The 130,540-nt window shown below is 40.6% G+C and overlaps 2 protein-coding genes across 3 annotated transcripts in view; one reads left to right on the forward strand and one right to left on the reverse strand.

The window, feature by feature from the left end:
- Window positions 1–49,777: 49,777 nt before the first annotated feature.
- CLIC5 (chloride intracellular channel 5) lies at window positions 49,778–115,165 on the reverse strand. Its single transcript, XM_032185254.1, has 6 exons — window positions 114,674–115,165; window positions 73,814–73,923; window positions 73,362–73,487; window positions 71,899–72,005; window positions 52,399–52,580; window positions 49,778–49,945 (listed from the first exon to the last, which is right to left on the reverse strand). Exons 1-6 carry the CDS (start codon window positions 115,163–115,165, stop codon window positions 49,778–49,780), a joined length of 1,185 nt encoding a protein of 394 aa, XP_032041145.1.
- A 10,371-nt stretch (window positions 115,166–125,536) lies between these two features.
- ENPP4 (ectonucleotide pyrophosphatase/phosphodiesterase 4) overlaps window positions 125,537–130,540 on the forward strand; it is a 6,333-nt gene continuing 1,329 nt past the window's right edge. Inside the window, exons 1-4 of one of the 2 annotated variants that reach the window (XM_032185786.1) lie at window positions 125,567–125,585; window positions 126,380–126,482; window positions 127,000–127,861; window positions 128,805–128,975. In XM_032185786.1, coding sequence (XP_032041677.1) covers window positions 127,042–127,861; window positions 128,805–128,975 — 991 coding nt within the window. In that variant the 5' untranslated portion in view covers window positions 125,567–125,585; window positions 126,380–126,482; window positions 127,000–127,041. Of the gene's footprint in view, window positions 125,586–126,379; window positions 126,483–126,999; window positions 127,862–128,804; window positions 128,976–130,540 lie in introns of both variants that reach the window. The other variant, XM_032185787.1, reaches the window with a different exon arrangement.

Raw genomic sequence — 130,540 nt, forward strand, 5'->3', positions numbered from 1 at the left:
CTGGAGCCAGCTTGCTTATTCAGTGATTTAAGTGACACATAATCTCCCTTTTGACAACTGGCCTGCATATCTGTGGTGATATGACCAGCTAACTTCAGTTCAAGCATTCCTCATCTATGTGCAGTTTATTTGGGATTTCAGCATTTTTTCTTACTTGTATAAGAATATGCGAGGAGGAAGAACATGGTAGCAATTAAGTGCAGCCATGAATTTTATGAACAGTTAGCTGGAAACCACATTAATGACTTCATCAAGGCTAAGTGCACACATCAGCCCCGCAATATTTACTTTTTAAAATAAATTTAGTGCTCAGGAAAGATGCCCAGCTGACAGCTCCAAGGGCTGAAGCCCTCTCCTAACCACAGAAAAGATATAGTGAAAGCAGTAGTGGGATATACCTCACCACATTGCCATGCACATGTAGGCCTCAAGCCTGTTTCAGAGGGGTCACCTCTAAACTGGCAGAATAATTCAATAGTACATCCCTCACTGCTTATCTGAATTTGGAAGAGGTTCCAGTTTACGCCAGCATTAATAGTATCTTCAGCGCTACAGTAACTAGAGCCTGGATTCTCTTCCAAACTGCAGCTGAAGAAATCAAATTACAGCTCTCCAAGAGTTAGCATCATGTTGGTGTATTTCTTAGCCCAGTAGGAACTTGATGCTTTGAGCTACCTCTGAAACTAATCTTTGTTGTTGATTTACTATTTTTTTTCTGACACGCATCCTCATCCTTTTTTCCAGGCTGTCTCTCACATTTAGAAGAAATTTCCCATAAATATCTGCACACCTACCCTGTTGTCATGACTTTGATTACCACCTTAAATATCTCCTTTGCCATACTCCTTGAAGATGACCAACTTTTATATAGATAGATAGATAGATAGATAGATAGATAGATAGATAGATAGATATATTCCCAGTCTCTATCATACTTGGAAGCAATAGCTCGCAATAGCTCAGTGGCTGTAATTCCATGGCTGTCTGTTGACTTATTCTCATCCAGCTGGTGGCTCACGGTCAGCTCTATCCATCTGGATGATTTATTCCAGCCCTCAGCCACCAGACACTTCCCGCTGTGTTGGTACACCTAAAAGATGGACAGTCCCAAACTACTCTGATGAATAGGTGGCTTTTGAATGTAGAAAATTTAAATGGCTCTGGGACAGACTTTTGGCTTTTTAATGGAAGAAACCACTTTTAATGAGTCTGTGCAGAGAAGACAGTGAGGTCCAGATTTTCTGCAACAAAAACAACAACAATTTCAGACAACCCCAACCACAAAATTTATATCCAATTCAGGATTTGAACAGCCATAAATTTTGTTCCTTGTTATGAAATTCAGCTCAGATTCTCATTTCAAATGATTTCTAAAGCTAGTTTCATGACTGGACCCAGGCCATTCTCTGCTAGGAACTGAATTACTGCACATAGAAAACTGGAAAGTTCTCAAATGAAAAGAAAAATGCTTCAAACAAAAATTTATTGCCAAAACTTTCATCCAAAGGCTGTTACCTGGGTATTCCATTCATAACACTTAAGGCTGCTTAACCCTATTTTTTCACACTTTTATTCCAATGCTAGGAAAATTCAACACATACTGTTTTTGCATAGCCACTATTTCACATGAAGCTATTAGAGATAAGAGGCAAAACCCAAGTTTTCCTATTTTCTCTCCCTCACAGTGTAAGGATTAAAAGTTGAAAGAAAATATCAAGGAAGCTGTTTCAAACATATGAGAGGAAAGAGTATTTTAACAGTCTGCATAGTGAGCCTGTGAAATTCAGTAATCTTAGATAAGATTAACAAATGTACTTGAGGACCTAAAACAAATAATTGATTTGAAAGCAACAATGAACATATGTTATGTATGAACAGAGAGGGTTTTTAATTTTTGGAACAAGTGCCACGATTTCTTTTTCATATAAACTTTTATGGGCTTTTATGAAGTAAAGCAAATGAGGAAATTATTCATTAGATAAATAGAAATAATTGTGTTCTCCTCTTCAACAAAATCACTAAATCACAGAACCGCTGAGGCTGGAAGGCGTCTCTGGAGACTGCCTAGTCCAGGCTCCCTGCTTAGAGCAGGGTCACTGACAGCAGGTTGCCCAGGACTATGTCTACTTGGGTTTTGAATATGTCTAAGGGTGGAAGCTCTGCAGCCTCTCTTGGCAACCTTTTCAGTCTCTGAGCACCTGCACAGAGAAAAAGCTATTTCTTACATTTAAGTAGAATTTGCTGTATTTCAGTTTGTGTTCACTGCATTTTATTCTTACACTGGGGTCCATTACGATGAATCTTGCTCTGTCTTTTTTCTCACCAATCAACTATGTACAAACACTGGTAAGATCCCCCTAAGCTTCCTCGTCACCCAGCCAAACAATCACAGGTCTCTCAGCCTGTCCACAGATGCTGCAGCATGCCCATGTCCAGACCTGGCAAGAACACTATCTGTCTCTCACCAGCGCTGAGCAGAGGGGAAGCATCACCTCCCTTGACCTGCTAGTAACACTCCTCCTAATGCAGCCTGGGTTTTCAAAAGCAAACATTGCTGGCTCATGGTCAACTTCATGGACACCAAGAACCCCTGGTTCCTCCTCTATAAAGATGCTTTCCATCCAGTCACTCCCCAGACTGTACCAGTGCATGGGGTTGTCCCTACCCAGGGCAAGGATTTGGGATTTCACTTTGCTGAACTTCATGAGGTGCTTGTCATCCCATTTCTCCAGCCTGTTGAGGTCCCTCTAAATGGCAGCACATCTGGTCCTTCAGTCACTCCTCTTAGTTTTGTATCACCTGCCAACTTCATGAGGGTCCACTCTGTTCCATCATCCATGTCATTAATGAAGATGTTAAATGCTCTGGCTCCCTGTATAAACCCCTGGGGCAAACCACCATTGACTGGCATCCAGATGGATTTCACACCACTGATCAAAACCTTTCAAGCCTGCCAAATTACTTGCCTGGTATTCTTTTCTCACCTAGATTCTGTCACGTGGTCATGTAAATATTTACATGCATATATGTGAGTATGTGTCTGGCTTTTAAACTGTATATTTTAGAGTTACTATTGTGTGTATAGGATCCAAACATTTAGAATAACCTCCTTGGATCTAAACAAGAAATACACATCAAACCTCAGAATGCTGGGCATCTCACAAACATAGCTGAGAATTATGTACATCAGGAAACTTACAGGGAGAAAGATTAGGAATGGAAACTATGAATATTTCAGTGTGTCCTTGTGTTTTTTGTTTTTTGGTTTTTTAATGTAAATTTCACTGAAGCCGATCTCTTCAGTCCATGTTTTTTTAAACATTTCCATACCTCTCGAAGTATCTACAGTATGTTAATAGCCAGCTTTTATGCAACGCAAGCAAAACTACACTGTTTAAAGCTATCAGAGTTCCTACTTCGCAAGTAAAAATAAAAATAAAAATAAAATGTCACCTTCCCAAGGTTTTGCACTTATATTTGTTGAGAAACTAAGTTTCTTTATGCATCTTTTCTGAATTAAAAAAGGGAGGGCAAAGGTGGGTGATGAAATGTGCTGTGAAACACAGTTATATATGAGGAACCATGAATGTAATGTGTATTGTCATAACATTCCCAGCAGCAGATGAACTTCCACTTCATAAGAGCTTTCACATCTCTTTTTTTCTATGGAAGGGAAGATTTCCAGCACCTCAGTGTTTAGTTTCCATATCATGCGTTTGCTGGAAATGTCGTCTTTCCATACAGTACCTCTGAGTCATGGCTCAACGGGAACGCTGACTATAATCTCCTCTTGACATTAAGATGTTGCTGAGCGACTAGAGGATATTTCTAGCAGTGGAATTCATGTTCAGCCACATGTTTGGGCTGACAACCAGTTAAACCTTGCTAGAGCAATATTTATCTATGTCGTTAGTTTTTATACCAAACAAGGTCTGTAGTAACTGGATGCCCCAACTGAGCAAAACTGTTTACAAGAAATAAATCACTCCTGGCATTAAGAAAACACAAGGCCCGTGATTCGCAAGCACAGCATCATTGAGATCTTTATTTCTCATAAACCTAACCCCCAAACATGTGTATTCTCATACACTGTGACTTACACTTTGAGTTGTGGTCAGTGTATTTCCATAACCTCTTATTATCATGCTTACCTAATCTTGTAGTCATATTTAGCTGCAAATGCATAAGCCACTGTTTCACCTCTCAAAAAAGAAAAAAATAAATGCAGCTGAACGCCTGACACAAGGTAGGTGTTTTATTTGCTTAACACCAAACCTTCATTCTAATGCAAAACTCAAAATCTGGCTCTGAGAATGTTATCTGGCTTGTCAAGCCACTGGTGTGCCTGAGTTTCAGGTCCTCTTTCTTCCGACCTGCAGAGGATATGAGTTATTACGACTTCTAGCTTGGCTTTGTGGTCTGGAGGTTCCTGAGTTGCACCATGACGTGTCAGGTAAGCAGAGGCCTGTCCGACACTTGCCAGGCTCTCAGACCTCGGTGCTGCAGATGAGCAGAGGAGGAGGAGGTTAGTCCCCTGGTGGCTAGGAGCCAGGACCCTCAGACACATTTCAGAAAAAGAAGATGGTCTTGCATTTAGCAGCACCCTCTGTTTTGCAAGCCCTAAAAGGCAGCTGCTGAAAGCAGAGAGCACCAACAAACCACCTGGAAGATTTAAAGAAAAAAAAAAAAAAAAGGAAATGAAGCCCAGCACCTTGCTTGCTTCCCTGTCTGGCACAGAAAGATGCAAACAGAGTGCCGGACCAGAACTGGCTGCCAACCTCAAAGCCAGAAGTTGACATCTATACCTGCATCCATTTTCACATCAAACTGTCCAAGCTACAGTGACCAGATACAACTACAAGACCATCTACATCCCCCTACCTTGACATGAGGATCAGACCCTGCTGGAGAGGCTCCAGTGGTTGATACGCTTTGGAATAGGTGTTTTTTTTTTTATTATTATTTTATCTTTTTTTTTTTTTTTCCCCAGCTGCAAGTTTCTCATCTCAGATAAAACTGATATTCAATCCTGTGCGTGATGTATGTAGTTGTTAGTTCCTCTTTTATAACCTAAGGAAAACAGTACTTGTATTTTAATGCTCGTAATCTCATCTCTCCAGACAGTTATCTTTTAGCAACAGAGCCTACTTCTTCCTTTCTTTCTGTAAAACGTGTAGCTTAAGAAAACCTTGATTTTTGACTCAGACCTCTCATTTCCTCACCATATTAAAAAAAAAAAAAAAAAAAAAAAAAAAAAGTTATTTGAGACCTTAATTAAGTTCCCACGCTATGGTAATTCACATTTTTTTTCTCAAATAGGTACTACAGAATTGCACCAAAAGCAGATAGTCATTGCTTAAGCATAAATTGTCTGAGCTAAATTATATGTGTTATTTGCTCTGTTGTTTCCTGTGCACTGCTTCTGTTTTGGGACATTTTGTCCAATGTCCTAGTGGTCCTCATGTCATTTTGCTTACCCCATAGATCCCCTTTGCAATCAACAGAGATTTTTTTCCTGGGTTTCAATAGAAATAATTATGAGAACCTTAGTTCTTATAGATAAATGAACAAGATCATCTGCCAGTCAACCACAAGACTGTGGCCATAAAATTTGGTCACTACAGGGAAGGTGACAGACTAGATTTCATCTGTGATACTTCTGGTTCTAAAAGTATGGCCTACATCTGATAAAACAAACTGTTTCTCGTATCATTTTCAGTTACTTAGTGAATTTTAAACAATTTTCTAATTTTCTGCTCCTGAAAATCACTATTTAAAGATTTAAGTTACCAGAGAGTCCAAAGGATCCTGCTCAGAACATCTATATATAAAAATATTATATATTTATAAAAATAAATTAAATTGGGTCAGGACACTTTTGCTGGTCCTGAGGACAGATGGTACGGCATAGATTATGTCCACATCTTCTCCCCCACTCCCCAAAATTCCCCTGTATCCTTGCCTGCCCAGCCTATCAGGAACATCATGCAGTAGCTGGGCAGTACAGACCAGGTGAGCATATGTTGGCATCCATCAAAACCATGCCAGAGATCACCTTTGACTATACAATCCTATGCCAGGATATTAATGAATTAATTTACTTGTCTCAATAAATACTTTTTATGGATGTAATTTCAAGGAAGAGTTGATCCATCATAGTTCCACTAAGCTGTGCTTATGTATTTCATAAAACACAGCTTAAAAAAATTGATCAATCTGATCTAATATTTGCAATAAGGTGTACCTGGCACAGGCTGAGTTTGGGTACAAAGGTTTACCTGAAGTCAGTTTTCCAGATTTGGGGCATTTCTGCTTGGTTTTATTATTGAATAAAATATACTCCTAAGAAAAGCAATCTATATGAAGAGCCTCATTTGATATATTTTGGCTATGGACCATCCTCTGTCCATCCCTTTGCACAGACCCAGAAAATTTCATTTTCGAACCATGGAAGCAAAGGTGAATGGTGCTATCCCGGACCCAATCCCTCAAATACAGGGGCTGGACTCCCCTTGTGGGGCCAGGTTTCAGTTCAGGGGGCAAATTTTGAGGCTTGGTGCTGAGTACAACAGGTAGATCTCATGAGACTCGGGACTGGAAACCCTGCACCTATCAAGTGCTTTAGAGATGCCTTTGAAGTCTCAGCTGTGAATAATCATAACATTTCCACAAAATTGACATAAATTCTGGGGTGATTATACCATGTTCACCTTAACCGTGGAGCCAGAGGGATAAAGCTGTGGAACTGAGTGGCAAGTGTGCTTGTGAAATTGGATAACCCACACTATAATTTGTAAAACTGGAGAGCATGTTTGGTCGCTGGATAAAATTGGAACAGCTTAACTTCGTGTCATCAGTCCTAATAATATTAATAACACTTTTTTCCTAGATGGTCATTTTTGCCTATAATCCTCAAAGTGTTTTATGAAGCTGACAAGTATAATTAACTCTAGTTTATAGGATAAAGATCTGAGGCACAGAGACGTGAAATAGTTGGTACTAAGACTTACCGTCCGAGTTTTGTGCACCGTCCTATACACCATCCTGCTTTCCCTGTTGTTAGATTCTCAATGATGTTAAATCTACATTTAGGAGCAGCAAATGCTGAATTCTTGTCTTTTGCTACCCCCAAATCCCTTCAATATCATACATATGATAACTATCTATAAAAAACTTTTGCTGGTTGCTGAAAAATAATTTGTTGTTATTGCAGTATTGCCTTACTTCCAAAGTCCTGTGAGAAAAACATGTATAGATGATTAAGGTATAAAAGAAGCTGGTCAGTTTTTGCATGCAGCAAAATCATTTGAGAGGTCAATTTTTTTTTATTTTTTTTTTTTTATAATCTGCACACTGTCCAAAGAATTGTTGCTCTTTAGAGATAGTGAAATAGGAAAACCTAAGACATTGACATAAAACCCTTAGATGAATAAATTAACAAAAGCATTTAGCAGATGTGAATGGTTCGGCCAGCTCTGCTGTTTCTCCAAGCCCAAGTGTTTCCTCCACCCTCTCACACTGCTGTCAGTAGGAACACAGCCTGGGTTTAAAGGTTCAACGTCTTCCTCTCCTCCCCTTTCCAACAAAGAAGAGATGCCCAAAATATTTCCAAAGCAAATTATACTGGAACCAGCCACAAGAATGTCCTGCCATTTCACAGTGGCTTGCGCCCTGCCAGTCTCATTGTTTTCCCAGTGGAGCAGAGCAGAAGAGCCCCAGAGTGTTGCACTCCAACCTCAGCCCTGTCAGCCCTTTCCAGCCTCAGGAATCTCAGGGTAATTTATGACCAGCTGCCTCTGCCTCTGTGGCCATCTAGGTAATTAGCAGTGCACTAGGGACTTGCTGAAGGGTGACAGCCGTGCACTTTGGATCACCCCTGACCACCGACGTATGGATCTCTTGGTGTGCTCAGTGCTGTTTCTGAGCAGTCACGTCCTCCATGTGGCACTGCTGCATCCCTGAAACAGCTCTGAAAGTCCAGGTAGACTACAACAGTGTTTGTTCTTCCTTCGTGACAGCTTGGCATTTGCTAGAGTTTTTCAAGCCCTTTCTCTTGGCTTTGTTAAAAGTGGTTTCCAGCTCAAAATGCCCAATTTGGAACAATATACTTCACACAGCTCACCTTCATCACACAGCTGTTGGATTAGCAGAGATCAGACAGGAAGGGTAAAAGCCACAATATGTTTTGGGTACTTAAATCATCCCCGCTAACCCTCTAAGCTCCTAAGAAATCCAAATCCCTGCCTAACCTTGGAGATGCTTCCAAGACACCATCACCTGTATTCTCTACATTTGCCCCAAATCCTGGTTCCTGACACCGTTAAGTAGCAAAGAGCATAACCCATGCTGCACCCCTAAATATTTGCGATCCTCTTTTAAGTGTGCATCTGCATCTGCCCAGGAATACTCTTACCAGGGGAAAAGAGAGGCTGAGGAAACAGTATCCCTCCCTTTACACAACACATAGCCTCTTAGGTCTGGGAAGAAGCTGACAGGAGCACAGATCCTCGGGTGGGGAAACACTGCAGGAGCCCATAGCTCTATAGTGTTGTTTATAGGACACTTTCCTATATATCTATACATGACTTTAATTCCTTGCCTATAATAAAGGAACCTGGCACTTCCTCCCACTATGACACTCTTCATAGCTATTCATAATTTTGTAAATTTAACCATTTGGGCTGAAATTTTACCAACATTGTTTACCTGTTCCCAAAACAGAGCCCAAGGGAAAAAAAAAAAAAAATTATCTATTGTTTTACAGTGTGAAACACAATAAAACCTGAATAGGTGTTTCATTAAAAAATTCTACCATCCCTCTTCTCCAGAGCAGAGACTTGGAATTCAGCAAGGGGCTTACCCTAATGTCAGAGACATGCCTTTTCCTGTGAAAAACTTCCCTGATGAAATTACCCAGTGAAATTATCCTATGAAATGAGCCTTTGGGAACTCTCAGGTCGCACTCACTCCACAGAGACATTTTTTTTTTTTTTTTTTTTTCCAAGTTTAACAGCTTTGGAGTTTTCTCTAGCCCTGAGCCAGCTATGAGTTTCCAGATAATTTGCTGTTCTCGGTTGTGGAAGGGATGCTTGTAATGCACAGTGCCTGGGGAGCTGAAGACACATCTCGTATGCTCCCATTGCTCCTCCTGCTGGATCTGGGCAGCAAGAGGGCAATGGGCAGCCCAGCAGGCGGGTGGGAGGTGGGAATAAGCAGGGCAAGAAAAAAGCTAAACCCTCGAGTATGGGTTTGATCAGGTCAATGAGGAGGGGTCGTGTGTTAAGGTTTTTCCTGCAGCTACAAGATTTGGCAATTGATATCAGTTTTGAATGGAAAATTAACTTTCTGTGCAAGCTTTACAGCTAGAAGAAAAAAAAAAAAAATCTAATTATCAGGAGAGCTAGGATATAAGCACAAGTGCTCACAGCACCAAGAGTCAGAATCACAGCCAGAAAGCAGATGGGGCCTGTTACACCATTCATCCTCTCCCTGTAGTCTGTGCTCTGTTTTCCCACATCCTCACATGGGGTACAGTATTGCCATACAGCAGATCCTGGCTCCATACACATTCCTCAGTCACTCCCAAGACTAATGATCCCAAGCACTGGATGAGACCCAGATTGTATGGAACAGACAGGGCATGATCATTTCATTTCAGACATTACCATGAACCTTCTGCACATGGAAAGAAAACTGAGGTTGCAAAAGCTGAATAAACTTTCCCTAATTTCTCACTTGACTTTGTGACCTAAAGTTCTTGAAGCATAGTGGTGTATATGCATGCATATGCATGTAATATATTTTTCCCAGCTAATTTGTGTCTGGGTTAAGACAGACATCAGACTGTCTAGTGTGAAAATACACGACGTACTAGATACAAATGCAGTCAGAAACTGCTGTTTTGCTGCCGCAAATAAGAAAACAAGGAGACTTTTATGAATTCAGTTGCTCAATAACCTAATACAGCTTTTTCAAAGCCTCAGTGGTGGTGGATTCCTGTCTTGAGGCTCTCTTGTGGTCAAGGAAGTGTGAGGAGCCACAAATGACAGCATGTTCCTGGTGGCAGCATGCAGTTTTGCAGGTCTCTGGTACTTCAGGTCCTTCAGTTTTCACTGAAGAAGTAAAAAAGCGTGTGCCTGAATTTTGTGATTTTGTTTTCTGTCTCCATTTTGTACACACACTCTACTTATTACGTTTGTCAGTCTGAGAATGAAAGAGGAAACTGACAGGTTTATCTATCTCACATCACTTTTCAGTAATGTTATTAGATGGAAAATGAAAAAATTGAAAACCCATCAAGCAATAGAAAAACATTTTTAGAAGTGGAGGCAGCAGACAGAACTGAAAATAGTTCTTTATGAGACAGCGTCAGATTTGATCTGGACATATTTTAAATTTCTCAGGGAATATGCAAAGGAACACAGTTATTATGTAGTTGTTAGAGAGGGCAGCAGGTGGCTGGATTTTCACTTTGAATTTCACTACAGTGGTTTTCTAGGCAAGTGCCTTTCACCACAAGAACTAGTCAGTGTCTGAAGTGTTTTTTAATTGTAAAGACAAAAGTTTTTATTCTGGACAGTGCTTGAGAACTGTTTGCCTGTTGAGATCCTTGGTGAAAGAAGGCATTCAGAAATTACTCATTAAATGGGAGAGGACTAGAGCACAGTTTCCTCTGCACAAAAGCAATTCTTCATCATGCAGTGTGTGGCTGCTCTTTGAGACACAGGACAGCCTCCCCCAGAGTTGCAGAAGACCAGAGCTTCTTCTACAGCTGGCTCAAGCCATGAATACCAGGGTTAAAAATAGTACTCAAGGATCAAAGTGTAAATCCTAGTCCTTTAGACCATGTCTTCCTAGACAGTAACACATAACTGAAGTTAAAACTTCCTTTGAGAGACAGAGGGATTCAAAACCCTGCTTTGGATAGTGCAGAATTTTTATGGGTTTAGAGACACAAAGTGCACACAAAGAGCAAGGAAAGACAAACAAGAAGTAACGAATTTAAAATTTATCAAGAACAACTTTGGTTTGACAAGAGGACTACATCTTTAGAGCTAAGCCAACAAATTGCTTGAGAAGTGGAGTTTACAATCACCAAGTGTGTTTAAGAACAAACCAGGAAAACATGTCAAGAGCAACATGGAAAAAGATCAGTCTTTTCTTTGGGAGACGCACTTGATGTCATCTTCAAGTTTTTTTCCATGCTTACATTTCTTAATTCTGAAACATCGCACACAAATAAAAATACATCAGAAAGGAATCAGTAAGATTACAAAAAATGTCCTTAAAATCCAGACTTGCACTTCTCTGAGATTTTCCTTTCCTTTAAACCCTTGTGTACCTGCACAGCAAGACAGCCAGCTGTTTGTCCTTTAATAATATTCATTAGATAAAATTCCAAAGAGAGACTCAGTTTGTCCACAGTGTCCATATTTTGGCCCTCAGATATCCTCCTGCAGTAAGCAGTCCTGCTTAGAAACTCCCAAATCACCCATCCCAGAAGCATGTCCAGCACAGAAAATAGATCAAGACTTCAAAGCTGGGGAGTTTTCTGTAGAATACTGCCTGAGCTTTTCTATACAGAACTGCAAATTCAGCCCCAGAATCTGATGTAGGTAACAGGGACAGGAGGAACTACAGTAGCCCAGTGTGTAACAGTGAGGGCTAAACACTAGGGCCTTCTACTCCAAAACTAAGCTATGATCATTGTGGAGACTCACCTTTGCAATGCATTGTCAAAAGACTGGCCTGGATCTGCTAACAGAACAGAAAAAATTGTCCATCAGGCTCAGGCTTATTCTGCTAGCTGTTATGGCGGGATAGATTTAAGACTAGTTTGGAGTAGGTACAAACATGACCATGTTTGTCCTTGCTGCTAATGTTAAGACTAAATGCCCTTGAATAACAAATCAAAGAGACTGAAAAGACATCGTAGACTTTGCTAAGATGATCTTTGATTTGGGTTTCTTCTGCACAGCTTGGAAAAAGACCATCAGTTCTACTATCAATGTGAATGCCTTATCACAGATCAAGAGGACCATGTATGTACATGACTTGCATGTATATGCACACAACATTCCTTGATTCTCTGTAACAAAAATACCCTCTGAAACAGATGAACTTTAAATCAGCAAGGAAGCAATGAATGAGCTTACAAAAACTAGGACTGCACAGTTTGCTAGGCAATATATTCCAAAGATTTAATCACTTATCAATTTTGGCTCAGTCAAAACAGTAAAGGTGCAATAAAAATTCCAGTATGTCTCTCTACAATTTTTCTGTTTGTGTGGGTGTGAAGATTGCACCTATGGCTTCACAATCAATATAGAATCTGCTATGCCTCAGAGGAACCACTTTGTCAAAGTGATGACTGCTTAGATGATTGGCTATAAAGAGTCAGCACTTCCCCAGATACAGACATGAGGAAAACACTACAATAATTGTCATAAATTTATGATCTAAAAATTAGCAGTTTAACTCCCTTTTTGCAGCTGATAACTCCTTTTCTGCACCTCCATTTTTCTACCTAGCTCTGCTTCATTTGATTCAAACTTAATAGGCAACTATTATTATTTTTTTCTGCTCTTTATTGCTACATGTGCATTAATAGAGACAGGAGCCTTGAGGAAAAAAATGTATGTGATGAGATAACTAAAGACTGTATCTTAATTTACAATGCCAAAAAGGAGTGTTTTGAAGTTGACTGACATCCTTAATTCTAGCATTTATCAGCTTTTAAGTGCTTATTTTACAGCTATAAAATGTGGTGGGTTTTTTTGTTTTGTTTTGTTTCCCAAGTTGGTGGGATTATCTCATTATTTTTAAATGTACTATCATGGGTGTCAAGAAAAAAAAAAGTCAAAAAGAAAAAAATTCACCCTTCCCCTACTACTGTCCATCAGGTGTCATCGTGCTGAAATCCACCTGGCTCAAGGGAAGGACTGGACTCTTTTGATGTAGACCATGGACCAAAGACTTTTAAAGCTAAGAGAGAAATCAACAGTGGGAGTAGACTGTCATCTTCAACTGTAGCTAAACTGAGATGAGAAAACTTCACCGGTAATTTTCACAGACATTTACTGACTTCAAAGGAATAATGAGCAATAGAAATGCTGGGAGCCATCCAGACCTTAGAACTTGTTGCAATGAGCAAAAAAACAGGGTTGATTCCTTCTTTCCTTTCCCTTTTGACTTCTCCCAGTCTATCCTACTTCTGACACTTTACCTAATCCCATCGTTCTCACCTAGACAGTCTCAAATACTGATGATCAACACATAGCAGAAAAATCAGGTTATGCTTGTGGGCGTTACATGATTCCCTGGATGGACAGACTGAAGAACAAGACAGAAGTCTCCTAAACAGGTGGACAGGCATACACATAGGCATGCGTTTCTTTGACCTGCTTAATCTCTGTTAACAGATTTCATATTCACACTGTGATCAAAATCTGCAGGGAAAAAAAAAAAAAAAAAAAAAAAAAAAAAAAAAGGACACAGTACTAAATTCACAAAAACTGGAGTCAGCACTTGTTTGCACACATCAAAGCCCTGTATAAACATGGATAGATTTGACTCTACAGTACAGATGTTAATGACTTTTTTTCTCTAGAAGTTTTCTTTTTGGTCACTCCTGTGGCAGAAAAGATAATTTTCAAGAAGCACAGTAATGAAATTCAGTAAGGCCCAAGGAAGTGGGTATTGTCATCTGCTAACTAGCATGTTGAGCTTTGAAGTTAGGAGAAGCCACAGTGCTCACCACACCGCCACGGTCAATTTTTGAGTGGTAATGTCTTCCTCCAGATGTCATTATGTCAACCACTGTAATAATGTGCGCTCTCTCTAGCTTTGAAGGTTTTTTTCCGATCAGTGTCTAGGATTTTATCGGAAGAGTCATGGACCTTAGGGGAACAACTGCCAAAAACTCACTGTGAAAGTTTGCAGGATCAGATTACTGTGGTGGGGAGAGGGTGAGAGTCCAAGACAACTTTAGACAAATCTGTCTAACTCAGTTTATTTGACACAGGTTTTGTGATTGCACAAAAAAACTTGTTTTATTGTCAATAAGAAAATATTGCTACTTAATAGCAAGGCAATTATTTGGCTATATTCTGCCTCAACAAAATTAACCTTATAGCAAAATCATCTTGTCCCCTTATGACAGTCATTTTCTACTAATATTAGGGCATAGTGAAAAAAAAATAATCTTGGTAACAGTGATATTCTATGAAAGACTAAATGTTCATCAACTACTTATTGCTCAGATATCAAGTACTGACAAGACATTGCAGCTTATGTTTTTTATCCTTTATCTCTTTAACCTCTTTATCCTTTTAATAACTACTTTTTTATGGAATGAAAGGCTCTGTCAGGTCTGCTATGGTTGTGGAATGCAAATTAACTCACTTAGATCCTCATTATCTCAGCTAAAATATGATCCAGAGCTAGCCAAAACTCTTGCATAGCATCTATTATTATAATACCCTCACAGTGCTACTTATCCATGGTCAATCAGGAAGACTATGAGATGGCCAGAAATTGAGTTTATGAATCTTATGTCCAACTCTAGTGTTTCACCACAACAGCATCCTTCTCTTAAATCAGAGTCACATTTGGATGTGATTTTCCAAAATCTAATTGATGAGGTTTTACATAAGTAACATGGTGCCAGTATTGGGCCAAAAGTAGCAGTCAGCTGAACTATTCCAATCCTAATAGCTTCTGTGGGTTTGAATCGGTATTAATGAGGGCAGGATTTGCCACAGAATTACTGTGCCTGCAAAAGGATTTCAGGGATCAGAACTTGAGGAGGATGGATAAGGAAAAAAAGAGGGTCAAAATATGAATTTATGCAAGTCAGCTTCTTGGTTCTTTTGTTCAGTTTCTTTCACATGATAAAATCTCATGGTTAGTTATTCCTTGAATACAGTGATCTTGCATAAACTTTCTTCAAGGTAAGAAGTGTTGCATATTGTAAACAAAAAACCATGTATACTCATGCATTTGATTCAAAGCTTGCATAAATCCCATATAAATCCCATCCCGTAAGTCTGGAAAAAGTTTTGCTTTCAGATGAACTGCTTACAGGAAACATGGACTGTTAATGTCTGAGGAAAATTTTTAATTCAACAAATCTTGGTAATTTGCATCTAAGTACTACCTGAAACTCACTCAGTAAGTTGATGCCTATTTGTAATATCTGTAGAAATTCAGGAGAATTCCAGAAGGTGGAATCAAGGCTGATGTTTAAGTTTCCAAGAAAAAAATGTGAGATGATGCACACAGCTAATCAGATCTGACTTCAGGTCATGGCAAAATCAAAGGACTATAGAAAAGTGATTCAATAAGTAAAGGATTAAGGCATAAGGTGTAATTAGTGCCAGTCAGTAAGTTCAAATTAACCCGATTCTCTTTTGAAATAACACACTTGATCTATAGTATTATCTGCCAACATATATGAGATACGTCCATTCTTGCAAGGTCAATTGCCTATGCTGTTATTCTTCTTCAACCATGAACACTGCACAGTCTCAACAGCACATATCTTATATGGGTTAAGAAATTATTAGCCAGTAGATCTCAGGAATAGGAATGTCAACAGGAAATTAGTTTTGAATATGGTACATCCACTGGGATCCTGCAGGGATTGGTATAATGTGCCATGTCATTCAGTGCTTTAATCATTGTTCAGAAAACAAGCATAAAAAATGCTGCTAATAAAATTTTCAGATAACACAAAGTTTTCCAAGTGAATAATAAATGAAGACAGAGCCACAATACAAAGTGATCTGGATCATTCAGTAACCTCATCTCAGTCAAAAAAAAAGAGAGTTCAGCAGATCCAAATATAAACCTACTTCTGGAATGAAGTACAGACTGTGTACAAGATCTTCAGACCAATGGTTAATGCCTTTCTGGAAAATATGGGTAGCCACATGAAAGTTTAAGTTTTTGTGAAGCAGGACATGCCCCAGGACAGGCATAACAGGGTAAACTGTAATATCTTGTGAAGTAGCAGTACCAGATCACATCATTTCAAAGTTTTCAGTTTTAGACCACAGGGACCAAGTTCACCTGATCATAAGTAGAAACCTAAATTATAGATCTCTGCACAGAGCTAGTCACTCTGGACTCCCTTTATAGTCTATTTCAGAGAGAAGCATTTTAAAGTTGTGATATGTCTCTTCCAGATATAGATAACAAAAATAAGCCAGATGAAGCAGTCTCCAAGATATCTTATTTATTTCATTTTGTTACAAAAGACACCTTGGGTGACTACATTAGTTGTAGATATCCTCACTGTAGATTTCTGAAGTTGTATGAGATCCTATCACAAGTAACAACAAAAGAAACAAATTTCCTTAAAGTCAGGAGACGTTAATGTGTCTCATTAAATTATACCTTCAGAAAAATGCGAATCAAGAATAATTCAAATCACGGTGAAGGAATCTCAAATTCAACTGAAAACTTACTTTGGAAGAGTCTGAGACATGATAAAAGGGATTGATTTTCACAGCTTATACCAATTTCACAATAAACATTTTGAATCACAAACTGTGTATATTTTGGGTGAGGTTTACTTAGTCAGTCAAAGTCTCATATTTCATTTACATCATGATACTGCAGATTGAGTGAAATGGTATTTTCAAGGCATTAATGCCACTAGTTTTCTCTTAAAATCCATTTTCAAAGTGAAATTCTACAATAGCATCAGTGCATCCTGATTGGTGGAGACTTCAGGGTATCTGTATCATAAACTCTACCGTATCTGTCTTTCAAGCAAGTCTACTGACATTGCCAATGATGGGGAAGGGAGAATGGCAGGCCTGTTTACCCCTACGTGTCTGGCTTGCCTCCCTGATATGACATCATTGCTCATGCCATACTCCAGCATAATCGAGCAGGTCAGTGGTTATTCCAAGCTTCACCCATTCCAGATTCCACCCTTAACCCTCCAAAATGAGTCTTTTATAGTTAAATGATTCACTTATTAGGTAAAATAAACATGAAAATAATGTCAAATTAAAATAAAGCAAAGTAGCATGGAGTTAAATTCAGACTGACACTGAGCAAACAGTCTGGCTGGAATCATTATACCCTTTTGGAAACAGGCACGGATATCGGAGCATGGATCCAATTAGTTTCAACTGGGAGGACCCTTCCTGTTCCTGGCTCCCTGAAGTTTAAATCCCACAGTTTAGATGTTAACTTAGAGCTAGGGAAAACTCTCTTGCACTTGCCATCTGCAGGAACTCAGGAAACCTGCAAACTGGGTTCTGAATCCAGGACAACAAAAGAGAAGTATTTAAAACTATTTAATTTATCATTTGCAAAGATCTTTAAGACCCCAGTCATGTAAATGCTCAATGGACCTTGGCTCCTCTGAAAGCCTGGAGAGAGAGACAAACCCAAGCCAAGTTCACCAAGTCCAAGTGCTGGTCTACATCTGGAGCCAACAGATGGGCCAACATACACAGAAGAAAAATGAGTGGAAAGTGATGTGCAAGGTCTCTGTGACTTACAGAGAAGAGCTAGACTACTCTTTCTCGCTTACTAACTGGACTCCATGAGTGATTTTTTCAGATAAACTATGAGACCACTGCCTTGACCACTCATTGGCTTTCCTGCTACTGTTCTTTACCTCCATCCAATGGATATGGAGTGATTCATGAAGTAGTAGGAAACAGCAGGTAAGCAGTACAAAGTAAATTTTTGGCTCTAGGCAACTTTCTGCCTTTCAAACCTATGCTCCCTTGTTCAAGTTGTGGTATCTTGTAGGGAAAAGACAGAAACATAAAATGAACTAGCTTCAGGATTCAGTTAGACACAGGATCCATCATTGGGCAAAGCTACCAGTGGTGCCACCCAAATACAAACCAAAGAAGGGGAGGAAAAGTGTATTGTCCAAGCTCAGCGAGGAGAAGACTTCTTTCAGGCTCACTAGGAACTACAATTCTCAGCAGCATTTGTAAATTTTCTGCTACTACTGCAACCATATCCAGGGTGTATATAATACCTACCTGTTTGAAAGCACACCACCACAGAGAGCACTAGCAGTGCTCTTCAGCTGTTATGACCAGGGATGCAATTCTAATGAACTGACCCAGCAGAACTTAGCACCATCTCAGCAGCTACCTAGGATGAAGAAACCACAGACAACAAATCACAGGTCAGATTTGCGCAGTTCTTGATCCTACATGCAGTGAAAACCAAGAAGAGTGTCAGGATGTTTTTTCAAATACTTGAACATATATATATTGGGAAAAATACAGACACTAAAGACTTTTTTCTTTCAGTTTCTCTGAAATGTTTCAATTCAAATGGAATCATACTATTTCTGCCGCTAATTCATAATATTTCACCTATGTTGCTCTTCTGAATTCTGTGGATTTGTAACTGTATTTGGTGGCAAGCAGTTTTCATCTCTCTGTTACACCTTAAATCATCAATGCATGTAAGAGTATTATGCATATACTTAAATTCCCTTTCAGTTCAGTGAAAATCATACATATATTTTTAATTATAAAAATGTTGACTTTGAAAATTGGGCAACAGTGATTTAAAAAAAAAAAAAAGTCAAAATTGATATCACCATCTTTGCCAAGTGAGAGTGATCCAATCAAAACTTGGCATAATCAAATGGTATGAATTCTTCCAAGCATTCATTTCAATCTTTAAAACAATCCTTCATCCAAAAGGCTGATGAAGCATCACTCATCACTCCAAGGAAGCATTAACAAAATAGGTAAGAGAAAAGAAAAGGAAAAAGCAAAAACCTCTTACTAAAAATCATTCAAAGGCATGGAGGCAAGGAATAACTGTTTTTCCTACTCATACTTCTCAAATGTGACAGCCCATGTTGCCTCCTTTCGCATGTCAACTGTGTGGGCTAATTATTGTCTGAATGGACACCAACTTTTCTGCACAATGCTTTACATCCTGGCAGTGTGTCACGGGGATGTGGCCACACTCACAAAAAGACCATGCCTACATTCTTCTTAAGAAAATAAATCCAGTGAGATGGCATCTCTGTGTAACTTCTCCCCTACTGCCCTAGGGGATGCTGAAGATCTCTGCCAGCATCTGCTAGCTCCAGGCCAAAACCACGAGCACAAACAAACAAAACAAACAAAAAAAAAGGTGGAAGTTTTCCTTGGCTGGTGAGAGCCTCTGCAGCCTCCACCACTATGAGGGAAAGCTGTCCTCAGTGCCAGCCCCACCCTCCCAAACAGGCCTTCCTGCAAAAGTAGTTACCTTCTCAGCATGCCCTTTGTTGGAAGCTTGGTGTTTTCTTGCTCATGGAGCCACCAGAAAAGTTACCCTTGACCCATCCACACTCCCCAGCTCTTGGTGTGGACTGCAAATAGCCCCCTTCAGCCTCCATTCTTTCTTCAAGAAAGACGTCACGACAGTCCAGCCCTGGCTTGATTCACTGCAATGCCCTTGCTCTCCACAGTCTTCAAGGACCAAAACACCCACAATCAAGAAGACGTAAGACACCATAGTCACTTAGTTACTTAGTGGACTATTTCTGCTTTGGAAAGGTTGCCAATAAAATAGCAGCATATGTCTACCTATGTATTAAAAGAAAGAGAAAATAATAATAATAATAATAATAATTTAAAAAATGAGTTTATGCACATAAACATTGTGTTCACTTTACCAGGAAATAGGTGGCTGAAGTGAACTACAGGCCCCAGACCACTGTTTTTGACTAAAGTTGAAACATTCCATTCAAACCTGTTTTCTGAGTCCAGTTTGATCAACTCATATCTTCAAAACCAGAAAGCAAGACAAAGAATTAGAGGCCAACTGCTGCTTTGGAACTTCTCCATCTCATTCACAGTCCCTGTTATCTGAATGAAATCTGCAGGACTTGAACTCTTAAAATGTCATGGGAGTAACTACTTGTTCTCCTCCATGACCCTTATCTTTCAACCAAGTCCACAAATTGCAAATACAACTGGGAATAATAACCAACAACCCTTACCAGCCTGGACCAAGGGGAAAAAGTAAAATACTTCACCAGTATTTGTGCCCTTTAGAACTATGAATACTTCTGTGATTCTCTTAATTTTGCCCTTAAAAATACAGAAGAGAGGCTGCAAAGAGCACTCAGCTTTCACCAGTACATTAAGGGCATGTAGAATTTTTATGAATTGAGAGGCACAAAAACATGGTATTGTGGTGCATAGAAAGTGGTAGTAGCTAGCATAGTGCAGGCTTCAAAATCCATCTACCAGTAACTTTCAGACAACTATTTGAGCCCTGAAGTTGTTATGTGTAAAGTAATAAATCCTTGTAGAAATGTTGAAAATTTAAAAGAAAGTATTTGCTGATTGCTAGCCTAACGCCACCATTTTAATACGTTTTAGACAAGAATATGGGAATATTGTGTGGATTCAGCATTTCAGCACAAGATTAAAATCTTACCAAAAGAACATTGTTAAACAGAAGGAGCTTAGCAAGGAAAAAAACAAAGACTGAAAGGATTGCCTTTATGGTCCCTTAGTGCTAGATGGTCTAAGGACATTCTTCTTGGGAGCTGATGGTGAAGGCTGTAGCCTTGCTCCTGCTGTCCCAGATGTGTATGTTTTTGTAAGAAAATAAATATGCTTATGAATGACTCCATTCCTCCATTTTTATCTCACAATAACATTGGAGCAACTTCAGAGTCATTTTATTATTTTTTCTGCACAAACATTTCCAATCACTATTTTATTCTACACAGCATTTCATCTATTTTAGCACTAAGAATGTCTTATAATTAAACACAGAATACCTTTCTGTGTCAAGATATTGCAAGCTAGTGAGCAGATGTTACAGAAGTACATGGTAATGCTCTCATTGACCTTTCAGAAATCAGAGAACAGCTATTAAGAAATGTTTCTGGAAACACTGTCTTGAAGAGATCAATGGAAAAACAAAATTGCTCATCTTGATCTCAGGAACGCATTTCCAAAATTTGCCCTGGTGCAAGGCAAAAAGCACAAATCACAGCACCTCCTCCTGTCTGTTTTACAACAAGAGATTGTGGCAACTCTGGCTCCTTGAATTTTATGAACAGTACAGTCCCAGTGCACTGGCTACCGTTTTGTATATTAAATTGTTGGGGTGGGGGTGGTATCAATAAACAGCTGCACAGTCAAATTAGTACTGTTTACTGTCAAATTAACAAGGAAAGTGATACTTTCTGCTCTTTGTTTATAACTCTGCGCAGTTGGCCCCGGCACCAGAAAGACTAAATGAAAATGGACAGCTCCCAATGGTAGATGCTCTCCTAGATCAAACAGAAGGGAAATTTTGTTTGTCTTATAAAATAAACAGTATCTTTTCAGGTTCATGTGCTCAGAATAACAGCCGTTCAGTTGCACCAGCTGTTTCTTATTTCACTGCTAATTGTATGTCTCATTCCTCAACTGACTTGCAGGTCATTGTTTGCTTGCTGATGTTCGCTTAGGGAAAGGGAGCAGGAGCCCAGCACACATGTGTGTATGTGAGGGAGAAGAGTGGGGAGATGTTTAAATGCCTGGATGAAAGTTATATGTTTGTAGGCCTGTGGTGTACTGAGCTTTAGGAGATACGCCCTGGCCTTTCAGCACTGTCCCTGAGGTTTGGTCTTGGAGCTATAGTATGGACAAGGTTAGCAAATGGTTGCTTGCAACAGTTATACAGTACTGAGCCCACATTAAGAGATTTTTGTTGTTGTTGTTGTTGTTTTGTTTTGTTTTGTTTTGTTTTTTTCCCCAAAAAAAATGCCCCAAAATTCTGCATTCTTTGAGTCTTGAAAAATAATCTGAGGTCTTCAGACAAAATATAAATTTTGAACAGAACTGAATCAATACTTTTATTAAAATGTCTACAGAAGGGAAAACATAATTTATTCCAAATGATCCTCATTTTTATGCCAGTGTTTTAGGTGTGGTCTAGGCTACTTGCATCAGGAAAACATTATCTCTGTACAGTACACTTCTTGCAATTCACTTACTCTCCTGACTTTCTTCCTTCATATCTTTCTTCATTAAAATTTCCCTTACTCTCACTTATCTTTGATAACCTATGCTCTCAGACAGAAATGTACAAAGACTGTTCCACACAACAAAAAAAGTCACTCATGCAAACTGTGCACAAACTTATGTTAGACTTCTCCCTGATTTTACACTATTTGTATTATAGTCACTTTAAGATGCTAATGTACACTTGATGTTAGTGTATCTCTTTTCCCTTAAATTTAATAATAATGTTACCTTTTATTTACAGGAGTATAGTTAGGCTGTGTGGGAAACTTTCTAGAGTTGTACTTCTTACCAGAGAAATAAAAAGGAAAACTTGGAGAAAGTAAATATACGGATTATCACAGTTCACTGTTTTATATTCTTTGTTAAATGCTCAGAAACCATGAGAAAGAGGGTGTCGTAAATGTCTGGATGCATTAAAAACAAGAGCTAGGTCTCCTACATCTAGTTAAAAGGCTTTGGGGTGATATGTTGATAGGAAGTTTGAATTATAAATAGGCAGATATGATCCCTAAAGAATGGGTTCAATACTTAGGTCATTCTTACACACCCATCTCGAGAAAAAAATTCACTGTCAGCAACTTTACAGGTTACAAGTTTGGTAGACAGTTATAACAGTGAGAATAGGTCATTTTTCCAGAGTGATTTTTTAGCTTATAGATCAAATTAAAGTTGGAAGTCCCCACGTAAATGGTTTATTTATATGTAAGTCATCTAGGGTATGATGAATCATGCCCAAAGTGCTTTCAAGATACATATCTACATTTGTGCTGGGCATCTGGACCCCTGTTGTAGTCAGTGGATGTTTAATCCCAACAGCCAGTGACTTTTACATTAAGGTTCTTTTTGCTGTAGAGACCAACACTTGGTCAAATTAGATGTAACCCAGGCTACACTAACCATACTGATAAGATTTTTATTATAATGGGACTCAAGACAACTACTTCAGAGGTAGATATTGGAAGAAGAAGGAAAGGAAAGGAAAGGAAAGGAAAGGAAAGGAAAGGAAAGGAAAGGAAAGGAAAGGAAAGGAAAGGAAAGGAAAGGAAAGGAAAGGAAAGGAAAGGAAAGGAAAGGAAAGGAAAGGAAAGGAAAGGAAAGGAAAGGAAAGGAAAGGAAAGGAAAGGAAAGGAAAGGAAAGGAAAGGAAAGGAAAGGAAAGGAAAGGAAAGGAAAGGAAAGGAAAGGAAAGGAAAGGAAAGGAAAGGAAAGGGAAGGGAAGGGAAGGGAAGGGAAGGAAAGGGAAGGAGGAAGGAGGAAGGAAGGAAGGAAGGAAGGAAGGAAGGAAGGAAGGAAGGAAGGAAGGAAGGAAGGAAGGAAGGAAGGAAGGAAGGAAGGAAGGAAGGAAAGAGAGAGAGAGAGAGAGAGAGAGAAAGAAAGAAAGAAAGAAAGAAAGAAAGAAAGAAAGAAAGAAAGAAAGAAAGAAAGAAAGAAAGAAAGAAAGAAAGAAAGAAAGAAAGAAAGAAAGAAAGAAAGAAAGAAAGAAAGAGAAAGAAGGTGCCCAAGTAAATTACAACATAGCCCTGCTAAACTCTAACTACAGTGGGTACTTTATTTATCTCTAACTGCACTTCTGTAGTGGGATGCCAGCTAAGATAGGGCAACTCTAAGGCCAAAGTGGGTAAGGGAAATCACTTTTTGCAAATCTATGCCTAAGCCTTATGAAAGACAACCAGGAATACATCAAAAGTGATCAAAAGCAAAAGAGTCTGCCAGGCTTTATTTATTCTCTACTCCCTGTCTGTTAGGGACTGACATTTTTTATATTTTTATTTCTTTTTTAAAAACAATAGTTTAGACAAATGTGTCTAGACTGATGGTAGAGCAAATGTGACATTAATTATGGATTCCTACACAGTGGCTCTGTGTATGTGGGCAGTTGCCAGTTCCCAGGGAAACAAAAATTGCCAGGCTGCCAAACTGGAAATAACTGCTCATCTCACCATTGTCACGTCTCTGAGAGTGACTGGTATCAGATGCTACAGAAGACTTTGCTGACACATTAAAGAGGACAACTGCAGGGTAAACAGGCCAGAAAGTTACTGCTGCATTTCCATCAAAGCGTATTATTAATGGAAGGGAGCCTACGTGGAGATTTGCCTTCACAGATCTGCCTCCAAAATCCTGCAGGAGGTACTTCAGATTCAGACACATCCCAGGTGGAAGATATCATCTTGAAGAAAGTTTCCTGCAAACATGGTGAAGCTGTTTCTGCACCCCAGCCTAGCCCACTTATTGGCATCCCTCTAGTCTGCTCTCACGGAGCTGGTTTGCTCACCCTCTGATCTGCCCTGTCAACACCACAGATGGTTCCATCTTTCTTGAAAATAGGTCCCCAGGAAGTAGGCAGTATTGAAGATCTTACACAACAGTGTTAAAATGTCTTTGCTGTGAATATCTTCCATCCTGGGAACACTTTCATGTTACTCTGGTTTCATCACGTTGGTGGCTCAGAAACGATGTGCTATCAGCTAATAAACCAATGCAAACCAAACCAAACTCCATCTCAGTTGTTTCCACTTGATGCCTTAGATATTCTAGCAAAAATTCCCATTATTACTTCTAAAGTGAAATCATAGTGTTTCACTGTATTGAATATCATCCTTTTCCTGCTTTTCTTACCCTCAGGACATCAGTTCTCCCTGCATAATACTCATGCCTTGTCCTTGTATCATTAGCAAATCTCATCAGTCTTTTGTACTAAAGCAACTAATGACCATATAAAATAAACTCATTGTTAAGAAGTTAAAGACAAGGGCAATTCTTGAGAAACAGATCTGGTAACCTCTTTCCAGCCAAACACATTGTTTCTTTCATCACACTAATTTTTGATTTCTATTGAGTCAATTCCTTACATATCTTCCAGTTGATTCCAGTTTGATCACTGATGAGTTACCACATATATTTTGGAGGGAACAACAAGATGTAAATACATTGTAAGATGATGACCATGTCAATTAGTGTGGAACATACTGCTGAAGAACCCCTTCCCAGTTTATATATGAAGTCTGTTTTGTGCTGGCGTCCAAAACTAAGTTGTCAGCTCTAAGTTGTCAGCGTCTGCATGAGTTTATAGGTAGATGTCTTTAGGAAGAAAAATACTTGTAAATATTTGTTCCCATGTCTGAAACTTTAAAAAAAGGAAAAAAAAAAAAAAGGAAAAAAAAAAAAAAAAAAGAAAGGAAAGGAAAGGAAAGGAGAGGAAAGGAGAGGAAAGGAAAGGAAAGGAAAGGAAAGGAAAGGAAAGGAAAGGAAAGGAAAGGAAAGGAAAGGAAAGGAAAGGAAAGGAAAGGAAAGGAAAGGAAAGGAAAGGAAAGGAAAGGAAAGGAAAGGAAAGGAAAGGAAAGGAAAGGAAAGGAAAGGAAAGGAAAGGAAAGGAAAGGAAAGGAAAGGAAAGGAAAGGAAAGGAAAGGAAAATGTTTTTGTCTTTTAACAGGAAATCAGAGGTACAATTTTTAGAACTTGTCAGTGACACAGCCTGTTATTGGTTTGTCCATATTAAACACTTCCTGGTTTTATTTTTAATTAAAAATAGCTCTGCCTGGCATAAGCACTGAGGGCTGTAACCTTCTGGTTATCCACAAAACTAGAATAACAAGGGCAACAGGACAGCCTCTCCTCATGCTGCTTCCTTTCTCCCAGAGGGTCTAACTCTTCCCACTCAGTCTAGGGCTGTTTTGCTGAGTCTGACACCAAAACTGTGGGGCTGAATTTCCTGCAGATATGCCAGTGACAAAACCATAGTCAATGTGTAGCCACAAAAAATCCCTTAAAGCTTAAGACTCAGAAAAATGACTCAGACTGACTGAGGAAGCCAATTCACACAGATAACTACTCTCTGCAGCATTCAGGCTAGGGTGAAAGAGGTGGATGAAAACTCCTGCCCTGTTATTAAAACAGCAATTTCCCTGAATTCTCCCTGAACTGAATTCTCCATTGCCTTGAGTGATCTGCTGGTGAAAGTGCAGCAGTCAGCTCTGACGGTGCCAGAACCACAGGCGCTATGCCTTGCTAGAGCATTGCACTTTCCCTCTGGAGGCAGCGCATCTCCCTAACGTCTTAGATCCCCACTCTTTTGAGGGGCAGCCGTATGGAACCTCTGAGAGGAGTGTGAATGAACATTATGCTTCTCTGATGCACCTGGGCTATCATGGATCTGAGACATATTGTTATGACATCTGTAGATAGCTTTAACACCCTACTTAATGGGTGTTAAACAAGATGCAATCAGCATGCTTGCATGTAGTGTGGCTATGGCCTGGGCTGAATGAAAGATCTGGGCATATTTTGACTCTTTTCACTGGTACAAATGGGAAAGATAGGTAGAAAGGTGGAAAACTAAGATTCAGACATGAAGAGAAGGCCATTAGCAATGCCACCGCCTGTGGTCTGTATCACTTCTGCCTTAGTCCCCACCTAAAAGCTAACATACAATGAACTTTCCACCTCCGCAGCCCTATCATATCCCAACACATTAACTAACGTTGCCAATGGAGGTGGCTTTTCATGAAAACACCAGATTGTGAGTAGAAGAGCAGGATGGTGATCCCCACCAGGAAGGTAGGGTAGATGGCCAAGATCAATCTCACCTGGACTCATCACTACAAATTCAATCAGAGCTGTTTGTTATTTTATATGGTTTAGTTTTCAAAGCAGAATGCTTTTATTCCAATCAACTCCCATCCCTTTTAACTCAGACCTTACCAATGAAATGTTTCCTTTCTACAAGAAGAAAGCAGTCTGTGAAAGAACTTCTCACAGCAAACATGAACCCTGAATAGAATTTTTTACAGATACAACACACAGAAGAAACTGGAATGCCCTTGTGTGAGAAGAAGGGAATTCTAAAGAGCAATTCAAACTGGGCGCTTATTTTAATACAAACAGTCCAAGCAGTCCAAGAAGGTTGGGTGACCTACTTGGTCACCAAGTTGGATTCAGACCAAGTTGGGTGACCAAGTAGGTTGGGTGAACAGCAACAGGAGCAGAGAGCAGATGAGGTAATATATAGGGGCAGGACATATGTTCCCAGTATGAATATCAATTCATGATTCTTGTTTCCCTCAAAAATGCAGAAAGAAAACCAAGATGTACGATCTTACTTTGGACTATACATGTTGTAAAGGCACTAACTTCATGGAAAGTGTTTATTTCATAAAAATCAGTCAAATGTTTCTGGCGTGGTAGGCATGTGTGGTGTGTAGGCATGTGGTATCAACATGGTGTAGAGTAAAATCAGCCAAATGACAGTGAAAGACTCTGACTGACATTAGCCATTAGGTGCCTGTAAGCTGTTTCTCCATGTTTAGAATGGTTGACACATTTGATTTGTCTACATCTTACATTTAAAAAGTAAAATAAAAAAATCTAGAAGTATATTCATTTTACATTAAACCTTGGACAAAGAAAAATACTTCTTTTGCAACTGAATCCATAAGTAACAACAATGCATGGGTTATGGAAACAAATGCATGGCTTCTCAGTTCCCACTGTGTGTGGTTGTACTAGTTTACTTAAACTCATTCAGCTTTCACCAGTAGTCAAATCCTTAACACAACTTCACAACAGGAGACCAATGACTTTCTATCTACTTCCATTCCATGATGAATCTTTAAAAGCAGCCTAAACTTAAGTAGGTGGCATTGTCCCATGGATGACTCATTAAGGAAGAAGCTGGAAATATATTCCAGATAGTCTGTAGTCTAGTCTGTGCCTTATTAATGTTTTATTAAAATATTAAGTATGAACAAAAACTTTTCCTCCTTTTCCTTTTGATTTTTAAATACATCTTTCCAATATTTCTTAATATTCTAGTTCCTAATTTCCTGGGTTTGTTCACTCTTATTTTTTTGTGTTAAATAGCCCCCACATGTTGATTTATTTTCCCTGTCTAGTACTTTACACTTGAATTGGTAGTATCTCATGGGGAAACCTGATATTGCCCTATCCTCATTATGATAAGAAATGTCCATTAAACTATTGAAAACAAGATATTTTTTTCTCTCTCTTTTTTCCTATTTGGACTTTTGTAACAGAAAATCCCTTAAAATATGTAGGATGTAGCCTTAGAATAGATTTTCTGTATGACACTAGAATTTTATTTCTTCATGTTGTCTTGTCTTCCAAATGCCAGGAGTTACAATTTATAATGAACTTTGTCTCCTCCTTGCCCCATATATGAAAATGTTTCTGTTACAGAATTGGTTTGAGCATCATCCTTGGCAAAAGCAACATATGTGCCAAGAAAAAACAGAGAAGTGAGATGAGAAATGGGAATACTTTCTCGGCTGTAAGATGAATGAGAAAGGCAATACACAACAAAATAGACCTGGTGAATGGGAAATCCCAGGTGAGGAATGTATAGAACCCTCTGGACAGGATATTCCCTGGCTCAATGTTGTTCATGGACCAAGCTCAACACCCACTGAGACTCTTGGAGATTCCTCTCATTATCATTCATGGTGCTGGATCTCAGGTCCACTCTTCTTCTGCCCTGGCCCTACAGCTCTTGCTCCATGCTGCTTTCTTTGACCCCTTACTGAGCCAATTCAGCACATTAAAATGATAAAATATTTATCCAACAAAGAAGTATGGAAATGCAGCATTTAATGCAATTTTACTGGACTGATTCAGCTCACACACGGGTCAGACATGCAGTAGAGTCAGCACAGTGGAGGGACAGGACAGCAGGATCCTTGTGCTCAGCCCTAATATGAATTCCCACCTCACCACCTTCTAGAAATCTGCCTCTGGTTGTTTATGATAGATGTACATTTAAATATGTTGCTTAATTTTGTCCATACACATACACACTGTACTAGTACCCTTCACTGGCTGTCCCTGCCCACTCCCTTAGCTTCTAAAACTCACTAACTGCTTCTAAAACTGACTAACTGCTACTGGGAATGGCCTTCAGCCTCTGCTAGCTCCCAACTCATAACTGGGCTCTACTGAAGTCAGGCCAGAAGCATGCCGAGGAAAATTTAACATCAGAGACAATAAAAAGGGTACACCAGAAAATACCCCTTGGCACATCAGCATAGGTGAAGACAAAGAGTGCCTGGTAAAAAAAATAATAATAAAATAAAATAAAATAAAATAAAATAAAATAAAATAAAATAAAATAAAATAAAATAAAATAAAATAAAATAAAATAAAATATTAAAATAATAATAAACAAACAAACCAACAACAAAAACAAACACAGCAGCAGCAACATGAAGACACAGTTTAACCAAAATAATCTAAACAACTGTTCGTCTCCCAAGACACTGCTTTCTTCACTCATATTTTGCCTTCAGAGTACCCTTAACAAGATGCCTTGAGTCAACAAGATACTCACTAAATTTATTCTAACTTTATCCCAGGATTGAGTAATCACTCTTTTACTGACTTCCTTCCTTTCTTGAGTGTTTTGTTCTCTCTGCTGCTCTGTCTCAGATGATGACCCTACAACATAAACAACATTTCCCAAATACTAGCAGACTGTGGACCTCAACTTGACCCTTCTTCAGAATGGGGTGCATTTTTATGCACATTGAGGGAGAGGGGAAAGAAGAGAGGAGGGGAAAGGCACAGGTTGAATTTTGTTCTTTTTTACACTAGGTAAAGTCCAGATTAATTCCACTTGTGCAGATGAAAGGGGATTTTTCTTTGTGCTGCCCAACAGGGATCTTGTAGACTACAGGTTATTCCCTTCCTTGCTTGGAAAACCCAAACCACCTTTTGGTGTTCATTCTTTCTTCACAGCCCTCATCCTGCTCAGTCCAGATGTGCAGCAATGTCAATGAGAGCATTTCCCTTGACTCCAGTGGGGGATGTTGATGGTTCTTGTCTGGTTTGCTTCCTACTAATCATATGCTGCTGGCTTCTACCTCTGCCGTTTAAGGGACAAATGTGTCCTTTCAGATCTGCTGTTTGCTGATGTATGTGTGGCACTGCAATGAAAGGAGCCCTTCTGAGGCTGGAGTAGAATTTTATCCCATTTAAAGGGAAGGTTCAGTAAAATCACGGAATGGCTTAGGTTGGAAGGGACCTTAAAGATCATCTAGGGAACCACAGACAGTCTTGGGGTCTGGTTATAGCAGCTGCTGATTGCCCAGACCCCAGTCCAGCGAAGTGTGCAAGCCCAGTGCTTCACAACTGTAGTCCCACTCATCTCCACGTGAGGTTATTCTCACCTGATTCAGCCACCCTATAGCTAAATGTGCTATGAGCACAAATGCGTAAAAAGCTGGTCCTCTGGAACAGAAAGTTGTTCCTCCCATCCCAAGAGAAATGTCTATGGCCAACAAGCTTTCATCTCATGTCAGTGATGGTGGTGACACCTTGCTCTGGGATGGCCAGTGTTAGGTAAAGAGAAGCCTACCTGAAAGATTTGGTGTGAGCACCTGGATCTGCAAGGTCACACCAAGGCTCTGCAGAGGCAATATTTAGCCCTCAGTGTTGCAACACTACCAAAAGATAAATAAAAATCTCAGCTCCCTCCTCCTCCACACCTACATCAACTAATTGATCTTCTTGGTTCAAACTAAGATAACTAACCAGAGACTGTTATTTATTCAGCAGCCAGCTTTCTATGAGGGTTTAACATCTTTCTGAGTGGAGGTTTGTGCAGAGTGGGTTACCTGGTCACCCAGTGATAATAGCTGGATTTATTGGAAAATCTGGCCCAGTCTGTAGACACCAAGTGGGAAGAAATCCAACTTCCAGCTCTTTAGAAAACCGGACCCCTTGCATTTCAAATGGTTCCTTGTTTGTCTCCTCAACAGCTGTCACCTCTTGCAGTTCTACAAGGAGACAAGCAACGCAGTGCTAGGAATAAATAAATAAATAGATAAATAAATAAATAAACAGAAATATTGAATAATAATAATAATCAAGTAAATAAACATAAAGACATATAAATCATTGCAAAGAGACCACCAGCAGGCCTGATTCCCAGTGCTTGTTTCCACAGGTACTGCAGGCACGGTACGAATTTGCAGTTTTGTGGGACCCAACACTTGGCATTCACACATGTGGGGCAACCACTTAATCCCCCTCCAGCCAAGGCACGCATCCTGCTGAAGTGTGTAACCCACACACTTGGGTGTTTTTTACTACAGCCTGCAATCACTACTGGTCTGTACAGCTCCAGGCTGTCCTAAGAAGCCACACATCTCCTCACAATGCTCCTGCTGCTGGGATGGCCAGGACCAGGAAGGGGCTGACCACACAGGGACCGCCACCAAGCCACAGTTTAGCTGGAAAAGAGGCTGCAGAAAATTGGTTTCACCTCAGGTGGGGTCGGACACCCAAGGTCAGATGTCCCTTCTGAACCAGGACCTTGGTCACTCTGCCTAGAGAGCATGTGGGCACATACCGCATTTGAGTTACCAAGCAGATGCTTAAAATGAGGAGAAAACACTTTGAAAATGTCATCTCCTCCACTGCCTTTGGTGCCCACAATTATGTTTGCACAAATATATCAGGGGTATCAAGAATTTTATAATGATACTCCCTCACCCATGGTTCCAGTTAAAACCGCTGTAATAAACAAAACATACAGAGCACATCACTGGCACCAGAGGCTATAATTTTCTCTGAGCAGAAATATTACCAAAAAAATAGAAAAGAAATAAAACAGGATTTCATCCAATTTAGGAAGAAGTCTATGCAGATCTTTCCTTTCATTAAACTTCTCAACTATTATTAAAGGAAAGTGAGTAGCCAAAAATTCTTTGATGATGACATTGAATCATTTGATGATAGAGTGTTTTGGGAAAGGCTACAGAGACAGATCACTGGTAAAAGCCTTGAATCCCAGGAAGAATTATCTTTCAAATGTCACGATACTTTCCCTTTTGTGGGGGAACACTTTTAACTCTCTTTGCCAAGTGAACTCTACATTTTCTCTTAAACACTTTGTTTTGCAGCAATGAGGAAAACAACATATAATGCTTTTTCTTCCGAGGCTGCTGAAGGTCTTGAGTGATGGCAAAGAGTGAGCACCAAGGCAAGAAATGTTGCTACTGTAGTATGTGAAACATGCAGTCCTCAGGAATATCGGGAATAAAGGTGTTAATTTTCTTATTTTCTTGCTTAAGACAATTCAGAAATCCATGAGGAAAATGTGAGTTAGATGGTGAACAATTAATCACTGCATAACTCCTCATTATCCAAATTCTATTATCTTTTTGTTTTTTCTATTATCTTTTTTTTTTTTTTTTTTCCAGGTTATTATTACTATCCAGGTATTACTATTCAGGTTATCGTTAACCCATTATTTAGGTTTCACTAGTTTTTTTGTGCCCAGCTGTGGACACTTTCAAGAAGACCTGATTTGAAAAGGTGCTGTTCAGAGGACGGGGCTATGTGAAGGTGCGTCTCTTGCTGTATCACCCACATCTGGTGGCATTGACCTTCTCCCTGATTTTGCTTTTTCAGTAAACCAAATGAGCATGTCTTCAAGGACATGCACCAAACTCTATCCCAGATCAGCAGACCATGCAATCCCATTGACTTCAAGACTGGATTTACAGGTAAGTATGTGACCATGTGTTTTTTCAAGTGTGAGTCAAAGAAACAAAAGATCCCATCCAAGCTGTGCCTTGCCACCTCTGAGCACCCACAAAAATAGGCTGGGGGCTGCCAGTGCTGTCCTTCTGAAATTGAAGCAGGAATAATTTCTTCCTCCTTTTCATCCATATTTCATCTATGCCTGGAGGCATCAACAGTGATTCCCTTGTGTTACATGCCATGGCACACACAAATGAAGGTGTTCCCCCAGCCCATGTGTCAGAGGACAGCAAATAACTAAGACAAGTGGGGGGGACACAAGGCCAGGACTGCTGGCCAAAAATAGACCATTTCTGTGCTCTGGAAGGAATGATCCCTTCTGAGCTGTCATTTTGCTCAAGAATGTGATTTCATTTCCAAATAGTGACTCTAAATGAGATATTTAACTATCGCGTGCTTGGTTAGAAAATCAAGATTAATTATTTTGGTGGGAATATGAGCGCTTTTCCAAACCAGCAATTTTGTATGGAAAAAAATGACAAGATTTCATTTTATAATGAGAATTTCCTTTTGGTTGAAAATTTTCTTTCATCTGAGATAGATGTGGTTGAGAAGAGACCCTAACAGATGAGTCACGTGCAGAAGATCTATGAGATGAGCTATGCCTCCAAATTTACCAAACTGATGATTACAATGAGCTGTGCCCCTGGAGTCCCAAGGAAGTAGGGCAGCAAGGGGTTTCCAGCCAGGTCCATGCAGGTGCTGAGCCACCCTCCCCATTCTCGGGATGCTGCTGCGAGACAGTAGGAGCTCACCACCATCACCAAAGTGTAGATAAAGGCAGGAGAGGAGTAGATCAATGATGTCCATGCGTTTGGCTGCTGTCATGGTGTTGGCTGTGAGGAGATAAGGGATTACTGGCTAGTTTTATTTATCAACTGCATTTTTTTTAGCCCTTATGGTGAATATAGTAGATCTCAGCCCTCTATATTAGATGGGAGGCCAAGAGCTAACATGGGTCATGGAAAAGATAGATGCAGAAAATGGAGCAGGAGGGATGAAATAGCATTGATATTGTCATGATTATTCCATCTCTGGTATCCTACATGGTCCCAGAAATGAGTGAAAACTGGGACACCTCTCTGAGAGGAACTTTTCGGAGAAGGGTCTCATATACTCTTCTCATATAGACCCAGCAGATGGTAAAAAGCCCCTGAGACAACAACATTCCTGCCTGGCTCTTGCTTTCTCTCCCCAGCCCACCGTCTCTAGGTTTCTCTTGTAACTCACCAGCTTCCTATTCTTCTACCTTTCCTTTACATAGAGCCCCTGCAAGGCCCTCTATTTATGGCAGGAATGGGAAGGCTCTGATGATCCTATGCCTCAAAAATACTAGGACATGAGGATTGAACTATTAACCTGGCAATGTGAGTGAAGAGTGATCATCATTTGGACAATCCTTCATCGGTGAATGGAGTCTCCAGTAAGACTTCTTTATCCCCTTTGGTCACAAATTTTTCGGAGCTACAGTCATTTCAAGCATATATTATATTATTGACAAAGAGCTTTATGCATTTTTTGTTTGTTTGTTTGTTTGTTTTCATTATTATATTGTTATATTATTATAACAGGATATCAGGCTGTGTGGAAACCCTCTTTCAAAGCTGGCTATGCAAAGCAATCCTAGTGTTCCCCACACATTCACCATCCATCACTGTCCCTTATGCTTCCCTGTAGTTGTTCTGGTGGAAGGGATCAGCCAAGTGCTCTGCCATGAGCTGCTGGCAGAGTCTGGCAGGCTTGTGCACAACCATCCTCATTTCTCACCCAAACTACTCCAGACAGCTGCCAGCATCAGCATAAGGAGATCTCAGGCAACCCTTCTCAGGCAGAGCTGGGGTGCTTGTAGCAAACCCCTGGGACAAGGATACCTTGCTGGGGTTCAGCTTAGCAAACCTCTATCCATGGCATTGGTTGCAGCACTCAGGTAATAAAATAATAAATAATATTTATTGCAATATTAATAAAATTATAATAATATAATATTATTATTATTATATTAATAATGTATAGTAATAAATAAAAGGGGTCTGATTTACTGGGCAGGGAGGGGAGGACATGCAAGGAGTGATCTCAGCCCTCTGCTATCTGCCTGAGGTGGTTGGTACCACCGTGGTCCTTCCCATTCAAATGTGACTTGTTGAATCACAAAACAAGAGAACAAAAGTTCCCAGACAGCTGCTTTTCCAAGCATTCCCTTTCCAAAAGTCAGCTGGAATGGATAAAGTCATCCTTATCCCTTCCCATCCAGAGCATTGTGGGGAGGGATGCACAGAAAGCAGCCCCTGTCCTGGTGGGCACAAGAGCCTCATGCAAAGCACATCCTGGGGCAGAAGTAGTGCAGGGACATCAAGAAAATGGTTTCCCTGGCTTTTACATCAATAAATATCACATCACCTAAATCCCTTGGTGCTTCTGCATCTTCTCAGCCCCAGTCCTGCCAGCCATGCCTGCAGGACCCTGATGAAGCAGAGACCCATGCTTGGCACAGATGCTTGACAGCCCGTAGTTTGGCTGCCAAAGGAGCCCCAGAACCAGGCTGGTGTCTGTAGGAAACAATGGCATTGTTGCCACTGGAATAAACATCCTGGTGGCCCATTTGTGTTTATCTGGTATTTCCATTCTCTGCTGATTAACCCAGCCAAGCGAGGTCTTCATGTGGTAATTACAGCACAGCTCATTTGTGTGTGTTTTACAATGGTGTTGATATAATCCCACTAGAGCACCCCAAGCATGTGCAAGGAGTTCCCACCAGAAATCTAAATAACGCCCCAGTGCTGCTGACAGCTTAATAACATGACAAAGTTCAGTCTCACTGGATGTCAGGGACAGGAATGTGGCTCAGGCTGCTCTGACCTGGAGCTTTCAAAATACCATACAGTTGGGGCTGAGCGTTTGACAAATAACCTTTTCTTTGCCTGCTCAAATCCATCAGACGTTACCAGGTGCCACGGAGAGGCCACATGCCACTGTTAAAATGTTAAATTGAGTGGCACGGCCATCAAAAGCTCTGGGGAAGGACATTTATCTTTATTATTATTGTTATTAATAATGCAGATATTGCTGCGCGTCGCATTCCAAGGTATTTTTGCAGCATTAAATCATCCAAACGCCCATCGACGGCCCTGATAAATCACACAATAAACCAAAATTCAATACAGCTGTCAGCCCAGACCCTGAGCAAAATCTCAGGGAGCTTAATTATGAAGTTCAGGCAGGGACTGAGCCTGTTTGCAGCAGGACGAGCAGCAGCACGGCAGGGCTGTCACAGGCACTCAGGAAACGCTGCATCAGCCCTCTCCTCCTGCTCATCAGTGTCCCAGCACTGCTAACAGCAGTGGGATGGGGATGGTTGCAAATAACAGCATTTCTCATTGTTTTCCTCTTTCTGCTTTTTTTTTCCCCCCACTGTTTCTTTACTTCTACCTCAAGCTGATTCTCTCTGTATTATTTCTCTTTTTCTTTTTGTTCCTCTCTTTTTCTCCCATTCTGTCCCTCTCCCCCATCACTTGCCTTCGATCTCACCATCCCTTCTTTGCTCTTTCCCTCTTCTTCCCCCTTATCCCACTCCCCCCCCCATCAAAGAAAGGAAACCGTAACCCAAAGGAAGAACAAGAATTGAACCTGTGCCAATGCAATGGGCCAAGAGGCTACATATGGAACCAGCAAATCACAGAGTCATGAAGGATGTTAGTGATTTAAAGTTATGTATATTGAAGTCTGGATCTTAAAATGAATCCATAATGGTAGAGGTAACTAATGGAGAGACTTAACTGACAGCAAGCAGAGGTTTTTCTTTAACATCGTTATGTTCCCACAAACTCCTCTTTTCCGGTCCCCACCCTTTCCCTGCTCCCCTTTCTGATTAGTTCAACATCCAGGCTGACAATGAAAAGCTAAAGCTGCTGCTTTATATATAAAGATTTAAGCCCATACACCATAAATATGAGTGCTGCTCTGGCTGGATGCAGAGCAGGGCATCCCATGGGCTGCAACTGCCACAAGGCTCTCCCTGGGAATCATGCCCCATGGCAATAGGTATTGGGTTTTCCTGCCTAAGGGTGTATGGCAGCACAAATCTCTCTGCAGCACGATGAATCACCTCCCCAGGATGAGTGGTAAAAGCCAGCTGGTCCCCTGGGGCATCTCTCGTATCAACTGCATCAATTTTCTGAGATTCTTGCAGATACCCCAAATTAAAATGCTGCTCGGAGGGAAGGATGCCACCATACCTGTGTGCACACGTGTACAGATGCATGCATTTGTGTACGCATAAAGAAAAACTACATTAACATTTTACTAAATGTGCAAAGTCAAACTCTCCATGTATATAAATATATGTACACCTAATGTATATAAATATATGTATAGGTACTTCTGTCTGGATTATGAGAGCCCTCCTGGCTTGGGCAAGCTGGCACCCTCCCAACCTCATCTGTCCCCAGCATGGTCTAGATTTCACTTGTCCAGGGACTATTTCTGGCAAACAGTTCACAGGCAGCCATCCAGTTTAGGAGGGTAAAATCAGTACAGGTTTTGTGTCATTTTGAGTCATTTTGTGCCAATTCATCTCAGAGATTGGGAGCCTTCCCAGCACACAGTCTTTCATGGTGTAGCAGTACCCTGAAACTGCTGGGTTGTGCAATGTGCAATGAGAGGTGATGTCTTACATAGGTGAAACTGAGCATCCAAAGCAAAAAGACTCTTATCTGAGGTTCTCAGTCTTGGTTTCCAAGCTGTGAAGTATCATCCTTCTCCCTTAGGTATATGTAAAAAGATTTAATGAATGTTGGCAAATCATAAAAGCATTAAAATTGGAAAAGATCTCTAAGAACAAGTCCATAGAATGGGTTGGAAGGGACATTAAAGCCCATCCAGTCCTAACCCCTGCCATGGCAGGGACACCTCCCACCAGCCCAGGCTGCCCCCAGCCCCATCCATCCCAGCCATGGGCACTGCCAGGGATGGGGCACCCACAGCTCCTCAGGCCAGCCTGCGTCAGGGCCTCGCTGCCCTAAGAGTAAAGAATTTCCTCCTTATATCTAATTTAAACCTACCCTATTTTAGTTTAAAACTTTTTCTCCCTGTCCTGTGTAAGAGAAACACTTACCAACATCACTGCTGTAGAAAACACACAACACCATGGCTATTTTGAAGATCTTCCTAACAGGGTGAGTAATAAGAAATAAAGAAGCTCCAGCACCACACACTGCTGAGAAAACAAATATCACCATTTCATAGTGGTCCTCCAACAGGCAGGACCTGTGTGGGATGCAGTACACGAGCAGATGAAAGCTGGTACCACAACCCGCATGTGCGAGGGGGCAAATGAGGATTGCACAGGTGACCTGAGCTCTGGCAGGTTTTTAACTACCAAGTGTTTCCCCTGGCACTGTTAATGCTCTTTAATGTTCTTTTAACAAAGGGTTGAGGGAAGGGTTGGCCTGTGATAAATTCTCTCGCACTTCTCATTGAACATACTTCCCCAAACCTGTGGTTTTCCTACGCAAGGGAAGTAGAAGAAATCGCCCCCCTCCCTCACCCCCCGCCCATTATCTCTGCCCTACAACTTGGGAGCAGAAGGGTTACTGAAGCACTAAACAAAACACCTCTTTTTTTTTTTTTTTGGCAATATGGTCTTTCCACACTGCTGCGCCTTCTTCCCTATGGCATGAAATTCCCCTTTGCTTTCCACAATGCTTATTTAAAGAGACGCTTACACAGATGAAAGACCCTGGGGTGCACACACGATGCACACACGAGGCTGTGTCTCCCTCCAGCTGCAGAGCAGCAGAGCGGGTCACCAGCTCCTAGTATCATCCCCATCAGCCCTGGGACGTGGGTGCTGGAACAGCCAGCTGCAGTCCTGAGCACCATTCTGCAGGTTTTTCCTTTTCCTCCACGTTTTTCTGTGGGTTTTTCCTTTTTCTCCACCCTTCACAAGGGAAAGCCGAGATGCTGTTAGCAGTGGCTGAATATTGGCTAGATTACGGGGCATGTGGGTATAGCCTATATTTATTTTTTTTAAGTATATATTTGTTTGATGTTTTGCAAGCATCTGCTTAAGATTTCTGTGCTTATCTAACGGGAGGAAAGAGCCCATTCTTCCCAATTCAGTGCAAGAAAATGTCATAACGCTGCTGGGCCCCTTTGTTTCATCCTGCGCCAGAGGGACTCCATCGTTCCTTTTGCTACTTCTTGGAGAGCCAAAAGCAGTGGCTGGCAATTAAAGGCATCTGCTGGGCTCACGAAAGAAAGGCATGCACAAGATATGAAGGATGGATGACACCTGAAATGTCTAAACTCTTGCCTGGCGCAGACTGGACTGATTGCAGCGTGTCTGGCAGGATGTGTAGAGTGTTACCGCAGGTATCAAGATAAAATAAAGAAAAACCATACTAAACCCTCGCTGACAAACTTCCCCCCCAGCCCATCCCTGAAGGAAGAGGTGCCAGCAGCTCAGTGGAGCCTGCTGAGGACTCTATTTTTCATGTGGCAAACATGGAGAGACAGCAGAACAAATCCCTGCCAGACGGAGTGATTAGCTGGGCAGAAGGAACCCGTCAGAGCCCAAATGACCAAAAAAAAATGGACGGTGGCATAAAAAGTCTGCCATGGAAAGGGAGAAGCTTTGGTTTGTGCAGAACAAATGCACAAAGAATGATAAAAATAGACAGGAAAAAAGTGATTCAGGTTGTTACTCACCCCATTTTTCACAATTCAGGTCTACAATCACAATCATACCAATCATACACAGAACCCTTTCCCCTTTTTTTTTTTTTTTTTTTTTTTTTTTTTTACACAGGGCTTAATGGATCTGTTGCATTCACTACTGTAAAATGTCACCTAGAGCAGTGCCAGGTTTGTTCATGTAATGAGAGCTGTAGCTACCTATTTTTAACAAAATAAGCACTGAAAACACACTAGTATGGAAAAAGTTTTGTGTGAGGTCAGTGTGATGAACCCTAAGTGCTGGGGTTCCTGGCACCATCCTTTGGAGCACGCAGTCCTGGCCATCCTTGGGCTCACTCCAACACCAATGAGCCAAGGAGGAACATGAGGCCAACACTTAGCAGCTTGGTTCGAACACTTTGAAACAAATTCTCATTTTTATATGACAGATCACTTCAAGGAAGATGTGGCACTAGAGGGATGTGGCCAACTGGTTGCAGTCTTTGATGACAAGAAGAAAAGTTGAAATATAAACCAGGAGGAATCCTCCTCATTCCTGTCTAGTTGCAGCTGCGGGATGAGTAACTCTTGTTGCTTCAGATGGGTGGTGATTGCTTGTCATTTACTACGAAAGGCTCAGATCCTCTGTCTCTAATGCCTCTCTGGAAGTGGTTTGCTTTGTGGAAGCTAAATTCAAAATGTTGTGCTGCAATAAAATTTGCAATACTACACATTTGCGTATCATAACATCAGAAGGCAATCTGGAGCCAAGCCAGCCAGCCCTACCTCAGCTGAGTCCAGCCTCGCAGCAGAAGCAATATAAGTAATATCAGAAGCAATATACAGAGTAAGGCAAGTGGAAACATACTTCTACCTGGACCTCCTCCCAGCCCAGGTATTTGGGGACTTCTTAACCTGGACATTTCATCCAATCTTTAGTGTTTAACAACTTTAATGGATCTGTTCTTCATAAAGTTGACATATTCATGTTTGAACCCCATATTCATTTATTTTTATCTGCATAGCACCAGCTGGAAAAGGGCTCCTTTAGTTTAATTTAGTTTAATTTTTTAGTTTAGTTTAATTATACTGTGTAAAAAGATACTTTGCTATGTTTGCTTTAAACTTGCTGCCTGGTTGTTTCTTCAGGACCTCCTACCCTCTGATTTGAGGAAAACTGAATAATAATTACCCATTTCACCCTATCCATTGTTCTGTAGACCTGTGCTAATCCTACCAGCTCTCATTCCCTCCATTATATGCCTGGGGAGTGCTCTGGTCCAAACCAACATAGTACCACCAGGCGTATGTATATAGTATGTATATAGTACCAGTGTCCGGCACACAGGTCTCATACCTGGCCCTGTTTCTTCTTCTAGAACAGATGCAGCTTATTTGTCCTTGCTGTCTTTCCCTATATTTCTGTTCAATCTGATTTAACATCCCCAGATGAGTATAGCTACATTCAAGCTATGGGCACACTTTTCTTGCAGCCACTCCTAGAATCAAAGGAATGCTGCCTGTTTAAAAATAAATAAATAATATAAAATTAAAGTTATCAAATTAAACAAAAGTTCAGGAATAACATGATGAGAAAATAAACCACTTTTATTCAAATTCTCAAGTGCCAATCACTCTTGGAATACAGGATTACAAACAGCTCCGATTCAGGAAGGTCGATTTCTTCATTTAACAAATACTTATTTGAAGGTTACATGAGAAATGTTTGCTAATTTATCCAAAGGCTTAAAATGAAACAATGAGCAGATACTTTTTAATTTAATTTTAAAAATTAAATTCAACTTTTACTTCAATAATAAAATATGCTACCTATTATATAAAAAGGACATTGATTTCATTCACAGTTGACAGAATACAGCCACACGATCTTAATGTTAAAGGAAAACTGCAATGACATTTTAATTACATCATACCTATTATATATTATGAGTGTTAGGGCAGCACACAAAGTCTGTAATCAGAGTTCTGTTGTGCTAGGAGCTGTACAAACAAAGAGGAAACATATAGTTACTATCCCAAAAGGTTACAGTCTGATCTAAAATTATCCATTAACATAGGATATGCCTCGATGGAAAATCACAAGTATGCCAAGGGATTTTTCCTGTCTTTCTTACCTGATGGAGACCACTAGATGCACAGTTACTTTCCACAGTCTTTAAGAGTTCCTGATTTTGCTTTCCTCCCAGCAGATCAACAGATCCAACAACAATTAGGTGTTTTGGAGATTATTAATGTTGCAGTGGAGGAAATCCAGCCCTGAACTGGGGGCTGGGCTGACACCTAAAAATTTTAGTATCCTTGAGTTACTTTTTTGTTTTGATGTTGCATCCCAGATTTTTATTTATTTATTTATTTATTTTTAAATGTCATTGAAAATTTTAAGTAACTGTGGGTCAGTTTAGGGCCTTTCAGGTTGATTTCACACAGAAGATGGAATATTTGTCCATACAGCTCTTAGGACTTCCAGACTGATCCTACTCTCTTTCCCCAGTGGAAGGACAGTAGCATGTACAGTGGGCTCCCCTTCCTCTCTTTCTATCTCAGCCCCCCCTCTAAGGAACCAGAAGTGTGCAACAAATGAGTCAGGATTTGAAAATGAGTGGTTTTTGACGGGGGGAAAAAAAAAAAAAAGGCATTTCTGCTCACCCTCAAATCTCACTACACAACTTGGTTTTGATCTTCAAGCTTTAAAATTGGAAAGAGTCAGAGTAGGAAGATAAATCTGTCAATCGCTAGATCATAAATTGCTAGACAATATGGAGCAGGACTCTTCAAAAACAATTTCTTAAGGAAAAAATAAAAAATATATAAAAAAAAACAAAAAAAAAACCAACAAAAACAGAGGATAGGATCATCGCTATGAGGATTTGCACGTATGAGGACCTGTTCCTCACAAACCAAAGCAGGAAGGGAATACAACTTCCAAAAATACAGCCATGTACACAAGCAGTCAGTTTTGCACTAGAAGAGAGGGTTGGGTTGGGGTTAGTTTTTTTTTCCACCATGTTTTCCTATTGCCAATAAAGCCCTGTAATTCCCAGCACAAAACAATGGGTACACGGGGTTTATTTGCAACCAAAGGCTTGGACACAAACTGGCATTGGGAATGAGAAGGGAGGCAGGGTGGCAGCTCAGGATACTTGAGGGAACATTTCTGAACTGTTTAGCAGGAGTTTATTGCTTCGGTGCAAGAGTCTCCAAGTGCCAAAGCAGGAGATAGTGCATGTTGCTGTGCCAGAATTGCCCACCTTGGGTGCATGCAGTGAGAGGCAGGGGACCCATGGCTGTGTTTCGATGCTCCTGCCCAAGCAATACAATTTGGGCAGAATGAAGCACACTCCTTTTGTGCCTCGCCATGCTTAGGAAATAGATCTGGAGTGTTATAAAGGAGAAACGGCTAATTACAAAGATGTTCCTTGGACTCGCTCCTGAGCCCTTGTATGCTGCTGTTCCCAGCGTTGGGCTGATTTGGTGGCTGTGCTGCACGCAAATGTGGTTGATGTGGGTTAGCCAACATATCTGAGTCTGTGTGGCTGTTCTCCTGCTTCTGCACACCTCAGTGGTGCAGCTCTTGTTTATTCCAGTGCAAACAGAACCAAATGCCCAGCTAACAACTCTGCCATTTCAGGAGTAGTTTTCCTCTTTATGCCACCTTCCATCCCAATGTACTTATAGAGCATTGTTGAATTAAATAATGCAGATAAATAATAAAGTGTTCATACATATAAATAGATACAGCTTACATGGAAGTAAACTGTTGTACAGTCAATAATAATTAAAAAAAATAAATCAGAAATCTTAGATTTTAACTGAATTTTATATCCCTCTTGCAGTATCTGGATTATGTTGTTCATTTACTCCTAAACATACTCCTTAAAACAAACTATAATCTTCCCTGCTTAAATAATTTGGTCAGAATCACACTTCTTCATGTTTTATGCCACAGCTTATTCCTAAAGCTGGGGATAACCACTCATTTCCTGAAAACTCCTAAAAACATCCTTAATGAAAAAAGCTGAGAAATCTGCTGTTTGCAGTGCTATTTACTTATTGCTTACCTCCAAACTAAGGTAGTTAATTTGATGGGAAAAAAGAAAAAAAAAAAAAAGTGGAAAAGAAAAAGATTAATGTGGTGCCCGTAGCTATTTCCCAAATTCTTCAGAGTTTATAGACCTAGGGAGACAGGGAAAGAGCAATTTCTCAGCAGTGCAGCAGAATAGGCTGAAATGACCCCGTGAAACTCAAGCGATTCTGGGAATTAAAGGATGTTCACTCCTGCTACAGCTCTACACTGCAAACTGCTTTTAGGGCTCCCAGTAGTACACATTAGCAATAGCCAAGCTTTTCAGTTTTAATTTAATTTAATTTAATTTCTACCAACAAATTCCACCCTGTGGTGAGAATTGACAGTATCATGTTGAGAGCCATTAAAGCATATTTGGATTGTTTTTACTCTATGTGCATATATATATATATATAAACAAATTCCCCCACCCTTCTTAGTTTTCTTTAGACAAGACACTTCATAATAAGAGTGAGGCAGACACAGCGGAGGCATCGTTATGCTGTGGGATACCACCACAGGGAGTGCTGTTGGAGGTAGAGCAGAACATGCCTTGGCATCACACTGTCAGCATGGCTCTGCTCCGAAGCGCCCCGGTGATAAACCAGAATGGAGCCTGACAGCATCCCCCCAGTTGCAACTGTGACAGAGCTGGGTCCCTGATCCCATATAAGCCATAAGACCCCGTATATCACTGCTGCTTCCTTGCCTTTGTGAGTGCTTTCTGTTCTCTGAGCACATCTTCACGCTTGAAACAGCTTCATGCTTATGTAGCCTTGGGCTCTGTTGGGAATTCCTATTGGGAATTCCCCCACTGGGAATTCTGCCACTGGATTTCAAAGGAAACAGAATAATAATGCTCTTCGTTAATATAGGCTTTTCTGTCATGTCTTTTAGGCCGCCATCCAGCCAGGCAGGCAGGCACATGTTTAACATTAAACACATGAGCAGTCCCTATTCACATGCTGCAAGCTAGAAACGCTCGTTAGCACTGGATCGCGGCCCCGGCTGAGCTGCTAACACACTTCAGCCCAAGAGCTGGGCTCAGCAAAAGGTGGCACTGAAGCCTTTCATTGTGGTTGCACCATTGCTGGCTGAGCAGCTTTGGCCCTGGCGTTTCCTGCCCGAGCTATGCAAATCCAAATGGCAATGGCCCAGTAAGGGTGGGGGTCTGCCTGGCAGCGACCCGCTGAGCTGTGACAATGTCATCACGCAGAGCTGCTTAGCTGATGAGCCCAGCTCAAAGCACGCCACATTCAAGTGCGTCCCTCTGGAGTATTTTCAGTGTTAGCAACTCTCCGATGAATGGTGAAAGGGGGATGATTTGGGGCAGCAGGGGAATGACAGGCTGCACGATCGCTGCGGGATGTGAAATGCTGCTGAGTCCTGTAATGCTGCATGGTGAGTGCCTGAGGAGCTACACGGGAAGCTCCAGACCTTCACATCACATGTTTCAAGCTTTGAAAGCCAGCATTAGAAAGGGTTCCTGTGCTTTCCTATGGTTGGAGTGTTGCTTGGGATGTGGGACAAGGAAATAAAACAGATCGATGCTTCCTCCTTTCCTTGCACATGACCCAGGAGGGGTCACTACCTAGCACAGAGTTAGTGGAGTGTTGTAGTTCAGTTCCTGGCCAAGGAAATGGAACATTTTGTGACCCAGAGGGAATACCTCTATGTATCCTGGGAAAATCCATTGGCAAAGCCACCTTAAACATGGTGACTTGTTCAGGTCCTTGGTGAAAATCACGGTCCAGAATAAACAGTCCATCATTCTTGGTTAAAGTATCCCAGATGAAAAGACAGATTTTTTAAAAAATGCTTTGAATACTGTTTTTTTCCCCAAAAAAATCATTGCCTCCTTCAACTTCTCAACAAGTATAAGCCTCACAGCTTTCCTGCCTCCTCTGGAATCATTAGGTCACTGCAGTCATCAAAATTAATGAAGAGATGAAAGATTGAGCAGAAAGGCAAAATCTTACTGGAAAAATATTTCTTAATATGAAAAGCAATTCAAGAATAATGAATACATCTAGCAGAATAATAAACAACTGCAAACTTCCCAACACCTAAAAGAATGCATGTGAAGGAGGACACAAGACTTTGCATTTATTTTCCTGTTTAAAACACCAATTCATTCTAAAAAGTCAATGCTTCCATGTGCCTCTAGGGCCTTAAATGAGTGAGATTTCCACTGCCTACATTTTTGCAATACCCTAAACTGAGCTAGGTAGCCCGAGCTGGCCATTCCAGGAAGGGGCACTCTCTTTGCTTCTCACCTTTGCTGCTGGGGCAGTGGTGGGAGCAGGGCCTTCGGACATCATCCCACAAGGTGTCTGGGTTATCATAAAATGTGCTTGTCTGTGTGCCCACCCATGAGCACTAGCAGTGAGAAAATGGCAGAATGGTTTTAGATAGCCTAGAGTTGACTTTCATCAGGGACAAGAGAGGAGGAAAGGTGGCTGGAGGTTAAATAAATAAATGTATATTCAGAATTAATACTATGCCCAATTCAGCTGGTCTTTCTTGCAGGAAACAAATATGTCTAGCTTCTTTGTGATACCGACTACCATTCTTCCCTGGCAGTGGCTTTTCAGCTCATGCAGACACAGGACAAAAGCTTGTAACCCATAGCTTGATATTCCCCACTACTCCTCATAAACCATATCCCTCATTTTAGGGATATGGTTTAGTGGGGACTGTTAGCGTTAGGTCAAAGGTTGGACTTGATGATCTTGAGGTCTCTTCCAACCTAGAAATTCTGTGATTCTGTGATTCTGTAATAAAGCAATACCACTTTCTAGTGGAAAAAGAAAAAAAAAAAAAAAAAGTTTGTCAGAAGCCCTCTTTTAAACAGCCTTGAGACAGATACTCCCTTGGTCTTACCTGTACAGCAAGATGACCTCTTGGCAATTCAAAAAGTCTAACAAAAAATGAGAATAACTTGTATATGGGATTCTCTAGCACTCCCATATCACTGGTAATAGAAGAAAAATTAATATTAGTTCCAATATGAATGGAGTGTTGGATTGACTGAACAGGGAGCTTTGAAATAAATATCTAAGAAATGTTTGGATGAAATGGACATCTTTACAGACATTTGGTCTGCATTTCTGAAATGTAGATGATTAAATCCACATTGTTGGCTTCTTCCCCCTCTGCACTATGTCTTTCTTTACATCTTGCAAAAAATTTATGAACAAAGTTATTGTAAATCTGCAATGTCTGTCTTGTCACTTAGATTCTTTTCAGAAATGCTGCCTTGCCAATGTAGACATACAATCCTGTATGATTAATATTTATTACTTATAATTCTAAATACAATGGAAGGTCACCAAAAATACCCCATGTAAAGGAGACTGGAGCCCTTTAAAACCTCACTGGTGATGGATCCTCAGTCTTGAGAACTGGGCTCAAAATCTTAGCAAAACACTTTTCTGTGTAGGATTTCCAGTATTTCCTGCTTCTGACTATGGCTGAAGCCAAAAAGCACAAAGGTGAGCAGAAGTTACAGATCTAAAAGCATGAGCCTAGATTTCAAACCCAAACAAAGGTCAGAGAATGCCTGAACCTGTCCATAATCTTGCATCAGCCTATAATAGAGTTATGAATAAAATGCAAAGCTAGGATGCAGAGTGAGACTGGAATAACCACAGAATGGGCACTGTAGCTGATGGGAAAACAGTTTATTTTTTACCTTCTTGTATCTATCAATACATTTGTCCAGATTTTTCATGTGTGTGATGTTGCTAGAAAAGTGAAAATATTTTGGTTTTGTATTACTGATTGAAAGAAAGGTAGTTTGTGGAATTTTCAGTTTTATAATGAAATCCTAAAAAGATTTTAAGACATTTTAAAGCAAACCATCTTACAAAGAGCTCATTGTGCCAACAGCTCATTTTCTCTTTGGTATAAGCTGAACCATTTTTAAACATCATTCTAAAAAAAAACAGATGTAATTTGAGGTTGCTGAGATCAAGTGATTGTGATTTGGCCCTCTTCTAGCAAAACTGAAGACAGATTCAAGCATTTCAGAACAGGATTCAGCAAACTGGTGAAGATCTGGAGACAGAAGAAATCAGGACAGCCCCTGAGCTGGTTCATTTACCCTGCCTGCATCTGCTGCATGTTCATATGATCTTCTTTAGGGCACTAAATGCAATAAGCACAGAGCATGAAGCTGTGTCTGCCTCTGCATCTTCATTCAAAGATCACTGCCACTGTGATTAAGCAAAGCCGCTAACTGAAGCACAAACCTAGAGAGTGACAACTGAGGAAGATTTTGTTCGGCATGCTCATCGCCAAATCATACTGACAGTGAAAAAATCCCAGTTACCATCAATCAGACACCAGACTTTTCACTTGAAACAAATTTGCACAGTACTGCTAACTGACAGAGCCTTCTTGCTCAGCATGCTGAGTGAAAACAAAAAAACAAAAGACAGACAGAAAAGACCAAGTGGATTAAAATAAATAAATAAATAATTGCCTTAATTTAAAAAAAAAAAAAAAATCACAAATAATTCCAAACTCGTGAAGAAATATTTTTAACGAGCCACATGTGCTTGTGCAGACACTTCTAATCTCATTAGATTTTTCTGGCTGCTATTAGTGTTCTCTGAGCCAGCTGATTTCTCAGCAATATTTTAAAGAGTGCAAGCACTTTGCCCTCCAGTCTAGCCACTGTTCCAATAGCCCATTCTAGGGGAAGACTTGGGAGTTCATGGATTTTCTCTGGAGGTTTTGGAAAGTTCAGAAGAAATTGATCACTGCATGCGAAACAGCAGTCAGCCACAAACTATCTTCATAGTCAATGAGCAGTGCTCTGCTCCCAGCTGGGTTAGAGTGAAAAGTGGAATCGTCTCACCAAAGCCATGAGATGGCTTCAGATCGTCACCGCTGTCACACAGCAGAGGCTGGCTTTACGTGTTCTCTCCAGTCTTCTGGCTCTCTGGCTGCAAAGAGGTTCCTCGTAAGGTTTCCCCATGGCCTCAGCCTGGGGGTTCCCTCAAACCAGCACAGCTCTCTACAGCTCTGATCAGAAGGAGAGCCACACCAGGTGAGAGCTCAGCTTTATTTCATCTTTGAAAACAATCGTAAATGTTCCCAAACTGAAAACTGAGAGCCATGTACACCATGATACATATTAGGGCATGAGAATTTTATGCAAAAGAGCTGTCATTCTGGATTTGCTACAGTAATGTGCACATAATCACTACCCCAAAGCAGCTTTTTACAGGCAGATGCTCCAGATAGAACAAAATAATCAGCTTACAGAAACCAATCCAGCATCATTTAACCTCAATGGCTGAACCTTGGAGGAGTGGGACTAAAGCATCATGAGTGGCTTTGTCCTAGAGTGCTTGCCAACTTTCTGGCTGGAAATGTGCCTTCTCTCTGCTTTAGCCTGCCCTCTTCGAGGCTATCAGAGTGTACAGCTCCCTGGTAAGATGATGAGCGCTTGATGGTGACCCATCTGGAGCCCAAAGTGAGGAAAGTGTTTCCCCTGTCTGGAATTTGTATGCAGCAACAGCTTGCTCCTGCCTATCCACGTTTCCCAAGATAGCAGTATAAAGGAACTGGCAGCCGTACAGTCAAGACGATGATATCCTACTTGGTTTGGTTAGCTGTGCCAATTCTGGCTATGGGCTTGACTCAATATGCTGCCCCCGTTAGTGCTGTCTCTACAAACTAGCAGATCCACTGGGCACTTTGGCATTAGCACCGCTCTTCCAAGGGCTGCCTGCTCAATTGCTCAATCACTCTCTTTTGCTTTAAACTTCAGAATCCAGAAGCATCATGTAAATTTTATGCAAAGTAGCATCTGCAAGTCTGACATATTCACTCAGGCTTCCCCCTCTTGCGCCAAGTTAAAAATAAATACCCTATAAACTCTTGGGCCTGCTAAGACAAAAAATGCATTCAGATAGTTTTTTTTAAAATATAACTGCTAAGAGCATTACTCCTTTAGGGTCAAACTGTTTTTTTCCCCCTCTCTCATATTTTGTTCCTGCCTCAAGAATTTCAACAGCACTGAAAAAAGTGTCCTTCAAATAGCCTACAAAAGAACCAGTTCTACATGTCCCTAGTTGACTTGCTTGATATTTCAGCTAATATCATATTTTCAAAACTCCAGAGAAAACAGGTGCTGATATACCCCAACATAAAACAAGGAACTAATAAAGTGGACTCATTTCAAATACTGATTATGAGTAATACTAGTTGTGCCAGATCATAGGTTCAGTTTTCAAAGGGTCTCCACCCCCTACACTAGAGTTGCCTTCTCCTTTCCCCAGTGAGAGGCAGATTTGTCCTGACCAATACACTTGAACAGGTGAAGTCACAGGGATGCCAACCAGATAGCATAATGATAAAATATATCTTAAGGCAACAAGGAGAAGTGTCTGTAAAATGGGAATCCCCCAGGGATGCTGAGCCGCTGCAGGAGTCAGTTAGGACTTGCTGAGCCGCTTGGCCACATCTGCATAGGCTTGCTCGATTTCTTTGTCTGCTGCACAGGTGTTGGTGAATTCATCCCTGGCATATGCATTCTTCAGGTACCGCCAAAGGCCCGTCATCTCTGTTGGGAACTCAAAGTTGCGGTATTTCTTTGCAACAATCTAAACCAAAAGACAAAAGAGGGAGAGAAAAAATGTCCTGCTGGTAATGTATTTCCAGATTTCATTTTAGAGAGTTTCTTACTCTTTCTTGTAGTATAATTAACAGCAAAAGAGAAAAATGGGTAGTAAGATAATAGAGCGGGTTGCCCAGAGAAATTGTGTATTCCATTATTGGAAGCGTTGGGTTGAACAGGTCTTTGAGCACCCTGATCTAGTGAAAGATGCCCTTGCCCATGATTTTTAAGGGTTCCTTCCAACCCAAACTATTCTATAATTCTATATATGCTTCTTTTATATGCCTGGGGACACATGGGCTTGTAATACAAAGGCTCGAAGAGTGAACATTGGTTATCCCGTGTCTTGCATACTACTTGGCATAAAGGACACTCTACTACAAGTGCCTGGCAACTATCTACAAATTGTGCCCTTTACAGTACCTAAAATTCATTAACTTCACTGTGTTATTTTCTAGTGTTTTCCATCATCTTTATGTGCATCATTTCTTAACTCTGAGATGCCAAATAAAGGATCTTATAGCTGAATCACTAATAATAATAATACATTTAGGGAAAGGCATTAGTAACAATTAATACATAACATTTTAATATTAGTTATTATATTTAACATTACACTACATTATATATTTACTATATTTATATTTGTTATATATGTAATATATTTTATTTGGCCAACGAAGTCAGAGGATATAACTACCTACAGCTGCTGGAAGGCTTTATCTGTGTTCTTGAAAAGGAAATATTCAGGGTGTTATGGGTACCATGACTGAGAAACCAAGATGACTTAGACATTATAAACAGCACTATTAGGATAAACTGGGGGGAGAAAATGATTATTTCAAGACTTGTTAGACTCGGAAATTGTCTATCAAGGGAAATTTTCAATTTCTAAAAACACTCAGGCCCTTATTCAGCAAAATATTAAAGTGCATACTTAATTTTAAGCACCTGTATAGTCCATTGAAGTCAATGGGACTAATCTGTGTTTAAAGTTAGTTGGCTGGTTAAGTTGGATTGGGACATTTCAATATTTCTGTAAGAATATACTGTATAGAATAATCTTGTGGTGACAGAATGAACTAGCTGATAGGAAGGGATGGATTAGCTGATTTAATGAGTGCTTCCAATCTCTAATTTTTCTGACAGTATAAAATTGTTCCTGAGCATAAATTACATACATATGTGCCACAGAGTTCCCCTTTATTCTTAAAGCACATGGTAGAGCTGTTTTCCATCTCAGATTTCTTAGGACAGTCATGTTCTCAGAAATGACTATGATTTGTTTTTATTACCAGCATCCACTTGGTATATGAGGCCTTATGCTGTCCTAAACTGCATTTAATTAAGCATTCTTGCCTTCAATGATATTTCATACACACATGGGGAAGATAAAACCTGCCGGGCAACTAAAGTCAAGATTTTCACAACTTCCAGCACCCATTTTTCATCAAGTGAAAAACTCTTAATACTTTACCCTTTTCTTCCATCTGTAAAATACTTTTCAGATAATATACTATAGTTATGCTTGTCTTAGAAATATTTTAAGCCTCTTTTGACATCTTTCACTTTATCCAAAGGAAGCAGGAGCCATTAAGGGGCCACACAGTGATTTTGCATTGTCTGACTCCAAAGCCACCAACGAAGATGAGCCAAAAAGAAAAAGAGCTAAACCTGTGAGGATATTATACATTTCTTACCTGGTGACTTATGCCTTTTTTCTTTTCTTTTTGCATGTGTGCAGTCAGCTTCCAGGCTCAGTTTATGTTTTGGCTCACCGAGCCAAATTAGATGCATGACTTGGCTTTAATTCCTAGCTTTCTTGCTTGCCAAGGTCTGCCAGGTACTTGCTTTATTCTAAATAAACATGTAATCTGATAAATTAAATAAATGTAACATTTGGAAGTCAGGATGATGTACATCATTTGCACTGTACCAGCGACCATTGGACATCGTAAAACCTGGATCTCAGCATTGACTTTGATTTGTTAACTTCTCTGTGTGAAACACCAGCTGGAACAAATATTCCACCAAAAGATGGAATGTCTCTTAAGTTACAAATGGGTGGGAACTGACTAAAGTTTTGACATCTCTCTTAAGAATAATGGGAAGTAATTAATATGAAAGATGGCTTTTACCAGCAGCAGGGTGAGAATACAGAGACAGGATACCCAGATCTTAATGTTGTCTTTGCTACTAACCAGTGATGGGACATTTTCCCCATGTATTAAATACAAAGTGGCTTTAGTGAACCTGCAAGAAATACTGATGAAAACGTGTTTCAAGCTCTGCTTTTCAACCTATATAATTGCTCAGCTATGCTAGGGAGCACAGAGTGAGTAAATACCTGGGAATTACATAGCGTGTAGCACAAAACCTCATAATGTATGAACCAGAGAACTTCCCTGGCTTCTTTGTCCATCATGTGGCACCTTTTACCTTGACAACATGGAGTTTGGGCAGAAGGTTGCAGTCAGCAAGGGTCAGGTCATCACCATCCAGAAACTTGCGTTTAGACACCTTCTCCTCTTCAGTGCTATTTGCATCAATCTCCTCTGGCAGTGGGGTCCTCAGATAGTCATCCAGCTTCTTCAGAGCCTTCACCAAACCTTTTTCAAGGGCTATGACAAAAAGGAACAAATAAGTGGTTAAGAGAGGGTGAGAATTATTTAGAAATACTCATCATCAGTGGCCATGACACTCAAGAAAACAAAAGGAAAAATACACACACACACAAAAAAAAAAAAAGTTGTAGTTTTACAATTCAACACTCTTCCAGAGCAATTAAAGGCAACAGCAACAATCCCAAAGATGCTAACCAGAACTCTATTGAGCTGTAAGATACACTATAACTGAAACAAAAGCAATATAACAAAAACTAAATACAAAGCTAGATAAAGGAGATGAGATAGTTAGCCATCATTAAGATTTCCCTTACTTCAGGTTCATTTAGGTGCAAATTCTCTCTTTGATATGTCTCAAAAGGAGTGCCACAATGGAGATAGGACTTCAGACCTCAATTATTAAAGACTGTCCCACACTGCTGCTGGCTCTAAAGCATTCAACACTTAAATTACACTTAGACTTAATGCACAGCAACATGTAAAAATTTTACTAGAAAAAATCAGCCTGGGCACAGAATTTGTGTTCATATGCTTCACCAGAAAGAAAGTAGAAAAATCTGATAATAACAGTATACTTATAGAAAACTGAACTGTACACATTGACTCTACACAGGCTTACATGTTATTTAAACAGCAAACATTCTGGGGCAAGAAGGATCTTTTGCATCTCTGTTTGAAGGGTGACAAGCATGATAGGGTCCTGGCCCCTGATAAGTGCCCCAAACTGTTAAAGCAATATAAATAAGAAACAGCAAGAATTTACAATGTGAAAAAATAACAACATGACTCATGGGCTTCAGGCCAGAATTTCAGCTGGTGAAAATTACCTGCCGTGATTTATACCTGCTGCAGACCTGGCCCAGAGTCAGCATTTAAGGCCTAATCCTGTAAAATCTTGTATCTCTGAGTAACTTACTGCCATTTAAACTTTAGGGAGACTACTCAATGTGTCGAGTTACTCATGCAGCATATCACTACAAAGCCTAGGGAGATAAATATGTTTATGGAGCACAACGTGAGCTTCAAAGGGCTGCCGTGTTTGCCCCATACAGGGCAGGTTGCTGGCACAGGTAGCTCTGCTGGCTCTGCTGTCAGCCACTCCTGTGTTTTTGGCACGGAGGGAAAGGCAGCATGTATGGGGCCACGGAGAGAGCAAGAGCTGAACACCACAGAACATGATTTCTCTGCTGCCCTGACATCCATTAAACCTTGTGCCAGGGGTGGAAGTCAGATTAAGCTGCCTGGTGCCTTGCTCCCACTAAAGCCTCTTGGCCAAGCAGCAGGGAACCACACCAGCTCTCTTGTGGCTGACTCTTAGACACAGTGGCAAATCCTGGCTTAATTGATTGACCAGAGGAATGACTGCAATCCAACTGAAAACACCCCAACAAACATAGCAGGGAGGAGAAGAATTTTATTTCTGAAAACAGATCATCTAAAGTGACTGAAGTGCTGCCATCCATAAAACAAAAGTGTTGCCATCCTTTATTTAATCAATTCAAATTGCATTTTGACACTGACATTCTGCCGTCAGATCCTGGCAGTGTTGTCTTTAATCATCTGCAGCTGTGCTCCACCACACAACTTCTGCTGAAGGGTAGTAACTGCCTTGCGTGTAATATTACCCCATGTGGCAGCACTCAAAAGATTTAGCAATCTCGTCTTGGTTTGACCCATAACACCTGTTGAATAGATCTCTTTCTCTTGGTCAGCCTCAGACTATATCCTCTTACAATGAATTCATTTAGGGACAATGGAATCAAATTACTGTAATTGAATTCAATTTTGCTCATTCAGATTTTAGAAAACTGATTTAACTCCAAGTATTTTCCAGCATCCCTTTTGCCCAGTAAGATCATTAGTTCTTTGAGTGATCTGTGCAGTATTTCCAGTGGAAATGCTACTTTAGATACACTATGCTAGTCCATGGGGTTATGTGTGTTTATAAAGACAGGACCATGTCCAGGTGACATGGATTTATGTAACTTTTTCTGGAACTTTTTGGGGCTTTTTTTTTCCCTCTTACTGATACATCAAAATGTGTCATAGTTGTCTCAAAAACAATGCCTGGAGTGGAGCCTATTTGTGACAGTGGGAAAAACATCTATCTGAATTCATACTTGACTCTTTCTTACAGCTGCTTTAGGCCAGAAATAAACATATGTGCAGGGTTCAACACATCCGAGACCTCATTCACAGGCTCTGCTGGAACTCACAGGATCCTGAGATCACCCACTGAAGCCACTACAAGGTGGGACCATTTCATATTCTGATAATTAAGAACTACTACTTCTGACGCCTGTGACCCCATTTAATTAGTTAGAACTCTTCTGATCTCAGTAAAAGTCCCAGAACAGCCAGAAAATAGAAAGGCAGCAAACAAGGGAGAAATTACTTTCTTTCAACTGAATAATAAAAGCATTTTGAAAAGCTAAGAGAATTACAAACCTAAAGTTGCAATTTCAAAATTTAGGTGCACAGGGTGGATTTTTTTAAAGAATTTTAAAAATTTCTTGAAATCTTGTCAAGACATTTTTTGAAATCCATATGCAAATACCCACATTGCTAATCCTAATTTCTAGGAGCCCTGTTGTATTCAGATTCCTCTATGTAAGAGAGGTAAAGCCTTAGTTTCCTTGAGAAGGTCCTCAGAGAAAGCCACACTTGAAATAGCAGGATGTGTAAAAGAATCTTGAAAATATTGAATCAAGAGGCTTATGAGCCTGATGTCTCAGACAGAGAGCGAAGTGTCTTGTACTGGTATGGGTGAGAGAACTGCTTCATGGATTTGAATTCACCAGTGACTTGCACAAGTGAGAGGTACCAAAAGCAGATCTGATTTTTATTTCTTACCAAATAAATTAAATAATAATAATAACAATGTGTGTGAAGAGCTGAGCTTTTAACAATGGTATTTCTCTGAAAAGTGGAAGACTGAGGTCCGAATGCCTTTTCAAGGTGGTCAGCCCAGACATCCAAGATTAAATCCCACCAGTGGAGTATTGAGTAATCTGTACGGCTCTTCTGTGGAACTTTTGCACTTTCCATAAACTATTTCAATGGATCATCACTTAGGGCTGATAATAGGTAAAAGCCTGAAAAACTGTAATTTGGTCTTTTATCTGGTCAATATTTAAGAAACTCCATTAAAGATGAAAAAACATGAGCAAAGACTGAGAAATAATCTCCTCCAAAAAATCCTACAGCTCTGAAGGTTTTGGGTCCCTTGCTGAGAGAAGAGCAGTCTCAGCTCACATTGCAGAGCAAACCAAGCAGAAGACAGATTTCAATCTGAACCTGCCACACCATGGATATTTTGTAAAAATCTGGATGACAACTATATGTTGTCTCCTTTGAGAACAAAAAGAGCAGGAGGCACTCACTAGGGCCTTGTGAATACCAGTCAAAACACTAGACTGAATGAAGACATTTCAAAAGATTTGACTAACTAAAGAACGTGCAGTTTTCCATTTGTGAATATATTACCCACAACAAATGTCAGAAGTGGCTAGACAGCTAATTCGCAATTTATCCTCATGGTAACATCATTAAAGAACAGAACAGGTTGGTTGATAAGAGCTGAAGCTCCATCCAAGTCAATTGTTGGGATTAATCTTCCCTAATGTGCATAAATAAAAATAGTTGTTTTGAACTGAAGACCTTGATGTTTCTCTGTAGTTAGTGGAGTCTTCTTTTCCCTGCCGTTCATGGTGTGAGTGACCCTAAATCAGCTGTATGGAAAAATTTTCCTGAAGCAGCTCATCTCAGCCTTGTATTTTGCTGGTAACGTCAGGGTGGAGGATTCAATATTACAACACCAAGTGGAATTATGCCTGAGAATGTGGCTCTCTGCTGTTTTTGAAATTTCTACCTCCAATTTCTTCCCCACCCTGTAGACTCGCACTGTGATCTTAGAGAGGAGCCCTGTCATCAGGTTACTGTTGCAACATCTGCAAATATCTGAACTCACAGAAGCCATCTTTCTGGCCAGTGAAATCACTAAGCAAAAGGACACGAGCAATGCATTGCCTCCACAGAGATGCACTGAATATAAATTCAAATTCCAATAAGTTTTACCCGTGGATATTCAAAATCCGTGGTGGAATCTCCTCTCTCACCCTTCACTGCTGTGTTCTGGGTTATTTATGCAGCCAAAGACAATTTACATCAGTCACAATCCTGCTGTGTCATCCCAACAATAGTGAACAACGCTATCAGTAAAAAAAAAAAAAAAAAAAAAAAAAAAACAAAACTCACGAGCTCTGTGAGTTTCCTCCTCTCCACAAAACTATGCTTTTATACAACTTTCCTTAAGAATTCTGAGTTAGAAGCCAGAAAAATAGCACTTTCCAACCTCAAAGCAACCACAGAACACTTAATGAATGTATTACCATCTGTCAAATGCACGGGGTGAGGTTCAATTTAGCTGATGATACCTAATTCACAATGACGCTCTGTTTTCAGCAAAAGGTTACTTGATGTTGAACAATGAGATTAACAAATCCTGACATGCACAGAAATACAAATAATGTAACAAAAGCTAATAATTGGCAAAATTGTGCTCTCAGTTACACTGACATAAAAGAGGAGTAACTCCACATTGTCAACAAGCTATTCCATATTTACTCCAGTTCAACCAAGACCAGATTTGGCTCTGTTATTCAACTCTTCAAGCAAAAACTTCCTTAAACTATTAGCCTGTGCAACTATTTCCAGGGGACAAAGAGAAATCCTTCTGTCTTGAAACATTTATACCACTGAATTGAACTGAACAAAACATAGGAAAATGTAAATGCACAGAGCAATCCTGCAAGTCAGGAGAAGGGCCAGAGTCAAAGATTCATTAGTAGATAGTTTGGGTGAAATTTTGGCCAAACTGAAGCCTGTGAAAGTTTTGCTGTTGACTTCAGTGGGGTTAGGATTTCTCCAGCAGCTTTTAAAGCCAAAAAAGGACTATTAGAATCATTTAATCTGACCTCCTGAATAATAGTGGCCATAAAACTTCCAGCGTTGTAGGTTGTTTCCATCTCTATTTTCTATGGGTCAAATAAGGCTGAAGCAAAATGGAAAGTAACTAGAAAGTAGTAAAAGAAAAATGGTTCGGAAAAAGTAAAACTGATTCAGACCATCCACACCCACTGCATTTGCAGAGGTCAGACAAGGACTCTTCTTCCCCTTCCTTGAACTCAAATATTTCCTTCCTTGTTTAATGCTGGGACGAGGAGAAATAGCAAAGCAGACAAAGCACATAAACACCAATCTCTGTGGCCTGAAGGAGCCACTGGAAGGCAAATCATTCCATCTTAAAATAGTAGCCTAAGAAAAGCTGAATTACCACCAGAAGAGCCTTGCTCTCTCTTTTGAGAACAGGCAGACTGGCCGCCTAAATTTAAAATAGCTAAAATTGGGTGAGATGACTCCTGTTTTACGTGTCTGAGTGGAACCATTTGCAGGATGAGGATTTTACTTGCTGGTTATTACAGCAAAGCATGGACAGCACAATAAAAGCAGTAAGAACAATTGATTCTTTGGTCAAATTAAACATAAAAACTATTTGATCTACATTAAAAGAGAGTAAAACTGCTTACATTTTTGAAACAGTCTTAAAGAAAAATAACATAAATTTTCCAAAGGTTAAAAACAAAAGGAAAATTGTGTTTTAGGTTGTTTGTTTAAGTCATGCCTACATGTTCAATCATTTTCAGGTGACTTTCCAAATATTTATAATCTTTGAATTAAAATTTTCATTTTTTTTTTCCAAATTCAAAAAGAGGAAGAAAAAGAAGAATCCTTTGTTTCAAAAAGATTAGGAGAAAATACTTTTTCTTTTCAGAAGTCATTATTCACCACATTCAGCTCACATTTGACCATAATTTAGAATACCAACACCTCCCGTGGTATTTTTTTTGTCAAATAAACATTTTATCACAAAATATTTTGTCCAAGCCAAAGTAAAATATATGTGGCCCTCTTCAAAAGGGAATACCACTGATAGCACTGTGACAACAAGACTGAAAAGTCATTGAAGTCCAGCAATATGATGGCATTTGTAGCTATCATCTGAAATCACTTGAGACTGACCTCAGCAGAGTTGCAAGTTTCTTAATTGTCAAGCCTAGGCAAGTTCAACAAACAGTGATCCATGTACAAAAATGAACAATGATTCCTGCTGCTACCCTGGACAACTGATTGATGCTTTTTCTTTTTACTGCTTTCTTCCACTGCCCTCCAGTAAGATTTATCCTGTAACACACGCAAATGAACTTGGTGAAATATGCAATGAGGGAAGAGAGGGAACAGTACATAAATATTCACAGTCTCACACAAACAATCTGAGATTTATTTCTCCTTTAAAAAAACAAACCACCTTTCCTGATCACTTCCAGATTCACAGAGTTTGATATTATATGAGACCCAATACTGTTTTCTGGTAGGAGAGGAAAACCAGCTAAGAAACAGCAATTTAAGGTAAGAAAATAATATCATTCTACTAGTCTGACAGTCTGATTAAAGACCAAGGATTCATATTTTCACTCTCTTTTTTCTACATCCTGCTCATTTTTTATTTTTTTTTCAGGCAGGCTCAACAGAGTATTGTAACTTTAATCTGGATAGATTAATCCTTCTCACATGGAGGAGCTGCGACTGCAATATGTATTACTGCCACTGTACTGCATATTGAACAGTTTATATTTCTCCCCGTGATTTCAATACAACCCTGGAGATTTGAGTGCTGCCTTGATTTCCTCTGTTTAGCCATTTAAAAGACAGGTGTCTCGTCTCAGCTGGTTTTGTAGGCTCCCTCTCTGCCCAGAGGTACAGAGCATCTCTGGAGAGCAATCCCCTCCAGCTGCCCGACACCTGATGCAAGCTGGTGACTCACGCCACTCATGCCCTTCTTGCTGCACGAATCACACATGAAACCTAAAGGACTAGCTCAGACTAGACACCTAACTTTCGGGAAGGTGAAGTTGGGCAAGATGAATCCCACCCTTGGACTATAATTTCACAGTTCACCTAAGTGATGTTAGGATAATACCCACCATTCTTTTAAAGTTACTGAGATATTTAGGGTTCACACCCCAAAGGGCAAGTACATCACTGATTTGAGCATTGCAACATCCCATTTCCAGGCATATTTCTGCCCTATAAAATCCCCAGTTCTAAGGAGGATCTATATTGAGAGGCAAATGAGTGGTTAGTCACTAAAAGGAGAAGGATGGAGGTGTGGCTCCCATGCATCCAAGACATTAAGATGCCTAACTCTGGGCCAAAGGTAGTTTCTGGGGTGAGTCACCTCTGCTATTAAAGATGTTCCACTCTAGATAAATAATTCAATATTCACTAGAATAGAGACTTGAGCATGTTCCCACAATAAAGGTAAATGCCCACGCTGAAAAGTAGCAATCCTCCTGTCTGTTTCCACTCGTTTAATGAATCAATGAAGACCTTGTTGTGTACACAGAGGAGAACCGAGCATAAATAGGCACATATTTTCCATGTACATACATTCCGTGTATGTCCACTGAGAGCAGTGGAGTTGCTAAACCCCAAGAGCACTGCAGCCAGATCTCAGGGGAACATGGAGCTGAAATAGAGACATTAGATAACCAAAGCAACCTTAGGAAACCAGACACCAGAAAATCTATTGAGGTACTTATGGGTGGGACTCACCTTGTCTACCTTCAGCTATCTAAATGTTAGGTATCTAGTCTAACCTAGCTGTCCAGGGCAGATATATTAATAATGTTAAAATGCAACACTAAAGGAATTTCCCTTCCCTTCCTACCCCATCTACAAACATCTAGGATGTGGACTGCTCAATCAGAGCTTCATCCTAAAGGTCTGGGATATTTTGACAGACCTGTCAAACTCCACAAAAAGCACATTGCTATATACTTGAGCAGAAACCTCAGTTCCCCAGGTAAATTTCCCTCAGCCAGAGCACAACGATTCACAGGAGGTTACCTGGATTTGGGAGGCCTGAGTTCAAGTCTTTTCTTCCAAGCTATTCTACATGACCTTACATAAATGATTTAAATTCTCTACTTCCCATATACAAAATAAGGATGATAGCACTCTTCAACCACAAACTTTACATTGGTAAAAGCAGTAATGTACCAGCTATGAATATTTGTTTCAGGTTAGAAAGAAATAAACTGTAACTACAACAAAAGTAAGAGACATCATCCCATTTTTGTGGTAGCATCTGTCCTACTCCCAAATTAAACCTGTTGAAACAGGTGAATTGATAACGTCTTCAAAAAGAAAACTAAACACATAATTCTCAAGTTTCTAGAAAGTTTGTTTTGACTTGGTTGTAGTTTTAGGTTAAATCTCATGTTTATTCCTTCCCTTTTCTTTGTTTTAATGTGGAGGCAAGAAATAAATATAATGTGTGTAATGTTATCATGAAGAACACAACTGGAGTACCTCCAAACTGGAGCTATTTTTTAAGAAAACCCAGGTGTTAGAGAAACACCAAAAGCAAGGTTCATTTCCAAGTCTCCTAGGAGTCCAAGTGACCCTGAGGGCAGGAAGCAACTGAATGTAAAACTACTGGCCTACAAGTGCCCCAGGAAGGGTAGTACCTAACTTGCATTTCACAAATCATTGTAACCCTATAGCAGCATGTAACTGACAAGCATCTCTTCTAGATCACGTCCCCAAGGGCCTAATCCTGACATTTGCAATGCTAGTCTTGTGCAGGTGTCCCTAACCAAGTGTAGACAAGCAGCAGCTGATTTGCATCAGAACCCTGAAAAAAAAAAAAAAAAAAAAAAAGAAATCCCTACGCATTATCAAGCCATTTAGTTATAGCATGAGATTATCACTCTGGTATCTTGATTTTTAAGGTACTGTGTTTTTACTCTGAGTGTGAAGTTTTGTTTTACTAGCACAGAGCAATCAAGGTGATTCTGGGACTGACAAAAAAGAATTAGCTACATTTTTCTGCATTAAAATAAGGGGAAAGTTAGCTTCTGGTAGAGCATGTAACTGGGCTTCTGTGACAGTGCTGTGGGGACCCCTTGTGTTCTAATGTTTAAGCAAAGAAAATTGTTCTACAGGCTGTTGATGCTTCCAACTTTAAGATTAATTTATTTAAATCCTGGAGGTATAGTGGAATAAAGTCCCCTTTTCTTTACAGCGGGATAATCCCAATTGCACTCCAACAATTCCAACTAAGTTATTTCACTTAAACAGCAGCGAAGACACATGAGAGGGAAGCAGCAATGCCTAGCCAGCAGAATCTGAGAATGAAATTTTAAAGCTTATTGGGTCCCCAAATCCCTCTGTTCACTTAGCAGATCTCAGCCTCAACTTATTTTTATTTTAATGTTTCTGGTATCCTCAGGTTCTGCTGGCTAGGCACTGCTGTTTCCCTCTCATGTGTCCTTTGTGCTCAAAAAAATCATTACTGAGATATATTAAAAAAATAAATAATGAGACAATAAGAATTACAAATGACTTGCGTCTTTAGTCTATTCCACTGTTGCTCTGCTTTTGAGATTTTTTTTTGAAACCCCACTAAATGACTTAGGGATCATCATGCTTGTGCCTTAACTTCAGTGTTCTGAAAGGAGCAGCAGCAAAAAGATTAAATTATGCTGGGATGCCTAAAAAATTTCCAAACAGTAGTAAGGAGGTCATACTCCCTCTTTTGCAACAACCCTGTTGTGACAAGTATTAAGAACATTTTTCCCAGTTCTGGTGTCCCCGATGAAAAAAGGCTTTGGAAATTCCAGAGAGAGGTTAAAGGAGAACAAAAATATAGTGCTCAAGGACTGGCAAACAAGCCTCAAAATGTCAGGTTTGAAGAGTTTATTTGTTTGACTTATCAGAGAGAAGGCCAGGAGGCTAAATGTGTGCAGCTACTCACCCACGGGCAAAATATCTGTGAGGTGTGAGTGAGCAATGTGAGCAGAGCTCTGCTGACAAAGGCACGGAGAGGTCTAATGGCTGGAAGCTGGACAAATTTCAGTTTCCACATTGCCAAAGCACTGCACTGCTTAAGGAACAAGTAGGAGGGAGCAGAGGCAGACTTAACTTCTTGGGGTGTTTATAAAGGGACTAAGAAAAGGGATTTTTAATCCAGTTCTGGCAGAAATGGGAAAAACTGGGCTAGAGAGGGATAATGCTGCATGGGAAGGACACAGTCTAGGTACTTTTACATCCTTAGTGTCATCTCTGATGTCCTGCAACAAGGACGGAGCTGGGTTGCCTGTGCCACCCTCACTGTCAGAGAGAATTTGCTACTCGATAGTAAGGCAGTAACTGCAATTAAATCTCATCTCTCAATATTTGATCACAGTATCAGGGGAGCAGCTGGATTTTGGATTAGAAGGACCAATGCCTTGAACTCAAGGATAAAGTATTGCTGTGTAGGTGCCTTCCTCGCACTTTTAGGGTCATCCTGACTCCAGGTTAAGGTTCAAAATATTTTTTTTTCAGCTTTGACTCGCTGAGTCACCAGGGATTCACCTTCTGCAGTGCAGAATATGGACCAGTTATTGCCATCATCTGAGCAGCTCTCATTCAATACATTTCCCCCATAGAGGGGCATTGTGCATCAAAGAAACTTCAGTTTCTCCTATTCTCTGCTCAAATGGAAAATAACTTATACTCTAAAGGACTGAAATACTAACATATTTGCTAATGGGTGAAACTGGCTGGGTTGTGCTTTGCAAGAGATCTTAATAAAAAACCCAAAGGTCCTTCTAGCCTCAAACTCTGTGAAATTACTTATTTTTTCAATCAGAAAAATAATAATAATAATAATAATAATAATAATAATAATCTGGATATTAGAAAAGAACTGCGTCTCCATTTCTCATTTAGTCACCTTTTTTTTTTTTTTTCCAGCACTGTTTTCAAGCTAAATGTCAACTATTTAAGATCCCCTTTAATAAAGAAAATTAGCAACACTGATTTTCAGTTGTCTCATTCTTCTCTTCCCACTTATTTTATGAAGAACATTTGCATGCATAAAACAAAAAAATATGTTTTGGGAAAAACAGATTCTGGGCCAATCCTTCTCCCTTTGAAGTCACTAACAGTTTTGCAAACTTACTTCAGCAAAATCAGGAGCCAGTCGCCGGGCTCTCTCTCATGTGATAGCTCACTCTACCATTGCTAAATATAAGCCTATGAACCCTCTTGGGATCGTAGGACCAGTTGGGTGCTTAATTCTAGACATTTGCTCATGTAAGATTTGGATATTTACTGAGTAATGCCATAACTCCATTGAAATCTTGATGCATGCGTAAGATGCACCAAGTATATGGCAACCAGTGAAGTTACCCACCCGTGCGAAACAGCAGAGCAATGAAGTTAAAACTGAATCCTAAATAATAATGTAATTTAGGCCTCCCATTCCAGCAGCGAGGCACTTAATTCCTCCCAGGACTGCTGCCGCCAGATTGCTCTAATCCATTTCCAGCTGTGCTACCGCTCCTGTGTGCAAGCGAGGGAGCTCGGCTGGGAAACAGAACAAAGAATCCCAGTGCAGCCAGCAGCACTTGGAGGAATATTCAAACACACAGGGGAAATAATTCCCTCTTAAAGAAGAGCATCTGCCAACTACTGTTCCCATTGCAAGGATTTCAGTCTAGGCCTGGCCTGTGCATATAGGCCCTGATTCAGCAAATGCTCAGGAACATGCCGTCATTTGAGCGCACCATTAACTTTGTGGACTTCAGCACATGTTGTCACCTAATTTCTAGGGTTTTTCATATTCTCTGTCACATATGTGTATAAATATATCTATTCTTTCTTTCTTTCTTTTTTTTTTTTTCTCTCTCCCTCCATATGGCATGCTGTGCTCTCAGAGCTACATTGACATGCATACACAGATGTGTCAGAAAATGATGTCTGTGAGTACATTAATGGTAAATGTTTACTGTTCCCAGAGAGCCTGCAGCTAAGTGTGCTAATCAGCATTACCAAGTCCCTGCCTTGGAGGTCCTGCAGTCTGACCACATCTGGACTTACAGAGAGTTCTAGTCTTCTACTGGCTTCAAATATTATTTTTCTCATTTCCATCAGGAAATCTTCATGCCTTAATTAGCAAAATTAAGTTGGAAGGTCTTAGAGGAATAAAAAAAAAAATATAAATGATACGAAAGTTCAGAAACTTTCCCTAGTAAGGTACATGCTTCTAAGGTTAAGGCGATAGCTTGTTATCACTTTGGAAAACTGAAAACCTCTTCCTTCCAATGGCATAAAATTTCAGTTCTTACTTTTGGCAGGTCAAAAGATATCGGTCCTTAAACCTGTCACTGGTACCAGACAGAATATTGATGGCTCTGGGCCTCCAGCCAGAATAATTTTGAGGGAAGTATTCAAAAAGTTATTTCTCCAGCAAACTTCTTCTGTAAAATGCTGTTTCTGAGCATTTTAAGACTGGTCTTTGATTACTGGGCATAGTGGAGATAACGCAATTTAGGATGGATGCCGAGTGCAACTTGTTGCACTCCTTAACAAGTTCGCACACAGCTATCACCACTATTTTAGTGATCTTTATTTGTGTATTTTTATAAAAAGACAGAGCGGAGAACAGTTTTATTAACATATCATGAGTGAGTTATACGGGTCATCCCAAATGAACGGCAATAAAATCTTTATATCACACTCACCAACATGTATTCGGTACTTTATGTGCCACAAATGTTGCAGAAAAGCTATTTTACATATGTTTTAAAGACTGGGTATTTTTTTATACTAGGACTGGTTTTGTAAAGCTGCCAGGCACTTTAGTTACCGCGAACCCAACAGTACTCAGCTCAGAGGGAGCCATAAAAACTTGTTTAAAATGTTCTAAAATAGCTTTTTTGTCCGTCAAAATGCCACAGTTAAAGATCTGTCATCCTGAGACGTTCCATAGTTAGAAAGCCCATCATAAAGCAACTCCTTTTCTCTAAAATGATTTTAAAATCTATTTCTAGTCCATCCTGGTTGCACGACAGAGAAAACTTAATATCATCACAGTGTAGGACAAATTATGGCTCATGCCGGGTCTTGGACAGGTATGGGGGGTTGTGGTGGAAAAGGGAAATTCTGCAACTAAAGAGGAAGAAGGAAAAATTTAATGGCAAGTTGATACACAGACACACATATATACCTATATATTTATATGGCACCTTGAAAATCTATGCAGAAGTTGTAAAGCATTAATATCGGTCCTGAGTTAGAGCCTGCTCCAAGATTCCTGCTGAAGGAAACTCCTGATCCATCTAAGGGCATTCAAACAGCTTTTTTACTTTACCTTGCTCCATTAAAATCAACAGGAGCTTTGTCAGGAACTTTGCTGAGCAGGGGCTGAAGCTTTTAGGCACAGAAAATGACAGAAAGATCAAAGGCTTGGGACAAGCTGTGTCACAGCTACAACCTGACCTCTTTGGATGCGAAAAGCCAGGCTGGAAGGAAGCAAGGTGACCTGCTGCCCTTCCCCAGTGGGCAAGAAGATGCTTTGGGGAAAGATGCTGTGCTCCCCTGTGCCTGCCTGTATGGTGATGGAGAGCATACCAGACCCCATTTGTTGGGATGACACCAGCTGACCCACAACATCAAGGAGCTCACCACAAAGGGTCTGCACCGCAGATCCATCACTGCAGTAAATATTCAAGGTGGGTTTCTGTAGGGAATTACTATTCTGCTGGTTTAAGGAGGTATGCGATGGCTTCTAGAAAGGACCAGAGCACACTGTCCAGCCTGTGCACCTACCTATATGGGGTGTCTGACTCTTCTCAGCAGAAGAAACTCCACAGAGTCACAGCAGCTTAAAACTGATGTAGGCCAGCCTTAATCCCAGCCCTGTCCATGTTTGCATACCTACTGTATGCACACACACTCAGCACACGAAGAGAGACATTTCCCACCTCACGCGCTTAACCACAGAGTGTGATGTAGCTACTGAAAGAGGTGAACAGCATTTAATCACATGTAAGTTAATGATTTAAATGCTCTTTTATTTTTGGCCTCTTGATGTAAATCCAAACCAGACACGTGGAGTCCTCTGGTCAGACGGCTGGAAATTCCTGTGCACGAAATCATGCTGGTGGTCTCCCAGCTCAGCGCCTTCTGAAGAGCTGTACAGTGAAATATCCTTCCGTACCACTAATGAATGCGCCCACCCACACTGGAGCTGGTGCCCCCTAAGAACTCAATTCAAGAACAACTTTTTAAGCTCATAAATGAAATCAAAGGGCTCATTCTATGAGCCAAAGAACTTAGAATTTGAGGCGGAATGGTTAATGGGTGGTTACTACAGGCTGTCCCCTTGGTTTGCAGTATACAGGCTTGCAAGAAAAATAATAAGCAGGATACTGAATACGTACACAGCATTCCAATTAATTAAATTGCATCCTCCTCTGATGAATAGATAAGTTGCTACTACCCTGGTTACTGTACAGAGCTTGAGTGATTTGCTCAGCATCAACAAAAGGAACCCGAGTAAGCTCCCAGGACCTTAGTTTCTTTCCTTATGCTCAGACAAGGCCTCCTGGATATTACACAGCTGCAAAGCAGCCCCAAAGTCTCAGATTTGTCATGCAAACTTGAGCAATGTGAACCTGAGGAAGAGATAATTTTGAAGAATACTGCCACTGCTTTCTTCCATGAAGGAGAATGAGCCATGAAGTGAATGAGCACTTCTCATAATTTTGAGTGGCCAAGTCCAGTGGCAAGGGTCGGAGGACTGAATAACCCAGTTGCGCTATCTAAGCCAGATGTGGCCCTGTTCTTGCAATGAGATGATCACTCCTTCAGAGAGGTCTGTTATAAAATTATCGAGTGACATGGGGGGTGGAAGGAATCAAGCCCGTTGTAATTGAAGTGACTTGAAATAATAAATGCACACACTTTCTTTAAACACAGCTTGCCACATCCTGAGAATCTGGAATCAATTCCTTCCCTTTCAAGAAGCTTAAAAGTGGTGGGACTTTGATATGGCATGAGCATGTTTGCTTCTGGGCTTACAGCCCTAGCCAGCCCATTCCAAACCTTTCAACATTTTTATATTATAAGACAGAAAAGTTAGCAAAACAAAGATGGAAAAAAAGCATCAGAGATTCAGGGAGCTATTAAATCAGGGCAGTCTAGCTGCCAAATACCTTTGGTAAGTGAATGAATCATGATCAATAACATATTGCCATGCAGCCTTACACGAGAAGGTTATCACCTGTTTCTGTGCCAGACATGAAACATAATGGCATGTGGCTAATGAAGTACTGCATGGATCCAGAAGAAAAAAAAAAAAAAAAAAAAAAAAAAAAAAAAAAAAAAAAAGGAAAGAAAGAAAAAAGAGGAAAAAAAGGATAAAAAGGAAAAAAAAAAGGAGGAAGGAAGGAAGGAAGGAAGGACGAAAGGAAGGAAGGAAGGAAGGAAGGAAGGAAGGAAGGAAGGAAGGAAGGAAGGAAGGAAGGAAGGAAGGAAGGAAGGAAGGAAGGAAGGAAGGAAAATAGAAAGAGAGAGAGAGAGACAGAGAGAGAGAGCGAGAGAGAAGAAATGGGTGTGGGGGAAGTACTATTATTCTATGTGATTTTAAAACATTGTACCTCTAAGTAATTTAAATTCATCCAGAAAAATACAATTTTTTCCTTGAAAATTTTGTCAAAATCCATAGGTTTCTATGAAGCATTTCTCTTCTGACAATGTCACATTTGTAGGAGGAAACTGTCTTGGCAGAAGGAAACCTAGTATTTCAGGGAGATGTTTCATCCTTGATTGTAAAGCTTCCTGCTTTATACATTCACATATTTGCCAGCAGAGGGTATCACAATCTTAGAAACAAACAAACATATGTATCATTGTGTCTACTTACATGTAAGAATTCAAACACTAAACCAAGAAATTACAAATCTTATTTTTTTCATGACATTTCCACTTTCAGGGATTAAAAAAATAATAATAATAATAATAATAAAAAATCAGACGCTTAAAGGCTACAGTCTCTGTTATTAGTGCCTTCTCACCACCTCTCCATAACAAATAGCCAAGTGATGGCATCACTTGAAGTCTGAAATTGTTGTACAACCCTAGCTGTAAACCCTCCTGGGAGAAACACTAGTTTAGGCTTATCTTTGGCATGCATTGGGTTCTCATTAACTCTCACATCCAGTATCCTCCTACTGTGTAAATCTCATTAATAATCCCAACCACTTCACACCACTTTTCCGCAAAGATTTCATAGCCACAGGCTGTAGTAAGAGCTCTTGTTACTTAGATCTCATGATCTCTGCTAAACCAGGATGCCCTGAAGAATGATCATATATAATTTTACCTAACCACACTTCTTACAGCTAGAGATCAGTGGATGCTACAAATTCCCATCCTGATATCCCGTGCCTCAATGAATTCACCTCCCTGACTTCCAAGTTAAGAGACTAAAATTTAAACAACCTGATGTTTGGTGATTTAGGATACTTGGTATCCAACATTCTCCTATTCCCAACCAAAAACAATTAGAATTATTTTTGATGTAATAGTCTGGGGTCTCCATTCTGCTTTGGTTTTATTGACAAGTGTTCTTCTATTTTGATCATGTACAACAGATGTCCCAGTCACTGGTGTGGCTTTCCAGTTTAACCCACAAATTTGAGTCAGCTGAAGCTAGGACTCAAATAGAGGATGGATATGAGACGTGCCATTACATCTATTTGCGAGTTGCTGTGTATAGGAAATAACCACAAGCAGCAACCTCTGTTCTTTTTGGACCTTACCTACTCACATGGAGATAGGGAAAGGGACATTCCTCCTAATTATATAGTATCTAGTGTATAGTATCATATATTATATTACTATATATAATATATTATATCATCATTTATCACCTATTATATATCATACACCATCATATATCATATGTAATATATTTAGAATTTGCTTTCTCTTTTTACAGAGCAATATATAATTATTTCTGCTGTTACATAGGGAGGATAAGCTGCCAAAATCTTCTGCAAAATGTCATGTATCAGATCAAGGCTAGAGTTCCAGATCCCTTTTTGATTGAAGCTTTAATTTAAACAAATACCCATCCAAAATAGCTGCATTAGGAATTATGTATACAGTGATACAATCCTTTCCTTTCTTTTCTTTTTTGCACATAATCTCTTCTCTGCCCAAGAAATTCAACACAGCTACCTTTTAATTAACTCATTATCTGCCATCCAAATCAGCCTTGAGAATAACTACTGTAGGTTCAGATGAACTGGAAAGGATGTTTCAGTGGGTAAAATGTCCCTGAGATAAGGGAAACACTTTTCTTGCTCAGCCTTTGAAAAATTGAAGTCAATTACTCTGCTAAAATTGAGGTCTAATTCCCAGATTTTGTAAGACTCTACTCCCAGACCCAAGTACTCAGAGGTCCTCAGGCACTTCAAAACAGTGCTACAAAGAACACGTAGGTACTCTGCTCATCTCAGCTTTATTCTCGTTGTGCTGCAGCACTCCAGCTGTAAAAAATTAAGCTAAAAACACTTCTCTACTTCAAAGAGGAAAGCTGAGTACCAGTGTGTGTCTGCTTATCACAGGAGCATGAACCAGCAACAAAATGGGGTAAGGAAGTTTGCACAGAGCAAAGTTTGTTGCTGTCTTGCAGCTTACTATCTCTTTTCCCTATAACCATGGTATGCTCAATTGCCTTGGAGAAGGATTTTCATTTTCTTTGCAAAAGTACTTAAACCAAGTTTGCTAGGCAGAACTAGGGAAAGCTCCCATTAATCACACTGGATATGGAACAAATGTAGACAGCCCACCAGGAGCACTTTGCAGGGTTAGATTCTTTATCTCACAGTAGCAGATATCCAATCTTGAATTCCAGCACTGGTTGCAGCCAGATGCAGACACCTCTAGGACAGCCATTTATTACCAGCAGGAGCTGCCAGCCCTTACAAGTCCAGGGATCTGCATTTTGCAGAGTCACTGAGAAGCAACACAGCAGGATTTTACATGTGGACAAATACTTGTGACAGTTTTAGAATACAAGGGACAGCACAGCTGAATTTAAGGCTTACAGTTGCACCATGGACCATAAAAATTCCTTGTAAACGGCCAAGATATTTATTTTAACTGTAACATCTATTTAAGTTAACTCTTAATTTATCTTCTTTTTACAAGCCTTCCTACAGAGGTTAGCTGAGCATCCCATTGGCAGCAGACAAAAAAAAATAACTTTTTAGCATCCCTGCAAAGTGAAGCACTATAATTATTTCCTTCTGTTAACAACACAAAAAAATATTAAGGAGCAGATTTTTATCTGACATAAATCATCATTTCCCCATTTTCATCTCATGAGTCAGCCCCAGGCAATGAAATATAATCGCACAAATGAAATCTGTGGCAGAGTTGGAACTTGAAAAATCTACTTTTCTCTGAACAATGTGATGACTGCATGGTGTTTAGCATGCCTTAGGTCTCTGTGAAATTAGTAATACAAGGTAAGATGAACGTCAATGAATGACTGCAAGTTCTCTGCTAGATCATCTCAAGGGATATGACAGTGTAAATCCATTTGCTTTCATGGAGCAACAGGAGCTTGCACTAGCTGGAGCTGTGCCTCTCTGGGGGGAAAGGAATGTGGAGAAGAAAAGTGATTTCATTAGGAAGAGAGTGTAGGATGCGTGTAAATATGCATGGCATCCAGCTTCGGGGGGGGGGAAGGGTATTTCTTTTGACACAAATGTATGAGGGAAAGTCTGGAGTGTACAGCATGCAATTATATTTCTTAAAGCCACTTTCATTCAATTTCCATTCAGTTACTTCCTATTTAATGTCACAATATGACTCAGTTTATATCAGCAAATGAGCTATACTACCATAGCATAACCACGAGATAAGTGGGAGAGCCTTGTGTCAATGTCTACAACTAAGAAATTATGCAGGGTAAAAAGGCACAGATTGCTCTCCGTTCATTCGCTCGTTCATTCACCAATAATTCAGTACTAAACTTTTAGTACTGTGTCTATTGCTGCCACAATTTTGGACCCAGACAACCAACACTCCTCACAAGAAGTGCCTGGGCCGAGTAGAAGCGTTAGAGCAAGCCACCAGCCACCTCTAGTAGCTCTGTGGGATCCTGTTCCGATGAAGAAGCTTGGCTACTATTGAATGCTCTCTGTCCTATTTTATTCACTGGTATAGATGTAGTTAATTCGACTGTGGACATGTGAAGTACATCTGAACCTACCATCTCAAATTGATCAGCAGTGGTATCTGATATCATCAACACAGTTTACAATAAAATGAGGAGAAAACAGCAAAATAATTCAGCTTCTAAGTACAAAAACTCCCCGGCACATTTGATAATGACTCTACTCACCAGCATTATCCTGCTGCTTGGTGTTTTTGATGTATGCAGAAAATTTGGAGAAGATATCGATTCCAGCAGTGTTTGATTCCCGGTGCTTAGCAGCCAGCTTGGGATATCTGAAAGGAGGTTGGAGAGTAACAACGTGTTACCAGCACTATAGTCATGATTACAAATATAATTTAAAAGAAGACATTTTTAAAAAGCCCTTTACGAGAAACTGCAATTAGCATTGTCATTTATCTCAAAACAACAGCTTGGCAAGACCCTCTTAATGATATCTGTATCTGTCAAGGCAGAGATTTGGGCAGTTACACAGGGATGGCTTCAGGACAAAGGTAATCACACTGGTGCTTTATGTGACCACCATCCAAGATACAGTGGCCTTAAATCAGGAGGAAGCATAAATTTCCAGAAAGGTGCAGGGGAGGCTGGCAGCCAGCTCTCTCTGTTATGAATGGCAGTCATGTCTAACTCCCTGAGCTGAAAATGTCTGCCAGGATGTAATAGCAAGGCGTGTTAGCATCAGCCAGGTGAAGGAACATAAAGTTTTCAGTCTCCGAATTGTTGTTTTTATAGACATCTGGCACAAAGGAATATATTGATTTGAAAGATCAACATGAACTAACGACTCCTACTGATTTCAGTGGTCTTGGACTAGACTACAGAAAACTTAAGTACCTGATCTCTTGCCTCATGACTGGTCCTATGGCTTCTCATTCAGTTGGAGGTAAAATGCTCCATAAGGAACTGAGAATATTTTCATTGATTCATAGATTTTAAGGTCCAAAACACAAGCCAGCAATCTTTTTTCTCTGTTATCCTTGTACTAAGTCCAAAATGCTTGACTAACTAAGGCATATCTGGTGAATCTGACATGTTCCTTGGTTGTTTGTTCCAATGCTTATTCATACATATTGAAAAATCTGTGCCCTATTTCTAAGCTGAATTATTTTGGTTATGATTTCCAGTCATGGGCTCTAGTCATTTCTTGATGAGACTAATGAGCACTTTTCTGACTCCAGAGCTCCTTGTACTCAGCAGTCAGTTCCCCTTCCAACCTTTTTAAGGTTCCACACAGCTCAGAAGCCTTCAGTTTTTCATGATAAAACACTTTTACTGGCACAGATATTTTGTGTGGCAATGCTCTGCATCCATTCCAGGTTATTTTTAGCTCTGTAAAATGTGGACACCAGACCCCTACAATTTTTTATTTTTTTTTTTTAGCATTGGTCTCCTTAATTCTGCATACAAGGGCATCCTGAAATGTGTACAGAGAAAACATTCTGCAGTTATTAGTCATACAAGTAACTTTCACACATGGAAGTCATCTCACTGAAGCCAGCAAGTTTCATAAATAAATATTACTCCTGTAAGTAAAGATCGTAGGAGGGAGTGCTTTTTAGGAACTCCTCTTAGGACATCTTTCATTCCTAGGAAATGGCATGTTGACTGAAAAAATCCCAAGTTCTTACTTTGGAGGTGCAAGAGTCTCTTCCAAGAATTCCTCAATCTTGTTAACATCTGTCTTGACTTCTCCATTAAAAGTCAAGAAAGGTGGGTGGGTCCCAGGAGCCAGATTGTGTAGATCAGCTGGCTTTCTGCAGAGAGAAAAAAGGTCATGGAATCACCAATCTTTATGGTCAGGTAGCTGCAAAGATATTTACGGTTCCTGCAAAATCAGTTTGCCCTTCTATTTCTTCAGCAGTTTGTGGTGAGAATACTTTTAAAGTACCCTGAACACGCTGTTTAATATAAAAACATTCCACAAGTGCAAAAAGAAATAACAGACTTGAATCCCAACTATTTTGTTGTGCACCACAGGCTCTCTAAGCCAGATACCAATCTGACTGAACTTGGTGGGGCCTTTCTATTGGAAAAACACTGGATCGTATAACTACTTTCAATTAAACTGAACAATTTTTACCTTTTCAGGTCAACAGTGGTGACGTTGAACACAACTCCTTTGAGCCAGAGGATCATGAAGAGACGCTGGGAGAAGGGGCAGTTCCCAATGCTTTCTCCATCTATACCAGCCTGAGGGATGGAAAAAGACAAAAAATAGAGTTCAGATATGTTAGTCACTTATCTCCCTCAAGATGGAAATTGGATGTTGAAAGAAGAATAACAAGTTCAAAAATAACCTACAGTGCCTGTTATTTTATCTAGTTTATCATTAGCTCCATAATGGAGTTACTCCAAGATTCAGCCTTCAGCAGGAGCTTGAGAAAGCAACCTGGTGCCTCTCCTGGGGACAGCTCTGGCTCTAGATGTGTCCTTTACTTATGGCAAGCAACATCCAGAAGACTGTATATTCTTCTCACCATATGTTCACTGTATGTTCAATTACTTCCATCCTACAGGACTGCCTGCTGCATTGACATGCTAGGAAACTCAGGTTTTCTGCTCTAAATCTGTAGATTGCACATCACTGGGTCACTGTTTTACTATCCAAAATGGGGACATTTGGAAGTGGATTTAAACTCAAACATGTCTAACATTCACTCATTCTTCTTCGTGTCCGGTAAAGAAAGAGCCTCAGACACAAACAACTGGATCCAGATAGAAATCTGCATCTGAAGACTTCCAAAGTTCAAGGCAGACTTCAGCCGCCACATTCAGTCTGTTCCTATCTCTAGCACCTAATGAGTTGCCTACAAACCACTACAAAACAATAAAAAACTGCTAGTGTTAGTACTAAGGAAACAGCTTGTGTTTTTTTTTCCTTTAAAAATTTATGGTCTTTGGCCATGCAAATTCTGACTTTAAGCCATAGAGGGATACAAATAACACTATTTGAACTGAGCCAAAGCTGTGTCCAAGGACAACATCCTTCTACAATAATTACGCTTGTGGCCAAAGCTTTCAAGACGATAATGGTTTTGATAGATTTCCATTTTAATTTGTGGTACCATTGTGTTTAAAAGAGTCTTATAATCCTGGTGAAGCAACCAACCTTCCTTTGTTGACCCATATGGGTTGCATAACTGTATTTTATGCACACAGAGTGTGTCTGAAAATGGCTGATGAAAGAGCTAAGCAAATACATGTCCTTTTCCTCTGGAGAAAATATTATATTACTCTGCTTGCTTTCATAAATTTTATCTTATTAATATTCAAGCTGTGGAGTGGCATTTCTCTATCTTAAAGAAGGAATCACTTCTAATTACTGCTGTTTTGTGAAACGTTCACAGACCAACTAGAAACATTTTGAGATGTGTCCAGTTGCTACAATGGGCATAGGAAAAGTTTAGCTGAAAGATTATCGGGTAGGCGTCATGAATCTTTCTCATGTCTTCAACACAGCTTTGGATAATTTGGGGTTTAAAAACAAATTCCAGATTTCCCATCCACCAAAACATGGAGAGAGTGTGGATTCAAGGCTTGGAGACAGCCCATTGTAAAGTTTAGGGCTATGTAAAGAGTTTTTCTCTGGGCTCAGATTCAGTATCAAACACTCAGACTTTAGAGATATTTGGATCTGGGGGTACAGTTTGGCTGCACTTCTACCTGAAATTATAGATCAGCCAAATGCCTGGCACATGGCATATGTAAGAACCTGCAAACACTGTGGATAAAGTAGTGGTATGGTATGAGATGAGCAAGAGAAGATGCTTCTTTCTGACTGCTTGGCATGTGAATATACTAATTTTGCACAACTTTATTAATTAAATAGTTAGCTCTGCTCTCCAAAATTCATGGCAGAACAATGACAATGTTACCATGGGAATACCAGGCACCACAGTGTTGCATGCAATAATTACTGTGAAATTACGTTTATTGTTTTGGCTTTGGCTTAATAAACACTTGCCAAGAACTTGTAACTTCTTAGCCCTCCTAAAAAGTCAAATGCCATAGGGAAAAACAGTGACACAACAGCAAATTTCCCCTTGGCTTTTTCACCATCTCAGTCTAATCATACCCTTCATAGCAGAGTTGGCTATCGGAGTCTGCAAACAATATATTACAAACCTTAAATTGAAGGAAAAACAGATTGACCACTGAATTAGAGAGCAAAATAGTGCAGACAGAAGGGTTGTCTCCCACTTAACATCCATCTTCAATCCATCTTCTCTGGACTTACTTTGTCTTATTAACTCCATTGAATCTGATTCACTCTTCACCTGACTCCCCTCAAAGTGAGTATAAAACCCTGATTTCCCAAGTCCTGCAGAAACCTTCTGAGCAAATGGGTCTGGAATTGCCATAACACACAGAGCACCAGCCCTTTTATGGGTCTCCATCCTGCATGGAGGCACTCTCCAGCCAGTCCTCATAGCCCACTTCTTGTGTTGCAAGTAACAAATTTCAGCTTCTCAGGAAAGAGAGGCCATTTCCTTGCACTCTCCAACTATATATTCTCGTAGGAAGGTTAAGGATTACCCAGATGTGCATCTTTTTGTACTTCCTCCACCCTGAAAGGCAACAGTGAAAAACCCTCTCAAGACCGGAGAGGCGTGAAGGTGGGAAAGAGTGGCTGAATGGCAATGAAGGGACAGAAGTGATGGGTCATGTGAGGCAAAGGGATGCAGAAATCACTGAGGACAAAAGATGTGGAGTCTGGAAGAAATAATATTCATTTGGAGATCAAAACCAAAAGTAATTGTGTAGGTCAAACGAGGCCTCCAACAGCTCCAAATGGTCAGAACGTCTTCCCAACACTTCCAGACGAGTGGAAAACATTAATTGCTAGAGACATGTTGGGAATACACAGAGGAAATTCCAGAAACGAAAGATAAACTAAAGACACAGTATGGTATGATCTCTTTTCAAAGCTTCTGGATCTGGAAGCCAGGCTCATGATTTGGGTGGAGTCTGACTCATGGGTTTAGATCTCATGTGACTGGCATAACTGAAAATGCTACCACAAATCACAAGGCAAACTGGTGACAGAGGAGGGAACAGAATCAAAATCTCCCCAGCAACACAATTTATCCATCAAATTCAGCTCTTGTTAGCAAAAATTATAGGCAAGGCTCTGTTGGTTTTGTGAATCCTTTCTCGTTGCTTCTAACAGCAGTCAGCAATTCAATGCTCAGCACTCAGAAAGAGCAAAAACTTAGTGGGTAATAACTTCAAAGGCTTATCAGAGTATCTTGAGATTACCTGTGAAGTCTATTAACTACTAGGAGGAGAGGAGGAAGAACAGAGAACTTCCCAGGCTTAGTTACTTTCAGCTTCAAAGGAAACCAGCTTGCTTAAAGCACCCTGGTAGTGACTAAATGCAAACCTATTATGTGTCTGTCTCAGCTTAAGGGCTCAGAAATGCAGGAATTAAATAATACCTTAATCAAGATCAAGAACTCAAACAGTGGACAGAAAGAAAAGAACAAATAATTGACAAGCTGTAGAAACACCATTTATCCCTGCTGCAACTCACAAATGAGCACAAAAGCTCTCTCATGTAGCTTCCCTGAGGCACAGCAAAAGTGATCAGCTGCTTACAGAAAGGAGCAAGTCGATGAAATATGCACCTTCCCTGTCAGTAACGCTGGATATTGCTGATTCAATGACTGCAATCGGCTATAGACTTGAGGCTCTGTGGATGCCAGGATCAAGGAAACTGAGATTTTAAAATGTGCACTTGTAATTCTCAGTGCTGTAAAAGGGTTTCAGGGCCTCTTCCTCCCCACAGAACAGCAATGCCTCCTTTGCCCTATGGAGAAACACCTCACCTTTTCAGACAAAAAATTCCCAGAGTGACCATGGAAGAGTAAAATGGATTCAGGAATTTGCTGGGTTAGACCCCTTGGCCAGTGTTCATCCCACTGAAGTTTCCCTGAGATGCCTAAGGCCCCCTGTGTGGGCAAGGCAGGGAAGCACATCCAGAAGATGAATCTGGCCACTTTTCATTTCGACTGAGCCTGATGAAATTTAGATGAGATGTATGTAGACCCCACTAACAGAAAAGCCTGGAGTTTGTGGAGGCAGAATTGCTGGAGGATTCTTTTGCTCCATCTTGGAAACATCACTTTCTACTCTTGTTGCTTCACTTAAACCTATATTTATTAGGTTAGCTACAAAACAGGATGCTTTTCTACTTGGCCTGTGACATTTAGGTACTACGCACTATTTGATGCATGGTCTTGCCCTGGAACTCAGTGTAATCACATTAGGAAACCCCCAGCATCACAGCAGCTGCTTGCCTCTGTCTGAGTGATGACAAGAATGAAGAAGGTATTCTCGTTTGTTATTTATAAGGCACTTCTCCTTGAACAATTCAGCTATTTTTAATGAATTAATTAAAGCTTAAAGATATTTGTGTGCACAAGCAGGGGATGTACCAACACATCACCAGGGAACAAAATTACAGGAGGCTTCAGGAGGGAGAAAAAAAGTCTCGGTGATTTTATGAGCTTGTGCCAAACACTTCTATAAAGTAGCAGCAATATCGAGAGCCTCCAACCACTGCACAGCATAGCTGAATGACGCGAACAGGGAGCTCTACTCAAGTTCAGGTTACTGCTTTGCCTTAAATGAAATAACTGTAATAAACTTCCTCACTGGTTCCAGAAATACTCCAACTGGTAGATGCAGAGTGACTGCAATGCATACAGGCAACTGTATGTTATTATACCTAACCTTAAGAGGGAAAAAGGTTTTGTTTCCAGTTCTTCCCCAAATATAGAAGCTTTATAGCAACATACTGTCATTAATAATGACTAAGCATCTAGCTTAAAAATGGCAGCACTGGAAAGAGCTGCATATTGGAAACCTTTGTGCTTTCTCCAGGAACAGAATATATTTGGTTTTATCTATTTTCCTTCTCTTTTAATTTTTCATTGCATTGGGACCGTTCTGTCCAGTGCTCTCTTGGACTCTCTGGTAAAGTAGGCAGATATTTTTGATGACACTAAAATACATTTCTTTTTCAAAAGGATTTTAACAAGTTAGCAAAAGCAGGCAGACTAGTTCACCCAAATGTTTCCAAGTAAGGATTAAGGAGAGAATTGATTTCATCATCCTTACAATCAAAATCTAGATTCACATTGCACATGATTGCACTCTCTCTATTTTAGAATTGGGAAAGCGCCTGCCTTTTGACACTTACTCTCCTTACACTCAGAACCCAAAGGGGAAGTGAAAATCCTATTTGAAATGCAGAGCAGGCCAGGAAATATCCTATTTATTGTGCCATTAAAAAGAAAAAAATCTGTCTTAGTAATTATACCACACACACAATAGCACAGATCTCCATTGTAGGGAAAAATCGTTGGCTGCAACATGAGATCGGAGAAGCCAAGGTATTGCTTTAGCAAGGCTCATTTTTTTTTCCAGTTTCTAGTCTCTTTCACAAGTTCTTGTCCAAATGTAAAAGCCAGTAAGTTATTTGGAGTGCCACCAACGGAGAGGCAGGCTAAGAAGTGTATACTCATAGTGTAGCACTGGTAGGTCTCAAGCAAGAAGTAAATCTTGTAGTGAAAGTCCTGTGCATCACAGGACACTCTTGTTGACTGTGGCTCCAGTTCAGGAAAGCATTTAAGCATGTGCTGAAATACATCCCAATTCAGAGGAAGTATACGCTTGACTTTAAGCATGTTCTTAAGTCTTGATGATTTCAATGGGACTTAAGCACATACTTAAGTATTTTCCTGAATGGGAGCCTATAATAACAATAATAAATTTGCTGTGCAGCTTTTTAATTTCATTGGACTTTTTCCGAAATTTCATTTTGCTACAAGAAACTCCTAGCAGCAGCTTTCCAAGCGAGGGCAAGCTAGAGCAGAAATATATTCCTATGAGCACACACATGGAAATGGACCATGTGCATACACGTCAAATAAAAATAGAGCATTTGCTAGAAAGACTGTCAGGGTAGTAACAAAACAAAAAGGAAGTGGTGAATATCTTTAGCCAGCTCCCCAAAAGCCAGCCAAAATGTCGTCCAAGTTTGGCATACATACAGGCATACATTATAGATGCACATAAGCTTAACTTGGTTTGCATTGCTGGCCAACTTAAAGGGAGCTGGCTTGTTCCACGCTGTTCAAACTGGCTGAACAGCACGTCAGTAGAGCTGAGGATCTCCAAGGAAAGTGCCGTTATTACACTTTCTAGGTCGTTGCAGTTTGGGGAGAGATGCATTTGTCCTCTCAAGACATTCGGGATTTTCAGGTGATGGAATTGCAGGTTGGAGACCCCATGGGTATTGGTCTTCAGGCTTGGTAAATCATTATTTTCCAACCTCTTATATTTATATCAACTTCAGCACGGGCAGGACAGGATCATATAGGCCAGGTTCTTCCTGGGGATCTTTTCATTACGGTTTAGGATGTTTGTAATTAAAGATCAATTGTGTCCAGTTGGTCCATCCACCTGGGGCAGAGCACTTCTACCTGACACATCAGCTGAGGTGCTGGTAGCAGAGCAGCAACCTGCACAGAGAAGTCGTGGTTTTCCTCAGGGTTTTTTGAGAGCCACTGGCCACTGCACGTGTTTTGCATTCAAATAACCTTTGTGATGTCTGGGAATGCCAATCTGTGTGCAGATTAGATTCAGAAGACTATAGCCTGGTCACAGGTGGACAGCCTCAGCATGGAAAAATGATTCATGTTATTCCATCACCTCTCCTTCTTTCTTTTAAAGCACTTAAGGCCTATGACTTGGCAAATATCAACAGAATAGAAAAGCACAGACTGGTCCAACACCTTGGACCAAGAAATTATTTTGTTCTCATTTATATTTGTAGATCCCTTACCTATCACTGCATGCATTCACCTTTACGAGAAATTGGTTATAAATAAACAAAGAAGTAGAACCTGTAATGAAACTCCTACACCTAAATATATACAGCAATTTCCAAACTAGGGAATGATAAAATATATATATTGTTGTGTTTTTTTTTCCAAAGACAATGCTCTGCTATGAGGAATTTCTGCATACCAAATCTGACTTCCTCTCAGTTGTGAATAAGGGAAGAATCCCATGAATAGTGACAGACATTAAGCAACATGGGCAGTATTGTAAACACAAACTGCATATAGCAAGGTCTTTCACTTATAAGCATTCTTTTCATGTCAGCAAAATACCAGCTAAAGGAATGGGTCGTCTATGCAAGCTGACTTTTTCAAAGGGGCTAGCAGTTTTAGAAGCTGTGAGACAGTTCGAAGATGGCTGACTTTTCAAAAGTATCAACTCTCCACACACGGAGAATCAGGACACAAGCCACCCTGAAGGAATAGCTGTTTTTTAAAGTCTTAGTAACAATTTTCTAGATCTGCTTTGGGAGTATCCCTTCTATGAGCTTCTTGAGCAACTGGGAAAAAAAATAATAATACGAGAGCACTGAAAAACAAATTTCCATTGTCACGCTACTCTTTTGAGGAGGACACATGGAATTTGGCAAATCCTGGTGGAGATGTACACCAGGTTTGGCCGTACCACTGTGCTGAGTGTCCTGGTATTGGAGACCCAGCAGGACGGGCAGGGTGCTGGGACCACGAGAGGCTGAAAGAGAGCTCTCAGCGCCTGGCTTCCCTTCATCCCATCAGCCAAAATCTCCTTTCAAAATTGCTGAGACTATTGCAGTTTCCCTCCCCTCAGAAAACCCACAGCTTCTGTTCAATAAAGCTGCGGATGTTTTAAAATGTGTTTTTCTTTTAGACTTTGAGCAATTTAGAGCAAAATCTTGAAATTCTTCAAAAACCAAAATTGCCATTCTCATCACAGCTTCAAACTAGCGGATTATGCACAAAGTTTGTGTGCATCTGGACACAGTGGACTGCATATATGTTTCTTGGCTTGACAGACAAAAAGAAAATCATCCTTTACACTTTTTCTTCAGCTTCTCCAACCTAACAAAGCAATTGTGCACCCACCACTCACCAGGATCATGGCAAACGAGTTTGTATTCCCATATTAGCCGTTGGATGCAACTACAGCGAAAGGTTTTGAAAAGCTTTGTTTTTTTGGGGGGATCCATCTTCAACTATTAATTACAAATGAGATAACATGAGGAGGGAGGGGGGAGATGAGGAGAAGAACTCAAGAAATGCCAAATGTATAAGCTTAATGTATGGAATGATACTGGAACAAATGATTAGGGAGTCAGCTCACAAGCAAATGTGATAAGGTAAGAAAACATAATATTATATGGAACAAATGACGTTAAAATAATCAGATTTTGTTCTCTGACAGGGTATCCAGCACAGTGAGTAGGAAGGATGTGGCAGGTATCTAGAAGGTGACTTCTGTAAGGTTTCTAACACAAGCTCCGGATCATATTTTCATAAGGAAAGTAGGGAAATAGGATGTGCATAAAATTTCTGCAAAGTGCTTGTATGAGTAGTTGAAAAAATACTTTTGGAAAAATAATAATCAAATTTTCTGTTAGTCTAGATACACATAACAACTAGAGCTACCATAAAGGTCTGTGACAAGATGAGTCATATTTAATGTTTCCATCAGCAAAGTGAAGGAACAGAGAGAGCCTGATGAAATTTTCTGACAGCAACAAGCACAGAGGGGTTATTGGTATTTCCCAGGAGAGAAGTAGACTCCAAACCAATACTGAGAAGTTGGAACAAAGTGTCTGAAGTCACTTAAATGGAATTTAGTGAAGTAAACCACAAGGTATAAAACATAAGAAGAGCAAAATCCAGTGTACAAGTAAGGGATGGGGAACAGCGAAGGAGGTTTTACGTAAATCACAAACAGTATGAATCACCAGAATATGTGTCCACAAACAACAGCAACCTGATAATGTGATGTATGTGTGATGTTTTACTAGAAGTATCAGACAACATAACAGTCCTCAAGCACATAGAAGACTATTTTACAAAGAGGATGATGATCCACTGTTGCTCATGTCCACAGAGTATAGGATTATTATTTTGCTTAATTGCAGCAATAAAGCTTTAGGGAAAAAACAAAAAAAAAGATCCAGTGTAATTATATGAATAATGAAACACAAAGCAGGCTTTCTAAGGAGGTTGCAAAATCTGCATTGGTGGAGGCTTTGAAGAAATCAAAAGGGGAAAAAAAAAAAAAAGAAAAGAAAAAAAAAAAAAGGATCTGAAAACTGGTCTCACTTTATTTCATTCTGCTGCAGAGCAGGGAGGTTGCATACAATGTTTTTAAATGCTTTCTAACAGTATATATTCATGCCTGACAACAAAGCTGTTGTTGCTCTCAGTGCTAGGTGGTGCAGAATTCTGCCTTCCTCTGACCTGCACAGGATGAAGTCTGGCCCCAGTGAAGTCAATGGGAATTTTGCCTGTGACTTTGACGGGACCAGAATTTCACTCACAGGTTTAATGGCCAGAAGGGACAATTATAATAATCTTTCCTGACCTTTTGCATAATACAAACCATAGATTTCACTCAGCTTGTAGCCAGCATCTTGTGGCTGAACTGGAACACGTTTTAAAAGGTTTTTCAGGAGAGACGTATGCTAGACATAGAGTGGTAGTAAAATCCCCTCTAGTGGTCTATGTTTGCGTTGCAGGGTGAAGTTCTCGCTCCGATTGAAGTCGACTACAAACTTCCCATCTGTAAGATTTTCCTAAAGATAACTAACTTTCCCCATCACTTATATATATAGTTTCTTTTTCTCTCTTTTCCAACGATTGCATTTCTGTATGTGGGATTAACTGGTGGAAGGGATCTTAGTCACAGGACCTGCCAGTGCAGTACTCAGAAAATAGTCACCATTTTAGTAAAGGTCAATGCAGATGCTCAAGCATCAGCTACTGCTTGGTTACTGTGGCTGCCAGGCTGTATCTCCTATGAAGATGTCTTTCCTTAAGACAAGTGAACTTGTCCTGCAATGTATTCGTACTGGATGGCTGTCCATGCTCTGCACATACAGGCTGCAGATCCTACATTTTGGAAGCATATGCCTATAGGGCCACATTCTGATTTTGGTCTTTCATTTCCAGAGCTATTAATGGACTATAGACAATCTAATTCTGCTCCCATAATAGTCAATATTCATAGAAAATATTCCTACTAAAGATAGATAATCCACTGATTTCAGTGAAAGTGGAAACATATTTTAGATTCACCAGTTGCTTTCTAATATGTGATTAAAACCACAAGTGATTTTATGAGCTCTGGAGAAAGAAACTGGGAATGAATCTGTTTTAGGTATCTGTAGAGCACCAATTACAATTGTTTTAAATATTGATGATTCAATATCCCAATAGCTGATTAGAGATGTAAAAAATTTATTCTCCCAGGAAAGCTTGTAGAAAATAAAGTGAGAACTAGGTCATTGTCAGAAATTGGCATGGGCAATGCAAATTATAGTAAAATTATTAATGTTTCTGGTAGAGATCAGGTGCAAATATAGGAGTCATTTCTTTAAAGAAAGCTCTGTGCAGAGACCTCCAGTTCCCACTCCAGTACCAGAATCCTGCTTGCAGTTGTTCTTGTAAGAATTAAATCCGTGCACATCTGGATTTTGAATGTCTGTTAAAAATCTCTGAGTCTGGGATGGTAATCTGGTCATATAGTACATTCTGCAAACGCTGATGAATTGCAGCCAAATTTCCATGCCTCTAAGCAGCATATCAGACTAACAAATAATAACAGCAGCCAGGTGCTGAAAGTTAATGCTGAACCTGAAATCAGATCCAGGGCTGAATTATTTATTGAAATTCCAGGACTTTATTTGTGCTATTAGAAGAGAGAGGCACTTGCAGCCCCTGCGAATACAGGGCTGAATGGAGGGCTGCCTCTGACAAGGGCATTTACCACTGAACCAGCTGACTGCCGTGCCAGCCATAATCTGCCCTCGATGGCCTCATTTTGTATCTTATTTAGCATCATATAAATATCTTCATCGGTGACTTCTGAATGAATGGGAGGGAAGAGCCATCAGGAGCTCTGCAGAGTTATTCTGCAGTGTCCAGGACTCGGTCCTCCTGCCTCTTGTGGCATTGCTGAAGTTACCGGTGCTGCAGAGGGTATGAGACAAAGCTGATCGAGATGGGAGCAATGGTTACAACTTTCACTGAAACCAGATCAAGTTGCATTGCAAAGGAGCAGTGCATCGCAGGCTCCAGCTAGAATTTGATTTGGCTTTTGCATCTCAGCATGACTTCCCAAAGAAGCCCCCAATATCTTCAGTAAAATACTTACTGGTACAATAATGACACTGCAAGCATTTGGACTGAACCTTAAAGTCATGTGGTTACAAATAAAGCATAAACAAATTTTCTGGTTTCCAACTACTCACAGATAACTCATTACAGAATTTAGTATTTAGGGAACATTTTTTCACCTTTAATATTTACTTACATTCACAAACTGCTGTATTTGTTCATCTGGTCATTTACACTACATACAGTCAAATTTAGCCATTAAAGGGGTTGTTACTCTACAAGGTAGCCTTTTCTGATAGCCATCTACAAAGGAGGGGAATGCAATGCTCCCTGAATATTTAATTAAACAAGAAACAGAGAGCAAGTTCTGAGTTTGTAAATGTAAATACCTGCAATGAAAACAAAAGCCTAAGAAGGACACAGACCCAAACAGCAAACAAATGTTCCTTGTTACTCATCTCAAAGCAAAACAATTTGTGTTCTCAATATCAAACACTCAAGAAAATAACAGTGATGCGTTCCAAAAAGCTGCTGAGAAAGTCTGAACAAGTGAGTGTGCTACTGAAAGTATTATTTACAAGTATCTTATGAAGGTGTGAAACTAATGCATAATGATTGTTGCAAATAGGGAAAATCTGATGGATCAGTGAGCAGAGTTAGGATCATATTTCTTATTATCTCAGTGCAGGATTATTTCTTAAAACTTCTGTGTCTATGCTGTTTGGGTTATTTTGAAATGCTGCTTTGAAAACTTCCCATAGCATGCTTCTTTTACAGCCTTCTCAAAACACAATTTGACTTGATGCTCAGGCTTACTTTCCTCTAATTTCATTTTATTCTATTATCCAGCATAAAAGACAAACTTAGATAATGAAGTTTAATTAAATGCTATTTCTTAAAATCTTATAATTCTTCCTTTTCTTCCCTTGGTACAAAATCTCACTTACACCACTGCAGTTTCCCTAGCATCTCTTCACTCCTTCCTGTCCTCCTGCTTCTGGTATCCCTGGCCATGGTGCCTGTTCTCAGTGTTGGCAGTTTTTATGCTCACTATCATTGAGTCCACTCTCTTGGGCCCCTCATGCTCCAAGAGAACCTCTCTCCAAGAGGATCAGTCATGCATGGTGGGACTCAGAAGCAGTCAGCAACATCTTCCTCCTCACATCTCTCTTCCTCGGTCTCCTCATCCATTAACAAATCACTTTCTTGATTATTTTTTTAAGAGTCTCTCTCAGCAGCTTCTCATCACCATTATCTCTTCTTTCAGTGTCTTCTTGGTGCCAGTGTGTGTTCTACAGGAAAATGTTCGCTAGCTTTTGAGAAGTTTCCCTGGCAGATTTTTGTTTCATCCTAGGCTCCTGGTAGGTCCAGGAAAGAGAGCACAGAGGTTTCCATTTTGCAGGCTGTCAGAGAGCTGTTTGCCATGATGACTGCAATTTGCAGAATGTCATTTGAATGACATACACCAAGCAACCACCAGAAAAACTCATTGGAACATCCAAGTTAATGAGATAATTGAGAAACTAGTATTTGCTGAGAGAATTTCTCATCCTTTTATATATATATTTGAGTACAGCAAGCCCCAAATCTCTCAAGTATCTAAATAAGCTCAGAAAAATTAGCCATTTTTTCATGTTTTTCACTACTAATTCCCTCTGAAAGAGAGAATGTGAAATGCCAAGTGCACTGGCAGTTCTTGAAAAATACCAAATCTAAAGAATTTCTATAAATACCCATTTCCATTGAATAGAGAAATATCAGTTAGCACAAAAACCTTTTTCTGACAGCAGGGCACAACATGACTGTTACTAATTGCACCTCTCTCAACAGTCCTGGATATGTCTTATTTCTTTAAATGTTCCTCCAGATCCTTGGTGCACAGTGTAGAAGAGATGCCCAGGGTTTAATCAGGAAAAAAGCACTTTTGTCCATGCAAGCTGAAGCAAGATGCTGACACATACAAATTGTGCTGGGATGCCAGCCAAGGTTGGGGAAAAGAGGCATTTCCTTCCCTTGGAAAAGAAAATCATCATTTCAAGGTTACATCCCCTTCCCGACCACATCCTTTCCAGGATCACAAAGGCTGGACCCAAGTAGCTGTGTGCAATCAGCACTTTTTAAATTATTATTATTATTCTTAGAAAACCATCTCTTTTGAGATAAATAATGCAGCCTTCAGGCCTAGATCCTACTCGGCAGGAAAGAGGGTGAGGTTTTCCCACAGGAGCATGCCATAGGGCTGCTGGTTTCATCATTGAGATGGACAGGTAGGAAATTCCCACTCCAAAACAAGTCTTCCTGCATCTAGGTTTGATTGCCTTTTGTATGGAGTGAGTAGTGAGAAGCGTGACCTCTGAGATGTGCAGAGAAATGCTGCATTGATGATGAACTAAATGATGAACATCAAGTCCAGGAGTTGGACTCGATGATCCTTGTGGGTCCATTCCAACTGGGATATTCTATGGTTCTATAAATAAGAAGAACTCCAAATGCTCGCATTCATGCACTCTCAGGAAAGGTTCTTGGCTCTATCTTCAAACAGGGTAAATAGTTTTGAACCTCAAACAAGACCCAGATTTAGAGCTGGCTCTAGAGCTTAACTGGGGAGTGGGATTTACTGACATTAAAGCAAAGCCAAAAACCCAAAGTTAGAGTAAAGTTATAGTTCTATAAAAGACAACTCAGTAAACTGAGGCAAATATATCATTCATCTGAAACTGAATGTGCAAGTCAACAGAGGAGAAAATGAAAATGATTGAAGTGATAGAGGAAGTCTGAAACAAGGCTTAGTAAGGAAGCAGGTAGGAACACTGTATCCTTTTGTCTTGTCCTGAAAACAGAAAGAACTGGGCACAGTAAAACAATTAAAACTGCCATTCAGTGAGGTCCTACAACCTGCAAGAACATTCTGTGATTCAACTCCTCTTCATCCAGGAACAGCTTTTAAAAAAATACTACAGATAAAACAAACAAACCAAACAGGTCTCCAGTTGCACAACGAAACAGCAACAACAGCTCATCACAAAACACGGGGCAGTGAAAGAAAATCATTTCCTCCCATGATATGCATTTGTATCTGTTTGAAGTAAGCTGCTCATTCAGCAGCTAAAAGCAAAAGGAAAGCAGTAACACAACGTGCCTGTTGACCCACACAAATTGAATCACAATCTAGAAAAACACCGTCCACAATAGCAGCAGTCCATCAGAGGCCGGTTTCTCTGAATTCCACTCGTTTCGGACAATACACAGGTACAGATGTACACCAGCACCCAAAACTACAATAGCTAGACATGGTGGGTGGCAATGCTCAGGGTGTTCATTTGGGTGCTGAAATACTATGGGGAAGAGAAACTTGGCAATTAATATAGGGAGGTACCTGCCCAACCTGAGAATTAATTCAGTATTTTGTGAGGACCTAAACCACAAAGCAAGAGTAGATTTATAGCCATTGATCTATGTAAAGAGAAAAAGAGGAATGTGATTTTAGCTAGAAAAGCTGCTGTGTTGCTAGAGATGAAAATTTACACATTGGTGTAAATGTCTCATACATAATGAAACCAGGACATGGAGATGGCATGACTAAGGGAATGAAATTCTGGCTCCAGGACAGCCAGAACGAGAATTCAGCTCTTGCAGCTCCCAATTTAGCTCTTCCTACTTCTCAGCCACAAGGTCTGACCCACGCTGGCATGGATGTTCAGAACATGGCCAAGGCAGCATCTGCCTTTTTTCATCTTTGAAGGCCCTTCAAAGGCCTTTTTGCACCAGGGTAAGTCTAGATTCTTGCACCAGGGGAGGTTTAGGTTGGGTATTAGGAGAAATTTCTTTACTGAAAGGGTTGTGCAGCACTGGAACAGGCTGCCCAGGGCAGTGATTAAGTCCCTATCCCTGGAGGACTTCAAGAAACATGCAGATGTAGAGCTTTGTAGCATTATTTCATGGTGGACTTTAGTACTAGGTTAAAGATAGGACTAGATGATCTTAGAGGTCTTTTCTTTCCAACCTGAACGATTCTATGATTCATTCATAGAATGAATTCTATGATTCATTCATTGAATTGTATGATTCATTTATTGAATGATTCTATGATGGCTGGCCCTTGAGTACCCAGAGAAAGATTTAAAAAAAAAAAAAAAAAAAAAAAAAACACCTTACTTAAACAACATCTGAACAAATCACTTTATAATATTGCACTAAGGACACCAAGATACATTTTAAGACATGCAAGTGGCCTCTGAACACTATTTCTGTCAGAGTGGCTTCGACCAGATTTGTGCCACATTTCAGTGGCACAGAACACCAAACCTTTCTTCTGTGCTTGAACCAAGCCCTATTCTGGTTTGCCAAAACATCCTCCATAGCATTGTCTACTTGGTTTTCAGACATTAAGGCATGTTTATTCCTGTATTGACTCTAGCTATATGTGCTTCTTTACATCATATGTAGTCTTCCTCTGAACTAGAAGAATGAATACATTCATTCATTCTTGAATAAATGAATGAATACATGTATTCATTCTTCTAGTTCAGAGGAATTCACTCTTCTTTGGTGTCTCACTCCAATGGTTAATGACTTTTACAGTTATTAATAAGCTTATTTCTAATTCCACTATATCTGACCTTAACTAATTGTTAATAGTACTTGTACTTGTTACCACTATATTTAAAAGCCCCCTACAGATACATTTCATATTGCAACCAAGTGATTTCTGTTTCTTACATGAATGAGAAATACCACCTTAAGGACAGCACTGTCTTCAAGCTGGACCATCTATCTCCCTGGATTAGCTCATCATGCATTGAACTCAACTGCTAGCATGCAGCAGCACACACTCCATGGAGACAACAAGTCCTTTTCCAAACAGCACAACATTGTACTCAGATGTCTCTATTAGCAGTAGAAGCTGGAACATTTTATATGGGCTTTGGCATCTTCAAGGTTAACAGAAAGGGAAACTAAAGCAGTACATAAATCAAGCAAACTTCCTTCTGCATGTAAACTGCATCCCCAGTATCATGACCAGCTATTAACATATGAAATATTGGCAAATGGAGAATCGAGTCATGATATTTTTTCTTAGTCCAGATGAAACCAACATATGCAAGAAGAGGAAAAAAGTAATTTACTGTTATTGTGACTATTCCCATATATAATCTCTGCAAGTTTAATATCTATGAAATTCAAATTTGGTACAATTTAAAGCAAAAGAGAGTCAGCTTCAGTCCTGAATATAGGTTTTGACCATTCTTAATAGAGTTTACATCAAGCCTGCACAAATAAATACCATTGTCTTCTGTCATCTGCCCTGTACACAAAATGAGGGACTACCAAGAATGAGGATTTAGAAAAGTGAACTGTCACTATCTGAGCAACTTCATCCTTAATGTTACATTATTTTTGCTGAAGAAGCTATAGCAGGGATAGGTTTAACTCCTACAGTCCCACAGGTGCATTAATTAGTCATTACAACACAAGTCTCTTGAAATATTCCTCAATCAGTGCTTTATCTGAGGCTTATGCATGGTTATCAGAAATAAGTACATAGAAGCTATTTCAACTTCATTTGGCAATCAGGCACATGGAAGAAAATTGGAGAAGCGTGATACTTCACTGGTAGAAGCTGAACCAGGAGACTTAGGGGACCAACACTGAAATGATGAGAACTAAGACACTTATTGGTATAAATTTATGAGTCTGTGGGAACAAGCAGACAAAACAGAGATGTTGGAACAGAAGTCACTACAGAAGATACAAGAAAAGGAAAAAGGGAGGACTAGAAGGAGTTTGGCTCAACTGCTGCCTGAAAGCAGACAAACATCCAGTTCTGTTTAGTTTGATTTCTTTTATGTCCAGGAAATCAGGATTTTCAACATACTTTGTTAGGAGACAGTTCTACATCACAGACCTGATCCCACCATACATTTTCAGTGGTGTTCAGGATTCTTTTCTGGGAAAGAGCAAAGAATACTCCCTGCTCCCACAATGCCTCCACATCTGGTGGAGGACTATAATCAGCTTGTTACAAAGCTGGAACTGAGACCAGGAGAGCCTGAAAAACTTGTCCAAGGTCATCGAAGAAGGCAGAAGAGCAAAAGAGTACATAAAAGAATTTGGGTGGTAACCTAGCAATATTACTGACCTTATGTTGCAGAATGTGCATGGCAGGACCTTTTCACATTTTGACTAGAGGTGGATCAAAATAAAAATCAGGAGTTTCAACCTGGTAAGAACTGTTGCTTTTGCTCTGTATTAGGATAAAGAGCTGAAACACTGATTTGTTCATAGGATGGAAGTTCAAAAATATCAGCATCTGGGGCCACTTTAACATGGCAAAACTTTGCAGTAGTATCATACAGAATGAAGTATAGCTCTGGTGCTTTGTGTCCCAGTCTCTTTTCTGAGCACACCTTCTCTTCTGACACTGTAGTTACACAATTTCTGTGGTGCACCAGGGTAGCTGAATAGAGTAGGAATCTTATATCATGGAAGAGATATATCATCCAGGGAGCACTGTCATTAAAGAAAATTATATATATTGCAGAGTAAACACATAAACACTCAGAAAGATAAGTTATCAAATGGGTGATCAAGTGCACCCTCAGAAAGTTTACAGACCACACCAACTCAGGCAGGCCTGTTGATCTGCTTGAGGGCAGGACATCTTTGCAGGGGGATCTGAGTAGGCCAGATCAATGGGCTGAGGCCAACTACATGGCATTCAACAAGGATAAGTGCTGGGGCCTGCACTTACCGACACCGAGCCAGAGGTGTGCTCAGGTGGCCGGGAAGGCCAAGGGCACCCTGACCTCCATCAGGAACAGCATGGCCAGCAGGGCCAGGGGAGTGACTGCCACTTTGTGCTCGGCCCTGGTGAGCTCGCATCTTGAGTGCTGTGAACAGCTTGGGGCCCTCACTATGAGAAGGACTTTGAGTTCCTGGGATGTGTTTAGAAAAGTCCAATGAAGCTGGTGAAGGGACTGGAAAACAAGATGTATGAAGAGGGGATGAGGGACTGGGGTTGTTTAGTCTGGAGGAGGCTCCTCCTGGCTCTCTACAGCTACCTGAAGGGAGGCTGCAGGGAGGAGGGTGTTAGCCTCCTTTCTCAAGTGACAAGTGGTAGGATGTGAAGAAATGGCCTCAGGTTTTCCTGGCAAGGTTTAGATTGGACGTCAGGAAGAATTTCTTCATGGAGAGGGTGGTCAGGCATTGGAATGGGCTGCCCAGGGAGGTGGTGGAGTCTCCATCCCTGGAGGTATTTAAGAGACGTGTTGACATGGCACTGAGGGACATGGGTTAGTGATGGGACTCAGTAGGTCAGGTTGATGGTTGGACTTGGTGGTCCTGAAGGTCTTTTCCAACCTAGATGATTCTATGATTCTTCTATGATTACTGAGACAGAATAATACTCTCTTACAGTCATTTAAGTTAACAGTCAAATAAAACATTTTGTGGAGCCATTCCACATGTATGCATGAACTTTGCTATCAAGTTTATCAGCTAAGAGCAATGACAGGTAGATTTCAGTTACAGAAAAATCTACCTTAAAGTAAAAAAAAAGTAAAAAAAAAGTAAAAGTAAAAGCCATGAGGACCAACTTTGCACATGGGCAGATAGTGATAGGACAAGGGGGAACAGTTTTAACCTAAAAGAAGGGAGAATTAGATTAGATGTTGTGAGGAAATTCTGTATTCAAAGGGCGGTGAGGCCCTGGCCCAGGCTGCCCAGAGGAGCTGTGGGTGCCCCATCCCTGGCAGTGTCCAAGGCCAGGCTGGATGGGACTTTGGGCAACCTGGTCTGGTGGGAGGTGTCTCTGCCCATGGCAAGGGGGATGGAACAGGACGGGCTTTAAGGATCCTTCCAACCCAAACCATTCTGTGATTCTGTATAATATTACTGACTTTGGAACTTCAAAACACAACTGAATACATTTTGAATTACTTTTGCACTGTAATAATTTTCAGCTCTTAAGTATAATATAAAATATCATGCCAGGAGAACATGATGCTGACTAAATTCATTATACCTACCAAAAAAAAAAAAAAAATTCACTCACAGCTGCTGTGTATATATACCATGGTTATAACACCTAGATGAATTTTATTGCAGGTCAGCAATACAAAGTACAAATAGGCAGAGCAAGGGGCAAAGAAGGAAAGGGAATGAGATGAGGATTTGTTTTGGACTTTGTCAATGTTAAACACTGCTTTGTCAAATGAACCATTTGAATCTACTTTCTAAATACATACTACAGAACTTCAGGCACCTGCTCTGATTTCCTAGTTCAAAAAGACAGAGGACGAATCCTACACAAAATCAAGACCTTCCTTATGCCAACTGATTCTCCCTATGACTTTGAGTAAGCCTTCACTGAGAAAAAGTGTCATTGACATCTTTTAATCATTTATAACCCTAACACATAAACTCTGCCAATTAACAGCTGTCTAACTCTATTAAATAAAGAATCATTTGAAAAATCTTCTACTAGAGCCCTTAGCTGGCAAATGGAAATACTAGTGTTTATGATACCTCTCAGAGCTAGGATTAGTTTACTGATATCTGCCAGGTTTTGAAGAATTAGGTGTCATACAAGCACCAGTAATACAGGTAATACTAGTAATACAAGTAACACAGTTACTGTAATGATCATTTTGTTATTCTAAATGATCCTCACACAGCATTCCATCAAAATATATTTGACATAGCCAGGTGAACTGATACTAGCGTGTAACTACGGAGCACAGACATACTTACTACTGGCTCTCTTGGAAAGGATCCCTGTATATTTTTGGGATGCTCTGTCAACCGATCTCTGTGACATTTACTGTTCTGGAACAGCCGCAGCAGAGCCATATATTGCCGATAAAAGTTTCCTGGGGACACTTACCGGAGCTTCACTGTCACCACTGAACTGTGACACACCAACCTGTGATTCTGACGAGACCAGAGAGACCAGAGAGTCAGCTGCCAGAGATGGAAAACAAGCTATCTGCAGCTAAACATAGAGCGCCCAAAGCATACCGATGGCTATTTCTAAGTACAGGCAAAAACAATTATGAATATCACCAGCTCTTTATGGTGGAATTAAAACACCGTATTTACCTGATTTGACTAGGCAGCTCAAAAAAATGAAATAAAGGAAGGAGTTAGTAGATGGAGTTTAAACAAAGACTCAGATATGCTTAAGGTGAGATTTCTCAAAGGCACACAGGCTGGTCTAACTGCTGCTGCTGAACTCAGCAGTGCAAGCTTCACTGGATTTTATGGCAACAAGATATGACCCATCCTGAATGTCTCTAAAGTCTTATCTGTTCTAATCATGGGTTCAACTGAGAAAGGTATTTAAGGAAATATTGAAGTCCATGCATAGTCAACAAAAATTTGAATGTTTAATTTTAATCAGATGCATTCGTCACATCTAACGTATATATTGATGCCATCAAGTTCAATAAACAGCCAGCAGTCACACCTATTTATATAAGGGAAAGAAAAAAAAAAAAAAAGCAAAATGGCAGGTAAGGATGTCACTCACCTTTAGCTAATGATTACATCATGTATGCAGGCAGGAGACAGAGACGAAATTCCCTTCTTAACTTGAGATCCAGTTTCCCAATCAATCATAAAAGCGTTCCAGCCTAGGTTTAAGGTGGCATGGATAGTGGTTATATCCCTGCCAAGTCCTTTTGTACATTTGGCCTGCTTAAACTGTACACTGTCTGTCTCCAGTATTCCCACCAATGAGACACTTGTCTTTGTACAAGACAAAATCTGCAAGTGCTCAGAAAGAAAACAGAGATGCAGACACACAGACTCTGGCCTGTATAACTCTGGCTAAAGCTTTTTTGGCGTGTTGCTTTTCTTCATCACAAGGAAAAATATGCAACTTGCAACTTTAAAACATTTGCTAAGCATCTATTTCTTTATTGAATTATGTTTTTTCAGCAGTACAAAATTAAAGCAAAACTAGATCTTATCAAAGTGGATTTTTTTACTTGACTTTATTCTTTAGATTACTTCATGGTAAATGCTGAATTCAAAGACCAGAGAAGCAAGTCTCAGGCCAGGTAGTATTTCTCCCATTTAACCGGGTCTGCAGTGGGTTACTATTAAGTTGCTTGTTCGAACAGTGTGATTCAGATTTAGGAGGCCCGACTGTCTTTGCTCATTTTACACACATAAATTCTGTGGGCTTCAACAGGGTCAATCCTGACTTGAAAAGAACTGAGCAAGAAAGGAACTGAGCCAGAATCACACCAAAATGCTTGAAATCTCCTGCATGGAGCTCATGAAGCAACATTATATAATTGCAAACAAAGCTTTAAAATTATTTTCCTCCCAGTACTTATGCTGATGTCTGGACTCCCAGTGGACTTTGTTATGGTTTGGAAACCTTGATACCAGTGCACAAAGACAGCACACTGGAAGACAGGAGACTGCTGCTCATGCACCACCTCACCAAACAAAGTCTGGAGGAGACAAGGCCTATGAAGCCCACCATCTGCTCGGCAGCTCAGAATGGACAAGAAATGCAGGATCCTTACAGTAACACCCATGCTCAGGGCAGCTGCCAACAATTTGTTATTGTCCTCCTTGAACTGCCAGACAGGCTGGACCAGCAGTTTGAGTATCACTATTCTTCTTCCTGGTACTTTTCTTTACTATTTCCTCTTTACCTAGAAAGTTCTGCTAAAGGTAGAAATTTTATTTTATTTTTTTTATGGAAGACAAAAGCTGAGTCCACAGCAGCTGGTAAAATATCCAGTCTTCTTAAGAAACAGAAATGAACTTTGTGCCTCCCAGATCTGGTTGGGATTTCTAGTCATCATCAGAATGTTTCTAGAGGGCAGTCTATGAATCAAATAAATTACAGAGCCTGTATTCTTATAATAGGTTAAAAGGAGCCTGTCAAGCTCTCTCACCCAGTTAGCAAGGCCATTACTGGCTTTGAGAAGCCCCAAAATTTGTAACTAAAACCAGTTTTCTTATCTCAATGGCTCCATCACCTTAAAAACACAAAAAGCTTTAATAATGGGGAATGACTGCACTGAGAGTAACCTTTTTATCTGCATCTTCCTTTAGGGTTATATTAGAACAGCTCACCAAAATCCTGACCAGGGTTAGTCTGAAATCACCCTATGGTGGAGATAATTAAAAACAACAGGGTTCGCCCCTGGCCAAGTCTTGGCAGTGCTTTTAAACATACTCCTAATAGACACCTCAAGCTCCTCAGAATGAAACGTTTGGAGGTGACAAACGGCTTGTAGGCTCCCAGCATGTCTGCTTGCTCCTCCAGCAGACCACGGCCACACCGAAACTAACCTCTTTTCTTTATGATAAGCCTCTAGCAGCAATGACTGGAGGAGTCCTTATAATTATATCACCGCTGTTAGTCCTTGAGCCTTACCTTGGCTGCTGCCATATCCCTAAGATGCTGCAAGGACACCTTCACCATGGCTGGTCATGCACAACGCTCTCTACTCCTAATGGGTGGGACAGGTTGAGAGCATTTGGTGTGGTTTATGACTTTATGCCTTCAATTAGCATCCGGTCAACGGCTGAGTCAGTGAGTTGAAGGTCTCTAACAGGCCTCCCTCTGTGCTTTTCAAAGCACTTCCAGTAGATGGGTGTTGTCATGACTGCAGGTGAAGGCTCTGTGAAGTAAAGCCTTGCACCTTCTCAGCAAAAGCTCTTGCAAACCTGGACCAATGACCGTATCCAGAATATCCACCCCAATGCCACAGCGATGACTGGCTGCAGAAATAACTGTCTGCCAGCTCACTGCTCGTCCTCCTACTGCCACGATGACACCACTGCCTTTTGATCATCAGAAAGACAGATTCTTATGTATCTTACTATAGATATTTCTAAATCAGGAAGATATATTTAATTAACGCACTTTGGACAATTTCTGTGATTTGTTTGCTCTCTAGACTGCACTCGTCCTGAGCAATGCAATCAGACAGCTCCACTTCTGAGTCTTGTTTGCATCGTGTTTGGTTTTCCACATTTAAGACATATCTGCAGTCAAATTAACTTTCCAGATATTAAGCAGTACTCTAATTCTGAAATGCAAGGAACATACATCCAAACACCTGGTTACACAGCAAACAAAAAGAAACCATAAAAGTTCAGTGCTCCTCCCATCTGCAGTTTAATAGTCGGTATTGCTGTACGTCTCTCAAAAGAACACCAGTTCGGTTTAGTCATTACATTCAAGTGTACAGGAGCGAGACTGCCAAAAAAAGCTAAATATACCTTCCGTCAGGGTGTCATTTATACAGAGGCACTTTGCTTCTCCAGCATACAAAGAAATAAAATTAACCTGAGTTACAACCAGCTGGGCTAAGCACAGAGCAAGCGCTGCCTCCTGATGCTTACTTCCCCAACGCTGCTGCTGCCAGCATCCTTCGCTGCCATATAGCAAGCCTTTTATTTTCCAGCAGCCTCTTCCAAGTCCTTGTCAAACAAGTTCAGAGAGTGATTTGCTGCTGGAGAGTTTCGGTGTTTGCCACGGGCCTGCCTACACAACCTGCGGACTCGGCTCCAGCAGCATCTCCCCGCTCTGCCCAGTGCCCCATCTTCCCACCCCTGCGCCCCGGCCCAGATTTGGGAAAAGGAACAGAAAGGAACGCTCCTTAACAGCAAACCATCTCCCAGATCCAGGTTAGGGCACCGTTAGAAAAACAGAAAAAGGAGTAAAATCAATGGGGATGTAACAAATAGGCATGATAACCGCTTAACCCGCCTCTGCCATCCCAGCTCAAATACCCGTGTCCTGAAGCTGCACGGTGGTGCCCAGCCTATCTGCATGGCTCTGGAGATAGCTGGCCTGCATTAGGTTACAGCACGGCTCTTTTGTTTACAGTCATCCCTCTGCTTGTCTTTCTAGGGCTCCTGCTTCACCACTTGTTAAATAGAAAAAAGGAAATAGAGCAATTGTGTAACACCTCTTTTTTTAACCTGAGACACCAACTGCTTTTATTAGAGGCTCGCTGGCTGGTGAACAACAGCCTGTTCTGCTTTATTTGTGCTTGCAGAAGATTCAGTTTTCTCCAGGCCATACCTGCTGTCTTACATCTCTGTGTTTTCTGGCCGCGTATTCATTCAAGGGTGCATGGCTGAACTCTTTCCCTCGAGTAAATGTCAGCTCTGCAAAAGCAAATGATGAAACACTCCCTGACCCCAGCACAGCCTGATCTTAGCACTTCCCTCGAGTGTGGTCCTTGATGTTTAGATTTTCCACCTGCCCCAGCATCTTATACTCACCTGGAAACTGCCACCTTTCTGCTCTTCTTCCCAAAATTAAAACAGCATGAGGGCCTCCTCCTGCTCCTCCTCCTCTGCAGTATCCCTTTATCCAGTTATCCTTTTAAATTTCATACTCCAGATAAGTTTTCACCTGTTCACATTTCTCTTACACACTCCTATTTTTCAGCTTTTAGCTCCTGTCCTGTTTGGATCTTTTTATTTGTTTTTCAACTTTTGAGCTGTCTGATTTAACACTCAGTTACGTGTTTTGCTATTCAACTTCTTAGACTTTTAATTAAATTAATGGCACCTTTCCAAAACTTCAAGAACTGCAATTTTTCAACCCAAACGGAAAGTCTCCAGGAAGATACCAATTAATCCTTTCACTGCAGCTCAGCAAATTATGAGTTTTATGTGAGTCTCTATACAGCTCTGTACCATGCATTATGCAGGAAGTCATGTTGCTAAAAATGTTCTTTCTGGAGTTATAAATCTTCAGGTGGTGGCATGACTCCACTGACTACAGTAAAAAAATTTGCTACTCACTTATGGATCCAGAGCTTCACACACTGAAAAGTGGCCTTGACTTTCACAGCTGATGCTAGTTAAATTACCATACAACACAAATCTCCGTATCAGCCTCAGCAAAATAGGGTGGGCACTAAAACGAACCACAAGTTACAGGTTTGCATTCCAGAACACATTTGTGAGGACAGAACACCAGAAAATCTCACTGACCTATTTTTTAGCACACAAACCTCTCTATTAAACTCACTTTGGTAGAAACAACTTGCAGAGGAAAGGTATCAGGGTGTACGGACCCAGGCAGGTCTCTTTTAACATGTTTAGGTCCACACAAGGGATGTACCAGACAGTTACAAGCCAGGAATTCTTGTAAAATCTTTGTTTGATAAGGAAAAAAAAAACTCTGTACTGGCTCGGTCAGAAAGGCCACACCTGAAATGACTGGTTTTGGAAGATGTATATGTATTGTGGTATGTGGCTGACATTTCAACTTATAGCCCAAAATATCCATCAGGGAGTACAAAGCAATTATGTACCCTCAGCTTGACAGAAGGGAGGAGCTGGAATTTGCTTTCCCAATCATTTGGTACTCTGTTTGCAAAGGGCCCTATATAACTCCCACATATTAATAATGATCCCATCCAAACCAGGGATGGTTTAGGCTCCGAGAGACCAAACACCTGGGTTTTACATGGGCATGGTGGATTGACATGGGCAGAGGCTTTAAAACATGCTCTGAACGTCAAAAAATCTGAGCTCTCCAGTGGGACAGCCTGCATGAAGTTTGCTGTTACTCAGGTTGTTTGCATGACAGGGCTGAACTGTGCCACTGACTTTAGCAAAAAGGTTTTCCTATCCCAAGACCAACAGATGTACCCAGTTTGAAATATGCTAAAATCTTACCATATAATGGGTGCACTTGTTTTTCTTTGTTTAATCACTAGATCAGTTTTCTTTATTAGTCACCCTTGTAAAAAAATCAAACTGGGCTTCAGAAACCAAGAGTCCAGGAAATATAATCAGAAGTCTGCCAGCTTAGTTCTACCCTTTGTGTTTCCGGAGCTGTCAGTGCTTCAAACCGAGGTACTGAACTGTGGTGCCCCTCAGCTCTTTGCTCTTAATTCCCAAAAATGGAGAAGGAAGTCGGGATTCCTAACAAAAACCCTGGCACTCCAAAGTCGGGACCCAGCACGTTGCAGGCAGCAGGCTAAGAATAACAGGACAAACTCACAAGGAGAGCAATAACAATAAAATCAAGGAACTCTGGCTCTCCCTCTGCAACATTACCTAATTCTAATGTCATGAAAAAGAAAGCAGCATGAACGTGTTTGCAGGAGATAACAGGCTGTCACAGCACCGCGTCCGCTCAGCGCCAGAAAATTAAAGTTTGATCATTAAATAGAAGCCGAGGTGATCCGAGAGCCACACCAGTGTCCAGTTCACAGAGCAGCTTACCTTGACAAAGAGCTCGATTTCAGGGTCCTTCCCTTCCCCATTAGCACGAAGAGAGTCTGTCATTTTTCACCCCCAAGGCCACTGGCTGATCTCCCGCTATTAAGTGGCAAAAGGAGGTTTCAGCCCCACAGCAGGTGGGTTTCCCCTCCAAAGAAAAAGCTCTGCCAAGCTTTTAAAAATCACTTGCAACAATAAAACACGAAACCGGCGGTGAAGACAAGTTTGCAGGTGGATAAATAAATAAGAGGCAAATTGCAGGCAGCGGAGGAGCGGTCCCTGCCGCGGGGCTGTACTTCTTCAGAGCAACAAGTGCTGCTGTGCTCTGGTACAGAATCCTCATCTGTCAGAGCTGCACTTCTCGCTGCCTGCCCAAAATAGCCCGGAGCATAAAAACAGAGGGTGGGGTTAACTCACAGGGGAGGAGACAAACTCCTGGTACCTACAGCAGGATCGGTCTCTGAGCAAAGGGAGACGGGCAGAGGGAAGCTCCACGACAGGCTGGGCTCCTTGCTTTGAGCACTGGGGGTGGTTTTCCTTCTCTTCTGAAGGTGTTTTGTCCTGCTGCTCAGCTGTTTGAAATCCTAATGTTGTTACTGCTGAGGATGGAGAGGGGAAAGAAGCCTGATTTCTTCACCCCATGGGCTGGATGCTGTGTCAGGGCAAGGAGCGTGCAGGAAGGCAGAGCTCTGCACAAGGTGGGAAGCCCTGCATACTGGCAACAGGGCTAAGCAGGAGAATAAAGAGCTACAAGGCCTGGGAAAATAAAATTAAATATTTGGGGCCAACTATTGCTGGACTGGTTGCAGAGTGGGGACTGGTGTGTGATGGCATGCTGAAGCACGGAAGAAAACTTCTTTAAAGGGCTTCAGCCTCCTAACTGACACACCTATGCTCCCTTCCCTCACCCTGGAGTGACTCAGAGGTCACCAGGCACAAATCCTGAGCAAGAGGTGGCTCAGGGTGCGGGACACTGACAGGGCAAAAAGGCACAGGGAAGGGCTGCGCCCAGGGGCGGAGGGGCTGGGCGGCACCTCCTCATCTTTGCCATCACTGTCAGCAGGGACCGGCTACCTTCACGCCTTCAAGAAGTCCCTTTTTGGGACATTTTAATTGCAATACATGACTTTTTAATCACAAAACGTGCTCCCATTTCAGGACCGCAGCAGCTCCCTCCCGCATGCTGGGTGAGCCAGGCATGGTAGGAACAAAACTGACCTCGCGTGGCTGCGGCACAGGTTTACCCTCCCCTGCTGGCACCCACATGGCTGTCGGGAACTGTTCTGACATGATCAGTCAACTTTTTATAAGTGCTCCCAGCTGCCAGCCGTCGCGATAATCTCTGATTCCCTCCCCTGACCTCCAGGTGCTTGACACAGGTCCAGGAAAGCAGTGGCCAACATCTCTGCAGCTTTTTGGGGAAACTTTCTGGGAATGCCTACCAACAGCTGTTGCATGCGCTCCCCAAAGCACTCAAATGGTTAACAACCTCATTACGCTGCTGCAACTGTAATTACAACATAATCAACCTCGTAATTAGTGTAAAAGTGCGCTTATGGTTTTTAGATCTAATTAGCACTCATTCAAATAACTGGAAGGTTAACTATAAGAGAATTAAGTGTTATTACTCCTTTGATTTCAAATTTTTACATGTAATTTTTGGACTAGGTACATTAATTACCAAACATTTATAGTATAATTATTCATAGGCCTACAGGCAAACTTCCAAGGACATGGGCTAAGCGTACTTGTGTGTAGCACAAAGAATCATTGCACTGTAATTACATATTACAGTTATAAAAGTCAGCCAAATATGTAAGTACAGTCACCGTATCTCTGAAATGCATCCATAAATAATATATTATCATCTACGTGGCTATAAATTTTGCTGGAAACTTGCTTTGCTTTAGCATCTCATGCAACACTATAATTTCCCTTTATTGAAGGCTCCTGATAACAATGGCAAGTGGGCTGTCCTGACTGAGGTCACCTGTAGCTCCAGCCTCACTGCAAACAGCGTTTGGATATTGGCAAGTGCTTTGCAGGGTTTGTATCACAGGAGGGTATATATCAGCTCTGGAATAAGAAAATATTGCCAGCTACAGTACTGGTAATGCAAAAACAAAGCATTTAAATAAAATCAGCATTCAAGTTATCAGCACATACAAAGATGATTTGTGTGGCCTATTTAGATGTCTATTTTAGAATGGAGAAACGTGCCCTAGAAGTGCCTACTTTTTTTCCACTGGTAAAAAAGGGAGCCCAGGGTAACAACCTCAGATGGAAGGCGTTACAATGGCCAGACAAATCCCACTGTAACTATTAAGTAACAGAAATTAGTGCCTGATTTCTACACACATGCCATCTCCCACTTCAGGCGATGTGCATGCTGTGCTCTTCCAGAAGTTCAGCTACAGATGCAGCAATTTCTGCAGAGACTCAACATATCAAAACATTTAAATCCTTCCTCCCCAATTACTGTCTGGGCTTAGTCATGCATTGTAATTAGTTTGTAAGACAAGGATTTTTAGACTGAAGGACAGAAAAGTAGAAAGGAAACTATTAAGTCCAAAGAAAGATAAGAAAACCTGAAACTGTTTTCATTTTATCCCAGATTTAACGTACTGTAGGAACGGGTCAGGGCCCATGGGCTTCATGCTGCTGGTGGGCCACAGAGAGAATAATCCAGCCCACCTCAAAAAACCTTTGATTTTCAAAAATCTCCCTCTGGAATCCCAAGAAGAGGCTCCCTGCTTCAGCTCAGGTTTATTATTGCTAACAGAAAGCATCACCCTGAATGTTCATGACAAAATCAAAGCTTAAAAGCAAGCCTGTTTGATTATAGGCCATTTAATTAAATGGAAGTGAATGCAAAGATACATAGCAGGGAACAGGATTATCAGGACTCTAGCATAGGACCTGCTGTAGAGCATTGTCTTTAGTTATTACAACTACATTCTGTGAAATGCTTAACACTTTCCCACTCCTAAGAGTTATTTTGGAGAAAACAGGACTTAGATCTTTAAAGAAGTTGCTCATATCCAGGAAAAAAAAAAAAAAAAAAAAAAGTCCTTGTTCATGTAAATGCTGAGTTGTTTGTTTTTGTTTTTTTTTTTAAATATATCCTAAAAGCTTGGTTTAAGGTAACCATTATAAGAGGCAGTGAGGAGTAGGAGGAAATATATATATATACTATATAATATATATAGTATATTATATATATTTATATTTATATATATGTAATACTTCAGGAATCTAATCATGCATTTTCTGCTTTGCTGTCATCTAAAACTGACTTATCACTTACATCTGGGTGGAACCTTTCTGACTATAATGGTTATTATTGTCCACTTGGCTCTATTTTGTGTTACGAAATCAGCTCTTTCTTCAGTCAAATGAAGGGTAAGATACTGATAAATAATTAGTACGCTCTCATTCTGCTGTGAAGAATGAGTCGCTTAGTTTGGCCTATCATTTTCTTGCAAGTCAGAAGTAGCAGAGGCTTTGAGTTACCTACAAGAACATTAGATACTGAATTATGAACTCTTCATAAGCCAAGTCATTATCGTTTGAGGTTTATGAGACATATAAATGAATATGAGCACATCGTGCCATTAATAAAAGAAGAGGCCAGCTACAGAAAAGGAACCGTCACATCTCCACGTAAGACCTCTATTGTAGGTGCACTCTACCACTATCAGCTTTCACGGGCCTGATCCAAGCCTCACTTCCAGCAAAGATTTGTCCCGAGGGGGTGAATCAGAGGCCAAGCATCCAGCATGTAATTCTATCGTGGAGCTCTCCAACAGGCCACTGAGCTACCAAGAAGGATCAGTGCACAGAGTGCATCCCGCGGCGTGCACGTGGTGCCACTGCCCATTTCATCCCGGTAGGGCAAGGAATCACAAGTCTTGTGTGACAGAGAATATTTCCTGGAAGGCAGAAACATTATTTTTTTTATTTCTTTTTTATGTTGGGAATAAACTTCCTCTATGGAATAACAAAAGAAGCAGAATCTTGGTGCAGCTGGAGTAAATGGTATTGGGTGCTACGATTTTTACCTGGGAATTATTTAACTGCTTAATTGCCTAAAAGGAAACCAACCAAGCAGCAAGTGCAGACCCAGGTACTAAACCAGCATGTGTGAACAGGTTATGAAAATATAGCTTCCGGGGACAGTTCTGAATTACGGTAATTTGCAACTGCATTTATTGCATGCTGGTATCTTTGACATAGTATTTATTTAACAAGTGAACATATGAGAAACTGTGAAGCCAAAAATAAAAGGGATTAATTGAATAGCTTTAATTTTCTTTTGAATCACAACATCTCTATCTAGCTCTTGTTTGATCTTCAGAAAAATCAAAAGAGATTTGTCTCAGATATTTGGGGTCAGACTGTTTGCCTCCCCAGGGGAACAAGGCATGCCAGGATGTACAAAGCACTTAGCCTCAGAGCAAGGCTGGGTGAGCAGACATTTTCCCCCAGTTCCAGAGATGCACAGTGCCTCCATATGTGTTACTTTGATGGAACAAGGAGGAACTGTGATTTTGTTCCTTCTTCTAAATTGTGCCACACTCAGGGGCATGGAACAAAAGACAGCCATACAACAGCTGCACAGCCGGAATGTCCCAAGAAATGGATGAGATGGCAAACTCTGGGCCAGAAAAACTTTGCATTCCCCTTAAATGGCATTTTTTAGATATTCCCCTCCACAGCCATCCCCTAGACGTTATAAATCTGTTGTAGCCATGAGCTACAGCAGCTGTCCTTCACCATACGGTGAGAATGCATGATTTTAGCTCTGAAGGTCTCTGGACAAAACCCAGCTGCTTAACAAAATGGGAGATCACTAGCGTCAGCTCAGGTGGGAGTTTTGCAAAGTGAGCTCCATGACATGATTTTTCTATGTACTTATGTTTTCACATGGATGCAGTATCAAACCGCATTGTAACGTTAATGAGCATTAACAGCTTCAGGAGAAAAACCCACTGCTGTTCAGGGTGAAGGAGGATTTCATAACGGATAATCATCTCTCCACTTGCATCGAGACAGTCAGAGCTGACCATTCACAGGGAAGTGGCACTTGAAAGGTACAACATCATTTCCTAATGCTGCATTCAGTAGAGAGGTTTCTAGAGGACAGAGGTTTCTTTAATTACCATTATCTCCCAAACCATCAATTCAATTAAAAAACATGAATTTCTTCCATACACGACCAGGACAGCGCTGGAAAGCAGTATTGCAGGGGATATAATGGAGAGCATCATAGATTGTCCAGATCTGTGGATTATATCAATAACATAGCTGATGAAAAAGGGAATATGGATATCCTCAGCCCTTGTTTTTCAAAATAAGTCCTCCATATTGTTAAGTGCTATGAAGAAAAATTACACCAGGTAAATGTGGTGTACCCACTGTTGTTGACTCACTGCTGTCATACAACTAAAACCACGTAATTTTACTTAAAACTCTGCAACAGAGGAAATAACGCATATCTCTATCTTAATTTACAGGTGCTCTTAGTGCAAGGCCCTGTTTAGATTATTTCTGTTTATTTCTTGGTGCACTTCTCATTACAAAATAAATCTAAATTGATTATAATTTGATGCATATAATTTGATGCAGCACACAATGCACTGCTCCCACCCTGATTATTGAATAGACAGAGAAAAGGTTTGAAGTGGCATGTTCATGCCACGCAGATCTCAGCCTGGGTTTCAATTGCTCCCAGTAAACAAGGCCCCAAGAAGGCACAATTGCTGCTGATTTCGGTGGATGCATTTGTGTTTCACTCTGTTGTTTAGCAAGCAATTTGGCTAACTGCAGAAATTACGTTCCGTATCGATGCGCATTATTTCTAAAAGATGAAGCCTCAACAGCTCAGTTTGAAATTACTCGTGACTCAAAGCAGTTCCCTTGGGGTTCAAGTGCTGGCAGCAGCCACCTTCAGCTGTGCCAGATGGAGCCGTAACCAACCTGCACAGCAGGTTACATGCACACATCTGCACGGCAGATTACAGCATCCTCCATGGTGTGTGCACTATTTGGCTTAAGAAAGGGGCTTCTGGCTTTTGGCGCCCCAATAAACCCATCCGTGATCACTGTGAGATAGCAGAGGTCAACATCTCATCGATGGCAGTGCTGTGCGCCTGGGTTAAGTGCTGCTGGCTGACCTTGAGCCTCCAGTGGACTGTGTAACCCTTCCATCCTCCTTAGAAAATGCTCATTCATTTTTCATTTCACCTTTGGGTACTTCTGCGCTAAAGTTTCCATAAAGTTTGCCAGTGATCAAGCTCACTTTCCCTAGTGCATCACCTCAAGCTGTTATGAAATGAATGGCGGTGTGGTCTTTTCTTTCTTCCACACAAAGGCTCAATGTCTTGACATTGTAAGATCTCATTTTATTTTTTCTTTGCTCAGAGACCCTTTTCACAGCCCTGTTAACTCAGGCAACAGCATGGATCAGAGCAATGAGGTTAGCTGAGCACAGTGTGAACCCCTCTTCAGCAGCGACACTCACAAGTTATTAGTTTTCCCTGGTGAAAATTAGCACCACACACAGGTTATGAGGACTTTGAGATCACATCCCTAGGTGAAGGAAGGTGGTGGCAATTCTTAATGAGCTTAGCTTAAATCTGAAGGTAAATCTTAGTGTGAAATTCAGTCTGAAGTAATGGGGTCTCATTTAAGCCTGTCAGAATTAGGAATACTGGGTAGTCCAACTTGAAAGAAGAAAAATTTTTCATCTTAAATGGAAGATTTTCTTCCATTTAAAAAAACGGAAGATTAAAAAAAAAAAAAAAAATCTTTTCCCTAAATTTCAAGATTTCCACAATGTGTATGGCAGATATCACTTTTATAAGGAACATGTGGGCCCGTGGGTGCTGGCTGTGATATTCCACTCTCACTGCTTGGTGACAATTATGATATACCTCTGTAGAAAATGGACTAGCTTTTCCTGGGAGACCTGCATTAGTTAGAAAAACGCCAATGATATATGGAGCCCTTTACTCATTATTAGCAATTTCCATCCATTCCTAGCCAAGCAGCAAGTGAGAGTTGGATGCCAGACATACTCATAAATACACATAAAGGCATTTTGTGATGTTGTGAGAAATCCTAAACCCCCCTGCAGAGGAAGGCAGCTGTAAGAGACTCTCAGGTTCTCCTTTGGATTCAGGTTGACACTGAAAAACATCCTTCAAAGAAGAAAGGCAAAGAGTTCAGAAAGGGGAAGTCAGGTGTGCTGCCAGGAGTGACTCCTCTCAGTTCTGTATCTGGACCACATGGGAGCTCCTACCAGCACTACTCGTGTGGGGTTTCCTGAGCACAAAAGAAAGACTTTATTCTACAGAATTATCAAACCAGCATCCTCTGCAATTATCTTGTTTGCTATGAGTGATCTCTCAATTAAAACATAAATTAAAAGGTAATTGAATGTACTTAGGAAAAATGACTAGGCGGTTATAAGTGACCTTTTCAGATAATTAGGTGTATCAGATCAAAACTGAAGGCAAGCCGTCCAGGTCATCTGCTGAGGTTGCAGGATATTATAAACCTATTATAGACAGGGAAAAAAAAAAAAAACAATAGTTACACTGAAGAGGAATCCACCCATACAAATTCCATAGTGCAAAGCTTCATAAAATCACAGAGGAGGACTCACAGCAACTGGAATTAATCCAGGAGAGAATGATTTATTATTGATAGGGCTGATACTGCCACCTATTTTTAAGTCTCCCTAATGCTTTCCCTGATTACAATGTTTTCAATTCCATATAACTTTTGCCAGACTATAGAAGGGGAGTTGTTTTTTTTTCACACAGGTGTCTGCCTTCTCTACCTATGCACAGCGTTTCAGACATCCAAAGGTCTCTCTTGGAATGCAATCAGCTGCTGAAGCCACTGTTCCCAGTCCCACTGTCTACATTTAAAGAGAGATGAAGCTTGAAAGGGAACAGAAATGCAAGAATGTGACTCGATTCCCCCCTGGTCAGCAGCAAGGCTGAGAACAGACTCATGAACTTCTCAATGCCACTAGTGCCAAATAAAAATCTAATAAAAACACATCCAGGTATCCAGAATCCCCTAGTTGGAGAACATTCCCTGTGCAGGTATGTGTGTGCATCCAACATTCCCGCACAGAGAGGCACAGGTGCTCTGCCAGCATGTTCCCTAAGCCTTACCACTGGACCACCTGTCCCGCTGTGCTTGGAAAACCCAAGCTTTGGTGTATTTTGTTAGCTTTAAAATTAGAACTTGTTTCCTTCCTCCCTGAGTCACACAGCCCAGCGTGCGCCTTTATTCCAGGAGTTAATTGTTAAGGGGAATTAAGCAGCAGAGAATGCTCTTGGGCGGCCTGTGTCGCCCAAGAGGAGCACCGGCTCGCCCTGGCCGGCAGCCGCAGAAGAAAGGCCAGGGCAGCCCCGCTGCGGGCTCTGCTTTTATACTCTGCTATTTTTAGCTGTTATCAGCTGCGGGGCCCGGGGCCAATCAGCGCCCGATGCCTCAAAGAAACCCTGCTCCAGTCCAAACTTCATTCTCCGCAGCCTCACGGGGAGGAGCCCGATGACCGTGATTTTGCTGCTCCCAACTTGTGCTGCTGGCTACGTGGTCTTGTTAACTCACGGCGACGCACGCCGAAGTAAATGAGTAGTTAGGACCAGGAGGCAGCTGCTGAGTCAGCGGAGACGCTCCCTGCCTGCATTTGGTGAAAACACAAAGATTTTTGTTTGCCTCTCGAAGCCCAGCGCGGAATGCGGTCCTGCAGAATGATACATGGATGAATAAATCAGCCCCTGCCTTTCTGTCCTTTTGTTTTGCTAAGGTGTTCTTTGTTATGTCATTTAGGAACTATGCGCTGTGTAACTAGAAACTGCTTGTTGGGTACTGACAAATCCATCACCATGGAAAGAGAAGGAGGGCGGGTGCCTGGGCATATCACACCTCGCTGATATCCAACCCTTCTCTGGCATATGTGTTTAGGTCTTTCCACAGAAATGTGACTTTGCCGTGATTTGGGGCTGTGATGGTGGGGTTACAGCACAAAAACCCAGCCCCTAAGGCCATGCAAGGTGCCTGGCCCCAAAGCTGCTGTTTTGCAGAGTGCAGGTCTCCTACCTGCCAGAGCATCTGAATCCCAAATCATGTCCAACACCTCAGAAAGAACAATTTCCAAATTTTTTTCAAATACATTTTAAAATAAATCCAAAAACAGCATAAATGCAGGTGGGCAGAAATCAGAAGAGAGATCAAATATACATATATTCGCGTGTAAGCTTCTACTCCTGTTTTCTTCCCAGGCAGTCCTCAAGCTACAGGGATAAAGCTCCGAGCTTCTACACAGAGATGCTAAATTTCCTAAAAAGCAGTAATACAGACAAGGAAACAACTGCATCAGGATTTCAATTAAGGATCCAGAGAGAAGCCCTTTGAACCTGATGAAGTCAAAGTTCAGGACCAATACCTGTGAGTACACCAATGGGAAAGTGAAAATTAGGCTCTGTTGGTGCTCTGTAGGCAGACCAGGAAACATCATAGAGATATTCGAAATACATATACGATGTTGCTGCTGGAAGGAAAACAGGTGTCAGGGTAAGTGAAAAACCATGAAAGGCACCAAGAAATTAATGAGGCTTCTTCTGACTGACTCTAATGTGTTTACATCAGGACATTTCACTTAACTAGAATGATGTATTTACTTAAATGATGGTAGATATCTTAAACAAGGAAGTTATTAAAATAATCTTTTTTTTTGCTTCTTGTTTAGTCTAGATATAAAAGTAGAAACAACCTGACACAAGATGCAGCTGTGAAAAGAGGCACCTTTGTGGAAAGAATTTATGAGTAGAAGGGAATTGCTATGACTAGCAGAAGTGGCTGTCCAAAAAAATAAAAGTAAATGATTGGCATGTTTAGCCCAAAAACACCTGAGGAAGTCTAAGTCTAAACTGACAAAAGAAGTGCCCAATGGAATAAGGAATGCTATTAGACCATCCTGGCACAAGAACAAGGATGCATTAGCTGCACATGAATAAATGTCATTTGGAAATTAGAGTAAGGTGTCAAGCCACCAGAGCAGTGACATTCTGAAACAGCCTTCCAAAATGAGTAATAATGGGCACTCAGCTTACATATGGACCTTGATCTGTTTATGAGTTATGTATTATGTAATGAGGCTGCCTGTGACACAAAAGAACTCAATTTTGTGTCCCAAAAGGTCACCTCCAGATACAAGAAACTGTCTTCAGATTATCAGGAATCAAAAATTGTGTTGGTGATTGTGCAAAGATTTTCTCCTTTCTGTATCTCATGTTTTTATACCTATAAGCAAGCAGGGAAATGATATTTCTTTCTCAGAATACATGTTCTTGAGTTTTACTTCATTAACACTTGTGGACTGCTTGGAGGTGACTGCATGGAAACTGCAACAGAAAATCAATTAATTTGCAAATCAAAATTCTGCTTTCAAACACTGTTTGCCTATATTGAAACCAGACCTATGCAGTAAGCAATTCACTTCTCATCTATTTCTAATTGTGTTGTTGTATCTTCATGAAGTTCACCGATGTTTGGCAACATTATCTGAATTATACCAACATTAAAATGTCAACTACAGTTGTATCACTCATCGATGTGATACCTGGAGGTCTAAATAAGAAAACCATGCCTGCAGATAACATGTCAATGACTCATGTTATAGAAATATACCTCTTTTTTTTTTTTTTTTCTTTTTCTTTATTCCCATAGAATATAGATTCATACAGGTTTGTAACATTTGCCATTAAGCACTTGTAAGTATTTAAAAAATTGACACTGGTATAGAAATATATTCGGGTGTACCTTTCCACCTATGAGAGTGTATAAGAGGACGTTGAAAATATTTCTGAGAGAACCAGTAAATACAGCTACAGAACAGTGGAAATTTTCCCTCTAATGCAGGCTCTTATGATCCAAAGATACAAAACAGATTTTCTTTTCATGACTAAATTATTCAGCTACGTTTGAACAGATAACTAAGAGAGCAAACCTAGTAAACTCATTTGGTTTTTCTCTTCTACTCTGGTGTCTAAAATAAAAAGTAACTATAAAATAAAGATACATATGTATGGGGGTTGCTGTCAAAAAAATAAATAAAAAGGATAAGAGTTGACTAAAGTTAAAAAAGAGTGCTGTTTCTCCATCTTGGAAAGAGGCTAAGATGTCTGAGGTTTTATCCCTTAGACTGTCCAGCAAACTATCCAACATCACGATATTTGTTTACCATTGCACTTTAACCACTGCTGAGTATAGACATCAAAAGAAAAAGAGGAAAATTAAATAGCCTGAAAAAATCAGTGTGGAGTTTCTTTTTTCCAGACTGATTACAATGAGAAATATCTCACCTTAATGATACCCACTACCAGAATAAGCTTCTAGTCTAATTGGTCATCCAGGCTCTGTATTTAATGTGGTGTCATTCAGCTTCCTTAACTTCAGGTGGCCACCTTGCTGTATTCAGAGGAGCCTACAGAGGCTCAATTCAGCTGCTTCAATCTCGATATCCAGCACCATCTGAGAGGCCTTAGGAGAGCTGAGAAATCCATAAACAGATATGAGAAAGGATGTATGGGACACTCATGGCCTTCTGCAGAGGCAGCTGGAGCTCAGGAGGGAAAAGGCATCCAAAACAACAAACTGAATTAGGTCACTACTTGATACAGCTAACAGAGTCTGCAGAACAACTAACATTACCCTACAGCCAGTGCCTACACCTGGCCACACGAAGGAACATCCCATTGCACTATTTCAGTAAGCTTTGTGTTGCAAAAGGAGCCTGCTGAGACACAGTTAACAGCTTACAGACACCTGAAGTTAGGTTAGGTAAGCCAAAGCCAATCCTTTGTATCTAAAGAAAACAAAGAGCAAAGAGGAAAAGCAACTTTTTTTTTTTTTTTTTTTTTTTTTTTAACATATATAGTTACCAACTGCTCTGCTGGGACTATCTATTACTTCGTCCTTGTAGAACATCAGTGTCAGTAGAGTTGCTTTTAGGGTATTGTTTCTGCAATAAACAATTAAAAATAGTACAAACTACTCTATATTGGACAGAAGCCATTTAACAGCTGACTGCAATGTTAGTTGTCAGGGGTGGTATGAGCAAAAAAAGTAATCAATCCGCAAATCCAATCATTTTCCTCTCCTAAAATGTAACAAAGGACAACATGTTTCAAAAGAAAGGGACAAAAGGACTTGGATAACAACCTTTATTTTTCTGAACATCAAAAAGGGATTCAAAAAAAAAAAAAAAAAAGACACCAACAAGAAACCAGTAAATAAATTCCTTTTTAATTTTCTCTTAGTATGACCTACATATGTGCTTTGTGTTTGCTCTGCCTGCAATCACTGCAGAGTTACATTTCCCAGACAATGCGGGTCCCTATTCTGAAGCTGTTGCTACGTTACTGGGCTGTACCCTGCCGCGGTCGCTGCCGAAGGTGGCCCAGGAGGGGCGGCTGCACTCATGGTCATTTCCACCGGCCAAAGGGGTGCACGAGCAAGGCAGGGGCTTGGCAGAGGTCAGAAGCAACACCTTTTACCCTTGTATCCAAAAGATTAAGTGAACTGCTGTTAAAGCACACGCTCTGTTCATGACTGATAGGCAGGGAGCTGGATGTTATCTGTAACAGAACCGCCACTCGCTAGCTTTTCATGGACAGAATAATTTAGGTAAGTGTAAATCAAGCCATGAAGAGACCCACAACACAGTTTTTCTCCTCAGAAATAAAGGTTACGTGCCTATTAGGGTTACATGTTAAAACCTAAGAGCTTACCAGTCTCCTGTCCACGGCAGGGTCTACAAGGTAGCCCCAAAAGCCACGTTATGTCTGCATGGTATGGTGAAGATATATTACAGACTGAGCAGTACTGTATGCATTAGTAGAGCAAAGGCACTGGTGATAATATTCTTCAGCCTGTATTTACACCAGAGTACCTCTCTGCCTTCAAAAACATGCTGTTTTCACTGATGGGTCAGATCACATCCCTAAGAGAAACCTAATGCTCCTGAAGTCAAACAGACGACACAATCCGTGCAATAGCGCTGCATTACAGCTACGTGCAAACAGGCAAGCACTGCATGGTCTAGGTTGTTACCGAAACCTTGACTGAGGAAACTCCAGGGCTGGAAGATGAACTTTGTCATCCTAAATGTCTCAGGATAAATAAATATCCTAAGTATAGCAGATGAAGCATCCTGACTAGGGACTAGATGAATTAAAGAGGCACTTTCTGGAGTATTTTTTTGGCACTGCTAAATACACTACTTGTACCTGAAAGCGAGAACTGAAGGAATACATAGATTAACTGGAGAGAGTTTGGAAGAGGTCAAGCAAACAAAAAACCCCACACCACACCTAACCACTCAAAGCCTCAAAATCACAACTCATGCTTGAAGGCACACTGGAGGAACTGTATTTGTTCAGTTTAGGAAAGAAAAGAAAAGAAAAAAAAAAAAAGGAAATTTGATATCTGTCTTCCAGCATAGCTGAGAGCAAGAGAATTTTAACAAAGGAAAATGTTTTTCCCAGGAAAAGAGGAAAATTGCAGCACTTTAGTGCCCCTCTCTCTCCCCCCCCCAGCTTGCTCCAGTACCTCCATATCCCTCTTGTACTGGGGAACTCTGACAGCAACTAATCAGTGTAAGTGCTGAATCCGCATCTCCAAATGTTTTCAAAGTTATAAAAGCATTTATTAGAGGTAGTCTAGATAAGGCTGGAGGTCACGTTATACAATCACTTGATATTCCAGCGTAGTATATCTGTAGTTGATTGTACATGTAAACTGTATTAAATAATAAGACTATCTGGAGAGAAAAACATCCATCAATTTCATTAAAACAATCCAAAAAAAAGTATCTCTTTAGGCTATTTGTTCACCATTAGTCATTTCCAGCTATGGCCATGTTAGCTTGAGCATGTTGCATCTTGGTCTTTAATTCCACCATGAAGGATGAACCCTGAAAACAGTTCTCCAATCACAAAAATAAGTAAAACTAAATATTGAAAGAAATAAAAGAAATACCTCTTTCAGGGATGAGAACATCAGGAGATTTTATTACCCTTATTGCCCTTATTTAAGCTGTATATTTCATTTTCTTTATAGCACTAATAGCTATGACATTTGAGCTACTAGATAGCAAAACAGGGGGACAGTTGAACCAGGTTAACTGAACCAGTTCAAGTAGTAGTCTAGCTGTAATGGCAGGGAGATCTTACAGAATAAATGAATTGCTGCCACAACCAGAGTACTGCCAGCATATTCATACTTCCAGCTGAGCTGCAGAAAACCCAAGCACCTCCACACAAGTACTTTCTTCACGTGTCTTAAGATTTAAAAAATAGAAGACTGGCTTGGCCTCCTGCAGCATGCAGGCAGCAGACTTGGGAACAAAGCTGTGGGTAGCTGTGTTTTACTGATTTGGAGGACACACAGACCGATTAGGGATTTAAAGCTAGTGTACTCTGAAAAGCTCTTACCTTTACAAACAAGAAAATCTCATGATCTTCCTCAAAGTTGTAAATTTCTCTCAAGTTACTGCTATGGGGGAACTTGAGGGAAGTTGGAGAGTTGGAAGAAGTGCTCTGGCTCCGACGCAACGGGAAGCCCGAAAATTGACAAAAAATGTTGTTCTCGAATGTTCCATCGTCCACATGTTTATCTTCCTGAGTTGGGCTCATCTGATTCATCCTCTGGTACGGGTGGTCATCTTCAGCACTGTGTTCTGAGGAAGATCCAATCTCCCCATCAGCCTCGTGCTGAGAAGCCACAGAATTACTGCGGCTGTTTTCTGGGCTCTCCTGACTACAATCCATCATCTCTGGCTCAGTAGTGGTGGAAGAAGGAGAAGCTGGATCTTCAGGGACATGATTGTAAAGATGATCCCCTTTGTCTTCCTCATAGTCTGGAATCTCAAAGATACCGGTGTCATTAACATTTTGATCAGCGCTGGCAGAGATCTGATCTTCCATGACTGCTGGCTGGTGAGTTTACCTGCCTTCTGGTACCTTAAAAGACTACAACTGAAGTGAGATGTTGACAGATAAACACTCTTGGGGAGGAAGCAGAGTCTGTGGTATGCTTTTTGAATGCTCTGCTACACATGATAGATCTCCAACAATAATTTACTAAGAGCTTTAAATCAACATCTACACTTCCGCTGAAGTAAGTGATAGGGTTGTCTCACCGTTAACCCCTTTCTTGATCTGACTGCTGGTAACTATATCTTAAGGTTTAGAATCACTTTTTGTTCTTTGTCTTATCTCCTGACCAAGCATAGTGAAAAGAAAACTGAAGCACCTAACAGTATTAGAAAGCTATGATAAAAATCACATATTCTTTCACTTGTGTAAGGAGGTAGAAATGCAGACTTCACTCATTTACTCATCTTCTCAACACACTAAAGCCTAGCATTAAGGAAAAGCAAGGCAAAATTGCCTCAACAATTCCAGCAACAATCTGCAATATTTCAGTGGCTACTTACAACATCATCAGTATCATCAACAAATAATGAATGATTGTTATAAATAAAACAAATTAATAAAAAAAAAAAAAAAACTCTGTGCAGAAGAACAGGCAACATACTTGAACTCTTTCCAGTTTTGCCATGGGTTCGCCTTAGGACCTTGAACCAGTCATTTTGCTTTTATCACCTTCACTCTCTCATCTGTAAACTATGGCCCAAACTGTAAAACACTTGTGAGCCTTGAAGTCTAGGAAAAGAAAGCACTGAGTAAGTGTTAACTATTATCACATACAGTTTAATACTTTACAGTTTAATACGTCATTACTTCTAATCACATTTACCTTACATATCTCTGTATTTATAAAACATAAACAACATAAACCCAAGTTTCCAACGTTGGGTTAGTTCCACTTAACTTTTGCAATCTATTTATCCATCTTTGTTTTCTCTACGGAATGGAGACACCCACAGATCTCCACAAAATCTTCAGCAGATGAAGACAATCGCCTTTGGGACAGGATGATCTGACCTCTAAAAGACCCAGATCTGAATTCACCAGAATTATAGGAGCTTCAGATCTTACTATCTAAAGATTTCTTATCTATATGCTTACTGCCTCTCAGTTATGCAGATTACTAACAAAATACTTCGAATTTAACTATGTTTAATCTTATGGGTTTGAGCCAAAAACAAATAATAATAAAGTGGGGGGGCGGGGGGCATTCTCTTGACCCATCATGTTGACTTAAAATCCTTAAAACTTCCTCAGATGCAACTGTCACAGCTAGGTTGGATTTCTAAAAGTAACCCAAAAGAGAGGTTAAAGAGAAAGATCGTGACTCCAGCGATCTCCAACCAGAACAACCAGGGGAACGCATGTCCTTTCACATGATAGAGTAACAGCTGCTGCCTGCCTGCGATTTACGACTATAGTTTACTGTCATTATTCTTACATTGAACTTTTTAGATTGCTAATAAAGTTGATATATCAAAAGCAAACTAATAATTCAGCTTATTAGACTTGGATTCACCTTCTAAGGCTCTTAGATAATCTGGAAAGCACCAATATCATACTCACATCCATGTTTAATTACCGTAACAGTGAGGAAAACCACTACAGCAGAATTTGAATTCTCTACATGGAACCAGCAATACCATAGAAAGATGCAAGCATCAGAGATTGATGAGATCTTGTCGCTCGTGAGTGCACAAGACCTAAATGATTCTGAAATGAATCACAGAATCACAGAATTTTCTAGGTTGGAAGAGACCTCAAGGTCATCGAATGTGTGCTGTGTAATCCATATTGCAAACTTCCAGCATTAAAAGTCAGCTATTAGGCTACCAATAAAACTGTAAAAATAATGAATTCAAATTACTACTGTCATGACATGTGGTTCATTAATCAAACTTACAGACTTAACTTTTCTAACATGAGATGCCTGTAGAATGATTTATATCCAGAAATTGGTGCTTTGCGTAAAACAGAGGTTACGTTCTGGTTTTGTTGAAGGATTTTTGCTATCAAGTGAAAATAAATTTAGTAGTGTTAGGGACAAAACTGTTACAAAACTCTGTGCATAGTCTAAATTGGGATTTTATGGGATTCTCTTTGTGCACAGCTCCCAGAAGCAAGCTAGAGACCCAAAAGCACTTTCCTGGACAAATCCAGTTCCCTTATCTGAAATAGGGAAGTCCCAGTAACAGTGGAATTAGTGAAATTATGCAGCAGAAGGAAGAGAAATCCAGAGCAAAGACCTGCACTGAGGAGCAAGCTGTGGGGCCTTCAGCATAGCAGCAAGGGAGCAAATACCTAAATGACAGGCACTGAAAAATCTGACACTAAACCTACAGTCATCCCTTCACAGATTGCAGACATACAACAGCATTGTCAGAGAGAGAAACTTTACAGAAAACCAGAAACCTGCTGTGTCATATGAGCCTTCCAGTAACTTGGGGTTCTCTAACTGCTGACTAAAAGAATTAAACAGAATTATACCTCCAGCCTCTTCTGCTTTTCTTACTGATTCTTAGATCAGGTGCTTTTAACCCAGCGTTAGCATGCAAAATTCAAGTTGTAACTCAAGGAAAGACAAATAGCAAAGAAGGAAAACAGCTCCCCAGAGTTGTCACTGAGACAAAGAATTTTATTTTAATAGTAACCTTACAGACCTCTGAGGTTGTAGCACTCTTCTCCATGTTTAGCTCAGAGCTTAGAAAGTGCTGCTTCAGAAAACTGTTCCAGTCCAGAAGTCTTGAAATTTTCCTGTGTCTTTTGTTTTCAGTACAGTCTACAATCTGTCACTATAGTAAAGAAATGTAAATTTCAAGAAACCTAGGGAAAAAGTTCCTAGTAAGTTCATTGATTTTATAACTGATTTTTTTTCAATTAATATTTTTTGCTTTTAAAAAAGCACTGGCCTTTCTTCACATTTTATAGAAATTCACTTGTATTTTCATCTGCATCTGGTCAAATTCTTCCGAGCATGGCCTTGGTAAGTGACTCCCACTGATTTTCAAATCTTTCTCACGCAGGGTTAAATTTCAGGGTTAAATATTCTGGGATCATAAAAATTCCCTTCTTAGTTACTCGTGCTGGCAAATCACTTGAGGAAGAAAAAGATAAGGACACACTCAACTCCTTCAGAGCAAAACAAAGAGCAAAGGACAGTTGTGTGGTATTACAGCAAATGACTTTTTTTTTTCCTCCACAGAGACATTAGCAGGATGCAGCAGCACCTGCTGGAGGGTATAAAATATCACAGGTAAAAGCAATAAAAAGAGTAACATACAAGTATTATTAAAAAAAAAAAAAAAAAAAAAGAGTTGGTGTTGATTTCATTAGTCACAAACATGAGTTAGCTGTGCTCTGTTTTACCCTGCATGCCTACCACGAGCAAAGGAAAATACCACTCAGCTCCAAGGTCCAGACTTCATTCTTGTGCCAGCGATAAAGCCCCACAGGGCGCACAACCACCATTCAGAATTTACACAGGTGAAAACCAGGTGTGTTTCAAATTACATGATATGAACCCGCCGCTAGTTTACAACCCTTACATTTCATCTGCAGGGAAGACAGAAAGAATTTTAGTGCCACAATTCAAAAGTTACCTGACTACAAAGGTGATTGAAACTGAGGTGCCCACACTGTGCCCTTGGGACACTGCTAGAGTTGTGGCCTGCTCTCCTTATGTACTGCTCCCTCCAGTCCCCAGCCAAAAAGATCTTCATCTCCAGCAAAGGAGCAGGGCAGAGCAGCAGTGAAAAGGCACCTTTCTCCTGCAGGGAAATGAGAAGAAGGAAGGTGTATAAGGCAAATGATTCTGCACTCCATAGAGGTAAGAGAGCATAAAAAATCTCAGCACATTGCACTCCATTCTCTACAGAAAAATGAAGCCCTCCAGGCACCCGTCCCAGCCCCACAACCACCAGAATGGAAGATTACAAAGAAGAGAGATCACCAATTTCATCCATCTCCCAAATTCCTCTGGTCCCAAATCTAGAAGGTGTTAAATTAACATAGCAATACTTTCTGCTTTTAGTTCTGTAATTCAAACTGTGTCACTTACCACTATGTGTGTCATCGGCACTCACGTGAACCACCCAATAACACTGGTCACTTGCTTTGCAAAAATAGAAATAACCACGTAAACCATAAGCAGCAAAGCTCATATAAGGATGGAGAATGCAAGCATGCAAGCAACAGAAGTATTTATTTTCAATATTTGGGTTTTTTTTTTTTTCACTTTATGACTGAATTTCTTTTTTCCTTTTTACTCTTTCTTTTTATTCTTTCTTTAAAAAAAAAAAAAAAAAAAAAAAAAAAAAAAAAAAGAGTGAGAATTAACACGATTCTGATCATAACTTTCAGTTAGTATGCATAAAACACAAGTCACTGTCAACCAGTAAAATCTAGTAGGTCTCATTTTTAGAAACTTTGGTTTTACTAAGCTTATCTGTCTGTTGTTCAGCATCTAGATGAAGCTCATCGCTGATTCCTTCTATAGTCCAACAGTAGAATGAATGGTGTCAGAAGATGAAGTATATTCTGTTGATGGTCTTTAGTAATGCAATTCCTCAGTCACCTGAGTTCCCTAAAACAGCTGTCTTTTAGACAGCAAGCTTGGAATTCACCCACATTTAGGAGCCTAGCAGTGGGCATCAAAACTCACATTAGGAACCTCAATTCACTCTGCAGAGATACAGAGAGCTCAGTTCAAAAACCCAAGCACACACAGACATTTATTAGTATTTAAGCTGTTTGCTTAGACCATCTTTGTTTTATCCCAAGGATAAACTATATCCCTGACAGACTTAGAAGAGCATGTTAAAATCAGACCCCTGAAGCTACTACTGAAACTGTATCTGCTCACCTTGTAATCCTAACAGAAATAACCACCTCCAGCCTTGGCTTATTTGAAAATGTCAAGCTGAAGACCAGCTTATAAAGAAATTCCTGCACTGCTAAAGTCAGTTACCCCTCACCTCCAGAGAAGAAGTGAACGATGAGAAGAAGAGAATGATGTGAAGAAGGAACAGTAAGAACAACATCAGACCCCTAAACTCCGTACCGTACCTCACATTTTCTCACAGATTAATAATTAAATGCAAAAAGCCACATTACACTAATTAAATTCCCAGTACAACAAGAATTTTACCTGGGTACCCCTTTATCTAAGCCACTAACTTGCACATCTTCTAGAAATGCCATCATACTGCCGTAGTACTGGAAGCTTCAAGAGATGTCCCATCCATCAGTTCCACAAGTAGCTCCACTAATTATTAGTCTTGCTTAGGAACAGCAATCTGCTTCCACTGGAGTTTCTCAGGAAGTCATCTCCAGCTGGCTCCCACTACAATTTCACGCTTTAGTTACCAAGTCCTTCAGTTTTATTGTCTCTTCATGAAGGTACTTACACTGTCTAAGCAAGAACCTACAAATCTTTCTTGATAACCTAAGCAAATTGAGGTGTCTTTGCTTGCTTTATAGTAACTTTTTCCAGCCATAAGAGGGGCAAGACAATGGAATAAACCAAAACACTCACAGTTGCTGGAAGCTGCTGGACCCAAACAGGATGATGGTAAACAATGCTTTTTAAAGTCAGTAGGAACGGAGGGATCTTAGCATATAAATAGTAAGGGTCCTTTGCACTTGACAGTACTCACTGCAAAACCCATGAGTATTCCTGGCCATTTGGGACACTGGTTTTCCAAAAAACACCATTTATAACAGCACTAACATTCCCACAGCTTTGCAATACATTATCACAGCTACACTATGGGTTCTGGGAGGAAGATTGTTTACAGTTTGTAGATGTATTACAATAAAATCACAATAAAATCATACCACTTCATTCTCACTCCTGACTGCACTGAATACTTGGATGAAAACACCACCAATTAAACTTTCTTATGACATTTCCAGTCCCACCTTTTTCCTAAGAGGTCAGCAGCACCTCATCTCTTTGCAGTTCCCAAACTGTAAGGTTTTATTCACTACTGATCTTACATTGAACAACACAAGGCAAAGACCTTTTAAGTAGCTTTCAGCTCTTAGGAAGTCTCCATGCAGGGTACTTTTCTACTCTACAAGAATGAGAGCCACAAGATCCTGCACCACTTATTCCTAGAGCCATTAGCACTCACAGAGCTGTATGGCAGGAACAGACTGTGGAAAACAGGTCCAAGCACCTTCAGCACTCCACAGTTTTTCAAAACGAGAATAGGTTGGTTCAAAAGGAGGAACAAGGCTGTTCAGTACAACATTGTTCTCCTCCAGTCTTGGGATGGTCACCTTTGGATGTCCAAGATCACAGAGATGACTGTGAAGGACAAGAGGTTGCACAGATGTTCTGGACAATGTAGCTGCATTTTAGTGTGCACATAGAGTTAGTTCACCATCTGAAACTTACTTCATTTCAGTTTCATTTTAACTGTTGCTATATGCAGCTATAAGAGTATCTCTATTCTATTTAAGATACAGGAAGAAAAGAGACAGAAAAAACATTTCAGAAGATAGAGGACTGATAGAAGCCTTGGATCATTGCATGATTTTTTATACAAGAGTCAACATGTCCTTGAAGGAGACCTCCAGAAATCCATTTGCTGCTCAGTTACCTGGATTCTGTGATCTTCAGGGGCTGGCTCCTAAACTCAGGACCTCACTGTAATAATGGTCATTTGCCTTCAGCCAGATTTTTCTTTGCTACTAGCACTGTATAACAGATCTATTTAAAGCCAGCACACCAACAAATTTGACTCTGCATAAGACAAACATTTCCCCACCAGGAACTGGACAAACAATACAAAATTAATTTTGCACCAGACACTCGATTCTCATGTTATAAATAGATTTTCATTGCTAAAAATACCAGGCATTGCCATTGTCAACAGACATTTTTCAACTTACCTGCTGCAGGGCCTAAACAATTATTACTGATTCAGATGTTCCAAAACCCTGAATATTGGCTTTTCAGTTCCTTTTGTAAAGCTTTGTCTGGTTTGTCCTCCAACTCCACAGTTAGAAATTCCATTAGAATACCTGATGGCCTAAGAAATATTGATGTTCTATTCGCCCAAAGCAACTGCTCCAAGGAAAACAGTTCTGTTTGCCTTTAAAATCTGGCATCATTTCAACATCCTTGTTACCCCCGAAACTAAGCACACATAGGAAGCCCAGCAACCAAGCTTTAAGCTTTTACACAGCAGAGGCTCTAGTGACTGAAGTAGAAAATGCAGTGACACCACACTGCTCTGTATCACCCCACCACACAGCCTCAGGGATATCATTCCATAGACAGTTTGAGAAACCGTGCGGTTAGGAGCTTCATTTTGTTTATAGTCTCCATATACAACCTATTCTTCAGATGAAATAGGCACTAGAAGCTGAGAGTCTAATAAATTTTAACAGCTGTTAGTCACTTTGTCAGCTTTTATGGTTTCATGAAACATCTTCACGTTTTTCTTCATCTCTTCTATATAAAGTGCATCAAAATACTAAAAGTAACTGATTTAAAAAACTACTCAGCAAGCTGAGTAAGTCAGCAAAAACTGATCATGGAGATCTGTCATGGATAAAACTGAGGGGAAAAAAGAATACAGAAAAATGCTTCTCTTTCTATATTCAACTTCAGTTACTTTAACTGGAAGTAATGAAAGTGCCCTGCATTTTCTTAAGAAATTAAGACAAATACCTGAACTATTCATGTGCAACACCATGTTTCCACCTGAATAAAAAGGAGTTACTTTCCCCCCACACCAGTACCAACAGGAGAATATGGTTGCCCATCTGGAAACCAAACGTTTTACTAAACCTAACCAAAGACTGAGAATGTTTTGTAGTTGCCGACCCTTTACTTCCTGTCATTCAGTAAATTCCACAGACACAAACAAATGTGTATCATGGTTTTCAAGCTGCAACCACTCAGCTCTAGTACAGCAGCAAAAAGCTGGCATCTGAAGCATCTGGCAGGACTTAGTACAATCTAGTGCTTAGAACTACAGTCTACAGACAAACGTGGGGTGAAATACAATACAGAGAGAAAGGTGGTGAAACATAACCATCTTGGTCGTTTCCATTTTTACTTCTCTTAATATAACTATATACATAATTAATCAATTTCTTATTGGCATATACTGTACACAGAACTGAGACCTGCATTAAATGTGATACGTGTTGGCTAGCACATTTCAGAAGCACAGAGTTGGTGAGGTACGCTGTCTTTATGATGTGTCAAATTGGACACATTACAGGTGAATACTGTAAATAGGTTTCAAAGCATATGGCTAAGGGTAAACAAGAGATTACTCACACCTTTGAGGACTGAATAGCTGAGTAAGTATGTTGCCGAACTAGGTTAACAAGTGACCTTTGATGATTATGTCTGTATCTCTCAATAAAGTTGGTAACAAGACCTGAGTCATATACAAAACTGAATCAAAATTAGACAAATTAAAAAATTGCATGTTATGTATTCCTTAGACCTTTAATTCACTCCCACAATAATTTTTTAGAAGCAAATGCAGTACAGTAATTGATAAAGGATATTGCCCTTTCCCACGTGGTCGTGTGCATATTGACAGAGCTGAATTAGCATAGCTAAAAAAAACAACCCACACCGCAACCTTGACTTGAACTTTACATCTGAATTGCGAGAAGTCTTAGCTGTTTACTTTTTTTCTTTTTCTTTTTAAGTAATCCTGTGCTTTGCCACACTTAGTACATTCCATGAATCAAGGTGAATCAGAGAGGCATGTCACCTTGTCCAGCAGTTTTCTCTTGGCACCTGCAAATCAGCAGCCATAACTTTAAAAGCACGCCACAGTTGGCACACAGAGGTAGCATATCCTGTTGGACTCATACATATGTGAAAGCCATTAAGAAGAAGCAAGCTGAAATGTATGCAGTATTCAGGACAAACAGGCTAGCAGGGCAAGCAATGCAATTTAGATCCTCTGCTTAAGCCTGCCATGAAGCTACAGACACGTCTTTTTCTCTCTTTTTTTTCTTTTTTTGGATGAAATTGGAAATGTAGTTATGATTTCTGCTGTATTCTGTTAAAGGACACGCTTTCTCTCTCTACACGGAGATGATTTCATTGTAATTCAGCACCAATAACTTAACAGGTTTTGCAGAATTACTAATCCATTCTCATAATAAAAAGGTTAACCAACAAAATGCAAACTGTTTGCCTGAACTTAGGCAAACTGACCAAAACCCAGAACAGGCCTGAACACATCACACCACACACTGCCTTCTTACCAGCAGCCCTTGTGTGCACAGCGTCTACATTCAGTAATGCTTTCGTTATGCATGTATTCTGGGCTTTAGGGTAAAAAGGTGTTGTCATGAGAGCATGACGAGGTCACGCAGAGCCAAGCGCATGAACAGCCAGCTCTGAGTTGTGGGACAGAAAGGGAGAAGCGATAGAGGAGAGTGGAGATCTGCAGCTGCACTGATGACCCCACAGCCTGGGGTTGCCGCAGCACCCTGGGGGAATGCCAGACTGCTGCTGGCCACCCCACAGCATCCCACTTCACAGGCACTCCAGCCCAGGACGACAATGAACACCATGGCCCCCAGTCATCACAGCCACCTGCTGCAGCTCCCCTCAGCCTCGCTCCCCTCAGTACTTCTCCTCAGCCCCGTTCCCCCCAGCCCCTATCACCCCCTGTCAGCTCCCCTCAGCCCCACACCCCAAAGCCCCTTTTCCCCAGCCCCTATCAGCCCCCTCCAGCCCCATTCCCTTCAGTACCCCTCAGCCTTGCTCCCCCCAGCCCCTATCAGCCCCCCCAGCCCCATTCCCCTCAACACCTCTCAGTCCCACTCCCCTCAGCCCCCCTCAATTCCTGACTTCCCCCAGCTCCGCTCCCCCCAGCCCCTATCAGCCCCCTTCAGCACAGAATCCCAGAGCCACAAGGGTTGGAGAAGCCCCCCAAGACCACCTGCTCCAACCACCCCACCACCAATGTCACCACTGAACCCTGTCCCCAAGCACCACGTCCAACCTCTCCTTGAACACCCCCAGGGACGGTGACTCCACCACCTCCCTGGGCAACCCGTCCCAGTGCCTGACTGCTCTTTCTCAGCAGAAATGTCTCCTCATTTCCAACCAGTACTCCCAGTACTCCCAGTCCCTCCCAGTCCCACTATCAACCCCCCTACCCCTATTCCCCTCAGCCCCGCTCTCCCCAGCCCCGCTCTCCCCAGCCCCCCCCCCCATTCCTCCCCGCGTCCCTCCCCCCCCTCCTCCACCAATCACAGCCGCCCTCAGCGGGCTCCCCGACCAATCGCAGCCCTCCCCGGCGCCCCCTCCTCCCTCCCCGGCCGATGGCTGCCGTTTGCCCCTCCCCTCCCCGGCCCCTTCCCCTTCCCTTCCCCGGCCGCCGCCGCCGCCGCTCCGTGCCCCCTCGGCGGGCACCGCACGGTGGGCACGGGGCTAAAACACCGGGGGAGGGCATTGAGGGGGGGCTGGGGGGCCTTTACGGGAGGATTTGGGGGTGTTTGGGGGTGAATCTGGGGGTTTTGGAGCGAATCTAGGGTGTTTGGGTTTTTTCCCCCAGAATAGCGGGGTGCCCCCGAGGTGGCGGTGCTGGGCTGCAGGGGCTCTTCCTCTGGGTTGGGGGAAAATTTGGGGGACTGGGGGGGTCTAAGGGGGGGCCTCACGGCCCTGCGGCACCTTCTGGCTGCTGGGGGTGTAGGGGAAGGTAGGGTTGGTGGGGTGTTGGGACAGAAAGTGGGGTGACAGCGCGCTCGGGGCACTGCAGGGGTAGGGCAGGAGATGTATGGGAGGGTAAACCCGAAATATTTCCATCTCTCTGTCCCTGGAGTATCTGACACTGCTATGGTTAGGAAGTTCTGTGCTTTTCCTCCTCGGATTAGCCCGGTTTCTGCAAATACCCTAAAGGAGCAAATTGCTGGAGCGGGGCTTGCCTTGGGAGCACGGCGATCTCACAGCTCTCATTAATAATCCCGAGCTTCCTCCCTCTTTAACACCCTCTAAAATCCTGCTGCATCTCCCTGGCCCAAGCACCTGTCACATGAAAGAAGTTCGAGCGTGTCCTTCCTGCTGCCAGCTTCTCCTGACTTAAAAGGACAGGGAAAAAGCTCATAAATTATACTCTCCATCCATACTGTCCTTTAATTCCTTGATAAGAAATAACTTCCCTCACTGCACAGGTTACTAATGGTTTGTTGTTTTTTTTTTCCTTTTTATTTTAGAGAGACATATGACACACAGAGAACAGGTTTAAATGCTGTTACGGTCGATGTATAGCAGCTCGGAAGGAAAGCAGAAGTAGCTCCTGGCAGTTCCCTGTATTGAGTAAGCAATAAGTCAGGAGGAGTGTTGAAAGGCTCAGAAGCCTTCCAGCAACTCCAGATGGTAGGAAAGGTGGGATGAAAAAGGAAATGGGTTGCTGGGCTGAGCACCGATGTGTGAACACGAGTCCTGACTGTGGAGCCAAAGCTGTTTAGTGTCTATGCTTGAACATGCAAAAAAAAAATACGTGTTGTTTGGCTTGGAGTGCAGAATGTTAACAAGTGGGACAAAATGATGGAATAACTGCTTAAAAAAAAAAAAAAGAGAAAACGATTCTTCCTTTCATTTAGTCTGTGATGAAAAATGTCTCGCTGCTCATTTGTTTTGATACGTGAGGAGCTATGGCAATATATGGAAACTTCTGAAGTCAGCAGGGAAACTTTCTGTTGGCCTCAGTGGTTGTTTACACCACTTGTTCTCCAGTTAACCTCTACAAGGAAGATGTGTGTGATGTATAGCTAGTTAAACTGGTTCCAGCGCGCTTATTTTGAATTGAGTCTTGTCTTTTTACATTTTTCAGGTGCATCTGCTTAATTGCTGGAAATATTTTGAAGCATCAACCATGAGCTTGCTGCTAACCTTGCTCCTGTCTGGAATAGTCGCCTGTCGTGGTCACCCAGCTGATTCAGTGCCTAGATTACTCTTAGTGTCCTTTGACGGCTTCAGGGCTGATTACTTGGAAACCTATCATCTTCCTCATCTTCAGGAGTTCATTGAAGATGGTGTGCTTGTAAAACAAGTTACAAATGCTTTTATCACCAAGACTTTCCCAAACCATTACAGCATAGTGACAGGTTTATATGAAGAAAGCCACGGCATCGTGGCTAATGACATGTATGATGCAGATACCAAGAAAACGTTCTCGCAGTTCAATGATTCAGATCCCTTCTGGTGGAATGAGGCAGTTCCAATTTGGGTAACAAATCAGCAGCAGGGAAATGGGACGAGTGCTGCTGCAATGTGGCCTGGTACTGATGTAAAAATTAGCAATGTGACGCCCCACTTCTTTATGAAGTACAATTTTTCAGTAAAGTTTCAGCAAAGAGTGGAGAAAATTGTTACGTGGCTGAACAGCTCTGATCCAGTAGTCAATTTTGCTACGTTATACTGGGAAGAACCAGATGTGAGCGGGCACAAGTATGGACCGAACGATACTGAGAACATGCGCAAAGTGTTAGAAAAAGTGGATAATCACATTGGTTTCCTTAAGAGTAAGCTGAAGGCCTCAGGTTTATGGGACACTATTAATGTCATCATAACGAGTGATCATGGGATGGCCACATGTTCTCCAAAGAAGCTGATTGTCCTGGATGACTGTATTGATCGCAGTAACTATGTTCTCATTGACAAGAGTCCAGTTGCTGCAGTGCTGCCAAAAAAGGGTATGTGCTGGTTTTTGTTTTTTAAGTTGTACATTGAGGGGGTTTTGTTGTTGTTGTTGTTTTGTTTTTTTTTTTAAGTAATAGATTGAGATTTAAATCTTGCTTACCTTCACATCTTTTGCAGGATGAGTGTAGCTAATACTGCAAAACCTTGACATAATTTAATGGAAAAGCAAAAAAAAAAAAAAAAAAAAAAAAGTCTGTTTAGAAGTTATTTTGCTTTGGTAATCAGTGGGATGAGGAGCACTGTGTCAAATTACCTATGCAATTAGGCACTTAGAGTGCCAGCTCCCTTGTTGCTCATGTATTCTATAAGGTCGCAATTCATATTGAGCATGAAATAAGCACTCAGGTTATTCAGGAAAAAAAAAGTCATTGTTGAGACTTCCAACTAAAAATCTAAAATCAACTTTGGTTACTTTACAGCTTTCGTTTCTGTGAATGAAACTTGAGTTTTCGTACTGTGAATTTGTTTTCTGTATCTCAGGGTAGTCTCTAACAGGTGTGACTCATGACACTGCTGGTCTTCTCAGTTTCCTCAACTGTGGCCTAACTGAAGCAATTATAGCAAACAACATGATTTATAGATTAGCAAAAAGCTTATTTTCACTGCTTTTGCTAAAATATTGACTACTTTGATGTGTGATTGCTTTCTCTTGATTTCTCTGCTTGAATTTTTCACCCACTTCCCACTTCTCCAAAAACACAGTTGAATTTTAGGTTTCATACACAAAGTGCCTGGTTTAAAATGGGTGCAAGTTGCGAAATCCACTTTGATACATTTCACTAGGGATGTAGAACAATAATTTACTCTCTGTCTTTTAAAAAAATAATTGTTTGGGGGGCGGAGGGGAGGAAGAGATCTAGATTTAATGACAGATGATTGCAGTAAACAGGACATAATTTCCAACTGTTTCATATGCTTTTTTTTTTTTCTTGACAGATAAAAAATACGTATACAACTTACTGAAAAAATGCGGCAATCATATGAAAGTATATCTCAAGGAGGAGATTCCAGAACGATTTCATTATCGGCATAATAAGAGAATTCAACCCATAATTCTGGTTGCAGATGAAGGCTGGACAATTGTGCAAAATGAGTCTCTTTTAAAATGTAAGTCTCATTTCCTCGTTTGTGCTCTTTGTGACTTGCACTGGTGAACTGTTTGGTTTATTCCAGCAATTTGTAGCAGGTCGTAGCTTGCGAGTGGAGTCTTTGCACTTTAAGATCATCTCAGACAATGTTTTCCAGAACATTCTCAGCCTCAACCTGGGGTATTTTAACAGATGAGGAAGATAGGGGATGTTCTGTTGGCTCCAACGCTTGACTAAGTTCAGCTTAATAGCCTGAGATATGCTTTGCTGGCAAACTTGCCTCAGGTAACTCTAAGTCTGTATTTCAAGCTTTGACCAGCATGTGGTTTAAATGTTTATGCATAAAACCAAACAGAAAAGAAATATAAATAAGGAAATATTTGATGTTACTGTACACACGTTAGGGAACACAATAAATGGGAGGAAACGTTACAAATAATAGGAGCCCAATAATAATGGTCAAAGAAGCCAGAATTCTTTCTATCAGGAAGATATCAAATAGCATGTTTTAAAACCAGTGACAGATGTTACTTCACACAATGCATTGGTAAATTATGCCCTTTCTTCCTGCTCTACTAATAACATATATATGGGTTCAGAAAGCAACTGGGCAAATTTTTGGAAGAGAAATCCATTAATAGAAATGAAATACAAAGGTACCAATTTCCAGAAAGTTTCTAAGCAGCAGAAAGCTGCTGGTATGCCAGGGCTAGCACTCAGCTAGCCCTGTGGCATGGTTCCCAGACTATCTCTTATGACTGGGTGTGGGGTGGTGGAAACTCCCAGTTTCGCTCAGCTTGTCTGCCCTTTGCACATTTAAGTCCAAATTTTGTCATTATTTGTACAGAAGTACTGTTTATGATGTAAGACGTGCTTGTATTTGAATTTCCCCTAAAAGTTTGCTGCAATCATCCTCAAACTGACAACATTTAACACCTTCAATTCCTTCCTAATAGAACTCTTTGTTTTCATGGTTAGGTTCAATGTAAAGTACCTAAAAATAGTTAATAACTGTCTATTTAGAAGTAACAATACTGTCTTGGTTGAAATGAGTCACTTGTCAAAAGAATTTTGCTAGCCACAGCTTTCTAGAAGCAGGAAGGAGATGTTTTAGCCTAAATGGCTATGTAAGTGTTTATTGTTCTCATGGACAAAGTGGTAGCACAATGATTGGTAAGTGTACCAATACCAACACTGTTCCTAGCAGTGTTAGCACACGTGCGTCCTCCTGCAATAGCATTGTTCAAAATGAGTAAATAGTGGAAGGAAAAATATCTAATCAAATCTAATTAGATTAGATCTAACCTAATCTCAAGCAATATAAACGGTGCAGGTGTGTCTTCATAATAACAAACACAATGGTACAAAACGTTAAAAAGGAATGTTGAAAGTATACCAAAGTGGTAAGTGTGACTTCAGGCAACAGGACTCGTGACATTTCAGATCGGAAACCTTTTAATGAAGTGGTTAAGGAGACAGTTCTGGGGGCAGATTTACTAAACTGATACTAAGAAATGAACTGTAAACCAAAACACAGTCACTCAAACTCTGTGCTGAGGGTGCTATGAGATATTTTGGCACGTA

Source organism: Aythya fuligula, chromosome 3 (genome assembly GCF_009819795.1).
Source record: "Aythya fuligula isolate bAytFul2 chromosome 3, bAytFul2.pri, whole genome shotgun sequence".
In the NCBI taxonomy this organism is placed as follows: domain Eukaryota; kingdom Metazoa; phylum Chordata; class Aves; order Anseriformes; family Anatidae; genus Aythya; species Aythya fuligula.

What these genes read in the sequence shown, in the direction of transcription:
- CLIC5 (XM_032185254.1), bottom strand. Translation starts at nt 115,165, where the DNA reads ATGGAAGATCAGATCTCTGCCAGCGCTGATCAAAATGTTAATGACACC. An exon ending in ACCACTGTTGACCTGAAAAG is followed by an intron (nt 73,488 to 73,813) that starts GTAAAAATTGTT and finishes TTCTCTCTGCAG; the next exon opens with AAAGCCAGCTGATCTACACA. An exon ending in CCAAACTCCATGTTGTCAAG is followed by an intron (nt 49,946 to 52,398) that starts GTAAAAGGTGCC and finishes CTTTTGGTTTAG; the next exon opens with ATTGTTGCAAAGAAATACCG.